The sequence below is a fragment of the Hevea brasiliensis genome, chromosome 9 (assembly GCF_030052815.1).
Source record: "Hevea brasiliensis isolate MT/VB/25A 57/8 chromosome 9, ASM3005281v1, whole genome shotgun sequence".
In the NCBI taxonomy this organism is placed as follows: Eukaryota; Viridiplantae; Streptophyta; class Magnoliopsida; order Malpighiales; family Euphorbiaceae; genus Hevea; species Hevea brasiliensis.
Genome location: NC_079501.1, coordinates 1,552,722 through 1,691,359, shown reverse-complemented (window position 1 = coordinate 1,691,359; position 138,638 = coordinate 1,552,722). Strand labels below are relative to the sequence as shown.

General features: G+C 33.9%; 18 protein-coding genes, 2 long non-coding RNA genes and 1 pseudogene across 33 annotated transcripts; 11 read left to right on the top strand and 10 right to left on the bottom strand.

The window, feature by feature from the left end:
* Window positions 1–34,693: 34,693 nt before the first annotated feature.
* LOC110656235 (glutathione S-transferase 2) lies at window positions 34,694–39,462 on the top strand. 6 transcript variants are annotated; one of them, XR_009151085.1, is made up of 11 exons: window positions 34,694–34,832; window positions 34,938–35,031; window positions 35,224–35,280; window positions 35,420–35,505; window positions 35,785–35,856; window positions 36,821–36,874; window positions 36,979–37,054; window positions 37,475–37,536; window positions 38,419–38,478; window positions 38,678–38,896; window positions 39,181–39,462. XR_009151085.1 is itself a non-coding variant. In XM_021812869.2 (10 exons), the coding sequence occupies exons 1-10, from the start codon at window positions 34,815–34,817 to the stop codon at window positions 39,277–39,279; spliced, it is 678 nt and encodes a 225-aa protein (XP_021668561.1). In that variant the 5' UTR covers window positions 34,694–34,814; the 3' UTR covers window positions 39,280–39,462. The 6 variants fall into 6 exon arrangements, 4 of the variants coding, with proteins under 4 accessions (XP_021668561.1, XP_058008327.1, XP_021668560.1 ...); XR_009151084.1 differs by having other exon boundaries at window positions 34,779–34,832; window positions 34,935–35,031; XM_021812869.2 differs by lacking the exon at window positions 38,678–38,896.
* A 2,088-nt stretch (window positions 39,463–41,550) lies between these two features.
* LOC110656237 (uncharacterized) lies at window positions 41,551–42,946 on the bottom strand. The gene is made up of 2 exons (XR_009151083.1): window positions 42,814–42,946; window positions 41,551–42,705 (listed from the first exon to the last, which is right to left on the bottom strand). It is a non-coding gene; the product is annotated as an uncharacterized LOC110656237 (long non-coding RNA).
* Window positions 42,947–44,344: 1,398 nt separating this feature from the next.
* Window positions 44,345–48,365, bottom strand: LOC110656236 (protein transport Sec1a-like). The gene is made up of 11 exons (XM_058152342.1): window positions 48,156–48,365; window positions 47,888–47,946; window positions 47,639–47,720; window positions 47,236–47,314; window positions 46,278–46,332; window positions 46,070–46,165; window positions 45,935–45,967; window positions 45,416–45,544; window positions 44,772–44,957; window positions 44,597–44,680; window positions 44,345–44,499 (listed from the first exon to the last, which is right to left on the bottom strand). The coding sequence occupies exons 1-11, from the start codon at window positions 48,226–48,228 to the stop codon at window positions 44,371–44,373; spliced, it is 1,005 nt and encodes a 334-aa protein (XP_058008325.1). The 5' UTR covers window positions 48,229–48,365; the 3' UTR covers window positions 44,345–44,370.
* Window positions 48,366–51,017: 2,652 nt separating this feature from the next.
* Window positions 51,018–54,104, bottom strand: LOC110656234 (vestitone reductase). 4 transcript variants are annotated; one of them, XM_021812864.2, is made up of 4 exons: window positions 53,874–54,104; window positions 53,196–53,723; window positions 51,482–51,677; window positions 51,018–51,389 (listed from the first exon to the last, which is right to left on the bottom strand). In XM_021812864.2, exons 1-4 carry the CDS (start codon window positions 53,992–53,994, stop codon window positions 51,248–51,250), a joined length of 987 nt encoding a protein of 328 aa, XP_021668556.2. In that variant the 5' UTR covers window positions 53,995–54,104; the 3' UTR covers window positions 51,018–51,247. The 4 variants fall into 4 exon arrangements, with proteins under 4 accessions (XP_021668556.2, XP_021668557.2, XP_021668559.2 ...); XM_021812865.2 differs by having other exon boundaries at window positions 51,512–51,677; XM_021812867.2 differs by lacking the exon at window positions 51,482–51,677 and adding an exon at window positions 52,952–53,033 and having other exon boundaries at window positions 53,874–54,103.
* A 1,759-nt stretch (window positions 54,105–55,863) lies between these two features.
* Window positions 55,864–57,163, bottom strand: LOC110656198 (vestitone reductase-like). The gene is made up of 4 exons (XM_021812813.2): window positions 57,043–57,163; window positions 56,415–56,939; window positions 56,144–56,339; window positions 55,864–56,005 (listed from the first exon to the last, which is right to left on the bottom strand). The coding sequence occupies exons 1-4, from the start codon at window positions 57,161–57,163 to the stop codon at window positions 55,864–55,866; spliced, it is 984 nt and encodes a 327-aa protein (XP_021668505.2).
* Window positions 57,164–60,672: 3,509 nt separating this feature from the next.
* LOC110656233 (probable protein S-acyltransferase 14) lies at window positions 60,673–64,433 on the top strand. The gene is made up of 7 exons (XM_021812863.2): window positions 60,673–61,157; window positions 61,400–61,619; window positions 61,700–61,791; window positions 62,159–62,282; window positions 62,371–62,456; window positions 62,866–62,931; window positions 63,885–64,433. The coding sequence occupies exons 1-7, from the start codon at window positions 60,948–60,950 to the stop codon at window positions 64,008–64,010; spliced, it is 924 nt and encodes a 307-aa protein (XP_021668555.1). The 5' UTR covers window positions 60,673–60,947; the 3' UTR covers window positions 64,011–64,433.
* Window positions 64,434–65,143: 710 nt separating this feature from the next.
* LOC110656231 (uncharacterized) lies at window positions 65,144–68,596 on the top strand. The gene is given in 7 exon segments (XM_058152341.1): window positions 65,144–65,200; window positions 65,424–66,374; window positions 66,460–66,632; window positions 66,714–66,794; window positions 67,338–67,413; window positions 67,514–67,597; window positions 68,089–68,596. Coding segments are annotated over 6 exon segments (855 nt in total). The 5' UTR covers window positions 65,144–65,200; window positions 65,424–66,067; the 3' UTR covers window positions 68,223–68,596.
* Window positions 68,597–68,949: 353 nt separating this feature from the next.
* On the bottom strand, window positions 68,950–69,978 carry LOC110656232 (uncharacterized). Its single transcript, XM_021812861.2, has 2 exons — window positions 69,756–69,978; window positions 68,950–69,657 (listed from the first exon to the last, which is right to left on the bottom strand). The coding sequence occupies exons 1-2, from the start codon at window positions 69,825–69,827 to the stop codon at window positions 69,067–69,069; spliced, it is 663 nt and encodes a 220-aa protein (XP_021668553.1). The 5' UTR covers window positions 69,828–69,978; the 3' UTR covers window positions 68,950–69,066.
* Window positions 69,881–71,413, top strand: LOC131182912 (uncharacterized). The gene is made up of 2 exons (XR_009151082.1): window positions 69,881–69,989; window positions 70,530–71,413. It is a non-coding gene; the product is annotated as an uncharacterized LOC131182912 (long non-coding RNA).
* A 2,683-nt stretch (window positions 71,414–74,096) lies between these two features.
* On the bottom strand, window positions 74,097–77,734 carry LOC110656230 (LRR receptor-like serine/threonine-protein kinase FEI 1). Of its 2 annotated transcripts, none has more exons than XM_021812858.2 (4): window positions 77,216–77,734; window positions 76,294–76,554; window positions 75,296–76,162; window positions 74,097–74,944 (listed from the first exon to the last, which is right to left on the bottom strand). In XM_021812858.2, exons 1-4 carry the CDS (start codon window positions 77,634–77,636, stop codon window positions 74,463–74,465), a joined length of 2,031 nt encoding a protein of 676 aa, XP_021668550.2. In that variant the 5' UTR covers window positions 77,637–77,734; the 3' UTR covers window positions 74,097–74,462. The 2 variants fall into 2 exon arrangements, with proteins under 2 accessions (XP_021668550.2, XP_021668551.2); XM_021812859.2 differs by having other exon boundaries at window positions 76,294–76,446.
* Window positions 77,735–81,044: 3,310 nt separating this feature from the next.
* LOC110656229 (40S ribosomal protein S13) lies at window positions 81,045–82,869 on the top strand. The gene is made up of 5 exons (XM_021812857.2): window positions 81,045–81,199; window positions 81,299–81,371; window positions 81,462–81,600; window positions 81,680–81,866; window positions 82,598–82,869. The coding sequence occupies exons 1-5, from the start codon at window positions 81,177–81,179 to the stop codon at window positions 82,629–82,631; spliced, it is 456 nt and encodes a 151-aa protein (XP_021668549.2). The 5' UTR covers window positions 81,045–81,176; the 3' UTR covers window positions 82,632–82,869.
* Window positions 82,870–84,124: 1,255 nt separating this feature from the next.
* On the top strand, window positions 84,125–89,937 carry LOC110656226 (uncharacterized). 2 transcript variants are annotated; one of them, XM_058152339.1, is made up of 8 exons: window positions 84,125–84,552; window positions 85,911–86,000; window positions 86,537–86,684; window positions 87,407–87,496; window positions 88,073–88,127; window positions 88,252–88,374; window positions 89,348–89,404; window positions 89,551–89,937. In XM_058152339.1, exons 1-8 carry the CDS (start codon window positions 84,365–84,367, stop codon window positions 89,685–89,687), a joined length of 888 nt encoding a protein of 295 aa, XP_058008322.1. In that variant the 5' UTR covers window positions 84,125–84,364; the 3' UTR covers window positions 89,688–89,937. The 2 variants fall into 2 exon arrangements, with proteins under 2 accessions (XP_058008322.1, XP_058008321.1); XM_058152338.1 differs by having other exon boundaries at window positions 84,126–84,552; window positions 85,905–86,000.
* A 157-nt stretch (window positions 89,938–90,094) lies between these two features.
* On the top strand, window positions 90,095–91,307 carry LOC131183437 (uncharacterized). Its single transcript, XM_058154204.1, has 3 exons — window positions 90,095–90,602; window positions 90,714–90,836; window positions 91,024–91,307. The coding sequence occupies exons 1-3, from the start codon at window positions 90,527–90,529 to the stop codon at window positions 91,305–91,307; spliced, it is 483 nt and encodes a 160-aa protein (XP_058010187.1). The 5' UTR covers window positions 90,095–90,526.
* Window positions 91,248–99,127, top strand: LOC110656227 (uncharacterized; annotated as a pseudogene).
* Window positions 99,128–99,716: 589 nt separating this feature from the next.
* Window positions 99,717–100,497, top strand: LOC131183434 (uncharacterized). Its single transcript, XM_058154201.1, has 3 exons — window positions 99,717–99,792; window positions 99,904–100,026; window positions 100,214–100,497. The coding sequence occupies exons 1-3, from the start codon at window positions 99,717–99,719 to the stop codon at window positions 100,495–100,497; spliced, it is 483 nt and encodes a 160-aa protein (XP_058010184.1).
* LOC110656225 (uncharacterized) lies at window positions 100,438–108,356 on the top strand. Its single transcript, XM_058152340.1, is given in 11 exon segments — window positions 100,438–100,755; window positions 100,757–100,843; window positions 104,324–104,419; window positions 104,956–105,103; window positions 105,825–105,877; window positions 105,879–105,912; window positions 106,489–106,554; window positions 106,624–106,647; window positions 106,650–106,788; window positions 107,748–107,804; window positions 107,951–108,356. Coding segments are annotated over 11 exon segments (924 nt in total). The 5' UTR covers window positions 100,438–100,672; the 3' UTR covers window positions 108,088–108,356.
* Window positions 108,357–108,497: 141 nt separating this feature from the next.
* On the top strand, window positions 108,498–111,805 carry LOC110656228 (uncharacterized). Of its 4 annotated transcripts, none has more exons than XM_058152334.1 (7): window positions 108,498–109,022; window positions 109,134–109,256; window positions 109,464–109,681; window positions 109,974–110,117; window positions 110,452–110,669; window positions 111,056–111,314; window positions 111,434–111,805. In XM_058152334.1, the coding sequence occupies exons 1-7, from the start codon at window positions 108,947–108,949 to the stop codon at window positions 111,560–111,562; spliced, it is 1,167 nt and encodes a 388-aa protein (XP_058008317.1). In that variant the 5' UTR covers window positions 108,498–108,946; the 3' UTR covers window positions 111,563–111,805. The 4 variants fall into 4 exon arrangements, with proteins under 4 accessions (XP_058008317.1, XP_058008319.1, XP_058008320.1 ...); XM_058152336.1 differs by having other exon boundaries at window positions 111,056–111,355; window positions 111,434–111,574; XM_058152337.1 differs by lacking the exon at window positions 111,434–111,805 and adding an exon at window positions 110,804–110,870 and having other exon boundaries at window positions 111,056–111,234.
* Window positions 111,806–114,079: 2,274 nt separating this feature from the next.
* Window positions 114,080–116,325, bottom strand: LOC110656223 (UDP-glucuronate 4-epimerase 3). Its single transcript, XM_058152333.1, has one exon. The coding sequence runs from the start codon at window positions 115,773–115,775 to the stop codon at window positions 114,450–114,452; it is 1,326 nt and encodes a 441-aa protein (XP_058008316.1). The 5' UTR covers window positions 115,776–116,325; the 3' UTR covers window positions 114,080–114,449.
* A 3,060-nt stretch (window positions 116,326–119,385) lies between these two features.
* On the bottom strand, window positions 119,386–124,477 carry LOC110656222 (3-phosphoshikimate 1-carboxyvinyltransferase 2). The gene is made up of 8 exons (XM_021812844.2): window positions 123,816–124,477; window positions 122,938–123,182; window positions 122,138–122,288; window positions 121,226–121,440; window positions 121,024–121,141; window positions 120,551–120,761; window positions 120,060–120,121; window positions 119,386–119,812 (listed from the first exon to the last, which is right to left on the bottom strand). Exons 1-8 carry the CDS (start codon window positions 124,161–124,163, stop codon window positions 119,594–119,596), a joined length of 1,569 nt encoding a protein of 522 aa, XP_021668536.2. The 5' UTR covers window positions 124,164–124,477; the 3' UTR covers window positions 119,386–119,593.
* A 1,838-nt stretch (window positions 124,478–126,315) lies between these two features.
* LOC110656221 (transketolase, chloroplastic) lies at window positions 126,316–130,140 on the bottom strand. Its single transcript, XM_058152331.1, has 7 exons — window positions 129,523–130,140; window positions 129,096–129,186; window positions 128,891–128,996; window positions 128,498–128,780; window positions 128,163–128,311; window positions 127,932–128,085; window positions 126,316–127,613 (listed from the first exon to the last, which is right to left on the bottom strand). Exons 1-7 carry the CDS (start codon window positions 130,024–130,026, stop codon window positions 126,654–126,656), a joined length of 2,247 nt encoding a protein of 748 aa, XP_058008314.1. The 5' UTR covers window positions 130,027–130,140; the 3' UTR covers window positions 126,316–126,653.
* Window positions 130,141–131,338: 1,198 nt separating this feature from the next.
* On the bottom strand, window positions 131,339–135,334 carry LOC110656220 (DNA repair protein RAD51 homolog 3). The gene is made up of 9 exons (XM_058152332.1): window positions 135,142–135,334; window positions 134,029–134,127; window positions 133,695–133,817; window positions 133,542–133,575; window positions 133,352–133,422; window positions 133,035–133,261; window positions 132,608–132,739; window positions 132,158–132,224; window positions 131,339–131,760 (listed from the first exon to the last, which is right to left on the bottom strand). Exons 1-9 carry the CDS (start codon window positions 135,251–135,253, stop codon window positions 131,585–131,587), a joined length of 1,041 nt encoding a protein of 346 aa, XP_058008315.1. The 5' UTR covers window positions 135,254–135,334; the 3' UTR covers window positions 131,339–131,584.
* Between the last annotated feature and the right edge of the window lie 3,304 nt (window positions 135,335–138,638).

Genomic DNA, 138,638 nt, shown 5'->3' with positions numbered 1-138,638 from the left:
TTAATTGTTATTAGGTATTAGATTAAAATTGAAAATATAACTTTAGTTCAATTTAAGTTTGGAATTAGCTTAAAATATGTAAAAAAAAATTAATTTATTCTCTTTTTAGTTTTCTAAATTAAAGTGAATGAATTTAGCATGTCTTGATTTAATGATTAAAAACATATCATTTATCCACGTTCGATCCTTCTTAAAAGAAAAATTGAAGTGAAGGGAGGTAACTGATCCTCTCTCTTATTGGCTTAAAATTCAATTTATTAAAAAAATTTAATTTAGCACTTTTTTAATTTTTTTTGTCTAATTTGATTTAAAAGTTTTAATTTGAATTCAATTTAACCTAAAAATTAAAAAAAAAAATTTCTTATTTTTTAACTTAAATCAAGAAATTTAACTTATAAATTTTAATTTTTAAGTTAAATTTAACTTAAATTAAAAATTATAAATTAATTTAAATAAAAAATTAAAAATAAATTAAATTAAATTTTCCTGATAAATGTAGATATTAAATTAAATATTTTGCCTTCTCTTATTATGGTGCCTCGCGCTAAAAGAAAATAATAATTTGAGTGCCGTTGGTGGAGTTAGCAACATCCCAAAACATTTTTTTTTTCTTATTTCAGAAAATTTTAACTATTTTTATTTTTACATTATTCTCAACGTATTCTTTATTAACCTCTTTCTAAATATAAAAAATATATATTAACTATTTTTATTTTTCATTAATATGTCTCTTCCCAAACAATGAATTTTCCTTTATTATAACCTATCTCACCCTACTCTCTTTTTACTCCTTTATATTCTTTCATTACTTAACTTTTTTTCACATCATCCTGATAGACCTTAAAGAGATAGAACTATTTTATTTCTAATACCCTGAAATTTATTTTTTTCTTACCTCTTATCAAATATAAAAAATATATATTATTTATCTTTAACATTCCATTAATTCTTTCTTCCCATATAATTTTTTTTTATTATAATTCTGGCTACCCTACCCCTTTATTATCCTTTTAAACCTTTCATTAAATACTCTACTTTCACTCCATCTAAACAGAGATTTAGGATATATTTGATAAAATGTTAAAAAATTAAGAATTAAATATTATTTTTATAAGTTTTAACGTTTAAGAAGATAATTATTAAATTAAGTCTCAAAATTAATATTTAACCTCTCAATATAAATATTAATGTGATTAAAAGTTAATTTATTTTTAAAATATTTAAATAATATTAATAATGTAACGTTGATTTGGGCTTTGTGATTTGGGGCTTGCTTCGCAGTTGTCTCCCAAAGCGCTCCCAAAGCGCGGGAGTGACCCCATGTGACCCGGACATCCCCTATTCTCCCATTCCGATTCATGGGTGGGGTCAGGCGCGGCGCGGCGCTGCGGCGCGCCCCACACCCCCATTACCCACCACCCCCCAAGGCCTCGCACGGCCACTGTCGACTCGAGGGAGTCGAGTCCTCGATACCAATTAAACCCACCATGCCCCAATTGATGTGCGCTTTGGCTTGTGGGCTGCCTTTGATTCCCTTGGGAGGTTTCGCCAAAAAAAAAAAGCTGTGCTTTTAGGGTGACCCCACATATATGGCCAGATTCCCTTCTCCCATTTCCGATGTGGGGGCGGCACTGCACTGTGCGGCGACGTGATCGTCCCCCCGACAAATTACAAATAAAATTAAAAATAATGTAACTCAACTCAACTTAATTCAACTAAGACTTTATTCCAAAAATTTATTAGAGTCAGTTATATTGATTCTCTTTTTCCATTTTAAACAATTTTGGGTTAAATTTTCAGAAATATGTAATGTTTCTAGGTCATGTTGTACTACTCTCCTCCAAGTCAGTTTAGGTTTACCCCTTCTTTTCTTTCTATCATCTAACCCAATGTGCTCTACTTGTCTAACTGGAGCCTTTATATGTCTATGTTTCACATGACTAATTTCTTAGTATTCAATTTGTTATTAAATGAAAATTTAAACTAATATTTTAATAATTATTTCACATGTAATTCTCTAAAGTTTTATTTTATTATTGAATTTTAATTTAATTTTGATTAAATAATTTATTTTATCAATTATCTCTGCATTAGAGCCATTAGGATTTCGAGAACAAGTCTTTAATGTCTTTTTATTGATTGATATCTGACTATGAAATTTACTAATGTGTTACACTGAATTGATTTAAGATTGATTTGTTCTTATTGATTCTTTGAAATTTTTGAAATAAACTGTTGGAATTGCACTATCAATTAATATTTGCTATCTGAAATTTTTGAGTTGATTTTGATTGATTTATGCAAATTGATTTTCTGTTTTGAACTGGTACCTGTGCCCAGTATCTGTATTTGTTATCTAGCCTCACTGTGTAGACTATCGTGGTATTAGGTTGCATTATTGAGTCATGCATCATTGCAATTTATGATTTGTATTAGTATCATATGCATTGATATATGTGAAGGAGGAGGAATGTATCTAATATCTGGTAGCACACTTACCATCTGGCCTTTGGTGATATGGGGTATCATCACCCTGATGTACTGTACCATAAAATTTATTTGAATGATTTTTTATATTTTTTATGTAATTATTTTACTAATGATTTTGATAGAATGAGCATGATTTTATTGGATAGAAAATTTATTGCGAAATTAATCAAACGTCTACATGATCCTATTCTGTTGTGTGCTGTTATTATCATTCATTGAGCATTAGCTCAAACCATGATTTCTCTATCTGTTATCTGTTTTAGATTATTAGATTTTTGCTCCTGGTCCAAGCATTCGATTGGTTTCTGGAGAGACACAATTTCTGGTCTTGTTTCCATGGTATGCCCGAATTCATACTTCCTTGAGCTAACATTTGATTTAACTTATTGAACAGTTTCAGTTTTATATGAATTTCACAGAGACTCCATAGTTTATCTAGGGGATTTTATTATTTGTTTAGTATTTAGTTATTTGGAGTTTGTATGGGCTTTCACTGTTATTTTCTTTAGATCAATAAAGGACTTTTTTTTTTAATTTTAATTTGTGATACTTTGATAAGGCTTGCATGGATTAAAAAAAAACTATAATTCATGCGCCGGTCACGACTTGAGTTTTTGGGTCGTTACATGAACCTTGGTGTAATCCAACTGAGATAGAAAAATCTTTTGTGTTCCCTCTCACTGTGCGCACAATAGTAGTTGCTCATTCATACATATCTTTCAACACTTGTATGTACCTAATATGTTACACCTTACCCCTCCGTAAAGCATAACATGCTCCCGTGGTACACCTAATGAATTACCGTACTTCGTCTACCGGTAACCCATTAAATATACTACAAGGGATTTTAAAACAATTTTCGATCATTTTTATAGTGGTGAGAATGTTGAATATTTAATAAAAAGCCTTTAATTGAAATTTTGATCATGGATCAAATCCTCGATTAAAATATGATGTTACGAAAATTTTTCAAAATTTTGGCAGAGTGCCGGTTGTATTTTGAAAAAACAATTCTTCAAAACCTGAAAAGAAAAACACTTCCAATATGTTTTATCAACCACAACTCCAATAAACTCAATTTCATCTCCCAAATTAGTACAAGCAACTCAATTCAATTTTTAAGTCAAACTCATCATAGAGGAAACAATTCATTAAGATAATAAAATTAATATTACAAAACTATACAGGTAAATAAAAATCTCAAATTTGCATTTAATTACATACCAAAATATTTTACAAGAGTTTTTGTACAACTGCTCAAATAAAATTACATACATATAATTACATGAATATATCAAAATCTAATACACTAGGGTATACTTATGATATACCCGGAGCTAGTCCCAATGTGTCTTCAAGGAATCTTACTCAGCTGCTCTATAGTCCTTTCACTTGCGATAGCATACAAAGCTATCGCTGAGTGATGAACTCAATGGTGCACAATTATAATTTGAAGTATATATAAAAAATATATATACGGTGACAATTCAAAACAAAAATTGGAAATATTGATTTCTTCAAAAATCATAAAATCAAGTCAATATTTTCAATGGTACAAATTAAATAATTAAGTGACCTTAGTCAATAATTAAAATTTTTTTCAATTGTAATTGGTCATTTGAAACAATTCCATCAACTATGAAAATAGTTATTACAAAATAAATAGTCTCTTTCAAATCAATTTTACTCAAATAACAGTTTAAAATCACCATTTCTCACTTTTCAAAACTATTCTTTATCTCACTAACTATGTCGGACTAATCCGAAAGGGCCATCTTCAAAGCGATTCTAACTCCCTATGGTCGAAGAGGTCGAATCGTGATTCTAACTCCCTATGGTCGGAGAGATCGAATCATCGTGCACATTGCAACACCACAACAATATAACTTCCGAAAGGGCCATGAGAAGCTTAGATCTAACCTTTAATAAGAGTAGAATCTAAGCATATGCACGTACCATGATAATCAAATAAAGCTAACTCCAGTGTCTCCTCAACAAATGAGGGACGGATAATAACCTAGTCAAGCATCTATAGTGAGTTATAAAACACATCATGAATCTCTTTGTCCTTTTTGTGAGCATAAATCACAATACAATTCAATTCAAAGTCAATTCCAATATCCAATAAATTTTTTTATGCCCATCACAATTCAAAATATATTTAATCCATTTCCCATGTTAAGTATAAACCATTTTTCAAATCAAATTTTCCATGTAAATGTAGTTCAATCAAAATTTTTCCGAAGCCAGTTTCATTCAATTCATAACAAAATAAAATCATAATTAATTTTATTTTCCAAAACTAAACTCATTCATACCATAACACATTTCAATAATCATTGAAATAAATTCAATAATTGGTAAACATTGTTGACCCCACAAGCTCAAAGGAGCATAGATTTTGATGAGATCAAAACTCAACTAGAATCAAACTAACATTGTTTTAAGTGTTGTGTATCTCAAAGAAAAAGACACAAGGATTTCATAATGGATTCGTGCTTCTGAAGAAAGGATGATATTCTAAGGATAACACAGGACGAATCAAAGGAGATAAAAGAAGAAAATGTTACCTTCCAAGGCTGCATTGAAAATCAGAATTGAAGGTATACATAGTATAGAAGTTAAGTTTTATTGATAGGATTACTTGTGAAAAGAATTGAGGAGTAAAAGTCAATGATGCTTATTTTCAATTCCTCAAAAGATTTTTCTTTTAAATATCATTATTGGCTTAAAAAGTGTTTGACTATGATTTGGTGTAAAGTTTTATAGTTTTGAAAGTTATGCAGAAAAGTTTTCCTGGTATGCTAACTAGTTTGCTACTTATTTTAGTATGCTAACTGGTTTGCTATTTTCTCAAGTATGCTAACTGTCTCAACTCTGCACAACATCGCAGAAAACGACAAAATAATGGCTATTTTCTTGAAATTCGTATCTGTAATGTTCAAATGAGTTCTCCAACGGTAAAAAATGTTCCAAAGCTATAAATACACCTACCTTTGGCCATTTTGCACTTAATGAAAGTCCCTTTACTGTTCAAAATCATAAAAGCTTTCATTCAAAGTGCTCAAAGTGTTTTATTGCTCATCATTGGCTTATTTACTCAACTCTTCTTTATAGATTCTGTTGTATTGAGTGAGAGTGAGTTTTAAACACATTATTATCATTTATGAGAGGTCATTCAAGCACCTATTCAAGCTTGGTTGTGATAAAGTGTTTGGGATAACACTTGGTAGAAGTGTGAAGCTACTTGTAAAAGCTTTGGTGAGAAGATTTGTAAAGGGCTTTTGTCTCTTGCCTTTAAAAGAGAAGAATAGTGAAGTGAAGACTCAAAGTGGGATCTTTGAGAGAGTGGATGTAGGCTAGTTGAAGCCGAACCACTATAAAAATTTCAGTGTTCATTTTCTCAACCCTTGCTCTTTACATTTATGCAATTTAACTTTATGATTGATATGATTTTGCTGATATGAAAGTTGAGGCCATTTCTTTGGTAATCTTGCTTTGAAATCGAGAAAATCGGTTCTTGCTAAATCTGCTTTTACTGCTAAATCTGCTGATATCTGATTTAATCTGCTTGTTGTTTGATGAGGCCATTTGCTGGTAATCTTGCTGAAATCTGAGAAAATCAGTTTACTGCTAAATCTGCTTTTACTGCTAAATCTGCTGATATCTGATTTAATCTGCTTGTTGTTTGATCTGCTATCAGTTAGTATATCTGATATACTGCTCTGGTTGCTGTGTTAAAAACTTATCCAGATTACTGATATCTCTGTAGAATGCTGATATAATTTGTTAGATCAGTATACTGATTGCATATAGCCTAACTTTGAATCAACTTGTCAATAGAGTTGTATTGTTCATATTTCACATTAGTCAATTGAGTTGAACCTAGCTGCAATTTTCAAAGGTTTGGAGCAAGAACCGAAAATTATTTTTAAAGTCCAATTCACCCCCCTCTTGGACATATTTTGGGACATCAATTTGGTATCAGAGCTTGTCTCTCTTGCTTGAGGATTAAACCCCTTAGAGTGATCCATACACATGGCTAGTTCATCTAGAAACTCACCGGTATACTCCGCCCCTTAGCTGAAGGTTATTCCATCACTAGACCACCACTTTTTAATGGCACAAATTACTCCTTTTGGAAAACTAAAATGAGAAACTTTATACAATCTGTTGACATTGATGCTTGGAGAATAATTAAAGATGGTCCTTATATTCCTTATAAAACCAGTGAAGGAACTGTACAAATTCCTAAAGCTGAAGTTGAATTTGATGATAATGATTAGAAGAAAATTTCTACAAATGCCAAGGCTATTAACATTCTTCATTGTGCTCTTGATATTAATGAGTATAATCGTATTTCAGGATGTCAAACTGCAAAAGAAATATGGGACAAACTAGAAGTCACATTTGAAGGAATTGATGTGGTGAAAGAGTCAAAGGCAAACCTCCTTATCCGTGATTATGAGTTATTTGAGATGAAACCTGGTGAAACTATTGCTGAGATGAGTACCAGATTTACAGATCTTGTCAATCTACTTAAAGCTCTTGGAAAGAGATTTGAGGAACAAGAACTTGTAAAGAAAATTCTGAGGTCTCTTCCAAAGACATGGGAAGCAAAGACTACTGTTATTCAAGACACCAAGGATTTCAGAAAATACACCTATGATGAGCTAATTGGTTCTTTCATTGCACATGAGATGATTTATAAGAAAGATGAGAAAGAAGGTGATCAAAAGAAAAAGAAAGGTATAGCCTTCATATCCGAAAAGGTAGATGAGAAAAAGAAAAGTGTTGCTCTTAAAGTTAGTTCAAGTGATGATTCAAGTGCTTCAAGTGATGATGATGAAGATATGGCTATGATAGTCAAAAGATTCAAAAGAGCATTTAGAAAAGGTGGAAGCAAATACAAGAAGTTCACAAAGAAATATGCTCCAAAGACTCAAAATCATTCAAGCGAAATAGTTTGTTATGAGTGTAACAAACCAGGCCACATTAAGCCAAAGTGTCCTACATTGAAGAAGAAAAACAAGTTTAAAAAGGATAAAAGCAAAAAGGCAATGGCAGCAACATGGAGTGATAGTGACTCTTCATCAAATGATGAAACAAGTGACAAAGAAGCTGCAAACACTTGTATGATGGCAATTGAAGAAAAAGGTGAAAGCTCACACATCGAAGATAGTGAAAATGAGGTAAATCTTGAACTTTCTAATGTTGATGAATTAGAACTTGCATTTGTGAAGACATATGATAAATATAGAACCTTTAAAAAGAAATGCAAAATTTTGGTTCATGAAAATTGTGCTTTAAGATCAGAAAATATATCCTTGAGTATGGCTTCAAAGGAAAATGAATTTTACAAATCTCAAATGAAATTATTTAAGGAAGTTAATGATGAGCTTCAAAGATCAAAAGAAGTGTGTGAACAACTTCTTGAGGCAAAAGTTGAGTCTTTGACAAGAGATTTAACTAAATTTACAAAAGGAAAAGAAACACTTGATATACTTCTTGGGAATCAAAGATCCACAAATAAAAAATCTGGAATTGGTTATGATGGATTTATGAAGTATGGAAAATACAAATAATTTTTTGTTAAAGCGACATCCTTTTCTCAACCAAGTATTACTTGCTTTTATTGTAATCATAAAGGTCATATGATTAATGCTTGTCCTATTAGGAAAGGAACCTTTAAGGCAAAGAAAGTATGGGTGCCTAAAGGAACCCTACCTAATGTTACTAACACTCAAGGACCCAAAGTTGCTTGGGTACCTAAGAACAGTTAACTGATTTCAGGTCTACCTAAGGAGTATGCTGGAAATAGAACATTGGTACATTGACAGTGGCTGCTCTAGGCACATGACAGGAAATAAAGGCAATTTTTCCTCTCTTACTTTGAAAGAAGAAGGTTATGTCAAATTTGGTGATAAAAGTAAAGTTAAAATTATTGGATGTGGAACTATTGGTAAAAATCCTTGCATTGAGAATGTTGCATTAGTACAAGGATTAAAGTATAATCTTTTAAGTGTTAGTCAACAATGTGATAATGGTTTCAAAGTCATTTTTACTTCTACACATTGTGAGATTCATGGAAATAATGTTATGTTTGCTGGTGCTAGAATAGATAATATTTACCTACTTGATTTAACAAGTCTTGAAGAAAATTGTGAAACATGCTTTATGACTTCAGATGATAATGCATGGTTATGGCATAGAAAATTAGGACATGCTAGCATGAGTACACTTGCTAAACTCTCTAGAAGGAACCTTGTTAGAGGACTTCCAAAGTTAAGATTTGAAAAAGAATTTCAATGCAAAGCTTGTGCACTTGGTAAGCATACAAAATCATCTTTTAAATCAAAAAATGTTGTAACTACGTTTAGACCATTGGAACTATTACATCTTGATCTTTTTGGTCCAATCACACCTAGAAGTCTAGGAGGTAAGGCATATATATTTGTAATTGTTGATGATTTTTCAAGATTCACATGGACTTTCTTTCTTGCTCATAAAGATGAAACCTTTGATATATTTGAAGCTTTTTGCAAAAGAACTCAAAATGAAAAAGGATATTGCATTACATCTTTGAGGAGTGATCATGGAAAAGAATTTGAAAATAATTTGTTTGAAAATTTCTGCTCTCAAAATGGTATTTATCATACATTTTCAACTCCTAGAACTCCACAACAAAATGGAGTTGTTGAAAGGAAAAATAGATCTTTGCAAGAAATGGCAAGAACAATGCTGAATGAAAACAGTTTACCAAAATATTTCTGGGCAGAAGCCGTAAATACAGCATGCTACATTTTGAACAGAGTTTCCATTAGAGCTATTTTAAAGAAAACTCCTTATGAACTATGGAAAGGAAGAAAACCCAATATTGCATATTTTCATGTCTTTGGTTGCAAATGTTACATTTTGAATAACAAAGACAGCAATCTCAAGAAATTTGATGCTAAATCTTGTGAAGGAATATTTCTAGGCTATTCAACAAATAGCAAAGCATATAGGATTTTCAATAGAAAAACATTAACCATGGAAGAATCAATGCATATACTTTTTGATTATGCTAACACTTCCTTGCAAAGGAAAGATTCTTGTGATGATGAAATTGAGCAGATTCTAAATTCAAAGAATTCAAATAAAGATGAGCTTGATTCAAAAGAACTAGTGGAGGATGATCAAAATGACAAAGAAGAAGAACTCCCTTGCTCCACAAATGTTGAAATTCAAGATGACTCCCAACCAAATGTGGAAGAACTACAAATTGAGGAACCCCAACATCAAGATATTCCACAAGAATGGAGGTACCATAGAAATCATTCCAAAGATGACATTCTTGATAGTCCATCACAAAGAATGATGACAAGAGCTCAACTTAGAAGATATTTTGGTAATATTGCTTTTGTTTCTCAATTTGAACCCAAAACATATAATGATGCTCAAAATGATGAAAATTGGCTTTTTGCTATGCAAGAGGAATTAAATCAATTTGAAAGAAATAAAGTGTGGACACTTGTTCCTAAACCTAAAAAGCATTCTGTTATTGGAACTAAATGGGTATTTAGGAATAAGATGGATGAAAAAGGGCATGTAGTTAGAAATAAAGCTAGACTAGTAGCTCAAGGATACAACCAAGAGGAAGGTATTGATTTTGATGAAACCTTTGTTCCGGTTGCTAGAATTGAAGCTATTAGAATGTTGTGTGCATTTGCATGTTTTAAGAATTTCATGCTTTATCAAATGGATGTTAAAAGTGCATTCTTAAATGGATATATTGATGAAGAAGTTTATGTAGCTCAACCTCCTGGTTTTGAAGACCCCCATTTTCCAAATCATGTTTACAAGCTTACTAAAGCTCTCTATGGTTTAAAGCAGGCTCCTAGAGCATGGTATGAGAGACTTAGTAAATTTTTGCTTCAAAATGATTTTAAAAGAGGAAAAGTGGATACTACTCTTTTCATTAAGAAACTAGGAAAAGACATGCTTATTGTGCAGATCTATGTAGATGATATTATTTTTTGTGCTACTAACCATTCTCTTTGTAAGAAATTTTCCAATATGATGAAAAGTGAATTTGAAATGAGTATGATGGGTGAACTTACTTTCTTCCTTGGATTGCAAACTAAGCAAGTGAAAGATGGAATTTTTATAAATCAGTCCAAGTACATAAAGGATATGCTAAAGAAGTTCAAAATGGAGGATATGAAAAGTATTGGAACTCCCATGAGCTCAACAATTAAATTGGAGAAAGATGAAAAAGGTAAAGAAGTAGATAACAAACTCTATAGAGGTATGATTGGTTCTTTACTCAACTTGACAACATCTAGACTAGATATTCATTTTAGTGTATGTTTATGTGCAAGATTTCAATCATGTCCAAAAGAATCACATCTTGTAGCCGTTAAGAGAATTTTTAAGTACCTCACTGGCACTCACAATATTGGCTTATGGTATCCAAAATGTGAATCATTTGATCTTATTGGTTATAGTGATTCAGATTTTGCTGGTAGTAGACTGGACAGAAAAAGCACTTCTGGAACTTGTCAATTTCTATGTCATGCATTAGTTTCATGGCACAAGAAAAGCAAACCTCATTGCACTTTCTCTGTGGTTTGAATATATTGCAGCTGGAAGTTGTGTTGCATAGATTTTGTGGATGAAACAACAGCTTGAAGATTTTGAAATTAAATTTGATCACATTCCCATAAGATGTGACAATACTAGTGCTATAAACCTATCAAAAAATCCTGTTCAACACTCTAGAAGCAAGCATATTGAAATTAGAAATCATTTTATTAGGGATCATGTTCAAAATGGTGATATTCAAATTGAATTTGTCCCTTCTGAAAAACAGCTTGTTGACATTTTTACAAAGCCACTTAATGAGGAAATTTTCTGCAAAGTAAGAAGAGAACTTGGTATGATTGATGCTCTTGATTAAGTTTTGATGCATTCTCATGTTTTTATATGAAAATGAAGTGATATATGTTGGTTTGTAGTGTTAAAAATGCATTCTGATATTTCTGGTGCAATTTGAAAAATTCTGGGTCTTATCAGATATGAACAGTATTCTGCAGAATTTGATCACAGTGGCATACTAGTTTGTTTGCTAATTTTCTTGATTGCTAAATGCTGTACCACTGCTCCTAACTTTTTGTTGGCAAACTGGAAGTCAGGTCTGATTGTACTAAAACTCTAAAAGTTTTCTTTCTCTCGAGCGCCTATTCTGCATGTTTAAAGACCATATTACTTAAATACCCCTCTATTTAGAGTATTGCGTCTCTATGCATTTTAAGGGGAAAACAGACTTTAAACATATTAATTAGCGCGGGACTCAAAATTTTTTCTGAACCGTCAATCTTCTCACTGCTTCTCCTCTGCTACACGCTACCCGTCCTCTGCAAATGTCTCCATTTGTGTCTTTTTAGTTTTAAAATTTAAAATCTCTTCTCTTTCTGTCGCTTCGTCTCCCAAAACCCGAACGAACGCGTCTTCGCTCCATCTGCAAACCCATTTTGTTCGCAACCTTCCAAGCCATCGTCTCCCTTCATCGTTCTTAAATATTTTCGAAACTCATTGGCTGTGAATCGATTAAAACGATTGTTTCAAGATAGAAAATCCCCAAAATTTTTCATTTCTGTTATTTGTCTAAATCTGCCAAAAGAAACCATTTGCTGTTGGATTTTTTTTTTGTGTCGCGCTTGATAACGATTCGCACTCTCTGTCTCTGCAAATCTCAGGTATTGAATCTAAAAATTTAATGGAATCGTGTTTTATATTTTTTGTGGGACTGTTCTGTTTGTTCTGCTTTCGCAATGAGTTGTTTATTTTTTTTTTGAATATTAGCATTACGTAAAAATGTGGTATAATCATAAATCGATTGCCATGGATTCTCAAAAACCCAATATCTCTTGCTGTCTGTTCTTTTTTTTACATTGTGCTAAGTTGCAATAGAAATATGTTGATGTGCTTCGAATGATTATATATATTGGTTGCTCACATCGTTAAATTTGTGAACTCAGTCATTTCGGCATAATTTTCTTCTGGGTTGGTTATGGCGAGGGAAAAAGGAAAAGGCAAAGCAAAAATCCCCACATATTCATCATCTTCGGACTCCACTGACGCAAGTGTTCCTGCGTCTCCTCCTCCACAAAAAGATGCTCCACTGGTAATTGGAAAATCAAAAGAAACGCCCAAGAAACGAACCAGTGAGCCTGTCCAAGAAAAAAGAACCAAAAAGAAAAAGACTTCAAAAGCTCCAGTTATACATATGGAAAGGGCCATTCATGAACCCAGGTATATCCACTGGCCTGCTTTTACAGAAGTTTTTGTTCCTTTACAATCCTTATTTGAATATCAAAAATGGGATAAATTGTGCTCTGACACTGAAGGAGTATATGTGGACTTAGTTCAAGAATTCTATAAGAATTTAAGGGTTGATGATTCTGACAAAGATGAGTCTTTTAAGGTGAAAATGAAAGGGAAAGTCTATGAAGTGACAGTAAAAAGATTAGCCAAAGCCCTAGGAATCCCAAACAGTGGGAATAAAATTTGTTCTCACAAAGATGTTTTTGCTGTTGGTGGATTTAATAAAAGAGATTTTGAGGCTGAAGTATTTAAAGGGGAAGTAAAGGATAAGACTAGCATTACCCATGCTCATCAACACATCAAAATTCTTCATAGTTTTATCATCTATGTGCTGAATCCTAGAACTGGCAGTCCAAACTATTTAAGTACCCTTGATCTCTGCATAATTTGGCATATTGTGAATCAAATTGAATTTAATCTTGCCTACTTTATGCTGAAGCAAATCATGAAATGGAAACCACCTTACAAGCTACCCTATGCCCATCTTCTAAATGGTCTGTTTAGAGACTTTGGGATCCCTCTGGAAACCGAGAAACTTAGGTCAAATATGATCTCAATTACAAGTCTGCAAAAAGTTGATGATGGCAAAAAACTTAGATTTGAACAAGGTGCTAGTTCCAAGGATAGTGCAAGTGGCACTATTAATGTTGAAGGAATTCTGGAAGAAGTAAACAACTTGAGGGAATTTGTTGAAATTGAACTTGGAGAGCTACAGAAATTTAGAGGTTTTCAAACTGTTCTTATGAATGCTCTTGATTCTAAAGTTGATGGCACTTTGATGTTAATGTATAAAATTATGGAAGAATTATTTAAAATCAAAGTTCATCTGGGTATTTCAAGTACTGAGGCTGGAGAAACCAGTAAAGCTGCTACTGGTTCTGTTCCTCAAGCTGAAAAAGAAAAAGAGGAAGAGAAAGAAGAAGAGGAAGAACAGGAAACAGAAGAGGAAGAAGAAGAAGAAACAGAAGAAGAGGAAGAAGAATAAACAGAAGAAGAAGAAGAGAAAGAGGAAGAAGAGGAAGAAGATGAAGCTGAAAAAGATGATTCTGATGATGGAAATGGTAATGGAGGCAGCAAAGAAGGAAGTGGGAAGGATATGAGTGACTCAGAATCTGAGGCAGAACCACAGACTCCTGCTCCTGCTGCTCCTGCAAAAGACAAGGCAAAAACAACCCAAAAGGAACAAAGAAGCAAGCAAAAAGAGGAAACTAGTAAACCTACTGGCAAAAAGACTAAAACTGGCAAAAAGTTGTGTGAGAATGCAGTACTCTGCTGCAATCGAGTTAGCAATGGACCTATTATTCCCTTGACACTGTGAATCGAAATGGTGAAATTCTTCAAACCTTGAGTGATAAACCTGTCAAGCCCAAAAAGCTGAAAATGGCTGCTCCAAAACCAATCAGAAGAAGCTCTAGGCTGAAAGGATAAACTAAATTTTAATTACATTTTGTCTAATAGTCTGTCACTTAATTTGCTACTTAGTTTGCTGCTTTTAGCTTTTCTGAACTTTAATTAGTTTGCTATATCAGTTACTGTTTTGACTGTTTATTCACTGCACTTAAACTGAATTTTGATTTATAAACATGTGCATGATTTCTCCCATATTCTTTTGATGCTGACAAAAAGGGGGAGAAAATGAATGAGTAATCTTGATGGTATAACTTGTTGATATAGTTTGTGATTACTTGTTGATATAGTTTGTGATTACTTGTTGATATAGTTTGTGATTACTTGTGGTTGATATAGTTTGTGAATAGTATATTGTTGATATAACTTTATGGTGTGCATATTACTGATATAACTTGTGAATGATATACAATCTGTGATTAGTGTGCATATTGTGCATATTTAGTTAGTATTTTTAGTCACACTTGACTCCTTGTGGAAATGTTTATGAATATTTCATTGAAATTATTAAGGGGGAGTTATTTGTGATTAATTGTTGATATAAGCACATACATAGGGGGAGTTATTCTCACATATACTTTCATACACATACTCACTTATTAATATTTACATGGTGATTCAATTGAGTTTTGTCATCATCAAAAAGGGGGAGATTGTTGACCCCACAAACTCAAAGGAGCATAGATTTTGATGATACCAAAACTCAACTAGAATCAAACTAACATTGTTTTAAGTGTTGTGTATCTCAAAGAAAAAGACACAAGGATTTCATGATGGATTCGTGCTTCTGAAGAAAGGATGACATTCTAAGGATAACACAGGACGAATCAAAGGAGATAAAAGAAGAAAAGGTTACCTTCCAAGGCTGCATTGAAAATCAGAATTGAAGGTACACATAGTATAGAAGTTAAGTTTTATTGATAGGATAACTTGTGAAAAGAATTGAGGAGTAAAAGTCAATGATGCTTATTTTCAATTCCTCAAAAGATTTTTCTTTTAAATATCATTATTGGCCTAAAAAGTGTTTGACTATGATTTGGTGTAAAGTTTTATAGTTTTGAAAGTTATGCAGAAAAGTTTTTCTGGTATGCTAACTGGTTTGCTACTTATTTTAGTATGCTAACTGGTTTGCTATTTTCTCAAGTATGCTAACTGTCTCAACTCTGCACAACATAGCAGAAAACGACAAAATAACGGCTATTTTCTTGAAATTCGTATCTGTAACGTTCAAATGAGTTCTCCAACGGTAAAAAACGTTCCAAAGCTATAAATACACCTACCTTTAGCCATTTTGCACTTAATGAAAGTCCCTCTACTATTTAAAATCATAAAAGCTTTCATTCAAAGTGCTCAAAGTGTTTTATTGCTCATCATTGGCTTATTTACTCAACTCTTCTTTATAGATTCTGTTGTATTGAGTGAGAGTGAGTTTTAAACACATTATTATCATTTATGAGAGGTCATTCAAGCACCTATTTAAGCTTGATTGTGATAAAATGTTTGGGATAACACTTGGTAGAAGTGTGAAGCTACTTGTAAAAGCTTTGGTGAGAAGATTTGTAAAGGGCTTTTGTCTCTTGCCTTTAAAAGAGAAGAATAGTGAAGTGAAGACTCAAAGTGGGATCTTTGAGAGAGTGGATGTAGGCTAGTTGAAGTCGAACCACTATAAAAATTTCAGTGTTCATTTTCTCAACCCTTGCTCTTTACATTTATGCAATTTAACTTTATGATTGATATGATTTTGCTAATATGAAAGTTGAGGCCATTTGCTGGTAATCTTGCTGCAATCTGAGAAAATCAGTTTACTGCTAAATCTGCTTTTACTGCTAAATCTGCTGATATCTGATTTAATCTGCTTGTTGTTTGATCTGCTGTCAGTTAGTATATCTAGTATACTGCTCTGGTTGCTGTGTTAAAAACTTATCCAGATTACTGATATCTCTGCTGAATGCTGATATAATTTGTTAGATCAGTATACTGATTGCATATAGCCTAACTTTGAATCAACTTGTCAATAGAGTTGTATTGTTCATATTTCACATTAGTCAATTGAGTTGAACCTAGCTGCAATTTTCAAAGGTTTTGAGCAAGAACCGAAAATTGTTTTTAAAGTCCAATTCACCCCCCTCTTGAACATATTTTGGGACATCAAACATAATACATAAAGAAACTAAAATCATTTAATCAAATAAAATATACAAAATATGAACAATTTAAAACTAGTTGTGCACAAATCTCTTTGTTGACTTAATTTACTCCAATTTTCGTTTTTCTCTCAAAGATCCCTTTCCAACTAAAACACATAAATTTAAAGTGCTTCAGTATCCCTTCTCAAATCATTTTTAATAACTAATTCCAATAATTTCATTTTTGCAGACTTATCCTACCCATTACGGTTTATAAATTCAAGTTCTCTATATTTTTGTTTATAGTGGCACTATTTATTGCACTATTTAAGTTAAAATATTGACTTTTCATACTTAATAGGTTTATTAATTCTAATTGCCCCCATATATCATATTTTGGGTGTCAAATTTATTGGCATTGATTGCCATTTCAAATTTAAACCTTCCTAAGAGAAATTGTAAATTTTTAATTTTGGATCACTATTTTCTGATATTCCATTGGTCTGATTACCATAGGAATTTGGCTAAGTACCCTTTATCAAAATTGTTCCTTATTGTCTTAGCTTTAATTCTCTTTTTGAATAACTCTAATTGGAGTTTTGTAACTCAAGTTATGCTTATTTTTCTAAGGCTGGCCGGATTAGTCCAAACCCAGATTCTGGGTACCAAATTTGGTTTTGGTAGTTTTTAGCAACCAACTTTGGTTGACAATTTGACTTGATTATAGGCAGAATTTGGGTTTGTATTCTTCATAAAAGTTTTAGTAATATGTCATAGCTTTCTAATGGTTCAAAAATCAGGTCATTTGAACATGCCTAGACCAAGTTATGGCCAAATGAACAAACACTATTCATTTTGTCATTTCTGTATAGTGGCAGTGTGCCAATTCCGGGTTTGACCTAATTTTACACCACTGTGTTCAGTTTTAGGGCAAGGTTTCTTCACTAAAATTGTTGCATTATTTCTTAATTTTCATCTCCAATTGGCATCACACCAATTGGAGCAACCAATTTCCAGTTATACCTATTTGAATGGGCAAGGATCAAGCTGTCCAGAATTAAACATCACATATTCACAATCCCATTTCAATTTTAACCATTCAAACACACCCTAATTGGTCCCAATTGACCACTTTGAGTCTCCATTAGGTTAATTTGTCTCAATTTCAAAAATATCTATTTTTTTTCCAAATTTCTAATTGCCATAAACCCTAATTTCACCATTAATGGAGGAAATTGAAAAGAGAGAGAAGAGAATGGGAGCCAGCTGAAGTTTGTAGGGAAGAAGAAAATGATTTTTTTTTTTTTTTTTGTCTTCTTATAATAAGATAATTATCCCATAATTAATTAATTAATTTTTAAAAGTTTAATTATGTCATGCATGAGGTCATAATTCAATTATATTTTGAAATTTTCATCATTTTTTTTCTTTTTAATTGTCTTTTAAGTCAAAATTATCTCAAAGTTTCTTAAATTAAAAATTATCATTTATTGGGTCATGCTTATGTAATAAGTGATGTCATAATCCCTTAAATTTAAATTCTTTTTCTTTTCTTTTTTCTTTTCTTCCATTAACCTCTCCACTTTGATTCTATTTTTTAATATTTTAATTTCCTACATTTTATTGGACAATTAGGCCAAAAGTCACCTCTAGGGGTGAATTGACCAATTTGCCCCTCGCCGGTCTGACCTGTTTTACCAATAATTCTGTATTTCTTTCGAAACTCTGATCTAATTATTTGACCTACTTTTCAACTATTTTCTGTGATTTTCTCATTTTCACTAGTTTCGCAATAATTCTTAGGACTGCGGTGTCACAATGCCCTGTACGAATTTAGGGTTTCAATTGACCTCGCAGTCACTTCCCGGTACAGTCACCTATCGCTATGACGCCCGGCTCATTTAACCTATTATGCTTTGTTTTCTTCATTTCCATTTTTCCTTCATATAATTGCTATTTATTTTTGTTCAGGGCTTTTCTAGGTGACTTCAATATAGTTCTAATCCTCTTAATTGTCTGGACTGACACCGGTCACCGAAACAGTGGTTTGCATAGGACTATGTATGTAGGAGTGTTACAATTCTCCCTCCCTTAAAAGAAATTTCGTCCTCAAAATTTTGCCCCCAGTCAGTCCTTAAACAGTCATATTGTCACGACCCAACCTATGGGCCGGACCGGCACTAGGACCTGGGCCAGCCTAAAGCCCCCGAGGCCCGTAGTAAGCCTTAACTATTCATTTACCCAACTCTAAGGCCCATTTGGGCCCAATATCAAGAAAACAAACGGACAGAGTCCGGCCATAAAATGGACTTTCCAACGGGGAGTTTTCGACTCACCCGACCTGTAAACATAATAAATACTCAATTGGGGAGCTCAGCTCACCCTCTACATACTCATATCCTCATAAAAATAAATGGGAGCTCAGCTCCCTCATCCAATCCATCAAACATGCATATCATTATACGTTTACAGGTCCAACATGATAATAATATTACAGACCATAATCAAATAAATACTTCTAACACATGCGGAAATTCTAGGAGTAAATAAAATTACACAAATATCGATAATCAACCCGCGAAGGAGAAAAGCAGGTTAACCAAAATAAAATCCTCCTGTAGCCTGAAAAAAATATTGAACAGCTCTATAGACTGCTCATTACACAGCTCTATAGACTCATATTTATACATAATATATGGAGCAGAAACTAGAAGCAAAGATGACAATGCAAGACGAATGTGAACCCTATTTTCCGCATGTGACTCCTAGTAGACTCTTTCCAACATTTTAGATGAACATTCCCTAAGAATCTGGAGCCTAAGCTCTGATACCACATCTGTCACGACCCAACCTATGGGCGGACCAAGCACTAGGACACAGGCGACCTAAAGCCCCCGAGGCCCGTAGTAAGCCTTAACTATTCATTTACCCAACTCTAAGGCCCATTTGAGCCCAATATCAAGAAAACAAACGGACAGAGTCCGGCCATAAAATGGACTTTCCAACGGGGAGTTTTCGACTCACCCGACCTGTAAACATAATAAATACTCAATTGGGGAGCTCAGCTCACCCTCCACATACTCATATCCTCATAAAAATAAATGGGAGCTCAGCTCCCTCATCCAATCCATCAAACATACATATCATTATACGTTTACAGGTCCAACATGATAATAATATTACAGACCATAATCAAATAAATACTTCTAACACATGCGGAAATTCTAGGAGTAAATAAAATTACACAAATATCGATAATCAACCTGCGAAGGAGAAAAGCAGGTTAACCAAAATAAAATCCTCCTGTAGCTTTGAAAAAATATTGAACAGAGTGAGCGTTGACTCGAGAGAGTAAAATATCAATTTTAACCATAATCTCTATAACTATCTAAAACTAATGCACCCTGTAAAGTGAAATGCAACATCAACATCATTTTCACATCATAACATCAAAAAGGTAATTTGGAGCACTCACGCACCCTGTAGCATCAATCATAACATATGGGAGCTGATCCCCTATACAGCTCTCTTAAATCCAACTCGTGCGTGAAGAACTCAAATCGGACTTTCGGCAATAAACCAAATCGAGGGTCCCAGCGAAGAACTCAAGCCGTGACTACCCCTCGAAGGATCGGGTCCCAGCGAAGAACTCAAGCCGTGACTACCCGTCCTATCCATAGTCCACACCACATCACACGCACGCCAACGCTGCACCGCCTCCAAATTACCACAACAACATCATGGCACTTTAACGATTATCAATGCATCATAAATCGTGCCTAGAGTTTAACTACACAAATATATGCATATAAGTGATGCATGGGCAGTGAACATATAATAATATCGAAATTACAATTAAAATTAATATTTTACTCACGACTTGTGGCAATCATCGTGGCGGTGGGCGGAGGAAGAAGGTCATGGCTCACACGACAATTATATTACAATTATTTAATACAAATGACTCAATACAAATCAAGAAAAGACCCAATACGTCCTAAGTCGTGCCGAAAATCCGGCAGAGTCTCCCATATACCTAGGACCTACCCAACCTGCAAAAGGGCTTAAAACACACTTCTATACTCACAATCCATATATCCACAACTCAATCACATCACACAGCCCCTCCTGGGCCCATCAAATCAATCATCCATCACAATATGTAAAATTTCAATTTAGTCCTTATAATTGACCATTTTTGCAAAAACTGCCCAAATAAGCTCTAAAAATTCTAAAACTTTGCCCCGCGGTCCTTAGCAATATTACTAAGCTATTGCAAAAAGAATCATAATTTTCTAAGCTACCACGAATATTTTACGGATTTTTAATCCTATTTAAGCACTAGAAAATTACGTAAAAACAAGGTTCGGGTTTACCTTTGCCGATTCCGACTTCGAGAACGCGCTCGGGATGCCTGACAATGGTGGGGTAGCCAAAACCTCGATCCAATTCGGAGACTTTTCCGGTAGCTAGTCTGTCTGGCCGGAAATTCACAGATCCGGACAACTGTCGAATTTCCGCGAATTGAGGATACCTACACGAAGCCCCATAATAATATATAAAAAATCAGGGGTGTTACATTCTTCCCCCCTTACAGAAAATTCGTCCTCGAATTTTACACAAGCGTAATAAAGTACATGATTACACATTGAGCAGATAAGGGTACTTGCTACGCATGTCCCGTTCGACTCCAGTGCACTCTTCCAGTGGCTCCTCCACAAAACCTTAACCATAGGGATCTGTTTTGATTTTAGCTGTCTCACTTGGTAGTCCACTATGGCTACAGGTTGCTCCTCAAATGTCAAGTTCTCCTTTAGTTCTATTACATCCGACTGTAGTACATGAGAAGGATCGGGAATGTATTTCCTGAGCATGGAGATGTGAAACATGGGATGAACGTGAGAAAGGTTGGGTGGTAGCTCCAACCGGTAGGCAACTGCTCCAACTCTATCAGTAACCTCAAAAGGTCCAATATACCGAGCTGCCAACTTGCCCTTCTTTCCAAATCTCACGACTCCCTTCATTGGAGAAACCTTCAGGAATACATAGTCGCCCACTGCAAACTCCACATCCCTCCGTCTGGGGTCTGCATAACTCTTCTGCCTACTGAAAGCTGTTTTCAGTCGTTCCCTGATTAAAGGAACTATCTCTGAAGTGTTCTGCACTAGATCTACATCATGCACCTTCGCTTCCCCCATTTCCGTCCAACACAGAGGAGACCTACACTTTCTTCCATATAGTGCCTCATAGGGTGGCATCCCTATGCTGGAGTGATAACTGTTGTTGTAGGCAAACTCCACCAAAGCTAGCTGCTCATCCCATTGACCTCCAAAATCCAAAACACTCATGCGAAGCATGTCTTCCAGTGTTTGGATTGTCCTTTCGGACTGTCCGTCTGTCTGAGGGTGGAAAGCCGTACTGAAGTTCAACTGTGTGCCAAGTGCCTCCTGCAACTTTCTCCAAAATCGAGAAGTGAACTGGGGCCCTCTGTCAGATATTATGGAAGCCGGAACTCCATGCAATCTGACTATTTCTCGAATGTAGAGCCGGGCATACTGTGCCACAGAGTAGGTAGTCTTTACAGGCAAAAAGTGAGCTGATTTGGTCATACGGTCTACAATTACCCATATCGAGTCATATCCTCGCGTGGTATGAGGCAATCCAGTCACAAAATCCATAGTGATCATTTCCCACTTCCATTCTGGGATAGGGAGCTCTTGCAGCTTCCCTGACGGTCTCTGGTGTTCAAACTTCACCTTCTGACAAGTCAAGCACTTGGACACAAAGTCTGCTATGTCTCTCTTCATGCCATTCCACCAGTAGCTATCTTTCACATCATGATACATTTTGGTGGAACCTGGGTGGACACTGTAAAGTGTGTAGTGTGCCTCTCGCATGATTTCATTCCTGAGGTTGTCCACATCGGGCACACATATCCTAGAACCATGCACTAGGGCGCTATCATTGGCAAATCCAAACTCACCACCTTCACCTTGCTGTACTCTTTCTATGATCTTCATCAATTGTTGGTCTCTGTGCTGGGAAACTCTAACTCTGTCCCTCAAGTCTGGCCTCACTGAAAAGTGAGCCAACAATACCCCCTCATCTGAAAGATCTAGGATTAAACCTTGATCCATCAACTCATGTACTTCCTGAATCAACGGTCTCTTCTCTGCTGAAATGTGCACCAAACTGCTAGAAGATTTTCTGCTCAAAGCATCTGCTACAACATTGGCCTTCCTGTGGTGGTACCTGGATGGTGCAATCATAGTCTTCGAGCTCCATCCATCTCCTCTGTCTCAAGTTTAAATTCCTCTGTTGGAAGATGTACTTTAAACTCTTATGGTCAGTGTATATCTCGCACACTTCACCATACAGATAGTGTCTCCAGATTTTCAGTGCAAAGACTACAGCCGCCATTTCCAAATCATGGGTGGGGTAGTTCTGCTCATGCCTCTTCAGCTGCCTTGAAGCATAAGCCACTACCTTTCCATTCTGCATCAAAACACACCCAAGGCCAACTCGAGGCGTCACAATACACGGTGTATCCTTCACCACTCACAGTAGTGCCAACACGAGGCGGTGGTTAGACACTCCTTATCCTCATCATTATAACTGACTCTATCGAGCTCTCTTCCTGTCCTTTGCATCTTATCCACTTCCCTTTTCCTATTTTTGGTATTGTTGGTATCTTTTCAACCTGCTGTACTTATTCCTTAATTTTAGTCCTATCTCATCCTTACACCTTTTCCTTCAAAGATGTCTATCCCATCATCAACTTTAACTTTCTTTTTATTTCTTAGTCTTATCTTGATTACTAGTTTCATTACTTCAAGAATTCTAACCCTATGATTTACTCCTACCAGCACATTCTTCACCTTATGTAACACTTATAATTACCCATAGAAAATTTTTCTTGTATCACCTTTTTTCCAACTTAACTATCAGAACATTATCATTCCCTACCAGCCTTAGTAGGAAATTGCTTATCCTGGATGAATATGAGCCCCATAAACTATAAGTTCCATCTGAACTAACACGGCTGTAGGAAATATGTGTCATGCCTTAATTCCAAACAAGATACTTCACGTGTTCATTCTCCTTAATATAATCATATATACTGCCCATAGCTTTCTAAACTTCAACCTCAAATTACCCATCAGCAACAATTTCATCTATTGAAACTCATCCATAAATAGTACTTCATCTAGCTCATAGTTTAAAACAGTCGCAAGCCTTAGTAGCTAACTCAATTTAACTCCTGTCATTACTCTGATCGTCCTTTCATACTTAACACTAGGTATGCACTTACTGTCATTCTCATATCAGGAAATTGTATATGAATTGGTGCCTATCAAAATCTCAAATAACTAGGTCTCCTTGCCTCAGTCTCTGCTCCTTATATAACGCTCTGGAATCAAAAACACGAGCTAAACTTGAAAAGAAAGGAAAATATCCTCTATATTCAACTACGCCCGATTGTCCATATAATAACGTTTAACCTATGTTTCTTAGTCTTTCTCTTCAAATTTCATCATCTCCTAGCACAATTGTGCTCTACCTATAAGGTATCATCTGCATGAACCCTTTACTGTACCATCGTCCTTCCTGACATAATATTTTATAATTTATTAACTTTACTTATACTCGACCTATGATTCATATCCATCATCGTTTATATTGTGCCCTTAACCCTTGTTGAATCCTGAAAGATTTCTCTCGCTAATCGATTCTTTCAACACTAATTCCACCCTTATCTATGGTCATTAATTTGATCCTTAAACTTTCTAGTGATTTATTACCATCCATACTTGTCACTTTTTATTCTACCCCCACTGTTTCTCTGTCGTTATTGCTTCACTGCAAAGTGATTATGTTGATCACACTAAAAATGTTTGCCTGACATTCATAACGAACCTCTAACTACCTTCTCACTATCTCAAAAGTCTAACCTAAAACCTATGTGTCATTATCTATCATTCTTTTCCTCTCATCATACCTATTTGATCCCTTAGACTGACTTTTATTCAACTTACTGCTTACTAACTTCTCTTTCTCTACCTATTTAGGTAGTCCGCAATACCATCGCACACCTTCTAACATTTACTCATTATTATTGTATTCCATACCTCCATCACTTTTCTCATTAATGTGGTCCCATTTTGGGTTTTCCATCCTTGTCATTCTCCTTGCCAAGAATAACACTTAGCCTATCCTATATCTTAACTTTGTTCCTTTTATTATGCGCTCTTTAGGTTGTCCTTTCATTTATTTCCTTTGTCTTACCCAAAATAGAACTTGACTATTCTATTTCTGGTTCCATTCTTCTTCCTAACATGACATTTGTACTTGCTAACTATATCTTTCAGAGTCTCTATCGCGTTATCATATGTCTGTGCTACTCAGATTTGGTCCTTTTACCACTCTAGCTAGTACTCCCACTGGCACTTAGATTATATTGCATCTGTAATCAATTATCCCAATTTATTATTATTATTATTATTATTATTATTATTATTATTATTATTATTATTATTATTTTCCATGTTTACTCAATTCCAAAACTTAAGATTTCGGGCACCCAAACCCGTCATCCAATTCAAAGGATTTACATCCATCGTGATCTGATTATATATGATTCCTATAATGGAACTTGTATCCTCTCCAGGATACCCGAGCCAACTACTCTCTACCACACTCTCCGGTCCATCCGGGCACTATTTTGTGGGTCACCATTATTAGTAATAACTTTCGATCCCTTCTGAAAAGATAGGACTATACCCTAACTTGCTGCAACAAAGGTACTACATTTACCACCTTGCCCAAAACCATGTCAAACTAATGTCTCTCTTATCATATCATAGCTCTGTAAATCATATATTCATAGTTTCGACCTTCTCTAGGTAGTAGGGTTGTACTTTATTCCATACTGATACACACAAGGTATACTATTCACACTAAGCTCTAAGCAAAATGTTTGTCATACTGCAAAAACCATCCAAAATTCCATACCGAAGACTAGATGGTCTCACTCTATAGGTGTCACCTTTACTTTGCAACAAGTCCGAAACCTCCGGTCTGATAGCAACTCTTACTGTAACTCTAGCTCATGCTAGGGTAACTGGGTCACTGACTCTAGTTACCACCCAACTGTGACCTTCGATATTCTAGCTCTAGACTCTTAACCAGGAGTTCCCAACTCCTCTGCAAATATAGAACTCTGTTCTGGCATAATTGTACCAAAACAGAAGCCATCCGCAAACACCCTCATTATGGAGCACCACGGGGATGCACGCAGCTCTATACAATAATCTCATGTCGGTACTGTAATCTGCAGCTTACAGAGCAGACATCGAGAACATTGTATAGTTACTACGATACGTCCGGACCGACTAGGCCTCCTAATTTCTTATCTCTCTCGAATCTTCTATTATCATAAACTTATTCTGACGGGGTCATCCACTGATGACTGCCTGCAGTGGTATCCTCATCCTTATCTAGGGCAACTGTACTTTCAAGACTCACGTTTATGTACTCGTGCCTTGCACGAAATGGGCACACCATTTAAACCCATACAGACAGAAACATAGCATTTCTTGGAGTACGTATCCTCATGATGGACCTCACATGTCTACTAACTCTATTTCACATTTCTGTGTACTCCACGAAAATCAAGACACTAACTGAGGTAATCTTATATTTCCCGAGGTATAACGTAGAATCTAGAAACAAAGAATTACAGGAAAAGACGAAACAGAATCCTATACTCCGCATGTGACTCCTAGTAGACTCTTCCCAACACTTAGATAATTTTTCCCTATGAATCTGGAGCCTAAGCTCTGATACCACATTTGTCACGACCCAACCTATGGGCCGGACCGGCACTAGGACCTGGGCCAGCTTAAAGCCCCCGAGGCCCGTAGTAAGCCTAACTGTTCATTAACCCAACTCTAAGGCCCATTTGGGCCCAATTTCAAGAAAACAAACGGACAGAGTCCGGCCATAAAATGGACTTTCCAACGGGGAGTTTTCGACTCACCCGACCTGTAAACACAATATATAGTCAATTGGGGAGCTCAGCTCACCCTCCACATACTCATAGCATCATAAAAGAAATGGGAGCTCAGCTCCCTCATCCAATCCATCAAACAGACATAGAGTATTAAGTTTACAGGTCCAACATGATAATAATATTACAGACCAAATTCAAATAATCACTGCTAACACATGCGGAAATTCTAGGAGTAAATAAAATTACACAAATATTGATAAACAACCTGCGAAGTAGAAAAGCAGGTTAACCCAGAACAAAATATCCTCCTGTGGCCTGTAAAAATTTTTGAACAGGAGTGAGCGTTCGACTCAGAGAGTAAAATATCAATTTTAACCATAATCTCTATAACTATCTAGTACTAATGCAACCTGTGGAGTGAAATGCAACAGCAACAACATTTTCACATCATAACATCAAAAAGGTAATTTGGAGCACTCACGCACCCTGTAGCATCAATCATAACATATAGGAGCTGATCCCCTATACAGCTCTCTTAAATCCAACCTGGTGCCAGCGAAGAACTCAAGCCGGGCTTTCGCTTAATAAACCAAATCGAGGGTCCCAGCGAAGAACTCAAGCCGTGACTACCCCTCGAAGGATCGGGTTCCAATGAAGAACTCAGCCGTGACTACCCGTCCTATCCATAGTCCACACCATCACACGCACGCCGACGCGACACCGCTCCAAATTACCACAACAACATCATGGCACTTTAGATTATCAATGCATCATAAATCGTGCCTAGAGTTTAACTACATAAATATATGCATATAAGTGATGCATGGGCATGCTGAACATATAATAATATCGAAATTACAATTAAAATTAATATTTTACTCACATACTTGACGGCAATCACTGTGGCGGCTGGGTGGAGGAAGAAGGCTGTCCCGGCTCACCTGACAATTATATTACAATTATTTAATACAAATCAAGAAAAGACCCAATACGTCCTAAGTCGTGCCGAAAATCCGGCAGAGTCTCCCATATACCTAGGACCTACCCAACCTGCAAAAGGGCTTAAAACACACTTCTATACTCACAATCCATATATCCACAACTCAATCACATCACACAGCCCCTCCTGGGCCCATCAAATCAATCATCCATCACAATATGTAAAATTTCAATTTAGTCCTTATAATTGACCATTTTTGCAAAAATTGCCCAAATAAGCTCTAAAAATTTTAAAACTTTGCCCCGTGGTCCTTAGCAATATTACTAAGCTATTGCAAAAAGAATCATAATTTTCTAAGCTACCACGAATATTTTACGGATTTTTAATCCTATTTAAGCACTAGAAAATTATGTAAAAATAAGGTTCGGGTTTACCTTTGCCGATTCCGACTTCCGGAACGCGCTCGGGATGCCTGACAATGTTGGGGTAGCCAAAACCTCGATCCAATTCGGAGACTTTTCCGGTAGCTAGTCTGTCTGGCCGGAAATTCACAGATCCGGACAACTGTCGAATTTCCGCGAATTGATGATACCTACACGAAGCCCCATAATAATATATAAAAAAATCAGGGGTGTTACACTTGGGTTGACAGACTATCAGCCATTTGTTGAAAGAAAGTGACCATTTGCTGGGCCATTTGTGCAGTAATTTGTACAGGTAGGGCTGGTACAGTCGGGCCTCCGACACTCTAAGGAGCTAGGGCCTCACCTTGTACTTCTACTGTCACAGATTGTTCTATTGTCTCATCATTCTCTTTCATATCTTTTCACAGGATTTTCTATTTTCTGTACAACCAACACAAGGAGATTTCTCCCCGTTAGTTCATATTTATGATGTAAATGTACTATATGTATCAAACATTCGAGCAGTTGTACTTACCGAAAAATTATTCCAAATTCACAATTCAAAATTTATATTAAAACTTGCTCTGATACCACTAAACATGTCACACCTTACCTCTCCGTAAGGCATAACATGCTTCCATAGTACACCTAATGAATTACCGTACTTCACCTACCAGTAACCCATTAAATATACTACAAGGAATTTTAAAACAATTTCCGATCATTTTTATAGTGGTGGGAATGTTGAATATTTAATAAAAAGCCTTTAATTGAAATTTTAGTCATGGATCAAATCCTCGATTAAAATCTGATGTTATGAAAATTTTTCAAAATTTCGGCAGAGTGCCGACTGTATTTTGAGAAAACAGTTCTTCAAAACCTGAAAAGAAAAATACTTCCAATATATTTTCTCAACCACAACTCCAATAAACTCAATTTCATCTCCCAAATCAATACAAGTAACTCAATTCAATTTTTAAGTCAAACTCATCATAGAGGAAACAATTCATTAAGGTAATAAAATTAATATTACAAAACTATACAAGTAAATAAAAATCTCAAATTTACATTATAATAATTTGCATTTAATTACTTATCAAAATATTTTACAAGAGTTTTTGTACAACTGTTCAAATAAAATTACATACATATAATTACATGAATACATCAAAATCTAATACACTAGGGTATACCTATGATATACCCGGAGCTAGTCCCAATGTGTCTTCAAGGAATCTTACTCAGCTGCTCTATAGTCCTTTTACCTGTGACAGCATATAAAACTATTGCTGAGTGGTGAACTTAGTGGTGCACAACTATAATTTAAAGTATATATAAAAAATATATATATGGGGACAATTCAGAACAAAAATTAGAAATGTTGATTTCTTCAAAAATCATAAAATCAAGTCAATATTTTTAATGGTACAAATCAAATAATTAAGTGACCTTAGTCAATAATTAAAATTTTTTCCAATCGTAATTGGTCATTTGAAACAATTTCATCAACTATTAAAATAGTTATTACAAAACAAATAGTCTCTTTCAAATCAATTATACTCAAATAACAATTTAAATCACCATTTCTCACTTTTCAAAACTATTCTTTATCTCACTAACTATACTGGACTAATTCGAAAGGGCTATCTTCAAAGCGATTCTAACTCCCTTTGGTCTGAGAGGTCGAATCATGATTCTAACTCCCTATAGTCGGGGAGATCGAATCATCGTGCACATTACAACACCACAATAATGTAACTTCCGAAAGGGCCATGAGAAACTTAGATCTAATCTCTAATAAGAGAAGAATCTAAGTATGTGCACGTACCATTGTAATCAAAATAAAGCTAACTCCAGTGTCTCCTCAACAAATGAGGGACGGGTAATAATCTAGTCAAGCATCTATAGTGAGATATAAAACACATCATGAATCTCTTTGTCTTTTTTGTGAGCATAAATCACAATACAATTCAATTCAAAGTCAATTCCAATATCCAATAATTTTTTTTATGCCCATCACAATTCAAAACATATTTAATCTATTTCTCATGTTAAGTATAAACCATTTTCAAATCAAATTTTCCATGTAAACCATGTAAATGTATTTCAATCAAAATTTTTTCGAAGCCAGTTTCATTCAATTCATAACAAAATAAAATCATAATTAATTTCATTTTCCAAAACTAAACTCATTCATACCATAACACGTTTCAATAATCATTGAAATAAATTCAATAATTGGTAAACATAATACATAAAGAAACTAAAATCATTTAATCAAATAAAATATTCAAAATATAAACAATTTAAAATTAGTTATGCACAAACCTCTTTGTTGACTTAATTTACTCCAATTTTCGTTTTTCCCTCAAATATCACTTTTCAACTAAAACACATAAATTTAAAGTGCTTTAGTATCCCTTCTCAAATCATTTTTAATAACTAATTTCAATAATTTCATTTTTGCAGACTTATCCTGCCCATTTCGGTTTATAAATTCGAGTCCTCTACATTTTTGTTTATAGTGGCACTATTTATTGCACTATTTAAGTCAAAATGTTGACTTTTTCATACTTAATAGGTTTATTAATTCTAATTACACCCATATACCATATTTTGGATGTCAAATTTGTTGGCATTGATTGCCATTTCAAATTTAAAGCTTCCTAAGAGAAATTGTAAATTTTTAGTTTTGGATTACTATTTTCTACTGTTTCATTGGTCTGGTTACTGTAGGAATTTGGCTAAGTACCCTTCACCAAAATTGTTCCTTATTATCTTAGCTTTAATTACCTTTTTGAATTACTCTATTTGGAGTTTTGTAGCTCAAGTTATGCCTATTTTTCTAAGGCTGGACGGATTGGTCCAAACCCAGATTCTGGGTACCAAATTTGGTTTTGGCAATTTTGAGCAACCAACTTTGGTTGACAATTTGACTTGATTATGGGCAGAATTTGGGTTAGTATTCTTTATGAAAATTGTAGTAATATATTATAGCTTTCTAGTGGTTCAAAAATCAAGTCGTTTGGACCTGCCTAGGCCAAGTTATGGCCAAATAAATAAACACTGTTCATTTAGTCATTTCTGTACAGTAGCAGTGTGCCAATTCTGGGTTTGACCTAATTTTACACCACTTTATGTTCAGTTTTAGGGCAAGGTTTCTTCACTAAAACTGTTGCATTATGTCTTAATTTTCATCTTCAATTGGCCTCACACCAATTGGAGCAACCAATTTCCAGTTATACCTATTTGAATAGGTAAGGGTCAAGCTGTCTAGAATTGAACATCACACATTCACAATTCCATTTCAATTTTAACCATTCAAACACACCCTAATTGGTCCTAATTGACCACTTTGAGTCTCCATTAGGCTAATTTGTCTCAATTTCAAAAATCTCTAATTTTTTCCCAAATTTCTAATTGCCATAAACCCTAATTTCTCAATTGACTATAATTCATGAATTATAAGTGTACAAGTCTTACTTACTTACTCAATCAAGCATGAGTACCTCTTTAATTCCAACAATTTCTATCAAACCCTAATTAATTTCATGCTTATCGAATTTCATAAAGCTTCATACTTGAGTGATTTCTTGAGTTTCTATGTAATTTCCTACTTATTCAAGCTTATTTCTATGCATTTTACTCAAATTAAGTTGGAAAGAGGGACTTACTTATTAAGCAAAATTTGTAACTCCAAATCTTCACTTCTTTTTTATCTTTCTTGTTTCCAATCTCTCTATCAAAGTCAAAGAGCAAGACCTTACTTTGGTGAGTATGAAATTTATGAATAAATAATAGGGTTTAAGAAGTTTAAATGACCATTAATAGAGGAAATTGAAAAGAGAAAGAGAGAGAAGAGAATGGGAACCGGTTGAAGTTTGTAGGGAAGAAGAAAATGATTTTTCCTTTTAATTGTTGTCTTCTTGTAATAAGATAATTATCCTATAATTAATTAATTAATTTTTAAAAGTTTAATTATGTCATGCATGAGGTCATAATTCAATTATATTTTGAAATTTTCATCATTTTATTTTTTTTTCTTTTTAATTGTCTTTTAAGTCAAAATTATCTCAAAGTTTCTTAAATTAAAAATTATCATTTATTGGGTCATGCTTATGTAATAAGTGATGTCATAATCCCTTAAATTTAAATTCTTTTTCTTTTCTTTTTCCTTTTCTTCCATTAACCTCTCCACTTTGATTCCATTTTTTAATATTTTAATTTCCTATATTTTATTAGATAATTAGGCCAAAAGTCACCTCTAGGGGTGAATTGATCAATTTGCCCCTCGCCGGTCTAACTCGATTTTTCAATAATTCTGTATTTCTCCCGGAACTCTGATCTAATTATTTGACCTACTTCTCAACTCTTTTCTGTGATTTTCTCATTTTCACTAGCTTCGCAATAATTCTTAGGACTGCGGTGTCACAATGTCCCATACGAATTTAGGGTTTCAATTGACCTCGCAGTCACTCTCTGGTACGGTCACCCATCGCTGTGACCCCCGGCTCATTTAACCCATTATGCTATGTTTTCTTCATTTCCATTTTTCCTTCATATAATTGCTATTTATTTTTGTTCAGGGCTTTTCTAGGTAACTTCAATATAGTTCTAATCCTCTTAATTATCTGAACTGACACCGGTCACCGAAATAGTGATTTACACAGGACTATGCATGTAGGGGTGTTATATAATAGATACCCTTTTTCATTCTTACACTCTCCATAAGACATCTCTTGGAACACTATCATAAGCCTTCTCCAAATCGATAAAAACCATGTGTAGATCTTTCTTCACATCTCTATATTTCTCCATCAAGCTTCTAATGAGAAAGATCGCTTCCATAGTTAAATGACCGGGCATGAAGCCAAATTGATTGGGAGAGATAACAGTGCCATGATGTAGTCAATATTCTATAACTCTCTCCCACAACTTTATAGTATGGCTCATGAGTTTAATTCCCCTATAGTTTAGGCAACTCTGTATGTATTCCTTATTTTTAAAAATAGGTATTAAAATACTCCTCCTCCATTCATCAGACATTTTCATAGAGTTTAAAATCTTATTAAATAATTTAGTTAACCATGCTACTCTCATATCTCCCAAACACTTTCACACTTCAATTGGTATTCCATTGGGTCCATAGGCTTTACTCACTTTTATTCTCTTAAGTGCTTCATTTACTTCTGAAGATCTAATCTTTATAGTATAATTCACATTCTTTTCTATTGCTCTGTAGTCTATATTCACGCTATTACCACTTTGACTATTATTAAAGAGATCATCAAAATAATTTTTCCATCTTTCTTTACTGTCTTCATCTTTCACCAATATTTTTCCTTCTTTATCCTTAATGCACCTAACTTGATTGAGATCTTGATATTTCTTTTCTCTCCTGTTTGCTAATCTATAAATATCTTTCTCCTCTTCTTTAGTTCTAAGTTTCTCATGTAACGTTTCAAAGGTCTGTGCTCTTATTTGACTAACAGTCTTTTTTGCCTATTTTTTTGTTATCTTGTATTGTTCATATGCCTCATTATTATCATACTTAGGTAATTTCTTATACCATTCTCTCTTTCTCTTCACTGCCTTTTGTACTTCCTCATTCCATCACCATCTCTCTTTTGAGGGTGGTCCATGTCCTCTAGACTCTCTAAGTATCTTTTTAGCTACTTCTCTAATTATTGATGCCATCTGTATCCACATACCATGGCCTTCAAATCTAGCTTTCATCCTTTGGACACAAGAAGCTCATTTTTGAACTTTACTTGCTTTACTCTTTTGAACTCTCACCACTTTGTTTGAGCTACAATATTTTTTTTAGCTTTACTTGAATTGTTCATAAACTTGACATTCGATACCACTAACTGATATTAACTTGTTAAAGCTTCTCCCGGAATGACCTTGCAATCCTTGCATAGAGCTCTATTTGTCTTCCTGGTTAAGAGGAAGTCAATTTGACTTCTATGTTGCCCACTTTTAAAAGTTACTAAATGTGACTCCCTTTTTATAAAGTAGGTATTTGCTAGTATTAGGTCGTACACTATAGCAAAATCCATGATGCTTTTCCTCTCCTCATTTCGACTACAGAAACCAAAACCTCCATGAACATTCTCATAACCTTGCCTATCACTTTCTACATGTCCATTCAAATCTCCATCGATGGAAACATTCTCTTCGTTCGATATGCTTTGCATTAGATCATCCATATCTTCCCAAAACATTTATTTACTCTCATTATCTAGTCCTATTTGTGGGGCATAAGCACTAACTATATTTATTATTTTTCCTTCTAGTACTAGCTTTACTAGTATAATTCCATCTCTTACTCTTTTCACAGCTATTACATCTTTTAATGTCTTATCTATAATTATGTCCACTTCGTTCTTATTCCTCTCATTTTTGGTAAATCACAGTTTGTATCTTGAATTATCCACCTCTTTACTTTTTTTTCCTACTCATTTAGTCTCCTGAATGCAAGCAATATACACCCTTCTCCTTTCTAAAGTATCCACAAGCTCCATTAATTTTCCTGTAAGTGATCCAATATTCCGAGCACCAACCCTGATTCTTCTCCTATCCTATTCCTTCCTAATTGATATCATTTTATAATATATTCTATTGTTCTCTATACCTATCTTGTATTATGTTTCACTATCTATTCTACTATTTGTCCTGTGTACTAACTTCTTTACCCACATACGTCCATGATGTAGGAACCTTTGTTCATTTAACACTACACTCGGGCGCTTGCATGTTTTTCACTACACCCGAACTCCGATGTAACATGTTGTAAGTAGAGGACACCCCAATATTTATATCATAAAAATCCATATAATAAGGTGCGACAAAAGTGGTACCACAAATAATTTATGACTCCTCCCTATTAAAACTTCATTTTAAATAAAAAAAAAATGGTTTCTCTTTCTCCTGTTGGCGGAAAATTGGAAGCACGCGTAAAAAAAAAAAAAAGAAAACAAAATAAAGTTGACGTGGCACTATAAATATCCTCCTCGTCCGCGCAGGTAGTTCGTGGTCCCCTTCAGCTTCTCACTCAGGCTACCATGGAACACAAAAGCCAGGTGACCCATTTTTGTCGTCTCTCTTAAATTAGGGTTAATTTGTTCTTAAACATTTGAATCTTTTTTTCCCTCTTTCGTTTACTCTTATTACGATTCATTTAGCAGAGAGACCTTGCAACTTCATCGCCAAATCTTGTCCTGTACTCCTACTGGCAGAGTTCCTGCGCATGGCGTGTCCGCTTTGCTCTAAACCTGAAAGGTATTAGTAATACTCAAGCAACATTTCTAGCTACATTTTTTTTTCGAATGTCTCTTCTTGTTTTTCCACAAGGGCTATATCCAATTTGATCTGCATTTCTTTTAATTGAATCTGGGTTGATTTTTCTTCGTACCTATATATGACTTGCAAAGATCGGACTTTATTTGACTGTTTCTGTGAATGGAAGTTCAGGGCTTTCTTATGAGTACAAAGCAGTGAACCTTGCAAAAGGAGAGCAGTTTTCTCCAGGTGAGCACCGAAATGATTTATATGCCGTTGTCTTACCTAGAATTAGAGAAAGTATAGGAAAAGTTTAAAGAAATAGATAAGTATGCCATTGGGTAGTTTGTAACTCCAGGGATTGATGACTGTTGTGCATGAGTCACAGAGTTTGAACGATTAAATCCTCTTCATTTTGTTCCGGTGTTGGTTGATGGTGATGTGGTGGTCTCAGACTCTTATGCGATATTGCTGGTTAGCGTTCTTCACTTGAAAAGTTAGTGCGTAACATCACTTAATGTGTATGGAAAATAAGGAACCACATTAATGCAAGATTTTGGTCACATTATTCATCTTCATTTCAATTGTGGAGGCATGCTATTTTTTCTTGCTCTAAGAAATTAATGGATCCTCATATGTCATGATAGATTATCTTGAATTCTTTTTATCTGGACATTTTGCTGTATTGTGTTGTTTTTACTAGTGCCTTTATTTTTCTGATATTTGAGCTAAAACTATTAATATTATGACTAGTATTTGGAAGAAAAGTATCCTCAAAAAGCATTGTTGCCAGATGATCCTCAGCGAAGAGCTTTGAATCTGCAGGTAAGATGTTACCCTCACTCTTTCTTTCAATCTGAAGTCTGAAATTATGAAATGCAAATATGAGGATGTCAAGATGAATATTTAAATAAGTGCATTAAGGAATTGGTCTAAGTCTCACATCCTTTAATGTGGCATGCAAATATGGAATCCCAATTTAAGTGATGTGATCTGATCAGTGATATTAAGGCAATAAGTCACACTAATGCGACAGTATAGGTGAGAGCCTTTTTGAAGTGAGGCGCCATATATATATATATATATATATATATATATATATATATATATATATATAACATAAAAATATAATATTTTTAACTAGTTTAATAAGTAAAAAAGCATATTGAAAAGAAAACAAACATGTTATTTGCACCATATGTAATATAAGAGAAATAGAAAGTAGAAAATAATAAGGTTATAGAAAGTAAATAAAACTCCACTTTATTAGAATTTAGGGAGAAATAGCAGAGGAGGAGAGAAGAGAAGCGGAGGAGAGAACCCTAAAAAATTTTTAAAAAAAAGTTACTTTGACAGAGGCTTGCCTCGCTTAGTGCCTTGCCTAGTGCCTCAGCGCCTTGGTGAGAGAGGCGCTTGCCTCGTGGAACTGAGGCACACCTTGCCTCTCGCCTCACCCGGCGCCTTTAATATTCTGATATACATGGCATGAATGAATCTACATGCGTTGGTCGTGTGAATGGATGATACGATTTAACTGGTAAGTCTTGAAGGTTTCTAAACTTGATGATTTCATGGCTTTTGAATTCACAAATTGCAAGGCCTGTTGACTTCATAAATTATGAAATTTTACAGACTCCTAGATGGCTTTCCTTCATCCTTAGAACAAAATATGAATCAAATTTGGGAAGTTATCATAAGTTTATTGATATTTATTTGCAAGCTTCCAAGGTTTGTTTTATCAACTCAATACTTCTTGTGCAACCATGATAATTGGTATGTCACGTCACAGGCTGCCAGCATCATCAGCTCTAGCATACAACCTCTTCATATGTTGTCAATGCTGGTTTACTTCTTCTACTTTATCCCTTGTTTTTGGCATGAGTTATTGGCGTTTTTCCTATTTTCACAAATGGATGGATTGACCATGATACTTCTTCATTTTTGTAGAAATACTTTGAAGAAAAAATGGGTCCTGACGAGGCATTATTATGGGGTCAATCTTGTGTAGAAAAAGGTTTCCTTGGTAAGCATTTTAATTACTGGCACAACTCTTTCTCTTTCTCTCTCTCATTGTTTTCTCAAGTGTTAATGAGCTGTATCCATTTCATTAAGGTTTTGAAAACTATATGATCCATATGCAAGTAAAAGAAATTGAAATTATTGCTAAATGGAAGTCAATCCAATAAAAACCACATGATTCAAAATTTTTAATAAATGTGCATTGCTTAAACTACCGGATGAAAACGGCCAATACTTTAGTAATCATAGTGGGGCAAAAGAAAACTTCAATAACAAGCATACTAATTCCAGAATCATTAAAAGATTCTTAAGTGTATTTCTGTGCTTTTTTTTCTTGAGTTGTCTTTTATGGTTATTTATTTTCAAATTATAGAATCTTGCTTATGCTTTCTACTTAATATAATTTTTTCTTTCTTTTTTCCAGCTCTTGAGAGGTTGCTGAAAGATTTTGCAGGCAGATATGCCACAGGAGAAGCAGTATTTATGGTCGCTTTTTAATATTCTGTTTAACTTTCATTGCACAGTCTAAATTCAATAATATCTTGATGCTCAAGCTTGCTTTTGAGGAGGCTTTGCTTTATTGATGCACACTCTTTGCAAGAGCTCGATTTATAGTTTCGTAATAGATACTGCAAGTGAAAATGTGTTTGTATCCTACTGAAAGGCATTTTGGATCCTCCCTCATTTTTTCTAGTTTTTTCCACAACAAATCATTCTTTAGTACTTTTTGAAGAAAAATAAAAAAACATGAATTCTAATCCATAATCACCCTAGGATCCGTAAACTTGTATCACCAGTCTTGAAATAACCACATACTTTTGGCATGAATTATGTCAATAATTCACTGTTTAAATGTACCTTGTAATTGCAGAATTAAATTGCTTCTTGAGTGTGTTGAGAGTTATTAACCAAGAACCAAATCCAAATGTGTATCCAATACACAAAAACCCTTTGCAAGCCTTTTTGTTCTTTTCTTTAGTGAAGAAAAACACTGCAGTCACTTGCACTCTTATGTTTCTGTGTTTGATGTGTCTCCAGATGAAGACAAAAACTTGGCTAATATTTGGTATAAAAATGAATTGGTCATATGGCCTTTTATACCTTTATGTTCACTATCTTCCTTTTTTTTCCCCTATTTTTTCATTTGAAAAATAAAAAGGGCATGAATCCTGATTGATCCACATGGGTGATCTGGACCTAAATTCTTTCACTTTTTGTTGATTTTTCCATTCAAATTTTATACCAAGCAAGTTTTTATTTAAATGCAAAGAGTTCTTTCTGGTTTGCATGCTGCACTTAAATATTAGGAGGAATAAATGATGAACACCTTGTAGAGTGAGCTAATTACTGGAGTGTTTTCTTTGGCAGGCTGATGTGTTTCTGGCCCCACAAATAGCTGTGGCTTTAATGAGGTTCAAAATTGATATGGTAAAACTTTTTCCTCAATTATTTCCCTTTTGTACCTTTCGAATTCCTTTCCATATCAAAGTAATACTAGTTCTATTTCACTGTTTGTGCTTCAGAGCTGCTGCTGCTGCTTGTGTTTCCTTTTGATGATTTTGCAGTGCTTATTTCATCTTTGTATTTGTTGCAGTTCTCATGTTTGTTCTATTATTTGTTCATTCAGGTTTCTTTGTTACTATGTGGTGCATAGATTGGAAGCACATTACATAATTTAGCATGAATGACTCATTAAAATCACGAGTCTACATCCCTAAAAATAAAATAAAATAAGGGTGGAAAAAATCTTTTATGTATGAGAGAGCTGTTATTATCAGGCTGCATATGATTTTGCAAAATAGTTACTGAGGGAAGCAAGAAGGCTGTTGGGTTTGTGGCTAAAATGGTGTGTAATCTTGAAATATTTTGCATTAAGTTCTGGTCGATTAATGCTTATGGGGATAATTCAGAATAATATCAATATGACTGAGGTGCATATGATCTGTGAAGGATTTTAGCATACAATTGGCTTAATAGGGTGTGTGAATCAGTGGAAAGAACTTAGTCCATGAGGGCTTGAGTCTTGTCATCTATTGGTTATAATCTTGAAAATATGACTCTTAGGCTAAGTAATGATGTTATTACCATATGTGGTGTTATGGATGTCAAAAGTTGTTCTTTTTGTTGCAGTCCAAGTTCCCAACTTTAGGTAGGATATATGAATCATGCAAGGGCTTACCTGAGTTCGTAGGTTCACTACCACAATCACAACCTGATGCAGAGCAGTAAGTTTGGTTTTCACCTTATTTACTGTTCCATTAACGCTGCACAATTGCAAATGACAGCAAACATTGTAATACTATTCAGCATCCAAGAATTGGGTTTGAATAATGATAAAATTTGCTTGGATTTACATTTCTCATTCGATGTAATGGCTGTAAAATTCTATGGTAAGGATATGTGCATTAATCATTTCTCTCGGTTGAGAAATTTGGTATCAAAGATCGTATACTTTCCTACCAGGAAAAGAAAAAAAAAAAAAAAAACCAAAAAAGATCGTATTAATATGTGTTGTAATTTTTGGCATCTTTTGTTTTTCAAATGGGTAAAAGAGAGAGACTCAAGCCATTTTAGCTGGCCTAAACTTACGAGCGTGCAGTATTTTCAATATGCTTAATAAATTTCATAATGGTCCCTGTTCCATTGTCTTCCCCAAAATTAATAAATAACTTGAAAAGGTTCCTTATTCTAGATTTGGCCATAGATTGGTTTCAGTTTTGGTTTGATTTGATTTGAGTCAATTTGACAGTTTGATTTTTTTCAACTTTTTTTTTTATAATAAAGGAAAAAAATTTTGATTTGAACTGGATCAGACCGGCCTAATTGGTGTGGTTTAAGGGAGAGAAATTATCTAATTTTAGTTCGCATCTATAAAGCTTCAATTTGATTTTAATTTTGAGTTAGATCAGACTGATTTTAGTCTGAACCGATCCGGGTGGGTCTATCATACTCCATCCTCTCCCAAGTGGGCAAAACACGTGCTGCTCCATCAACCATAATTGTCTAGAGTTTGGCATCGCACCCCTTTTTGGTATCACGGGTGCCGCCGCCGTCTATAAAGCAAGAAGGATGCGCCTTTTAGCCCTTGCCCTTTTTAGTTAAAGGGGAAGGGGAAGTGCATTCTTTGTTTGTTTTTTTTTTTCTTTAAAGTTTCATATGCAAAACAGTAAAAGGTAACAAATTTCCTAATATATATATATATATATATATATCTCCAATTAATTACATATTTTTTCTTAAGAAAAAAAAATTAAGTGTGACATTATCTTCAGGATTGAAGTCTCGAATTTAAAAAAAAAAAAAACAAAGAGCAAGGATGCTGCTAACAGTCTCATGATCCGAGTAAACGTTCTTGGCAATTGACGAATTGAGTTTAGAAGTGCTCTAAATGGGCCGGGACTCCGGAGATGCGACATCAAAAACATTGCACTGCTAGGCCTAACAAATCCATCAAAACCATCAAGTTTGGATTTGAACAAAGATGGTATTGTTTGCACCGCCATATAAAATTGTCCATCAAAAAAACAACACGCATCCAACCTTTTATGAGAATTTCAGTCAGATCACGCAGCTCTAGCCATACAAAAATCCTGTTTCTTAATTTCAAATTCGCAATCCTGCATTGAGTTCTGCATCGTGCCGCCGTGTTTGTTTCACCCTACTTTATCTTTACTGATAAATAATTATTTTATTTTTATTTAAAAAAAAATAAATTAATGAAAGATTAAAAAAAAAATTAAGGATAAATTTTATTTTTTTATTTTTTAAATCTTAATTTTTGTTAAGAGTAAAGATGAAGAAATAATAGTTATAAATATTTCTATTTCTATACCTTTAAAAAAATCTCTTCTACTTCTTTTCAAATATAAAGAATATACATATTACCGCTTCTTATCTTTTTATTAATTTTCTCTTTCCCAAATATGAAAATTTTTTTTACCCTTCTATTTTTTTTTTCCTTTTTTACCCTTTCATTTCTCACCCTTCCTCACCCATCCAATTCCATTGTAAGGCTCAAAACTCATGAAGCTAAGGCTGATCACAGCCTATTAAGATCAGAACCTCCTTGCCCTGGAATTGAAATTAGTTAGATTTTTTTATCCTTTAGGTTCAATGAAGTGGTGGAGCTGCCTGCAATTTCACTTTATTGTCAACACTGGCTGTGGCCTACACAAACGCCTATCCATTGCCTGCGAAATCAGGTCTTGATTAGAATACAGAATCTCTTCCTAGATGGATAGAGGCACGAGAGGTTCAAGAATTGAAATCCTCTAATTTTTAAAATCAAACATATATATGGTAAAATTAAGTGACAAACTCTATTTATTGAAGATGAATTACCCATTGTAATCCTCTTCAGAGCCCACGCAATCCATGTGATTTCACCTGCATTTTATAATGATGTTACTGCAAGTTTCACTAATAGATGTGTCAAGGATTTGATAGAAGCATGCCACTTATGATTCAATTGAAAGCTAAAATGGTTGTTGGAAGAAGAAAGAAACAAAGTAAATCCATAAATACCAAGATAGAACACAATTACATGCCATCATGGGCCTTGTCAGCTGTGTCCAGAACCTTCCCAGTTTCCACACACAACCACTGCAACGTTGAACAAATGGTTGCTGCCAGTATCTTCCCATCAGGGGTAAACTGAGTCGATCATAATGCAATGTAGCACCATGTGAATCATGAAGTGGAATTGGAAACACCGTTACAGTCTTTGGATCCTCATCAAGATGGTATTGAACTTATTGAATATCAATTAAAGGATCTCATCATGATGATCATAATTATATAGTTGTCAACGCAAGAAACAGGACTAGAAACCCATAAATCTACCTAAAATCCAAAAGCAAAATATGCAATGCTATTTATGTTGCCATGAATTTCTTTGACCAGTTTACAAGTGATGTGAGCATGTGACACAAGAAAGAAAATAGGTGAAGTTTGTGGCCTATTGCTCAGCCATTTCGACCCAAAAAGTCAGTGACTTGGTTGAGAGATTGAGAGAAAAATAATAAAATGCTGTAAAGAGTTGTGGGTTTCTCCAACATTTATCACCTTAAGATTGTTGGAGGTTTTTCCTGGAATCTGAAGATGTTCAATTGTGATCCTCAGATTTCCGGCAAGCATCGCGGGTTAGTTATCCAAGTTATCTAAATTGCTGAGCCAAATCTAGCAGACGCTTCATTGGACATCGAACCGAATGTTTGATCTATATGATGCTCAAGTCCCTTGACTAAGCATCTGAGCTATCTGATGATCAGGTGTCTTGACTGAGCATCCGAGCTATGCCAAGGGTTCAAGCATCTTTAACAACTTCTCCCTCTTGACTTCCTTGACCAAACTATGTCACTCTTTGGTGTTCCCATCAGCACATACCCTCTGAACAAGAGGCAATAATCGCACCCCAATCAGCACTTCCATAAGTTGCAGCAATTCCAACTATGGTCAGTTCCCATTTGATTTCTGGTAGAGGAATCTTAGATTGCTGCTTAGATTCATTAGAGGGTTTAGCCTTTTCTTCTCTGTACATATATAAAGATGCATTGGAGTGAGTTTCAGAAGCCACTACTACGTACATAAGATGCATCATCAGAAAAGGCCACTGCCACTGGATGACCTCCACCAGGTAAATTAATTCTCAGAAATCTGCAGAAGAATAAAATATATAATGAACATAATGGCAGGGATAACAACTAGCATCATCAATAGAAAGACAATATAGAATAATGTCTAAAGAGGACTTCAGGTTCATACTTGAAATTTTACTTGAAGCATCATCCAACTTAAATACCCTGACCACTCCATCTGCACAAGTTGTTAGCATAACACAAAATCATATCAAGCAATTAAAAGGGTGTCTCTTATATTAGCAAGGTGGCAAGTAGATCCTGCTCTAGTTGCCCAAGTTCTCAAAGCCCCAATTCTCTGATGATTTTGTAAATTTTTCCAGCTATCTGCATTGAAATAATCAATTAAGAAAACAAAAAGGGTAGCATCATGCTGAAGTAGTCCTTCAAACCATTCCTAACAACCCTTCTTGAAAAATTTAGCTTGCACAGGCAGACTACTTCCTTTGAAATCCCAGATTCCAGCTTCATATGCACATCATAGAGAAAATTTTCTTTTCCTGGTGTCCTATTTCTTTTTGTATTTTCCCTAATCCGGTGCATGTGACCTTGTGGGGAAAACTAAACTACTAAAGCATCCAAATATGAACTTAATTTCCCATTTTTTGGGTTTGCCAATTTGCACTTTGAATGGCTAGAGTCAATCATATTTTTCTGTGTAAATGCAAAGCCATATCTTTCAAGAAGAAAAATGAAACTTCAATAAGAAGAAGAAGAAGCAAACCTCAACATGAAGAGAGAGCTTGTCAACTTGTTCCTTATATTTTGGTAAAGCTTGAACAATTTTCTGCATATCTCTTGTCGAAATTTCACCACCATCTCTGCATAAAGTGAATTTCAGCATCAGAAGTCCATGGAGATGAAGCAGTGTTTGAATGATCCAGATTTTCTATTCAAGTCACAATAAAAGACACACCAAAAGAGCAGCAATGTAAAACAAGCTTTTTTTTTTATATATTTTATTATAAAAAGAGGCCATAAGTATCAGGGACACAGACAAATTTTCATAGAGAATAATAGTTTAAAACATGTCTCACGACCAGATTTTTCCATAACCCATGATGCTGCTTAATAATCTTTTATGACAGTTTGCTCCCTGCCATATTCATTTTGGTCATCGTTAACAATGTAAATGATGCCACGTTTAACAAGAACATTCACTATTAATGAAGGCTTAGTCCCAAAACAATTGAGGTTGGCTACATTGATCCATGTTCTACCAAAGACAGTATAATTCTGTGCTAATATATAACTATATGTTTCATTGGCTGTATATGCTGTCAAAGTCCAGGCACAATTTTCTATCACAGTTTTTGAGTCAGGCAAATTCATATGCAGAAACTGATAAATTTTCTTCAACCATCCATCCTGCCTCACTTCTTAGATATTATCTCAATTAAGTAACGATCTCAAACGAGTTTAGGTGGCTCTCTACATATCTTAAATATACACCAATATTCAATGTCACCCTGCTGGCTAAGACTCTGGCCATTACAGCACCATTTTTCTTCTTTTTCTTTTCAACTGGAGGATTAGTATTCCATATCTTGTCCCTCCACCTCTAAAAGTACAACATTGAAAATATCCAACTCCAAAGTTTGAATATAAATAATTGAATGAAACTTGGCCATACTGTTCTTTCAATTGGGCTTTTAGAGGATGACAGCATTCGTACTCAATTCTCTCAACAGAATAATATAAAAACATGCCATACATCTGCTATGTGAGCATGGTGAAGCTCAAGCCAGACTGGATCATTATCTTCTAGAAGCACTTCCTTTTTCTCAGGTTCACCACCCATTTTGCTAGGAACCTTGCATACAAATATTTCACCCACACACGAGAATACACAAATGATCAAAAGGAAATCCTTAAAACCCCTATAAAAAAAGTCAAACAAGAATACATACCTCAACCACATATTTATTTCCATCCATATCCAGTAAATCGTGGCACATGGCATCATAAGTCCATTCATGTATGACAGGAGAAATCTGAAATATTCAAGTCCATGAAATCACAACATTTTTTTTTTCAATGACAGACTAAAGAAAAGGAGTTGTCACAGGAAAGTTTTTGGTAAACCTGATCAACAGATCTATCCAGGATGAGCAATTTGCAAGTCTCAGTTTGTGGAAAGTTAGGAATGGACTTACACTTTGAAATATTGTTCCACACGGCAGCCGCAAGCTTTGTAGGAACTGTATCACGAAATGTTACTGCAGATGTATCTGGTGCCTTGGCAGCACGGTACCACACATGGGGAAATTCCTAAGAAAATCCAAGGAAAACAATTAATTTCAACAAATAGAAAAGAAAATAAAAGAATAGAAAGCCATTCACATCTGATGATATTTCAACATAGAAAGAAAATGTAATAATGTACTTTGGATATTATTGGAAGCAGCTAGACTACATGCCCAATACCTTGTGGCAAACAATTTTCCAGCTAGAGCCAAATAAAGAGCAAAGCCCACAGTTGCCAATTTGCATGAAACTGTTAGTCAAGTGTTTCTTAAGATGCAAATCCAAGAATCTAATGAATAAATTGTTATCCATTAATGAAATTTATAAATCAAACCCAATGAAAAAGTAAGCACTCTTTTTAAATATCTTTGTACTGTAAAATCAACCACAAGCCAGGTTATCTAGATTGATACAATGTAAAATTTCTAAAAAAGTTTCATAAATATCCATAATCTTAATATTTTCTAATTCAAATTCTTTACCTTCAATGAAGCAAAAACTGTTGCAATTCGAGTCGCCATCACTTTCAAGCAAGCATCAAATTTGCGAGAGTTCTCAGCATTTTCACCATATAGTTCTTGCAGTGCTCCTTCATGGTCAGTTGCAAAAGCCTGCATTAATGGATCTCAGAGGACAATATATTTTTAACGCATATTTCTTCAACAGATAGAGCAATGGATAGGAGTACAATGGTTGGAGATGCTTTATAGGTAAGTCTAATTGAAGGAGCAAATATTTCCTTAACATATTTCTTAAAACCAAACAAGTTCAATAAACCTGGATAAGATGAAGATAAAAATACTATCTGTTTATCTTTAAAGGTAACTTTTCACTATGAAAAGGCTAACTTTGGAGCAGAAAATAAAAGAAAGGAGCTTCATCCATGCATTTTCAAGAAAGAAGCTTTATAAGATATATTTACTCGACATGGAGATTCAAAATGAGGATAAAGCCCTCGCTAGAAAATGGCATGATGGAAAGGGCCAGATATAGTTACATACCTGACTGTCTAAAGGAAAGTATTCTAGATTCATCTGCACAGTAGCAAGGAAGAAGAAAATTATAAACAAAATGAATTCCATGGTCTATTCTCATTTCTCAGCTATCAATAAGGCAAAAAAATTTTAAATCTTGACCTCTCTCAAAGCACCAATGCAAGGTAACACACTTGTATCAGACTTTATGTGATTAACTAATTCCTTTGGGACCCGTGTACTGAAAAAACCAATGCTCTGGAAAGCAAGGCAAAGGTTCAAAAACATAATCAGAATTTTTTTAAAATGAAATAAACATAATATATTCAAGTAAATAAAGCTACAATTTGGGTAATCTATCATCTTTCACATACGTTTCGTATAAAGGCTCCCTTCCAGACACATCAGACAAGAACATGACAACACTGCATGCTAGCAAAAGATAGAATTAAAATGGGTCCAAACCTCCTCATCAGATAAGCTAACGTTAAGAAGGAGAAAATTCCACAGGAAATGTAAGACAAGGAGAAACTGTGGATGCATTTAAGCAAAAAATGCCAAAAACAGAGAGAGCATGCGAGAAACGAATAGGGGAAAATTCCAACAAACACTTATAAGTGCATCTAGAACTAATCCAAACAAATATAGTGCAATCAATTTGAAATTAAGCAATTTCTTAGGTGTATTCTTTCTGAACACAAAAGCTGTTATACATCATCCTAAATGGTTAAGAGACCTAAGGAACAGACACCTTAATAAGTCCAAAAAATTACAGAAGGGGAAAACTAATTAGTTTAGTTTATTTCCATCAAAATTCATTTGAATATTACTTGAATTGTAAGTCAAATGATCCATGTTTTGGCTGGCTTGTTTTCATTATATAATATATAAAAACTTAGTTCCCTTTATTTTACAGTAAACTTCCAATGCAAATTTTGCTTTACTTCTTCTGTCCTTTTTCTTGATTTCACTGAACCATATGTCAAGAAATTTAACTGGCCAAATAGAGAATCATAAAAAATAATAGGCCTGTGTTGTTAACCAGGCACAATATAGTTGGAGCACAAATTGGTCCAAATACAACATACCAACATTCAAGACTATGACTTTCTCAATACAGTATTCCACCAGGATAAACTAAAACCTGGGAATTGCCACGTAGGCATGTCTAATGGTCAAGGCTGGGATTTGAGAAATTAGGAAACTAATGAAGTAAATATTAAGGAAGCATTATTTTCATGCATATGAAATATATTTCATTTCATGTGCATTTTCACTCAAACGTAAGTGGAGAAACAACATTATCAAATAAAACTAAAACAGATTACTTTTCTTTTGATGGCTGGATAAAATATATAGCATCCATGGAAGGTAAAGGTTCCCTGCTCTTGAAAAGCCCTTCCACCGCTGAAATAAAAGCAGAATCTCTATCAGATTCTATTAGCAATTACCAGCACGTGTTGAAAACGGTGATTTGTAGCTCTACTGACACAGTAACAAAGAGAAAGGGCATGCTCCATTAGTCGAATGAAGACAGATGTCAAATAACAATTTGAGAACTACTATAGATCTTCTTTCCTAAAAGAATCAGAACCAATACACATTTCCTTTGTTTAGCCAACTTGGCTCGTATTGCACCAGGCACCAGCAAATATGAGATGCCAACAAAACAAAGTAAATTGACTTTGATCCTTACATGAAATTCCTTGGTAAATTAACTTCAATCCTTACATGAAATTCCTTGGTCTGTGATATCCGACATTTTACAGGAATGAGACATGACTTTCACTGTAACCTTATCCATGATAAGTACCTGTACAGAATCAGTTAAGGTTGACTAAAGCGAAACATAGGCAACATTGAAAAAGTTAAGTAGATATATATCACTGGGAACAGATAAAGGATATCTATCTTAGCACTATTTTCAACAAGCAATTTAAGGGATCGGAAATTTGAAGATAACTATTACATTAAACGTACCTTCCAGGTCGATCTCGAATCCCCGGTTCTTATTGATCCCAGCATTTCATTCAATAAACCTGAATATGCCAGAAAGAAAACACATTTCAAATAAGATATAGGCCACCAGGCAAGTCAATTTCTTGAGATAAGCTAAAGGTACATTTTCTAGATGATGCAATTATTAACCATGAAATAAATCAAGGAAAGCTAAAGTTCCAAGTCCACTAATCCAGCCAATAAACTTAAAATTCAGAATAACAATTCATGAATATGTGTGGGAACTTACATTCGCGGCTAGCTTGACGAAAGAATTTGTGCTCTCCGCCATGAGAAGAAGATTCAGAATCGGCCAATGACATTGCAGATTTGTTTTCCTTGCAAGATAAAGAACAAAATGATCTATAGATCGATCCCAAATCAAAAAAGGAGAGAGTCTCGGCGAAGCAGAATTGTGTTGTGTTGAAAAGAGGAGAGAGAAAAGAGTCGTGACTGAAAGGCCGTTATATTCATGCCCGAAGGCAGGTGCCTCGCGCCACTAAATGGACAAATGATGCCCTACAAGTTGACGTGTACGACATCGTATTAGCCCATTCGATGCTCTATTATTTTACGATAGTAATATTTAAATAGTTTTTGTTTTATTAATTTTACTTTGCTTTAAAATTTTTGTTTTTGTTTTATAGATAAAATATATTAAATTTTTATAGGTTAAAAAAGTTTTATAATTTTCTTAATTGATAGAAAAATTATTTTTTTTTAGTGAGCTTTAATGTTAGTATATATTTTTCATTAAATTTTTAATTAGTTCATATAATTACTAATTAAATCATCGCATTTAATTGATGTTTCAAATTAACCTTATCCTCAATAAATTATTAGTATATTTTATCATTACGGGAGAAGGTATATCATAAACCCCAAATTAACCCAAACTTATCCATTATAAAAGGTCACCATAGATTCTAATTCTACAAATAAAATCATTGGGATTGTAAATTTAGAAATTAGAATCTCTCCATATAAACAAAATTTGAACAAAAACAGAACACATTTCCATATCAAATATTGTGAGAACATCAACTCAAAAAATTTGAATTCCAATCATATTCTAGTTAAACAAAAAAAGAAAACCCAACAATTAAAATTTTAGTACAAATCCTAGATTCACAAAAATTCTCAATGATAAGTTTCTTTTACATCTGCACAAATTAAAAAACCAAAAAGGAATTTTTAAAAAAATTAAAAGTTAAAAAAAAAATTAAAAATCAGTAGCGATTAACCCAAAAAAAGAGCTTTGAAATATTGATTTAGAGCTATATCTTTCTCTTTTTCACTATCTAATTCATCACTACACTTATACACAAATTCAATAAGCCTTAACTAATCTTCTAAATACCTATGCAAAAGTCCAACTTCCTTTTCGTCATCTACTAATTGATTGCAATCACATAATCATTCTTCACATTGTGTAACTATTTTTAGTCATTTATCTCTTTTTTTCTCTGACTGCGGCAACAAGTGTGGATACAGATCCCGATTGCACTTAGAATTGGAAAGGAAACACAAAGGAAAGGGGGAAGAATAGAGGAACAGATGAGGAGAAAGATCTTAGATTTGTAAGTTGAGCCTTCACTTTCAGACATGATAATAAGTGGATTAGAAGAAGTTTTGAGAAGAAAAAACAACTTGCATGTATGTTAGGATTGAATCAGTGCACAAAGAGAGTAAGAATCAATTTTGAACAAGGAGTTACTTAGGAATTTCTTATAGTGGATAAGTTAGGGTTAATTTGAGGTTTATGATTTAACTTATCTAATGATGATATGGTAGCTGATATAGAATTTTTATTAAGTACACTAACGATTTATTGACTGTTAAGTCAATTTGAGATATTAATTAAATGTGAAAATTTAATTAATAATTATGCAAACTTCAACATTTAATAATAAAATTTGACAAATTTTAGAATTTTCTTTTGGTAATTAGCCCTTTAAAGTATTGTGTGCGATAAAAATGAAATTTTATAGATAAATATAGGGGTAGAGAATAAATTCATCACTAATAACATTGATCAGCAATGGATTAGTAACGAATTTTTGATACATAGCTAACTCATTCTAAAGACAAGAATTTTAATGATAGATTAAAATTTATTATTGAAAATAATTTTTTTGATTCAATAGTTGAAATTATATTTTTCACTCGATAAATTCATATTTAAATTCCCACACCTACAATTTTTTTATTAAAAAATTTATCCACTTTTGAAATTAAATTATTTTATATGCTTATTGGAATGGTTATATATAAAGAGTTGTGATAATCCTATAATATAAATTTTTTTATTTAATTTTAACTGAAATTTAAATTAAATATATCATAATTTTAGAAATTATAATTAAATTAAAATTTATTAGTTATAAAATATATTGATTAAAGAGTTAAAAGTATGTAATTTTTAATGAAATATGACAAGTATAAAAATAAAGTAAAAAATAAATTTTTGTAGTCTCTTGCATTTCTTTAATCCTGTACTGAATTTTTTTGAAACAAACATGGTGTCTAAGCCCAAACCCTCCCTCAAGAGTATACATATGGAGCGACCCCTGCCCAGTGCAGTCAAAAGCTACCACCCATGCCCACCCGGCAACCAATTGCACTGTCCAAAAGGCTAGTAGACTGGGCCAGAGAATCTTGAACGAGAGCCGACAACGAGAGAAGGAACCTAAGTCACTAGACCCGTTCCGTTGTGCACAGCAAATTCTATAGCAGCTTTTTATTTAACAGAATTTTACTGATGATTAAAAATTAAGAAAAAAATTAGCATATAATTTTTCATAATAAGAATTTCTTATCTAAATTCAATTTATTATCAATTTAAAAAATAAACTCTCACATATTTATTTTTTTAATTTATAGTGAAACAGGGATAGGTAATGAAAATTTAAATCCTAAATATATACTACTTTAACAATATTATCTAAATTGGGTTAAGAATTACAACACTAATTTTGAGGGTCAATACGATTGGTCGTTTGAGCTCTAATAGTCATTTAGTATTGATTTGCACAATACTATATAAAAATGGTCGGACTACTGGAACAACTCATGCAAATGTCGTTATTCTCGAAAATTTTCCCCTTTGAAATTGTCATCAAAGCAGCGTTGTATTATATAATAACTTACTTCAAGATTCTAGACACAGATTTCTTGGATTGATGGAACCAAAAATCCTCTGCAGTCTGCATCCCTTGGACGTCGATGTGATTCCAAGGGCAAGCTCTTGCATTGGTTCACTATAAAACTTGCCATTAATACATAAGCATTCAATAAAACACATCGAAATTAGGAGAGCAAATTCTGCATTCGCAAAATGAACTATAGATAGCCCTTCTCTTTGCAGCATTGGATAGCTTCGTCAAACATCTCATCTAATCCATACTTGAATTCAAAACCAGAGTCCAACAATTTCTTTGGAGAAACTCCTGGGGTTTTATAGCCTTCAATACCCTTCAGAGATCTATCAAAAAAATAAAAATTAGCATTCTTACTATAATTTTTCGCTTTCAGCGTTAAAGGAATAATATATGGGGAAGAAAAAATATGACTCACTCCACTGTTGGTATTGGGAACTGTGGATACTTGGCTGAAAGAAACTTAGACAGCTCTTCAATGGTTATGGTGTGTGAAGAACAAATATATCTCCCTCTTGCTTCAGGATATTCAAATAGAAATATGTGTGCTCTAGCCACATCATCTGTGTGCACCATTGATAAATTGAGAAGAAGACCATATTGCTCCCTCTCACCTAAATGAATGATGTTAATTTTATCAAGTGAAAGAATTTTATGTATTGCATATTCTTTGATGATGTTAAAAAAAAAAAGGTGTTGTCCCAAAATAGTCCAAGAGGGGGGTGAATTGGACTTTAACAATTTTTCGACTCTTTCTTGCAGCCTAATGAAAAATTGTGACTTTGTTCAACTAGATGCTTCTCTATATAAAATGATAGTGATACGTGTTTCAACAATGTGTTCCTAAGTTATAATTCAAGCCTCAATCAATATTTATGGCAATATCTAACAAAGCATACATCATATAATAGATAACTAATTTCTCAACTCACTCAATAAGTTTACAAATTTATCAATTCAATCTATTCAACCAATATTCAATATCATGTATAGAAAGTAAAATCTAAATTGCACAAAAATAAGGAGGTCAAGGTTAGAGAGATCAAACACAACGATTTTTATAGTGGTTCGGCTTAACTAGCCTACATCCACTCTCTCAAAGAATCCTCTTTAAGTCTTCTCTCTACTATTTGCTCTTTTGAAGGCAAGAGACCAAAAGCCCTTTACAACTTTTCAACACCAAGCTTTCACCAAGGTAGCTTGAAACCTTCACAATTGCTATCACAAGCACTTACTCTCTCAAGCTTCAATAGGTACTTGTACAACCTCTCTTAAATGCAATTTAATATTTCAACACTCACTCTTACTCAATACAAATCAAACTATAAAGAAGAGATGAATTGATTTGCCAATGGTAGCTCAAAGACTTTAAAGCTCTTAAATGAAAGCAATGAATGAAAAATCAAGATTGAAGTTCAAATGTAAGCTTTTATCAAGTGTAAATGAAGTAAAGAAGGTGTATTTATAGTTCCAAATCATTTTAGACCGTTTGAAACCCTTTTGGAACGTTATACACACTGTCCAAGACAAAATGACTGTTATTTTGTCCTTTTGTGCGAAGTTGAGCAGCTCTGATCAATCAGTAAACTAATGAAATATTGGTAGCAGTCAGCAAACTGGTTAGTAAACTAATTTTTTAGCAAACACATTAGCAAACTAAAAATTTTAGCAAACTAATTAGCAAACTAAGTCAACAGCTGCATGTCTCAACTTGCAATGTAAAATGATTTAGACCTTAGAAAATGTTTCAATAGTAGTGTCCAAGGTTATGATGAGAAAAAGTAATCAGAAAATAACGTTTCATTTTTGAGCTTCATTTGACTAAATTCTCATTTATTCTTTTCACAAAAGACCTAAGACTCAATCTCTAATATTATGCCTTTCATACCTTTTCTTTGAGTCTTGGCTTTCATAGTCTTGTTCTTTTCTCATTTTGGATTTGTCTTGAAATGCCTTTGAGTATCCTTTCTCTTTAGATGCAACTTCAAGAATTCTTTATGAATGAGTTTTGTTATCATCAAAATCAATGCTCATTTTGAGCTATACAAGGTCAACAAAAAGTCTAATAAAACTTGATTTGATACTCTATGATATAGCAACAGCAAATAAATTCTTAATGTTTTGGAATTTACCCAGTATCATAGCCATTGATGTGTGCACTGAGCCAGGGAACTTAGGACAAATAAAGGGACCGACAATAAAAGAAGGAATTACTGTCACAAGGTCCAATCCATGCTCTTCTGCAAATTCAAGAGCTATCTTCTCCGTCGATGTCTTGGAAATCATGTAAGGACCAAAAGTAAAGTAGTTAATGGACTTTATGTAATCCACATTACTCCAAAAGCCCTCATCCATTGTGTCCACAACCTTGTCACTAAATACAATTGTTGATGCACTGGAAGTGTACACAACTCGCTTCACTGTCTTGGAGTTCAAGCATGCCTTTAAGATCCCTAATGTTCCATCAATTGTTCTTTTTACAATCACTTCCTCAGGTTCTTTGTTTTCAAAATCAACAGGAGTGGCTACGTGAAACACACCAATACACCCTTTAATGGCCGATTCAAAACTTTCCGGGATACTAAGATCAGCTTGGAAGATTTGGAGTTTCTTGGACGCTCCTGGTAGGCTTGTCAAGAAGCTAACGTCCCTTTTGTGTTCTGATCATAATATCAAAAAGTAAAAATTTTATCCCTTTTATTGGACTTTGATCTGAGAACTATTGGTGATCTTTTCCCTAAAAAAAATAAAAAATAAAAAAATAAAAAAAAATAAAAAAATAAAAAAACTCTGAAAGAGATAAACCTTACCTGGGCCAGGTCTAACGGTGGTGTGGGCTGAGTATCCATGCTGAAGAAGCCTCATGATCAACCATGAAGCTACAAATCCAGTACCTCCTGTAACACATACCTTACCCTTATCTGCTTCCATCGCAAGCACTTGATGAAGATGAAGCGCACCTAATGCTCTCTATCCTTTTATTTGATACTCTTTCAATGAGAGCCATATGATTGGCACTGTTTATGCATTGTCATTACCATTTCGTCTTCTGACGCGCTATAATTGATAAATTATTTGATAAATATTTTAATAAAAATAACTTTGAAAAATAAAAAAATACTTTATTTGATAATAAAAAAATCAAAATAATAATGTAAAATAATATTTTATAAAATTAATGATAATGTGAAATAATTTTAATGCTTAGATTTTATTTATGCCTTTTTATTTTTTATAAATAGCTATATAAAATCAAATTTTCTTTATAATTTGAATTTAGGTTTTCAGAGTTATAATTAATTATAAAGAAATACTAATTTATGATTTTTTAATGATGCAATTTAAATTTGTGTAATTATAATTAATGATAAATAAATATTCTTTAAAAAAAACTCAATTGATCTAATTAATATAAAGAAAAATAAAAAAAAAATCAAAAACTAAAAAATAGAAGGTTAAACTCAATTTTTCATATTTCTATCTTCATATATTTATATATAAATATAAACAAAAATTATGTAGACAGATATAGAAAGATAGAGATATTTATATATAGGTCTCTTATTTTTCTATATCTTCAAGATGGTTTATATAGAAAGATAATCTTAGATATTTGAATTTAATTTATATATTTTAATTAATTTTATATAAATTTTAATATTAATATTTAATCTAATGATTATTAAATTTATAAATTTATATTAAATGCACCTTTTATTAATGACCACTTAATGAAAAAAATTGAGGGTGGTTTTAACTTTTAAATGTTTAATTATTAATTAAGAGGATTTATCATTATGAGAATTTAAAAAATATAATTTTAACAGTTTAAAATTATCCTTCGATGTATAATAGTTAAAAATTATAATTATATTATTAAAACTTTTTTATAAAAAAAAATTCATTATTAACATGGCAAACATTAAATTAAATAGATAGAGATAAATGCTTTTAAAAAAATAAATAGAGATAAATGCAGAGGGAGCTGATTATTTTAAATATTAATTATAATATATTTAATTTAAATTTAAATTAAAATTTTAATATTTTTTTACTAATATATTTAAAATAATATTCTTTTTAACAGTAGTTTTAATAATAATATCAAATATAGCTATATGTGACTTGTAAAAAAAATTAAGTGGTTGATCATTTTTGAAGACTAGCCTCCCAAATTAAAGAATTTATTTTAATATTATAAAGTCCAATATAAGTGAGTTATTTAATAAGTGATTTTTATATAATTTAATTTATTTATACGACTTTAATTTTTCAATTAGCCTTTTATTATTCATTATTAAGCATATATTATTATTTTGCAAAAAATGTGTGAGAACTTATTAATGATATGATGTAATTCTTGTAAATTTTATGCATATTATTTGATCGGATGTAATAATTTTAATTTTACTTTGATTTCTCAATATTTTATTTAATTTTAGATATGTCCCTATATTCACACTTTTGTTTGGAAGAGTTTATTATTTTTTTTTTTTTTTAAATAATGGGAGATTTTTCAAAAAATTACATATTTTTTTTAGCTCTTTAATCAATATAGTATATAATTAATAAATTTAACTTAATAGTGTTGAATTCATTTATAAATTATGAGAAATTAAGCTTAAATTTCAGTCAAAATCAAATAATAAAAAATATATTTGGAGGTTTAATACAATTCTTTATATAATCATTCCAGAAAGTACATAAAATAAATTCATTTCAAAGGTAGATGAAGAAGGTATTATGAAAAGCATGAAATCTATCTTAATTGACATAAATTAGAGGACATTAATCTTGATTTCAAATAAGTCCTTTTTCTTTGCAAGATTGAATTGCTCCATCAAACATATCCCCAAGACCGTGTTGATATGTGAATCCACAATCCAAGAGCTTCTTGGATGAGATGCTACAAATTTCATAACCTTTAATGTCCTTCAAGGAGCTGCAGATTAAGTATAAAATTAGAGACAAGGAAAAAAATAACTAAGAGTGGGTGCATATAGCAACTTTCTTTAGATTTAGAGGGTCCATGAAAATCCAGTGTAGGGAAGAAAAATCTAATTAAAGATTGGAAACTTACTCTGGTGTTGGAATTTGAAGATGTGGGTATCTAGCAGAGAGAAATTCAGACATCTCATTTAGTAATATTTCATCCGAGGAACAAATGTACCTTCCTTTTGCATTCGGACATTCAAACAGGAAGATGTGTGCCCTTGCCACATCATCTACGTGTACCATACTCGACTTGATAAGAAAAGAATACTGATCCTTGTTGCCTATATATATAAACATATATACAAAGTTAATCATAAAGTTAATATTCATAGTTGGTAATATTGTCAAAAAAATACCTAAAATCAAAGCTAATCCCATGTAGACAGAGCTTGGGACTCTTGAACAAATGAAGGAGCCAACAACGAGAGAAGGAACCACAGTCACTAGATCCATTCCGTTCTCTTCAGCAAATTCTATAGCAGCCCTTTCTGTCTTTGTCTTGGCAGCCACATAAGAAGTCGCCATCAGGTTTGCACTTCTAAATAAATCTACATCGGTCCATGCACTCTCATCTACCATCTCTTGCCCATTTCCGCTAAACAAAACAGCAGTGGTACTCGAAGTGTAAACAACTCTCTTCACTGTCTTTGAATCTATGCATGCTTTTAAAATTCCTATGGTTGCTTCTACGGATCGTTTGGTAACTGCTTCTTCTTGTTCTTTGTCAGAAAATTCAACGGGATGAGCTAGATGAAAGACTCCCGAACAGCCTTGAATTGCCTCATTGAAACTATCTGGTTTCTCAAGATCTGCATAAAAGATTTGAAGCTTCTCTGCTGCTCCTGGTAGGTTTGTTAGATAGCTGATGTCCTTCTTGCGTTCTGGCCATTACAAGTTAAAAAGATTATTCCAAGATAATATGATCTATATGAATTCATCATAACTTAAAATTTTTTTTCTCTTCAAACAGGCAAGAATTTTTACCAGGATCGGGTCTAACGGTAGCTCGAACAGTGTAACCGGATTCAAGAAGCCTCATAATCAGCCAAGAAGCAATGAAACCTGTTCCGCCAGTTACACAGACCAGACCTTTACCTCCTTCCATTTCTCACGTATGTATTTAGATATGCTGTGTTGATTGAGGTTCATGAACTAGCCATGCACCTTTCTTCTTATAAATATAGTGTGTAGCTTTGCCGGCTGGTGATATCAACAAGGTAAATGAACTTCAATTTTTGTTTTACGCCATTAAACACTTCTTCTCCCCATCAAATCATTTTGTAACAAGACAACTATATATTAGATAAGCCATCAGGCTTAATTAATTCTATGTATACATCAGTTTTAGAGCCTGTTTTGGACTGTCATTGTTATCTTGTATTTGTTATAGCCGCATTGCCTTGAGGAGTCCGATTCGAAATTGGAATGGTTCCAGTGGATGGGTTAGAACCGGTGGATCAATGATTCAATCAGTGAGTCTCTACACATTAATTAAATATATAAATTAATTAAAATTAATTAAAATTAATATTTATTAATATAAATAAATATAATTAATTAAATTTTAATTATTTACAATAAAATTTTAATATTTATTAAGTTATATTTAATAAATTTTGATAGTGTTCTTAAATTTTAGATAAAAATATTCAACTAATATAATACATAAATATATATATAATTCTCTTGTTTAATATTTATGAAATATTAAGTATATATTAAAAAATAAATATAATGAAATGGAAAACACATAGTTGTTAAATTAACTCAATTGATTTTCATTTTAAGGATTTTTTATGAGGTTTTAAGTTTAATTTTTTATATTAAAAATAAAAAAAAGAGAGAAAGAGATTCTATTAAGTAATTAAACCGGCATGATCAACTGGATCACACTAGTTCAACTACTGGGTCAATGGGTCAAGCCGATTATTTTTTTATCTAGTTCAATTACAAATTCAAATCAATTTAAAGATCAATTTACTAATTCACTAATTTAATTAATCGATTTGATCTGAATTTAATATCTATGAATATTTTCTTCAGTATGATTTTGTCTATGAGAGAAGCCTATTGATACCTTATGCTGTCCATTTTTCCTGAGAACAGTAAACAAGGGAAAAGGCAAATTCCATGCACTAAAAAACTGTCTTAAAAAAAAAATTCATGAATTATAAAATCTATAGTTGGGTCGTGACAATAAAATTCAATTCACATTGTTATGAATGATGATTCATGTACTGAATAATTTTTTATAATTAAATTGCTTATACATGACATATTTACAAAGTGTTGCTCTTATTTTCTTTACATCCTAATGTCATCCATTGAAGACTTTGATGATATTGCCACCATATATATTATATAATAAAAGCCAACAGTTTTCAATTATCTTTGTCTGATTACAGTAATAAAAATAGTAATTGTTATTATTATTTTGAGAGTTAAAAAAATCGCGGTATTAATAAAATTTAATAAGTTTAAAAAAATATTATGAGAAATTCTGCTCAATATTGTTATTAGATATGGTATTATAAAATAACTTTTTAAATATATTAATTATAAAGTATTAAAAATTAATTTTGAAAGTCAAATTCAAAAGCCATTTAGCAATTTTTTTATCTTTTTTTAATAATATTTTAAATAATACTTTAAAGGAATATTTTTTTTTGCCTCATAAAATTTCCAAAAGTTAGCATCATCAGCAATTATCCCCTTTTTAAAATAAATGTAATATTTAGGATGTAATATGACAAAATGGAGAACGGCAAGTTGACAAAATGAGCATCAAGAGACTCACTATTATTATTATTATTATTATTATTATTATTATTATTATTATTATTATATTAAAGTGATAGAAGGGTGGGTATTCAAATTTAAATTTATTAAATAAATTATACATTTTAAATTATTAGATCAAATTAAGTTAGACAAGACTCAACTATCTATATATTTTTAGAAATTATTAATTTTATTTTAAAATTTAATTGAACATTCGGCTCAATTTATATAATTATTTTAAAATATAAAAATGAATTTACTACTTTGTAATTTATACTTAATAAAAAAAGAAATTATTATTAAACTAAAAAAAATAAAGGGAAAGAAAAATCGAACTGAGTCCCATCAATTATAGTCTAAAGTCTAAGAGAATTTTTGTTTTAATTTGTAAACTTTAAAAATAAGTTTATTTATTTGTTTATAATATTTATGGACTTATAGGTTAAAAAAAAATAAATTAAGATTATTAAATTAATAATATGCATTTATATATATAAATATTTTTATATTTTAATAAAATTATTAAAAATTTTAAAAATGAAAATAATATTCCTTTTTTTTCTTAAAAATTAATCATTTTATCTACGCATTACATCAATTATTTATTATTTTAATAATATAAATTTATATATATTTTTATATTTTTATAATTGTATTATAAAATTTTATTAATGATAAAATTTTTAATTAATTATAATTTTATTTTAAGTGTGGATAAATAAATAAGTTGATTAATATATTGATTTTTTAAATTGTTAATAAAAGTTAACTATGATTTTTATGCTCTAGATATTAAATAATTTTAAATTTTAAATTTTTTATAGGAACATTTATTTTTTTAAGTACAATATATGTTTAAAAATTTGACATATAGTTAATTTTGAAAAAAATAATAAATAATTAAAAATATAATTATATAAAAAATAATTAAAGTACCAAAATCAGCTACTGAAAAAAAAGGGAGATTTTAATAAGTATTATATTAAATATTCAACAAAAATAAGAAACGAATTTATTTTTTAATATTAATAAATTTTATTAAATTTTAAAATTTAATAAATAATAAAATATTAGTATTTTTTAGTTAGTTTATATATATATATAAATTATTGGATAAAAAACAAAATCAATGTTGAATATTCTTTTTAATATTAATTTAAAAATTTAAAAAATAAATGACTCAAGTAAATTTTAAATAATAATTATTTTTATATTTTTATTTTTATATTAATTAATTAATATCTTTTATAATGCGATATATTAATTAATTAATATTTTTTATTAAATGATATTTTTTAACAATTGATTTACATAAATTAATAAATAATAATAACAATCGATTGACAAATGACAATTAATCAAAAAATATATATATTTTGATCGATCTATTACTTTTTTTTAAATACGAAAATTATTTTCTTTAAAAATAATTAAAATTTTTATTTAATTAAAAAAATATTTTTATTAACTCAATTTTTTAAATATTAAAAAATATTTTTAAATAAAATATCTATTGTAAAACAAAAGAGATAATATTTTTATTAAATTCTATATTTATAAGTTAGTTTTATAATATATTTTACACTAATACTTTCATTTATTTTTTAAAATTTTGTCATATATTTTATTTAATAATTTTATTAATAAATATATTTATAAATTATTTTTATTAAATATATTGACTATTTACTAACCATTTTGAAATAAAGGACCTGTGAATTAATTTTAGATACCTTTTAAATGCAAAGGCTTCTAGAGAGTAAGAAATGCAAGGAAACTTCAAAAGCTTAATTAAAAAAAAAAAAAGCAATTATTCCACTCTACCATCCTGTATTATTGCTCTATTTTATATTAATATAAAAAACAAAAATTCCCCCTGTATTCCATTTTGCTGCATAGACCTCACCTCTATGAATCCCAAATCAGATAAACCCTAGATTCACAGATCACAAATCACAACATCATAGAAAAGAAAAGAATTTTTTTCCCTTTTTCTTTCTCGAATTGCATTTTCTTACGGTATCTAACCATACTCTCAGTCACCTAAATCTCCAGCTTCAAGATCAACACTTTGGGATTTATCATTTTCTTCTCTTGTTTTATTTAGTATGCATAGATCGGGAGCCGCTATGGCTTGGAACGTATTCAAATTCTGTACGGCCCTACGCGGCTTGGGCTCGATCATGATCTTGTTGGTGCTTGGGGTTGTGGGTGTCACCTATTACGCCGTCGTTTTAACCAATTATGGCCCCGCTTTGTACGATAGTGGACTTGATTCTTTCACTGCTCTTGCTGTGTTGATCCCATTTCATTGTTTGGTGAGTTCTTTTTTTTTTTTTTTTTTTTTTAAAACCAAGACCTTTTCTTATCTTGGTTAAATTTTGTTTAAGGAGTAATGGAAATATGGTAGCCCTTGGACACTTTCCAATTTCGCAATTTTTTTGTAAAGGGAGTTGAGGATCTTATAATTTTTTTGGCTTCAGATAGTGTTATAACAGTATATGATTGAGTGTACTAAAAAAAATGGAACTAAAAGTGGAGGTTTTGTTTAAATTTGCAGTTGGTGATGCTATTATGGAGTTACTTTTCTGTTGTTTTAACTGATCCGGGTACTGTGCCTCCTAATTGGAGGCCTTCTATTGATGAGGAAAGAGGTGAGGTTGACCCATTAAATGCCTCAGATTTCAGTGGCTTGCCGGCCAATCCATCTAATGAAAGAATCCGGTATTGCCGGAAGTGCAATCAGCTGAAACCACCTCGTTGCCACCATTGCTCTGTTTGTGAGTTTCCTTGACAACTTTCTTTTTCTTTATCACCTTATTTATCAGGAAAAAATAATTGTCTATTTTGTTTCTTTCAGGTGGGAGGTGTGTGCTAAAGATGGACCATCATTGTGTATGGGTTGTAAATTGTGTTGGAGCATTAAATTACAAATATTTTCTTCTATTTTTGGTAAGTTGCGCTTTACTGCCTGTGCCCATATATCTCATGTTCTTTGTATGTATAGCTAAAGTAGGGAGCTGTCTCTTCATATATGCTTATATTCCAATTAATTTTTTGAAATGTGAAAGAGAAGAAAGCTTTTGCTTTTTGCAAATTATTTATCTATAAGATCCTGGAAAATATAAAATTAGATAAGAGGGCTTCCTAAAAGAGTGTATGAGTAAACAGTGTTGGCTCTGATTATGTGTTCTTAGGGATTGTGCTGTTACACTTTTGTGAATTACGTTTTCTCATAGTTTATTTTCAGTGTAATTTATTAGTAGGATGACACCTTTTCTTGACATTTCCTTGACAGTAATCTTAAATGTTAATGCAGTTCTACACATTTCTTGAGACAAGTCTTGTGACTTTGTCGCTGCTGCCACACTTTATAGCATTCTTTAGCGATGGTGAAATTCCTGGCACACCTGGGACTCTTGCAACCACATTTCTTGCCTTTGGTACTAGGATCTGCTTAGCCTGTTTTGTGATCTGTTTAATTAGTAAAGTCCATTTGTGTCTCTCTATAGCTAATGTTGCTCTTTACAGTTTTGAATCTGGCATTTGCATTGAGTGTTCTGGGATTTCTGATCATGCACATATCCTTGGTTTCCGCTAATACCACTACTATTGAGGTATTTCTTTGGCTTAACTTGTTCAACTGCTATCAGATATTATGTTTTCGCTTTTGTTTCTTTTAACATGAAGCAAGTCTCTTGTGCTTGGTTTCTGGATGCACAAAGGATCTCAAGCTTCTATGGTGATAATAAAAATTGGGTTCTTGTTTGGCATAATTTAAATCAACGCAGCGATGGACTTTTTGTGAATGACATTTCATGCTACATAATTGATTGGCTCCCTTATGAACTTATCTGGCTTTGAGTTTAGATGCTCAATTTCTCTCTCTCTCTCTCTCTCTCTCTCTCTCTCTCCTTTTTTGTGGAACTCTTGGTGCTCAATGTGAAGAGAATATATTAAATTATCGCTGCCATGATGTCTGTTAGGGATGCTCTACTAATTGAAATGCTATTGTCTTGTGATCAGGCATATGAGAAGAAAACCACGCCAAAATGGCGGTACGACCTTGGTCGTAGGAAGAATTTTGAACAGGTGATATTTTTATTGCAGTTTGTTGATATTGCTTCTTTATCTCTTTTCATGAATGTTCTGTATGAAATCCGGCAAATGATATGTAAAAATGAGTCAAAGTCACAGCTGTGCGCAATTCTATTCTAGCTTAATAAAAGGTTAAAAACCCTTGTCTTGAGGAACTATTACCTTCTGAATGCATTTTAGGCAAATTACATAAATAACGAATATGAAAAACCTCAGCCCAGGAGGTCTCTCATGGTTCATATACTTACTGATGCTTCCTTCATCTTCTTATGATAAGGACGCAGCACTCATCCTGAAAATGGGTAAAACTTCGTAGACATGTTTGACTTGAATAGGGACCAGATGGAAGTGTTTAGCACTGCTATGTCATCAAACTGTGTTTGAAATAATTGTTTTCTGCATGTAATTACTCCAAATAGGGTTCTTAATGTTGAGGTGAATAACTTTCTTGTACCATGTTGTGAACAAGAATAATTTTGACTTCATTTTGGTCAAGTATGAAAAGAGAATCATTCTAGCTGTTATATTGTTTGAGTAGCAGTTGAAAAAACCTGAATGATTAGACATGGTTTACGCAGAATGGTTTTTCCTGCTTAGCTTCCATGTGTTTGTATGGTTAGGCCAAAGCTATGAAGAGATACATGTGTTATTTAAGATGAAAGAAAGCAATGTTACAGGATGTTGAACTTTTTCTGGTAGTTACCTAAGCAATTGTTATTTGAGACTAAGGTTTAGTTGTTGCTGTTGTTGCGTAAGTAATTGTTGTTTGTCAAGTTATCTAGTCTTTTGTTAAAGCTATGTTGAAGCGATTATCATTTAATTTACATTATAAAAGTTCGTTGTGTAGTTGCTAAAACTACCTCATTTTCATTTAAAGCTCTATTAGTTCTCTATTAATCTCCATCCAGTATTGTTCTCTAATAAACATTTTGGTTTTTGTGTCTCAGGTATTTGGGGCAGATAAACGATACTGGTTCATTCCGGCTTATTCAGAAGAAGATTTGCGACGGATGCCTGCACTTCAGGGTCTTGAATATCCATCAAAGCCTGACTTGGATTCCCAAGAGTTCTAGGTATCAGTCATGTCATGGAACTGGAAAATTTTCTTTTCATAACAATAGATATGGAGCCCAGCCAAAATGTGCCACTATGTCCAAAACATTGATAAACAAATTGCAGCTAGTATGGGCTCCTAACCATTCATTCCCACGTCTTATTTGTGAAATAACTGGAGAGAGAGAGAGAGTTTTGAGAATCAGATGTTGAAGATCAAAATCTAGGTTGCAGAATACTGGGGAAGGCACGAAGGGCTGATATTTACTTGTTCTAATTGTGAGGAGGAATTTGGGAACAGCAAGAAAAGAAATGTAACGTTGTTGATGTCGTGGGATGCTGATGTTGATGTTCCTGTAGGTTTTGTTGTATATTTGATTGAATGGAAAATATAGAAAATGAGTCTCTGGCTTTTACCTGCCTCCGCAGAGGTGGCAGATCCCCGTCTATTCTTCATTATGATATCATGGAAAATTTTTCATTTTTGTGTTGGCCTTTCTTCTTTCTGAACGGGGCTTAGGCTGAATCGGTATCATTGCAATGGACAGGCTGCAAGGCTCTCCATTCTTCAATGTCAAAATCACATTATGAATTAAATTTGACTCATTGAAAAAATTAAAAGAAAAACTGATCGATTAATACTAAAAAATTAGATTAAGAATATGGTTACTCATAATTATGTCCTACCCACAACGGCTGATAGTTATAAAGATAATGATGATAATAAATTTTAAGCCTGTTTGTTACCAAAGTTATTTATCTTCTTGGGAAAAAAATATTTTTTACATATTAATAAAAAATAGTTTGAAATTATTTAATTATCTTTAAAATTTTATTTCAAATATACAAAATTTAATTTAAAATGATTTTTAATAATTTTAAACTAATTTATTGAAAATAATATTTTTAATAAAAATTTAAATAATAATGTTAAATAAAATTAATTTTTTTCAAAATAAGAGAAATTAAAAAAAATTATCAATAATTTGCGACTTTAATTATTATTGAGATTAAAATTTTAAAATAATGCAGTTCTTAACACTTCCTTTCACACTTCTTTTATAAATTTATGTTTTTATTTTAAAGGAAGAAGACCAGGACATTCTCGCTTAGCGTAGCGAAAAGGATCGCGTACGTGGCACTAACGCAGGTCATTCCAGTGCCTTCTTTCGCGTTTCGAGTCTCTGTGTCGCAATATTGCAGTCTCCAGGTAATTCGTTCAACTTTTCTTACCCATTTTCTTGCACTTTCTCTTTAGCCAAGCTGATTTACAAAACCTAGAATAGCATATCTGTGAAACCCCCAAACCACTCCTCCCCCTTTTAGCGTAGCTTTTAACATTTATAAGATATCTTTCCCGCTTTTACTCCGCAGCAAAAGTGGGACGTTTATGAGAACTCGATTTGTTTGTCACTTTGATGATTGTTGAACAGATGAAACTCAGGCATGCGCATAATTGTAGTGCACATGGTGGCTGCTGCTGTTCCTCCAATATGTGCATATCCTAAATATGCAGCTGGTGCAACGAATGGCATTCAATTTTTAATGAAATGGAATAAAATTCTTATGGGCTCTGTTTGGATAGGTGTGATTTGGATTTGTATTTCAAGTGAAAAATTATAAAATTTTGACATGATATCAAATTCAAACACTTCATTATTTGAAATTCACACCTATTCAAACGAAGATTGTATGATTATATGCCATTTTCATTCTGTTGCATTCTATTTCAGGTTATCATAGTTTATAACATGCACTTAGTTCATTGTTTGCTTATTATTATTATTATTATTTTGTGAATACTTGATTGTTTGCTTTTTTTTTTTTATATATCTTGTAAAATTCTGTTATGATCATTCGGAGTTTCTTCTTCCATTGCTGGGAAACATAGCAGTTTTTAAGGTAGAAATTTGTGAATCTTATTCTACAGTATTGAACACTGGATTTTCCTCAATTCATTTATTGTTTGTTGAGGTGTGTGATCCTTGAAAGCTTTTCTAGAGACCAAATTGATAGGTTTTTCAAGGGGATCAATTTTCAAACATTTGAACTTGTTTGAAGCGATAAATCATAGAAGATGCAGAGGAAAAGAGAAGGTAGAAACGATTTCTTTGGCATGGGCGACCCTTTTGTTAATTTCCGGGGCTTTGGCATGATGCCCAGCCTATTTGGAGGGAGAGATCCATTTGATGACCCATTCTTTACTCACCCATTTCGGAGCAAGTTTTCAAGTTCTTTTACTTGTGATGCATTGCATGCCAATGGAACAAAAGCAGTAGTTGTAGAAGAACTAATCTCTGATGATGAGGGAGAAAAAGAAAAAGATATACATATTGGTTCAGGCGAAGAACCATCTATTGAGCATCCTGAGGAAGATCTTGAAGGTAGATAAACTTCACATTGAGATTGTCATTTTTTTTTAGCTTTTAACGAATATGTGCTTGTAAACAATAATGGCAACTGTAACAGATCTGGCAGAGAAGAAAAGCAAGAATGTGAATCATAGGCGTGATTATAACAACATAGAAGGGACTAAGCCACAAGCTCATAATTTCAGTTTTCAAACTTGCAAAGTCACATATGGTGGTGTAGATGGAGCATATTACACATCTACAAAGACCAGAAGGGCAGGCAATGATGGAGTGAGTAACTTTAACTTTTTCTAGTTAGTATTATTTTTTTCCCCCAATTTCTCATGTTATGAAGCTGTGATTGTGTTTCAGGTGGTAGTTGAGGAGAGCTAAGAAGCAGACAAAGTTACGGGTCAAGCTAAACATAGAATCTCTAGAGGGCTTCATGATAAGGTTATTATCTTATTAATATACAATGAACCCATTGAAAGAACTTGGATTCTGATTCTAAACCATTAAAGAAAATTTATTAGGTGTTAAAATTTTTATTATATAAATGGTCTGTTATCAATGGTTAATGCTCTTTGGTTGACTTCAGTACTTCACTTCATCCTTCATATGTATTGTTCTAGTCTAATTGCAGCACTAGGTTAACTGTCAAGTATTGGTGATATTGACTTATATCTTTGTTTTTTATTTTTTACTTTTGGTGGTTTTTTGGAGAAAGGTTAACCTTTGAAAATTTTGTATTAACAAGAAATCCTCCAGCACAATTATTGAAGATGATGGGATTTGTTAATCATCCTATTGTCCTTTTGAATGGTATCTTTATTTCCATACCCATTATCTAGTTTTGTCGATCAATTGTCACCTCTCCTTGCACTTAGGTAGGCAGAGGAGTAAATAAGTGCTACCCCATTATTGCATGTGGCAATTAAAGAATTTTTTTTTTCCTTTTTTGGGGGGTATTTTGAGATGGTTGTGTGCCTTATGTAGGGCCATTCCATCACAAGGAAGCTTAATCCAGATAGCAAGGTGGATACAATGCAGACTTTACACAATCTGAATGAAGGTCCATTGCTGCTATTGCTACTGATTCCTGTGATAATTTAGAAATTAGAATATATTCAATTCTTGTGGTTAGTAGAACTAATTTTGTAATGATTTTCCAGATGAGCTTGCTGGGTTTGAAGAAGCATGGAATGGTAATGTCAAAGGACAGTGGCTTGGCTCAAGTAATCAATTTGATTTCAATGGTAATAGATGTAACCTTGGTTGCCTCCTTATGAGATGAGGTCCTTGGTTTAGATTTTGTTCTCCTTTTTTGGCTCTTGCTTGTTTTTATGTTCATTTTACTTGAGGATTACTAGATATTGTTGTGTCAAACACGCTAGTCTGAGAGCTGTATGAATCATCTTTCCCTTGGGTTCAGTTTGCCCTTTAGAAAGAACGAGGGTTTGAGTACAGAATCATGGACACACAGCATTAGCCTTTTTATTATTGTAAATTTAGTTGGTTGATTATTGCAAACTGCTTTTCCTTGCACCGCCATTGGAAATTAGTGGCATACCTTTGGTAAGCATATGACAATATGGGTCTGGACAGCACTGATGAGAGAAATTATCGACTGACCTAATAGATTCATTTCTGGGCATCTATGTGATCTCGAATTTTTTTTTTGAATTTTTATTATTCTTATTATTTTTTGTTTCTGCTTGTAATGACACAATTGAGGATGGCAATGTAGGTTCTAGCACCAGTGAACAGAAGGAGAGGGCAACTTGGGGCGGTTGGGCACTTCCAACAGTACAAAATCCCCGAAATACTGGAGCAACTTCTGCAGGAAAAGGCAAAAAAGTTATTAGGATCAACATTGAGTAATCGATTTGCATATTGCCTATAATAGAATTAAGCCTGGAACGGGGCATTTGTTTGGCGTGAGGCGCCAGCGTGGTGTAAAGCCATGGTGAATACCGAATTGATGTGTATCCTTGTACATAGCAGCCAGACATTCGATTATATGGCTTTAAAAATATATTCTATGTTTGAATTTCTCATGTCTTCGTTACCAAGTCGGATCAGGATGCTTATTTTTGCAATTTGCAAAAGACAAATTAGAGATAGTACAATTGAGAATTTATGGACTGCTAGTGTTAAGCCTAATGCTTTCTTTTGTATGTGGTTTATCATTTCCGGTACAATTACCAGAGAAATTACTGTATAATATATACACCGCTGAGTTATGCTTTGTATAAGGGGATAGTTTCAATTGGTGATTGATTTTGTGAGTCTTATTCTGCACTGCAAGTTCACCTGCTAATTTTTAAGACCTGAGGAATTCATAGAAAATCACAAAAATGTGCTCTTCTTTTGGGCGTAACTCGGGCTTAAAATTCCACCAATCAAATCATTTTTCAAGAAAGGCTTTGGTCGGTGTATTCTTTTAAGAACTCCAATCTAAGGCCCCTGCAAGGTCCTAAGTCCCGAAGCGTTTTCTTTTACACCATGGAATTGTATTTCTCTTTAAAAGCCTCATCCTATTTACATTAATTGAATAAAAGTGCATCTCACCACATTAAAAAAAAAATAAAATTAAAAAGAACCAAAATCAGAGAACGTTCATTTTCTATATTACAAAACATATCTAAGCAAATCACACCTATATATGACATTATGATAATGCGATATTTATTATTTTACATAAAAACTGATAACACCGTTAAATTTAACCGCGAAACACGTGTTCTTCACCTGACTTTTCATCCACAAACCTAATCCAACGGTTAGGGCTCCTCTTTGAATTCGCACCTCCACCACTACTCCCTATATTCGCAATATCCAATCCTTTCCCAACCGGCAAAGACACGGATCTAACTACACGTGTCCCTCTCTCAAGCACCCAATGCCATCTAAACCCAGAAAGGTTGCTCTGATAAGCGTTCTTGCGTACCAAAACAGCGCCTTTATGGCTCAACTTAGCGAACCTCAAAAACCTAAAAAAATCCCTCCTTTTACAATCCACCACCAAAAAATCCACCCCTGAAAGCCCCGCCATCACCTCCTCCACATCCCCTACGATCACCTCCGTCTTCGTCATGCCAGCCCCTTGCATGGATTTTGCATACTCCGATCGTGACCGTTCATCTGGGACTAAGCACACGTGTCTGCCGCAAGTGTGATTTGCAGCGACAGCTAGGCCGATGCTCGTGGCCGTTGGACTTCCGTGAGACCATGATTCTACTATGAGGGTGGCATTCCAGCCGGCAGCCAAGGCGGAGAGGAGCTCAGGTACGCCAGATTCTTTGAGATTCTCACACTGCACACATCAATCAAATAATCTGTATATATGAGTAATGAAAGTGAATGAAAGAGATATAGAAATGGGAAATATATAAATATAGTTATATATCTTACTGATTTAACAGTGTAAATATAAGCATTTAAAGCTGTATCTGGAGACCAAACCAGCTTCATATTTCTCTGCATATCACGTAGGTGCAGTGTTCCTTGTTGAAGGTTGGAGACCTGAGAATTAAGGGCTCGTCCAAGTGATGTAGGAGCTGTTTGGCTTTTAAATGGATTTGACAGAGGTTTGTTGGTTTTCTGCAGCCGTTGACATTTTTAACTGCGCATGCAATTGGATTTAATGTATGGCCCTCCATCCTATATATATCCTCATATATTAGGAAAAAATAAATAAATTTTATTCTTACACAATCTTATAACATACTCCCTATATTATTTTATTATATTTAAAATTTTTAAATAAATTCAAAGTAATTAATTAGATTAACTCTATTAAATTATGAATATTCTAATTTATTTTTAAAAAATGAGCGACGGAACTGAATGTCAACAAATATTATGATTTGATCGAAGATTCATATGGAAGGTGTACACTTGAAAGATGTGACTGTGATGTATGTGATATTTTCTCGTTCGTGTTTGTGGGGTCCCCCCCAAACGTAGGCTATTTTGGCAATATATTGTTATTGTCAACTGAAATCCTTTTCCTCGTTTTGTCATTGTCGTCTCCTTAATTACTCTCTGCTTTTTCAATGTAAATTCTAATTTGACAGTAACTTTTCCAAGGATCAATCAATAACAACCTATAACTTCTAGTTAATTCTACAAATTACTCTGATCTGCGAGCAGCAACTCATATGAAGGGGGTTACATGATGTGCAGGTGAATCATGGACTAATGGTGATAAAGATGACTTTGGTTTTAGATGTTCTGGTTTCTGTGGGTAGTCATGAATTGGATGCAATGTATTGAAAATGTGGGTCGATTGATTTGATGGTCCCTCCCAAGATGGTAAGGCCAGGGATGGTTGATTAAAACGGTGCGTTTAAAATTGTTAAAAAGTATTAAAATTGTTAAAAGTGATAAAATTATTATTATTATTATTATTAGGTCTTCAGAAAAAGCATGTATATAATATGAAAGTAAATAAAAAGAAAATAAATAAGAGGCATCATAATGATGTGTGCCACTTGCACTAGTTTCGTTCTTCACAGTTGTAGTTAGCGGTATACAATATATGGGCATATGTTACCAGTGCAGGTTGCAATTTAATGTTAACAACCCTATTTAATAAAAGGTTATATTATGTTTAGCAAGAGATAATATAATTTAATATTTTAAATACTTTATTATACTATAGTTTAATATTAAATTATATATTATAAGCAGGTCTACGTTTCTAATATCCCTAGCTTTGAGCTTATCTAAATTGACAACTGAAATTTGGATAAGTTGCAGAGCTTTTATTTTTAATATATGGAGTGCTTGCTTAATATTATATATTTGATTTACCATGCACCCTAAACAACTCAAGAGTTGTCAACTACCGGGGAGATAAATAAATTATTTTTCTGAATCTTTTCTTTTATTGTTGTGTAATTATGTATATCACTGAGATTTTATTGTTGGAAATAATTTGTTTTATTTGGTTTTATGCTCACAATAACTAAATTTACTCTCATTTAGAGTAAATATATCTGTATATATTTATTAGAGTTTTATATGTTTCGTTTAATAATAATGCAAAAAGATGAATATTTTTTTTTTAGGAGTATTTCTTATTTTGATAATTATTACATTAAAAGTTATAAGAAAATCATATAATCAATCGAACAATAATCAAATAAATTAAGTTTAAATTCAATTTATTAAATAAATAAATTAAATTAAAATAAATCGAATTTTGGGTAAATGACAAGCGACTTAGCTCATTTACCGTCATTTCGTTGATAAAACGAGCTTATCATTATTTAGTGAATTTATTATAACTAAATTTAAATTTTCAAATCAAGATAAAATATTTATATATTTTATTTTTAAAATTTATATGAAATCTATATATCTAATAATAAATAATTCAATGTTATAAAACTATATTATATTTTCAATAAAAACTTTTAATTTTATTTAAAAAAATAATAAAGCAGATATTTAGGTCTCAACTTTAATAAAGTCTCCGTCTCAAACGTCACCGTTTACTTGGATATTAAATTCTAATGGTCAATGCCTCCCACTTGCAGTAGAAAACATTTCTTTCAACCAAATCAAAATATTTAGCAAAATTTGTTAATCAGCAAACAAATTGTACAGGTTGTCTCTATCTACGATCACAATTTTATTAAATACATGAGTCTTGTATAATTATTTTTTAATTTATGATAAATTAAATTTAAATAAAAATTTCTCTTTTAATATGAATTTTTCTTGCTTAAACTTGATTTATTATAAATTTAAAATATAAAATATGTAAAAAAATTCACATATAATTGTATTTTGAATCCTTGGTGGAGTCTAGACGAAAATTTCTCTTCCGATATATATTTTAGTGTTGAACCACCTAAATCTATGTGCGGGCTTTTCTTTCATATGTATGAGAAAAATGTGTGTGTGTTTTGTTTTTTTAAGTAAATCTGATTATGTATTTTTTTATTCATTTAAGCTTAATTAAAATTTAAATTTAACAACTATTTTCAACTATTTTTGAATTGGACCAAAAGTATGATCCAAAATTTAAATTGTGTTTGGTGGAGGACTAAAAAATATTAAATTTTATTTTTATAAGTTTTTAATCTTCAAATAAGATAATTATTAATTAAGTCTCCTAAAATTAGTATTTAATTCTTTAAGAGAGTATAAATATTAATGAAAGATTAAAAGTTATAAGAGTAATAATTATTCTTATTAATTTCGTACCAAATGACTTCAAATTTATCATGAATACATAGAATTTAAACTAAATTTAAATTCATTTTCATTTACAATAACAAATTTAGTCCAAATTTAATTTTATAGATCAAATTTCTCAACCCAAAAATAGTATTAAATTTAATTTATGTTTAACTTATTTATTAATTTTATAAGCTTAATTTATATTTAATTTATTTATAAGCTCATAAATTTAAGTTAATTATTATGTTTATGAACTCAACTCGGCTCATTGAATTTAATTATTCAAATTATTTATAAATTAGCTTTTATTAATTATTATATAAAACACATTTAATAATAAATTTAATAAATTATAATAATTAAATTGAATTAATAATATCAAATAATCAAGTCGAGACAAACTCGATGAATTGAGTGTGGAGTTGCTTGATTTATTTGCACCCATACATATTTTGGTAGAGTATATATAATTAAAATTAAAATTATAAGATAAATTTCAATATCACCATAGATATTTAAAGTTCATAAATTTTATAAATGTCTAATTTAATACATTTATATAATCTCACTAGTTACGTTGATAAAATTCATAGAATTGAAATGATTTTTAAAATAAGAAAATATTTATAATTAAAATTCTTAATGGAATTTATGAAGTCTCACTTCATAAAATAATAATATATCTGAATTTGATATTATATTTACATTTACATATTTTTTTTATTTTAAATATTAAAATATAAATTCAAATCATTTTAAATGCAAATCTATCCAATAAAAAACTTAAAATATTCCCAATGAACAAATTCATGGATTATCCAATATCTTAAAAAATGCCATAGCAATTAGCAAAAACCAAAACATTCTGTCTGTCTTATGAACCTTTTCATTGTTTGGACTTGAGATAGATGCAATATTGGCCAAAATTGAGCGTCTCCTCTAAATTCTATTGTACAGCTGCATGAATTCAAATGGGTCATTTTGGTTAAGGTTAGGGTTTACTTTTCTGATATTGATACGGATTTAATATCTAACAGAATTAATTGGTGAAAAATGATTGATATAATTGATTCCTATAAGTTTGAAATTAAGGCTTAATTATTGTTTTCGTTAGGGTTCACTTTGCTTGGCACTTGCAAGCATCATTTTGTCCATTCATTGTTTGGCGTTTCTGGTTCCATAACAATGATGTAGGGGTTCTGCTGCACATTGGAAATGAAACGTTATGGGTGTATATTGCAACATTATTAGCAACCACATGACTTGCAAATCATAGTGCATTGGAACACGGTGCACTGGAATATGGATAGTTAAAAAAGAGCCGTGGAGACCAGTCGAGTGTTTGTCTTATAGTGCAGAAAATTTGAAATGTAATATGCTTACAACTCTCATCTCTTCTGAGAATTTCCATAGTACCAATCTCTTTTAAGAGTATCTCAGATGAAAAGAATCGGGATTATTCATAAACAGTGATCTCTATTGTCAACAAGGACAACTAAGAGTTGTTTTGTAATAGGGAAACCATAAACTTGGAACATAACAACTATATTCAAGTAGAGGTGGGATCAGAAATAATTGCGCTTAATATTAGTCTGAGTTATTGGTAACATTAATCCAAATAATTGCACTTAATATTAAAAAAGAAAAAATTTAATATAGACTATGGGTAACAGTAATCCAGTTAGGGGGCAGGGTCCCCTAAAATTCGCCACTGTATACAAGAAAACTTGTTCAGTTGAATACAACTCCCTACATATCATAACATGGCAGCAATCCTCAAGAAAGGACATGTCAACATGGTTAGGTAAAAATTAGCAACTGTGCTTCAATATCAGCTAGTAAGTAAAGGATCGAAGTCTTGCCTCTTGACGTTGAAAATTGAGGCAAAATGTCCACAATTCTGATTTCTGAATTCTTAAATATAAGTTAAGGAGTGACAATAAATTCACTTAGTTCCTCCAACACAGCTTGCATTGTGGGCCTGTGATTAGGAGATTCGTGAGTGCAAAGAAGTGCTAATCTCCCAAGTTTGGCAGCTTCTGATTCTGAGAACTTTCTCCCAAGATTTGCATCAATAAAGTCTTCCACCTTGCATGATTCCACTGCATGGCGAGCCATTGCAGTGACTATTCGCTTTCCACTGAGGATTTGAAGTACAATCATACCAAATGCATAAACATCACTCTTTTCAGTAAAACGACCAGTAGTTGTGTACTCAGGAGCTAGGTATCCCATGGCAGCACTAGCTTTGAGAATGGAGAAGACAACGTCATCTGCAAGGAGTTTGTGCAAGCCTGAATCCGAGAGCAATGGATTGTATCGTTTGTCAATGAGCACTTTCTCAGCTGATATGTTCTGATGGAACAGAGAATGTTTGTTTCCTTTATTACCGTGTAAATACCCAAGACCTGGTTAGGAAAGGAAACAACTGGAAAGATTATCAATTTGAAGAAGACTATGCTAAAAGCCTAAAAGTCATAGGATGAAAGCTTGTTTAAGAACTATAAATTAGGTGAGGAAACTATGAGTGATCACTATAAAAGTATGTTCATACGATTAGTTCGACTAGCTATTTGACTTGATCATATTTCATAATTGTTACCAAATGCACCTAAAATCTTCAGATACAACAAAAAGAAATGCAGGAGAGGCATGAAAGGCAAGCAGTTTTAAAAATTTAAGACAAATACATCAAAGCTAAAGAAATATCTTTAAGAAAAATTAAGGGAAAAACTTCGATGGCAAGCAGATACACTGACCTTTGGCAATGCCATTTATGATAGATATTCTGGTTGACCATTCAAGAATCCTCCCATTGCCCTCCTTTATGTCAAGATACTGCAACAGGTTTCCATTTGGGACAAAATCATAAATGAGAAAACACTCCCCCCTTCCTTTTGAACAACAAAAGCCTCTCAACCTCACCAGATTTTCATGTTTCAATGAGGTCAAAATCTTCACACCCTTCAAAAAATCAGCTTCATCAGATTTGCAACTTGTTTTAGTGATGCACTTTACAGCAACAATTGATCCATCTCTTAAATTTCCCTTGTAGGTGGCCGAGAAATTACTCTTCCCCAACAAATTCACCTCTGAGAAGCACTGAGTCGCTCGTTCCACCTCTTCTAAATTGAACATGAAGCTCTCAAGAAATTCCTGAGAGAGCCCATTTTTGCTCTGGCCTATGGCCAAGGGATCCCACCCATTGGAATACTCTAGGCTGATAAGTGGTGAGGCACTCTTCCTATAAACCTCCTTGAGCTGGTCAGTACTAAGCCGGCTATCTGAAGTATCAAATGCACTTCCAATTTTCTGTTTCTGGCGACGGTACCATGTGAATGTGAGAAGTCCAGTGACAGTTAATGCAATGAAAATTCCCATTACACCAAATATGACACCAAACTGCGGGTTTTTGGATGAATTTGAACAGTGAGTTTGGCTGCAATTAGAAGGTACATTTGCAGATTCTGGGATATCCTTTTGCAAAGCACCACTAGGTTTGAAAGGTTCAGATCTATTTGGGTTTAGATGATCAGAAGCTGTACACGTTTCCAAGTTAGGAAACTCAATTCCACATAAACCAGGGTTGTTGTCATACTGGAATCCACTATTCAGCCTCTTCAAAGCTTCATTTTTCATCAACAGGGAGATTAAAGAAGTAAGCCACCATCTCAATTTTCTTGTGATATCAACATAAGCAAATAATATAATGGAAAGCAGAAACTATATATCATGGTTTGGGAAATCATATAATTACCTGGAGGTACCTTCCCAGAGAGACTGTTGTTACGAATGTCTAGAGCTTGTAGCATAGAGGCATTAGCTAATTTTACTGGTATTGAGCCAAAAAGACCATTAAAGCTCAAATCCAGCCTTGTTAACAAACTCAAATCTCCCAAGCTTGCAGGAACTGCACCAGTTAAATGATTATATTGTAAAGCAAGGACATTAAGCTTCTTCAGAGAACCCAGTTGAGTTGGTACACTCCCAGTCAACTTATTGCAACACAGCTGCAAAACTGAAAGCAAAGAGTTCCCGATTGAGGCTCAGTTGGTAAAAATTTCCCATCTGACTACTGTTATGGCCTTTAAAATGTGACTGTTGCTACTTGCTCAGTAAGGTGCTAAAATAGAAAGGCCAATGTTAATTTTTTTTTTTTCCATGTTTTAAATGTAGCTCTCAATCGATTATTACTTTCTGGTATTGCAAAACACAGATCCCAACACGGTTAGCTCAAAAGATTGACCCAGCTTTAAGTCCCGACTGCCTAAGTAATAATGGAGGCAACTATTCAAGTAATCATTCAGGTAGATATGGAAGAACAACTTTTCCCCTATGCCTTCCGCCACTGATGAAGGAGAGAATTTTATGAAGTTGTTCAGCGTAAATGATAAACCACCATTATTTCATTTTGTTTATCCATAAGATAATTAATTTTAGAGAATTGCAAATAAATAAGACAATATAGATACAAAAATGAAAATAATGAAAATCGTGTAACATACAAGCTTGAAGCTTTTCAATGAAAAAGTTTCCGCCTTTCACATGAATTAAATAAACCCAAATGCAGCAACTTGCAGATACCAAGAAAACTTAACAACGAAACAGTAAATTTCTAAGAAAAGTAAACAAGCCAATAACACATATCGCAATTTTACTATGAAAACTGAATAACTAACCTTGAAGATTAGACATGCTGCCAATCTGAGGTGGAATCTCCCCAAACAGATTATTCACATTAAGATACAAATCAGTGAGATCAGTTAGCTCAGCTATCTCTTTCGGTATGTCGCCAGTAAGAGCATTGAAATGCAGATACAAACCAGTTAAACTCTTAAGCCTACCTATAGCCGGGGGTATCTGGCCGGAGAGACCCTTCCCCTGAAGAGAAATATTGGCCACACGGCGTTGCTCATTGCAAGCGACGCCTTCAAAAGAGCCAGCACAAGGGTCAGTGTTGGGTTCCCATGAGTTCAAGAACCGGTTATGTGGGTCGAGGGAGGCCTTGATTTGCATGAGCAGTTGGAGTTCTGCAGGCGAAGAGGAAGTTGGTGAGAGAACGAGGGAGAGAAAGACGAAGTAGAAAAAGAAATGATGCATGTTTGGTTTGAAGGAAAGTGGAGGAAAATGTATGGAGAAGTTTAAGTAGGCTAAAAAGAGAGGGATTCGAATCCTTGTTCATGGGCAAAGTGTTACCGATCACTTTTTTATAAGCAGAATTTTGAGACGGTGGGCCCCACACCGGTAGAGACACCATGCTAACCGTCAGATGCATCTCGTCTCGTGTGGGGAAGGGGAGAGTGAAATGCTCCAATACAATCAGCTTGACAGTAGATCTAACACCGTCATCAATATCTATTGTTGTTGTGGCACATGGTCAGGGTGTGGGGTCCTGCAATTTGCCAAACTCCAGATCCATGCGTAGACTCGGTCAAACGCTCACAATTAAAATCAATAAAAATTAAATTAGTTAAAATTAAAATTAAACAACTTAATTTTAATTAAAATTGAGAAATAGAATGTGATTATTAATAATTTTAATATACAAATATTTTTAATTTATAATTTTTTAATTTTAATATATAAAAATTAAATAATATCTTAATTTTTTACTACTTATTTTATATTTTATTTTTTTATATAATTATTTTTATATTTTTTATTTTTTATCAATTAAATATTATTTCATATTTTTATTAATTTTTTTTATTTCTTATATTTTTAAAGAAAATTTTATAATAAAAATATAATAATATAATAGAAACATTACTTAAAAATATAAAATTATTTAAAATTAGTTCAATTATATAATTATTTTTATCATTTTAAACTTTATATACTTAAAAGAAAAATATACAAGAATTAAATAAAAAAATATTATGTGATAATAGTAATATTATAAAAGAGAATATCGTGTGATAGTGGGAATATATTTTTACTTTATATATATATATATTAATTAAATTTTAAAAAATTAATTATTAATTTAATTAAAATTAAAATCAAAATTAAATTGGAATTAGAAGATTGTTCTTTTAAGTAAGAAAATTGCACAGCTTGGTTAATGGTCGGCACACTGCTGTGGTTGTCAAGAGTAAGAGTAAAGAGAACTCAAGAATTACAGTGCCAATTCCTCCATTGGTAAGTATCACTATATTATCAACGGATTCAGACCATCATTATTCCTAGAAAATTTATGAATATATAGAAAACCATTAATTTTAATTACTGCCTACGAAATTTTCTAAATTATATAGAAGCATCTGAAGTATGAACACCCCCTTCTTTTTGCTTGCTCCACTTTGAAATGGTTTAATTCATCAATACAATGATGGGTTGTTTCAATCTTTTTTGCAATGAAATTGAGAGTCGTTGGATTAGAATTCAAGCATTTATCATGCGGAAGAATAGTACTGGAGCCTAATTTTGTTGTCTTTAGCATGGAGTTGTATGAATTCTGAATGCAAAATGGTTCACGAGGTCAAAGCATCTTGTCCTCATAGCAAGTTACAAATGAACATGATAATGCAGAGCAGACATGGAAAATGAGAGCAATATTAGGAGATTGTCATTTTCAAAAGGAATTTGAAGCCAAAATTTGGAAGAAAATTCAGTGCTAAATAAATTTCCAATCATGTTTACTATATATTTATTTCAGTTTTCAAACCATTTCATAAAAATTCCCATTTTAAATATCTATTCACTAGCAAGAGTTGAATTCACATTTGAATTTATATTTTTTTAAATTGTTGAGAGAGGATAGATCATAGATTTGAACTCCAACAGGAATGGTGTCAGTTGATCAGATCTCTTTCCCACAATGCATATCCCATATACAGTTCTCTGTAAAATATTTTGTCCTGACAATGCAAAAGTTTAAACATGTTCTGCCTGATTGCCTGAATTTTTTTTGGGAGGTGGTGGGGGAATCGCATGAGAGAATAATTGGTATTTATCAATTAACAAGGTGCTTGATCTCCCAAAATTAGATCTTTCATATGTTCCTGAAGTGGTTGAACACTCCTGATTATGGACACATTGTTCAGCTCCATGTGAATTTGAAATTCATGTTTTCTTGTCTCCATTAGTAAAGGAAGTAGGACCCAGTCCTTATCAGAGCCTGTGAAACAATTATTTGTAAACAATCAAAGAGGACAGATTTTGTAGTTTCACCAGCTGTCCCTGATCATCTCATGGCAAAGATCAAGGCTTATCGCATAATGGGTACAAAAAATTGCAACTTCCCAAGTTTTTTTTATCTTATCATAAAACCAGCCATTTTTGTTGCATTCACATACCACATTTCTTATTATGATGATTAATTAGTTTTATTAACATTCCAGAGTATAGGCTAAGCATATTTGAGAATGATAATTTAACAAATTCCACATGCCAACCATGGAAAACAACTTGAGATTGACTAGTTATGATTGAAGATCCAATCTAGGGACAGAAATGATTGATGCGTCTCTTTTAGCCTTTTATCTGAAGAAACTGAGCTAAAGTCTCACAATCCTCGCTGGATTGCTCATTTGCTCTTCTTGAAAAGGATAGCCTTTTATTTCCATCTTTTCAGCTTTTAGAGCTCCCCTCTATTCCACCATGTGTACACATTGCACACCCATGGAGATCCAGAGGGGAAAATGAAAAAGCTACATTTGATACAGGGAGTGGTGGATTTGATACTTGGATTCTTTCCCACAAACAAAGGTTCATGTTTATGGCAAGATAATGTTAGAAAAGACCTATCTTTATTCTTTATCTTCACATTTCACACTCCCTAGTCCCACCCTCTTTTCTATGTTTGAGCACTTCAAAAAGGCCAGAACCTTTACTGTCTATGCATGAACACACAGGAAATAACTTAGTCCTGAAAGAAAAAAACAAAAAAAGAACAGTATTTTTAGTTTTTAGATCTGCTCATCTAATAAGTCTACATTTTCCCTACATGAGAGGAGAGCACGTAGCTCCTAATTCCAATCTCATTAGATAATCTTGATTTTTGTCCAAATCAAGTAAAATTATATTAACCTTTCACCCTCTTTCTCCATTCTTTTCTTCCCCTCCAACCAGAATCATTAATAACAATGGACCAACGCTCTAACAACATGAGCACTACTTGAACACCAAATCATCAGGATTGGGAATAGAGACCATAAACCCGTTAGTTTCCTCAATCAGCCGTAGCAAAAATTGATATGAGGCGAAAGATTACACTAATCACTTGCTTTAAAACTTCTGCTTTCTGCTAACTTGTCTGACCCCACTCTGAATATGAAAAGAATGAAGGTGCATTATAATGGGAATGCGAATGTTGAATAAGAATAATTTCATGAAATAATACTAAAGAAAATAGATAATAATAGAAAAAAGAGAGGGATTGAGCTATTGGATGGGCTGGGTTGCTAATGCGTTATGGGTGGTGAGGAATATTGAATTGGAGGTGTGGTCCATTTTAGGCCCAAATAATACTTTGGGCCAGGCCGATTAAGCATTCCAATTGCCCATTTACCATGCCACTCCAAATAAATAAATAAAAGGAATATAAATGTATAAAATCCCTTCTTCTGTTCCTGGCCTAGGGTTTGAAGGAGCAAGCTAAGCTGCTAAAGGAAGCGTAAATATCCTCAGTCCGCCACCATGGGTCGCATGCACAGTCGAGGGTGTGTATTAGTTTTGCGATACGATATCATGATTATTTGCAAGTGTGAAACGTGAAAGTCCATTTGATTTATTTGATTTTTGTGTTGTTTGCTTTCCAGTAAGGGTATCTCGGCATCTGCTTTGCCTTACAAGAGGACACCTCCCAGTTGGCTCAAGATTTCATCTCAGGATGTGAGGACCCCTAAACCTAATAATTTCTCCCCATTATTTGATTTTTCCCGAAGTTTTTTTTTTTGGGGTGTTGAATCCTTGTTATTTCAGGTGGAGGATAACATCTGCAAGATCGCTAAGAAAGGCTTGACGCCATCTCAAATTGGTGTCATCCTTCGTGATTCTCATGGGATTGCTCAAGTGAAAAGTGTTACTGGGAGCAAGATTTTGCGGATATTAAAGGCGCATGGTAGATGTTTATTGATGCTGTCTCTATTTTATTTATTCAAAAAATTTTTTTATCTAATTTGTCTATTATAATTTGCTAGGGCTTGCTCCTGAAATACCTGAAGATTTGTACCACCTCATCAAGAAAGCAGTTGCAATTAGGAAACATCTGGAGAGGAACAGAAAGGATAAAGATTCCAAATTTAGGTTGATTTTGGTTGAGAGCAGGATCCATCGCTTAGCTCGCTATTACAAGAAGACTAAGAAGCTTCCACCAGTATGGAAATAGTGAGTATATTCCCCTCTGCCTGAACTTTTAACTGATAATTTCAGCATGGATAAGCTGCGTTTACCTACAAATGTTAATCATCTTGGTATTGGTTATTCTGTATCCAGTGGAAAGATTTTAATTAACTAGTATAGTTATTGCAATATAATATTTTGCAATGTGCTGCTTCTTGCATCTTATCTGAAAAATATTTCAGATTCAGAATGGTGCATCTGATAGAAGTTGGCAAATGCTAAGGCAGGAATTCCCTGTATATTAGTTGGGATGGTACATGAATTAGCAATCAATTAATAGGATTTGATAATAGAGTGACATATTTCCATAATAAAAGAAACCAGTAGTTTCTTTATTGTTGCTGTACTAAGTCAACATTTGTTAACATGTTACTTTGTAGATGTATGTGTATGATGAATATTTTCCTAATCTTGGAGGCAAAATTGGAATTGTTACACTTAATTCAATAGGCTATTGTATAATTAAAGCTTTAAAAGGATTGGATATATCTGAAAAGTTTTATGTCTGTAATCTGTGTCCAGTATCATGTCTTTTAAGTATGGCATTTCCAGTGTCCTTCTGATCTTACAGAGAGCAACATTCACTTTTTTATACTAGTTTCCCCGACTTTGTTGTTTAATTGGATTCATGAATAGCCTCATAACCCCTTGTATGGTAATTTAAGTATACTGTTTCATAGTCCTCTTAGCTAATGGAGTTGCCTCTCTTTCTGCAGTGAATCAACCACCGCCAGCACCCTTGTGGCATAGTGAAGATATATTTGGAGTACAGCTCTTCCATGAACTTTCTCTTGGATAAGCTGATCTCAGTTTTTTGATGTTGGTGCGGGAATTTCATGTTTTAGATTGATCTATCTTTTGGCAGTCTCTGTTTTAACGTCCCAAACTATAAGTTGTCTTTATAATTTTTCATTGATTAGCTTGAGACTCATATGTTGCAATTTTTTGGTTATTTACTTTAATGATTTTAAATTGCTGTGATTATTAATTTTTCATTGTTCATCGTCATTGACAACACCTTTTATTCCCTAAAGATGTAATGCCGTACTAAGCATCACATTACAAATAAATTTTAAAAGAATTAATTGGATGATGGATGGACAACAGATCCATCGCTGATGTTCGGTGAGGTTAGCTAATAAGCAATTCTTCGGCTGTTTTGATTTGCTTTGTTAATCTGGGCGGTTGGAATTTACCCTATAAAAACCTAGAGGACTTATTAGAAAAAAAGGTGGAATAATAAATAAATTTATATTTTAATTTTCAAAAAAAATAATTTATATAGGAAAAATATTTTTTATGAAAATTATCTGTATGAAAATATTTTTAATTTATTATTTAATTATAATATTAAATTAATAACACATATAAATATTTTTATATTTTATTAAGATAATTGAAGTGGAGAAAATAAATGAAATAAGTATTATCTGTTAATTAACGTGTTTTCGTTAGTGTTTGAGGCAGTTGGGCTTTGGCTTTTTTTTTTTTTACTGTGGCTTTGGCCATCCTTAAACATTGCACGACTCGCGATAGAATTCTTATTTTCATTGAATTTAACAATCAATAAATAGCATTGGTTACGGGAGAAGTCTATCAATTTTAAAAAAAGTACGGAATACTAAAAAAGTATGAATAAAAATATAATTATTATTATACATTCGTTTTTATGAAAATAAGCATTTAGTTTAAAGGGTATTTAGGTTATTATAAACTCAATTTTACATAAAAATTGAGCTTATTAATTATTATATTAAATATTTATTATTTTAATTAATTTTATTTTATTTATTTTTTTATTAAATATTTAATTCAAAAATAATTAAATTTATTTTTATATTAAATTGATTTTATATTAAATTTAATCTAAATTAAATATGTATTTAAATTAGTATAATATTATTTGATATATATTTAAGTAATAAAATTTATTAACATATATAAATTTATTACTCACCTACCACAATTCAGTAATTAAGAATATAATAGATTTAAATTCAAGTTTCCTCTCCCTTATTTCTGACCAAAAAAAAGTTATTAACATATATAAATTTAATAATAAATATTTAATTTAAATATTCAACTTCTAAATTCTTAAAAAAAAAAAAAAATTGAAACAACCATTGTATTTCAAATAGGGCTAACCGATATCGATCAGGTCAGGCCCAACCAAGACAATTAAAGAACTCAAAAACGGATAAATATATATATATATATATATATATATATATTAAACATAGACGATTAATATACATTCACATTCACATTCATGGGTGTACTCGGCAGGTCACAATGATCTGCAACTGAAACATAAAACTTTTCTCATGCAAAACTGAAAATTGTACGGGCCCACATGATTTGGATGGTCTTGATACGCTCGTTGCCTGCAGAATGCGCTCCCTCCTACCAATAGAATACATACACCTATTACATTAGCACCTTCATCTCCATTAGTTTTTGCCGATTTCTCACCTCTGTTCCCTATGTGGGGTTGTTGTAGCTGCTGCAGAACTCGATTTCTAAGCTGCTTCCGAGCCTATCTCACACCTCGTCTTGCCAATTGTGGCGCGTCTTCTCTTTCCTTGCTCACTGAGTCTCCTTCCTTTCGTTTTATAGACAAGGAAAAGAGCATGAGCTCTTCTTTCTCTTCTTTTGCCCATTCCAGTAGAAGGTATTTCCCTTATCTATTCCTCTAATTTTTGTTTTCTAGAATTCTCTTACTCTTTGTTTGGATGTTTAATTGTGAAGTGGAAATAGAGAGAAATTAAGCAGGGAAAATGAAGAGAAAAGAAAAGAAGAGAAATCTAATTTACTCTCTGCTGTTTGGATTGCTTATTAGAATAGGAGAGAAATGTAATTTCTCCCTTAAATTAAAAGATGAAAATATCTTTTATACACTTGATAGTCTTCGCATATTGATCCTTGTGAGATATTTAACTGTGATTCATGAACAAAGTGTTGACTATTTTTACAGTTTTTTACCATGAAGTTTGATACCATTTTATTGGAGTAAAATACCTAAGAAGGTTTCTGCCTTGGTTCAGTCATTTGTGAATTTTGATTGACATAATCATCCCATTAAAATGTTTATGGTACACTGTTATGCAAATTAATGCACTCAAGACTTTTGAAAATTGAGAGTGCATTATTTTACAGACATTTTTCAGATGGATACCAATCAAATGAAGACTTATCAATAGCAGCTTGTGGTGTATCCTAAGTCTCAAAACAATAATATAACTAAATTGCTGCCAATCTATAGTCTAACATGAACTGGCACTATTGACATTCAGCAATACCCAGTTGTTTCATCTTTTGGGTAAATACTTTGCCTTAAATTATTGACAGTGCACTACGAACATAAGATTACATACTGGTTTAGCATTCCCACCCAATAAAAGACCAAATAATCAGATGTTATATTTTTATCAAGTTCTGATCACTTCCCTCTCCTTAAGCAGATTATTATCAAAAAAATCAACAGCTTTACAACATACAATGATCAATAACAAGTAGAGACAGCTCATAGAAAATAGTTTTTACCAAGATCTATATATCCATATGCATAATCAAACCCATTTCCCACTGTTAATCATCCATCCATAATGAAGAATAGAAAAAATTGAAAGAGAAAGCATTTTGACATACCTTTCTGCTGCAAAGAGAAGAGCAGTAACGATGAAAGGTGGGAGACACTCTCTAGAGCATAGAGGAGCAAATGACAGAGATGGGAATCGATTTTTCTATTGAAGTAATTTAAGGGTATTGAAGTCATTTTCACATAAACAACAACAATTTCCCTCCATTCCCCTCCAATTTGGAGGGAAATCGTTTGGGGCAGATGCAATGGGTGGAGAAATACGTTTTCTCCTCCTTTCTCCCCCTTTCTATCTTCAAATTGCTGTCCAAACAAGAAAATTGATGGAAACTAAATTTCATTTCTTTTCTCTTCTTCCCATTACTCTCAATCCAAACATAGGGTTAAAGTAAAATATAATTGTGCCTGTTTTATTTTTGGGTCAGTGGAAGAGGGTTGGAGATGGAAAACGATAGAGAAAGATCAAGGGGCCGTGGTGGTACAGGAGGCAAGGATAAAATTGATGCTCTTGGGAGACTCTTGTAAGCACCACTTTAATTCTATGTTGTTGATGCTATTCTTCTTGATTTTTTTTTGGGTTTAATTTTGGTATTTTCATCTCTTTAGTAGATTGTTTCATTGCATTCGAATTATGTGAATTTGGTGTTCGGACTCTCAAATTAGCTTTCTTCTTTCTTGTTTATATTGTTCTTTATCCAGTTGTTATTGCTTCTTTGTACGCCTGTTCGATATGGTTAATTGACATTGGAGTTGGACTGTGTTGAAAAGTGAAAGTCGCACTGAATTCCTCAGGCGGCTAGGTAAACTACAATGAAAATCTAGTTTTTGCTTGTACGGTGTTCCATACAATGAAAGCTTTCATACTCTTCGTTTTTCCCCCCTTTTTTTCTTTTGATAAGGGAAAAAAAAGGATGTATAATAACAATGAAATGTATACATTGATCTTTGTATTTAATTCCGTTCTGATGGACAATCTTTTCTCTTATTTTTTTTCCCTTTTCTTAATAAGCTAGAGATGGACAATCTTAAAGTATGTGTTTTCTTTAATATTTTTCAGGACACGCATTTTGCGCCATATGGCTTCTGAATTGAACTTGAATATGCGGAGTGATGGGTATGTCAAAGTTCAAGATTTACTAAAGTTGAATATGAAAACATTTGCCAATATTCCATTAAGGTCACACACAGTTGATGACATTAAGGAGGTTGGTTCAGTAAATACTTATCTTTCCTGACTTATCTTTATATCTCTAATGTTCATTATTGAAGTCCTTGCTTGGTTGAATTATGGTTTTGGTAATGAATGATTATGTAACAATTTCTCCATGTTTATTTTAAGTCAATATGATGTAAGGAGATTATAGAAAGCAATAATTTCATCATGGGTTTTCAAAGGATTTATTCTGTGTATTTTCATTCTTTTATTTCTTTCTGTTCTTGCATTTTTTGAGAGACTACCAGCACAAATTTATGACTCCTGTTGATGATCTTATGGTCATGATTGTGTTTGAACATTTGATTTTTCAGAAGTATGTAACTTTTTCCATGATTTGTGCTTATTTCTTAAATGTTGATGCGTGTTAGCTATCTATGTATTGTGTTAACGCTTAAGTGCTATAACTAATAACAAAATGCATATGCAATTACTACCAGGTCTCACTAGCGTTAATTCTTACCTGGCCATTTTTGAAAAGGATGCCATGCCACAGAAGTTTGACTAGATTACTAAAGCTATTGCCAGGCCTGTATAATAAGTTTCATTTGTCTGGCTTGTATTGCTTTCCCTTATTTGCTCTTCTACTTTCTCTAACTCACATAACATTTAGAGCTTATATATCTCATCTCTACATCTTTAATTATATCAAACTACACTTGGTTTTGTACTTTATAAGTTGACCTAGGATTACATTTTTGTTTGAAATTCCAGGCTGTTAGAAAGGATAATAAGCAGCGATTCAGCCTTTTGGAGGAAAATGGGGAGCTCCTAATACGTGCAAGCCAAGGCCATACAGTAAAGGTGATAAATCTTCTTGTTATAAAATGAAATATATATTCTGTTATTTGGTTGGACTTTTCAAAGTATTATCCTAGTGATAAAATTTTTGGAATTTGTTATGCTTGGACATTCATAAGTATGTGCTAAGTAACATATTTCATTAAAATGATATAACAAATTTGATTAATGAGCTTTTGATACCTTCAGGCCTTGATTGATTGCTTGGAGCTTTGAGAGCAAATCTAATTAGATTAGTTTGAATGTAGATATGTGTAGACTTTCTCAAGCTATAGATTGATGCCAAGAGAATTTGACACTGTTGATTATGCTTTAATTTTATTTGTTATATTAATTTGAACAAAATGCTGGGTTGGCTGGTAAACATCGACATGGATTATTTTTCTTGTTCTTGTGATTTTGTTAAGAAAGGGATGCTTTTTCTTTACCTTATATTTCACCATCTTGGGGGGATATTTTTTGTGCTCTAAATTTTGTGTTTGTATTGCATCCACATGATTTCCACCCCATAAAAAGAGAGTAAAATGCCATACTTTTTGCATTGAACATCTGTTTGAATGGTTTCTTATGAATGTGCAGACAGTTGAATCTGAGAGCTTATTAAAAGCAATCCTTTCAGCTGAGGAAGTTCCAGGTAAAAATATATGTTATGCAATACCTTTGTCCTTCCAAATAATATTTTTCCTTTTTCCCTTCTTTTATTTCTTATATATTAGGTTATTGTAATGTGTACTGCTCTTCTTTTCCTGTGATTGTAGTGTGTGTACATGGAACCTATAAGAGGAATATGGAATCTATATTAAAGTCTGGCTTAAAGCGCATGCAAAGAATGCATGTTCACTTTGCATCTGGCTTGCCAACTGATGGTGAAGTGATTAGCGGTAAGATATCAGATAATCTTCTTATTCATTACTCTTTTATTATTCATGACACTATATTTTGGAGATATGCTGTCATTATCTTCCACATGTTTCTTACTGAACTTAGAAATAGTATTTTTATTCCATTTGTGTGGATATTGGAGGGAGAACCAAATTGAGCTTTGTTTAGTTGTGGAAAACAGGATGGTTTTTCACAATTTATCCTAAGGAAATTGGAAAATGGAATTTGGTGTTTGGTTGTAAAATTTTTCTAAACAGAAAAATACTTTCCAATTTTAAACTACGAAACAAGTTTAGATAGTTTTCCATTATTCCCTTAAAAATTAGGGGGCGTCTGCTAAGGTGGAAAACATGGGATTTTCCACTTGTTATATGATTATTATATTCAACAACGATAAAACTAATTTAGTTAAAAAATGTCTAAAATAATCTTACAATGGAAAGATAGAAAATGGAGAATTTAAAAAGTGAATAAGTGAACATGTTTTCTTATTTTCCAGTTTTCCAATTGGAAAATGGAAAATTGGAAAATTAGGAAAAGGAGAAGAAAAATGGAAAAAGAAAACAAAAAAACGTTTTCTGAAACTTTACAGGGCCTTGGGTTTGTGATCTGCTAGGATGAGCTTTTCCTAAAAATTCATACATGTTTAGAAAAACTTTGTGGAACCATCTGAATTCTTATAAGCAGTCTTACTCACTTGATGTTCCTTCACTGTCTAATATTCAACTTGTCAAATTGGTGATCTATGCTAGAGCACATATTGAGCTCTAAAGTCAAATGATGCTAGTAAAGGGAAAGGGGAAGGAATGCTTTAATAGTTATAGGAGTATGTTATTTTCCCCGCATGTCACAGTTGTTTGTTTGGACACATGAATCAGGGCGTTCAATTGATGAAGCATTTAGTTCCATCAAAGATTAAGCAGTGTGGATATCTAATATCTTCCGGGATTTACTTGATTTGTCATCTTTCAGGTATGAGGAGGGATGTTAATGTTTTGATACATCTTGATGTCAAAAAAGCTCTGGAAGGTACAACATCCTATCTTCTTACCTTCCAAGCATATAATTTATTAATTGCATATGCAACCTGAATACTTATTCCATTCATTTGCTAACGAGTGGTTCATGACGAAGGCTGATGTATTTTCCCCCGGATCTTGTTCTGTTGATTTCAGAGGGAATGAAGCTTTACATATCTGATAATGGGGTGATCTTGACTGATGGTTTTGATGGTGTGGTGCCTGTAAAGTACTTCAAAAAGATTGAATCATGGCCAGATGGACAACTAATACCTTTTCAAACACAAATTTGATGATGAGTGGCCCTTTCTTTCGTGACATGCTAGCTTGGCGTGTATGCAGTTTAGCCTGAATGATTAGAAAAACAAAAAGAAAAAGAAAAAGTCGTCAAGAATAGAATTAAAACTTTTGTTTGGATGCTCTATTTCATTTTTGCGGGTAAAGTTATATTGAGACTGTAAAGAGTTACTTTATTCTAATTGGTTGTGTTGTCAAAGTTACGGAGGAAGAAATAAATGATCTATGAGAGTTTTGTTTGACGGACGTAATGAAATAGTATGATAAACTGAATCCTTATGATAATGGAATAACTATTTTTCAGTTGCTTTTTTTTAATAACAATTACTGCAAACTTAAAAATGTGAATAGAATAAATAAATATTAATTTTAATTTATAATACAAAATTATTAATTATTTTAAAATTACTTTTCCACCCTCCAATAAAAACCCTTACCCATGCCCTCCTCATCTCTCTTTTCCTACACCGCTAACCGGAAATTTCTGTCGCTCTATTCTGCTCTTGCTTTCAAAGTCAGGGTCACCGATCCCCGACGATTTTTGGTGGATTTGCAGGGATCTATACTGGAATTAGAATATTTTAGGCATAAAAATCAAAATTATTATTATTATTACTTCCATTTCGGTGTATGCATTTATAATTTGCTAATGGTTGGTCTAATCCATCGCTCTCTGAAAGGGTAGAGCACGAGGAATTAGCGTTGCAGCAGCAGCCCTGCATCTTTATTCATTGTTTTCTTTTTCTTTTATGCGTTGGCTATGATTATTGAGCTGTAAGATCGTTAGAAATATTAGTTATTGAGCTGTAAGATCGTTAGAAATATTAGTTTAGGCATGAGATCGTGCAGTGGATGGCGTCGTTTCCTCCTTTGTTTCTCTCTGCTACTTATCATTTTCCATATCTTCTCTGGTGAATGTCCTCTCTCTGGTTCTCATCATTTTTTTTGGCATTGTTTTGTTTTTTTATTATTGGGTACTTGAAATTAATTGTGGCTGAATTTTTTTATTGTTTTTTTGGAAGTTTTTGAATTTCATCCCAACTCGGTTATAGAAGCTGCCCCAAAGAAACGAAATAAAAAGTCTGATCATCTGGTTCTTGGTCCTGCTGCTGGGCAAGGCTTGCCTAATCGGTTGCAATGCCAAGGTTTCTTGTAATGTTCCTGTTAAGTTGTTACCTGATATGCTAATTTGTCATGCTGCTGCCCTTAAGATTTAGATTTGCAATTTCCATATCTTTGATATAGTTGGTTACTTTGCATATGAAACACTTTCCTGCATCTGAGTTCTGGTTTTATTGCTCTAATGTATTTATGTTTTTGATTGAAGCTCAGGCTCTAAAGCTCTCAACAAGTCCTATTTCCTAACCCCTTCCAATGCCTCTAATGTTGGAGATAGCATTAGCTTTGTCACTGTCTTTACCATTTACAGCACTTCATTGGATTCACATGCTGACGATAAATCATCAAATTTGGTTACTGTTGGAAATGTTTCATACACTAAGAAAGAGAGGTCAATGGCCATTTTGAATGTCTTCATTAATTTTATTCAGGTAATTTCTTGTGTGGAACGTTCAAGGATTGTCACCTTGCCTACATCTACAAGAAATCATCTGTAACATTCGCTTGAGATGTTTGGATTTTGATGTATAATAAGTCTAACTAGATTTTGGATGGTCTTGATACGCTCGTAGCCTGCAAAAGGCTCTCCCTCCTACCAATAGAATACATACACCTATTACATTAGCACCTTCATCTCCATTAGCTTTTGCCGATTTCTCACCTCTGTTCCCTATGTGGGGTTGTTGTAGCTGCTGCAGAACTCGATTTCTAAGCTGCTTCCGAGCCTATCTCACACCTCGTCTTGCCAATTGTAGCGCTCACTGGGTCTCCTTCCTTTCGTTTTATAGACAAGGAAAAGAGCATGAGCTCTTCTTTCTCTTCTTTTGCCCATTCTAGTAGAAGGTATTTCCCTTATCTATTCCTCTAATTTTTGTTTTCTAGAATTCTCTTACTCTTTGTTTGGATGTTTAATTGTGAAGTGGAAATATTGAGAAATTAAGCAGGGAAAATGAAGAGAAAAGAAAATAAGATAAATCTTAATTTACTCTCTGCTTTGGATTGCTTATTAGAATAGGAGAGAAATGTAATTTCTCCCTTAAATTAAAAGATGAAAATATCTTTTATACACTTGATAGTCTTCGCATATTGATCCTTGTGAGATATTTAAGCGTGATTCATGAACAAAGTGTTGACTATTTTACGTTTTTAGCATGAAGTTTGATACCATTTTATTGGAGTAAAATACCTAAGAAGGTTTCTCCTTGGTTCATCATTTGTGAATTTTGATTGACGTAATCATCCCATTAAAATGTTTATGGTACACTGTTATGCAAATTAATGCACTCAAGACTTTTGAAAATTGAGAGCTTTATGGTACACTGCTGCATTATTTTTGTCACGACCCAAAATTCTGAACCGTGACCGGCGCATAATTTAATTATTCTTAAATCATACAAGCCTTATCAGTATCTTGAGTGAATATATTGTCACTTACTAATTCCAAAAATAGACAAAATCCAAATAAACAAAATCTTTGAATAAACATCATAAATATCCCATAGGTAAGCTGAGTCTCTCTGATTTCAAATAAAAACTTAAACATTCAATAAACTAAACTAATTATTAGCGAGAAAACATGAATTCGGGCATACCATGAGAACAAATCAAAGTTGTCCCTCTCGAGAAAATGGGTGAATATTTGGATCATTGCGAATTCTCTTGATGCAAGCAGGATAATGCAGAGAAAACGTGGTTTGAGCTAGATGCTCAGTGAATGATAATTATAGCACACAACGGAATAGGAACAGACAGACGCTTGATTAATTTCACAATAAATTTTGTATTCAATAAAATCATGCTCATGCTGTCAAAATCATTAATAAAATAACTTTATAAAACATATATATAAAAGAAAATTCATTCAATAAAAATTTTATGGTACAGTGCACCAGGGTGATGATACCCCACATCACCAAAGGCCAGATGGTAAGCGCGCTACCAGATATTAGATACCTTCCTCCTCCTTCACAAATATCAATACATATGATACTAATGCAAACCATAAACTGCAATGATGCATGACTCGACAATGCAACTTAATACCGTGATAGTCCACACACGGGGCGGATAACGAAGCGAATCTGGCACGGTACCAATTCAAAACAGAAAATCAATTTGTACAAATCAATCAAAATCAATAAAAAATTTCAGATAGCAAATAATAACTGATAGTGCAATTCCAATGGTGTATTTCAACAGTTTCAGAGAGTCAATAAAATCAAATCAATCTCAAATCAATTCAGTAACACATCGGTAAATTTTATAGTCAAATATCAATCAATATAAATACATTAAAGGCCTGTTCCCGGAATCCTAATGGGTCTAATGCAGAGATAGTTGGCAAAATCAATTATTTAATCAAAATCGAGATAAAATTCAATAATAAAATAAAACTCTAGAAAATCACATATAAAATCATTATTAAAATATTGATTTAAAATTTCATTTAATAACAAACTTAATGCTAAGAAATTTTAAAAGGGACAAAAACGGTGCCATGTACTATAATTACCACTCACCTGGAACCTCCAAGACAATAGTTATTTTCAATGAAAGAGAGACAATTTCAATTGACTGATTGAATATTCGAATCTCCTACACACCCAAAGTATTAAAGAGAAATATCAAATAATAGTAAAATAAAATGATTTTTAATATATATATTTATATATATATATATATACACGCACAGGAATGCGTGCGAAGAGAAGCCAATGCGTGGGAAGAGAAGCCACCAAATATAATGCACAGGAATGCGTGCGAAGAGAAGCCAACAAATATATATATATATATATATATATATATATATATATATATATATATATATATATAATCTAAATTGTAGATTATTATCTCACAGTAATCATGATCAACCCAATTCAATACCAATGATCAAAGGAAAAAAAATAAATTTCTAGAGTAGTTGTAACAAATCGAGGAAGTAAAATAAAATCAAATTCACCCATTATTGAATAAAGAATTAGAATTTTTATTTTGAAAACATAATCAAAGGTGATGAATTGAGAAATAAAATTTAAGAATTATCTGCGCACATCAGATTATTTTATATATATACGTATAACAATAAATAAAAGATTATGAAAATACCTGTTGAAAGTATTGGGTAGGAAAAGGAGGTGACAAACAGGTTTTGAGAGCAAAGTTTAGCAGAAGAGTTGATTAGGGTATATATATATTTCAAGATTTCTATTAGGTGTAGAATGGGATAAGAGTTATTATTGAACTGGGTTGTTCAGATTGCAGATATATATTTAATTTCAAAAATAATATATATATATATATATCTAAAAATAAATAAGCAGACCATCTAATAAAATATATATATTTTTTATAAATATATTAAATTATTGTTAGCTAATTAAAATAAAATAATAATAAATAATAAATGTATATGGGTTTTCACAATTTTACAGACATTTTTCAGATGGATACCAATCAAATGAAGACTTATCAATAGCAGCTTGTGGTGTATCCTAAGTCTCAAAACAATAATATAACTAAATTGCTGCCAATCTATAGTCTAACGTGAACTGGCACTATTGACATTCAGCAACACCCAGTTGTTTCGTCTTTTGGGTAAATACTTTGCCTTAAATTATTGACAGTGCACTACAAACATAAGATTACATACTGGTTTAGCATTCCCACCCAATAAAAGACCAAATAATCAGATGTTATATTTTTATCAAGTTCTGATCACTTCCCTCTCCTTAAGCAGATGATTATCAAAAAAATCAACAGCTTTACAACACACAATGATCAATAACAAGTAGAGACAGCTCATAGATAATAGTTTTTACCAAGATCTATATATCCATATGCTTAATCAAACCCATTTCCCACTGTTAATCATCCATCCATAATGAAGAATAGAAAAAATTGAAAGAGAAAGCATTTTGACATACCTTTCTGCTGCAAAGAGAAGAGCAGGAACGATGAAAGGTGGGAGACACTCTCTAGAGCATAGAGGAGCAGAAATGACAGAGATGGGAATCGATTTTTCTATTGAAGTAATTTAAGGGTATTGAAGTCATTTCCACGTAAACAACAACAATTTCCCTCCATTCCTCCAATTTGGAGGGAAATCGTTTGGGGCAGATGCAATGGGTGGAGAAATACGTTTTCTCCTCCTTTCTCCCCCTTTCTATCTTCAAATTGCTGTCCAAACAAGAAAATTGATGGAAACTAAATTTCATTTCTTTTCTCTTCTTCCCATTACTCTCAATCCAAACATAGGGTTAAAGTAAAATATAATTGTGCCTGTTTTATTTTTGGGTCAGTGGAAGAGGGTTGGAGATGGAAAACGATAGAGAAAGATCAAGGGGCCGTGGTGGTACAGGAGGCAAGGATAAAATTGATGCTCTTGGGAGACTCTTGTAAGCACCACTTTAATTCTATGTTGTTGATGCTATTCTTCTTGATTTTTTTTTGGGTTTAATTTTGGTATTTTCATCTCTTTAGTAGATTGTTTCATTGCATTCGAATTATGTGAATTTGGTGTTCGGACTCTCAAATTAGCTTTCTTCTTTCTTGTTTATATTGTTCTTTATCCAGTTATTATTGCTTCTTTGTACGCCTGTTCGATATGGTTAATTGACATTGGAGTTGGACTGTGTTGAAAAGTGAAAGTCGCACTGAATTTCTCAGGCGGCTAGGTAAACTACAATGAAAATCTAGTTTTTGCTTGTACGGTGTTCCATACAGTGAAAGCTTTCATACTCTTCGCTTTTTCCCCTTTCTTTCTTTTGATAAGGGAAAAAAAAGGATGTATAATAACAATGAAATGTATACATTGATCTTTGTATTTAATTCCGTTCTGATGGACAATCCTTTCTCTTATTTTTTTTCCCTTTTCTTAATAAGCTAGAGATGGACAATCTTAAAGTATGTGTTTTCTTTAATATTTTTCAGGACACGCATTTTGCGCCATATGGCTTCTGAATTAAACTTGAATATGCGGAGTGATGGGTGTGTCAAAGTTCAAGATTTACTAAAGTTGAATATGAAAACATTTGCCAATATTCCATTAAGGTCACACACAGTTGATGACATTAAGGAGGTTGGTTCAGTAAATACTTATCTTTCCTGACTTATCTTTATATCTCTAATGTTCATTATTGAAGTCCTTGCTTGGTTGAATTATGGTTTTGGGAATGAATGATATGTAACAATTTCTCCATGTTTATTTTAAGTCAATATGATGTAAGGAGATTATAGAAAGCAATAATTTCATCATGGGTTTTCAAAGGATTTATTCTGTGTATTTTCATTCTTTTATTTCTTTCTGTTCATGCATTTTTGAGAGATTACCAGTGCAAATTTATGACTCCTATTGATGATCTTATGGTCATGATTGTGTTTGAACATTTGATTTTTCAGAAATATGTAACTTTTTCCATGATTTGTGCTTATTTCTTAAATGTTGATGCGTGTTAGCTATCTATGTATTGTGTTAACGCTTAAGTGCTATAACTAATAACAAAATGCATATGCAATTACTACCAGGTCTCACTAGCGTTAATTCTTACCTGGCCATTTTTGAAAAGGATGCCATGCCACAGAAGTTTGACTAGATTACTAAAGCTATTGCCAGGCCTGTATAATAAGTTTCATTTGTCTGGCTTGTATTGCTTTCCCTTATTTGCTCTTCTACTTTCTCTAACTCACATAACATTTAGAGCTTATATATCTCATCTCTACTTCTTTAATTATATCAAACTACACTTGGTTTTCTAATTTATAAGTTGACCTAGGATTACATTTTTGTTTGAAATTCCAGGCTGTTAGAAAGGATAATAAGCAGCGATTCAGCCTTTTGGAGGAAAATGGGGAGCTCCTAATACGTGCAAACCAAGGCCATACAGTAAAGGTGATAAATCCTCTTGTTATAAAATGAAATATATATTCTGTTATTTGGTTGGACTTTTCAAAGTATTATCCTAGTGATAAAATTTTTGGAATTTGTTATGCTTGGACATTCATAAGTATGTGCTAAGTAACATATTTCATTATAATGATATAACAAATTTGATTAATGAGTTTTTGATACCTTCAGGCCTTGATTGATTGCTTGGAGCGTTGAGAGCAAATCTAATTAGATTAGTTTGAATGTAGATATGTGTAGACTTTCTCAAGCTATAGATTGATGCCAAGAGAATTTGACACTGTTGATTATGCTTTAATTTTATTTGTTATATTAATTTGAACAAAATGCTGGGTTGGCTGGTAAACATCAACATGAATTATTTTTCTTGTTCTTGTGATTTTGTTAAGAAAGGGATGCTTTTTCTTTACCTCATATTTCACCATCTTGGGGGGATATTTTTTGTGCTCTAAATTTTGTGTTTGTATTGCATCCACGTGATTTCCACCCCATAAAAAGAGAGTAAAATGCCATACTTTTTGCATTGAACATCTGTTTGAATGGTTTCTTATGAATGTGCAGACAGTTGAATCTGAGAGCTTATTAAAAGCAATCCTTTCAGCTGAGGAAGTTCCGGGTGAAAATATATGTTATGCAATACCTTTGTCCTTCCAAATAATATTTTTCCTTTTTCCCTTCTTTTATGTCTTATATATTAGGTTATTGTAATGTGTACTGCTCTTCTTTTCCTGTGATTGTAGTGTGTGTACATGGAACCTATAAGAGGAATATGGAATCTATATTAAAGTCTGGCTTAAAGCGCATGCAAAGAATGCATGTTCACTTTGCATCTGGCTTGCCAACTGATGGTGAAGTGATTAGCGGTAAGATATCAGATAATCTTCTTATTCATTACTCTTTTATCATTCATGACACTATATTTTGGAGATATGCTGTCATTATCTTCCACATGTTTCTTACTGAACTTAGAAATAGCATTTTTATTCCATTTGTGTGGATATTGGAGGGAGAACCAAATTGAGCTTTGTTTAGTTGTGGAAAACAGGATGGTTTTTCACAAATTATCCTAAGAAAATTGGAAAATGGAATTTGGTGTTTGGTTGTAAAATTTTTCTAAACAGAAAAATACTTCCCAATTTTAAACTACGAAACAAGTTTAGATAGTTTTCCATTATTCCCTTAAAAATTAGGGGGCGTCTGCTAAGGTGGAAAACATGGGATTTTCCACTTGTTATATGATTATTATATTCAACAACGATAAAACTAATTTAGTTAAAAAATGTCTAAAATAATCTTATAATGGAAAGATAGAAAATGGAGAATTTAAAAAGTGAATAAGTGAACATGTTTTCTTATTTTCCAGTTTTCCAATTGGAAAATTAGGAAAAGGAGAAGAAAAATGGAAAAAGAAAACAAAAAAAACGTTTTCTGAAACTTTGCAGGGCCTTGGGTTTGTGATCTGCTAGGATGAGCTTTTCCTAAAAATTCATGCATGTTTAGAAAAACTTTGTGGAACCATCTGAATTCTTATAAGCAGTCTTACTCACTTGATGTTCCTTCACTGTCTAATATTCAACTTGTCAAATTGGTGATCTATGCTAGAGCACATATTGAGCTCTAAAGTCAAATGATGCTAGTAAAGGGAAAGGGGAAGGAATGCTTTAATAGTTATAGGAGTATGTTATTTTCCCCGCATGTCACAGTTGTTTGTTTGGACACATGAATCAGGGCGTTCAATTGATGAAGCATTTAGTTCCATCAAAGATTAAGCAGTGTGGATATCTAATATCTTCCGGGATTTACTTGATTTGTCATCTTTCAGGTATGAGGAGGGATGTTAATGTTTTGATACATCTTGATGTCAAAAAAGCTCTGGAAGGTACAACATCCTATCTTCTTACCTTCCAAGCATATAATTTATTAATTGCATATGCAACCTGAATACTTATTCCATTCATTTGCTAACGAGTGGTTCATGACGAAGGCTGATGTATTTTCCCCCGGATCTTGTTCTGTTGATTTCAGAGGGAATGAAGCTTTACATATCTGATAATGGGGTGATCTTGACTGATGGTTTTGATGGTGTGGTGCCTGTAAAGTACTTCAAAAAGATTGAATCATGGCCAGATGGACAACTAATACCTTTTCAAACACAAATTTGATGATGAGTGGCCCTTTCTTTCGTGACATGCTAGCTTGGCGTGTATGCAGTTTAGCCTGAATGATTAGAAAAACAAAAAGAAAAAGAAAAAGTCGTCAAGAATAGAATTAAAACTTTTGTTTGGATGCTCTATTTCATTTTTGCGGGTAAAGTTATATTGAGACTGTAAAGAGTTACTTTATTCTAATTGGTTGTGTTGTCAAAGTTACGGAGGAAGAAATAAATGATCTATGAGAGTTTTGTTTGACGGACGTAATGAAATAGTATGATAAACTGAATCCTTATGATAATGGAATAACTATTTTTCAGTTGCTTTTTTTTAATAACAATTACTGCAAACTTAAAAATGTGAATAGAATAAATAAATATTAATTTTAATTTATAATACAAAATTATTAATTATTTTAAAATTACTTTTCCACCCTCCAATAAAAACCCTTACCCATGCCCTCCTCATCTCTCTTTTCCTACACCGCTAACCGGAAATTTCTGTCGCTCTATTCTGCTCTTGCTTTCAAAGTCAGGGTCACCGATCCCCGACGATTTTTGGTGGATTTGCAGGGATCTATACTGGAATTAGAATATTTTAGGCATAAAAATCAATATTATTATTATTATTACTTCCATTTCGGTGTATGCATTTATAATTTGCTAATGGTTGGTCTAATCCATCGCTCTCTGAAAGGGTAGAGCACGAGGAATTAGCGTTGCAGCAGCAGCCCTGCATCTTTATTCATTGTTTTCTTTTTCTTTTATGCGTTGGCTATGATTATTGAGCTGTAAGATCGTTAGAAATATTAGTTATTGAGCTGTAAGATCGTTAGAAATATTAGTTTAGGCATGAGATCGTGCAGTGGATGGCGTCGTTTCCTCCTTTGTTTCTCTCTGCTACTTATCATTTTCCATATCTTCTCTGGTGAATGTCCTCTCTCTGGTTCTCATCATTTTTTTTGGCATTGTTTTGTTTTTTTATTATTGGGTACTTGAAATTAATTGTGGCTGAATTTTTTTATTGTTTTTTTGGAAGTTTTTGAATTTCATCCCAACTCGGTTATAGAAGCTGCCCCAAAGAAACGAAATAAAAAGTCTGATCATCTGGTTCTTGGTCCTGCTGCTGGGCAAGGCTTGCCTAATCGGTTGCAATGCCAAGGTTTCTTGTAATGTTCCTGTTAAGTTGTTACCTGATATGCTAATTTGTCATGCTGCTGCCCTTAAGATTTAGATTTGCAATTTCCATATCTTTGATATAGTTGGTTACTTTGCATACGAAACACTTTCCTGCATCTGAGTTCTGGTTTTATTGCTCTAATGTATTTATGTTTTTGATTGAAGCTCAGGCTCTAAAGCTCTCAACAAGTCCCATTTCCTAACCCCTTCCAATGCCTCTAATGTTGGAGATAGCATTAGCTTTGTCACTGTCTTTACCATTTACAGCACTTCATTGGATTCACATGCTGACGATAAATCATCAAATTTGGTTACTGTTGGAAATGTTTCATACACTAAGAAAGAGAGGTCAATGGCCATTTTGAATGTCTTCATTAATTTTATTCAGGTAATTTCTTGTGTGGAACGTTCAAGGATTGTCACCTTGCCTACATCTACAAGAAATCATCTGTAACATTCGCTTGAGATGTTTGGATTTTGATGTATAATAAGTCTAACTAGATTTTGGATGGTCTTGATACGCTCGTAGCCTGCAAAAGGCTCTCCCTCCTACCAATAGAATACATACACCTATTACATTAGCACCTTCATCTCCATTAGCTTTTGCCGATTTCTCACCTCTGTTCCCTATGTGGGGTTGTTGTAGCTGCTGCAGAACTCGATTTCTAAGCTGCTTCCGAGCCTATCTCACACCTCGTCTTGCCAATTGTAGCGCTCACTGGGTCTCCTTCCTTTCGTTTTATAGACAAGGAAAAGAGCATGAGCTCTTCTTTCTCTTCTTTTGCCCATTCTAGTAGAAGGTATTTCCCTTATCTATTCCTCTAATTTTTGTTTTCTAGAATTCTCTTACTCTTTGTTTGGATGTTTAATTGTGAAGTGGAAATATTGAGAAATTAAGCAGGGAAAATGAAGAGAAAAGAAAAGAAGATAAATCTTAATTTACTCTCTGCTGTTTGGATTGCTTATTAGAATAGGAGAGAAATGTAATTTCTCCCTTAAATTAAAAGATGAAAATATCTTTTATACACTTGATAGTCTTCGCATATTGATCCTTGTGAGATATTTAACTGTGATTCATGAACAAAGTGTTGACTATTTTTACAGTTTTTTAGCATGAAGTTTGATACCATTTTATTGGAGTAAAATACCTAAGAAGGTTTCTCCCTTGGTTCAGTCATTTGTGAATTTTGATTGACGTAATCATCCCATTAAAATGTTTATGGTACACTGTTATGCAAATTAATGCACTCAAGACTTTTGAAAATTGAGAGCTTTATGGTACACTGCTGCATTATTTTTGTCACGACCCAAAATTCTGAACCGTGACCGGCGCATAATTTAATTATTCTTAAATCATACAAGCCTTATCAGAGTATCTTGAGTGAATATATTGTCACTTACTAATTCCAAAAATAGACAAAATCCAAATAAACAAAATGCTGAATAAACATCATAAATATCCCATAGGTAAACTGCGGAGTCTCTACAGATTTCAAATAAAAACTTAAACTGTTCAATAAACTAAACTAATTATTAGCCCGAGAAAACATGAATTCGGGCATACCATGAGAACAAATCAAAGTTGTCCCTCTCCAGAAAATGGACTGAATATTTGGATCAATTTGCGAATTCTACCGATATGAACAGATAATGACAGAAAACGTGGTTTGAGCTAGATGCTCAGTGAATGATAATTATAGCACACAACGGAATAGGAACAGGCAGACGCTTGATTAATTTCACAATAAATTTTGTATTCAATAAAATCATGCTCATGCTGTCAAAATCATTAATAAAATAACTTTATAAAACATATATATAAAAGAAAATTCATTCAATAAAAATTTTATGGTACAGTGCACCAGGGTGATAATACCCCACATTACCAAAGGCCAGATGGTAAGCGCGCTACCAGATATTAGATACCTTCCTCCTCCTTCACAAATATCAATACATATGATACTAATGCAAACCATAAACTGCAATGATGCATGACTCGACAATGCAACTTAATACCGTGATAGTCCACACGGCGGGGCCAGATAACAGAAACAGATACTGGGCACAGGTACCAATTCAAAACAGAAAATCAATTTGTACAAATCAATCAAAATCAATAAAAAATTTCAGATAGCAAATAATAACTGATAGTGCAATTCCAATAGTGTATTTCAACAGTTTCAGAGAGTCAATAAAATCAAATCAATCTCAAATCAATTCAGTAACACATCGGTAAATTTTATAGTCAAATATCAATCAATATAAATACATTAAAGGCACATTCAGGAATCCTAATGGGTCTAATGCAGAGATAGTTGGCAAAATCAATTATTTAATCAAAATCGAGATAAAATTCAATAATAAAATAAAACTCTAGAAAATCACATATAAAATCATTATTAAAATATTGATTTAAAATTTCATTTAATAACAAACTTAATGCTAAGAAATTTTAAAAGGGACAAAAACGGTGCCATGTACTATAATTACCACTCACCTGGAACCTCCAAGACAATAGTTATTTTCAATGAAAGAGAGACAATTTCAATTGACTGATTGAATATTCGAATCTCCTACACACCCAAAGTATTAAAGAGAAATATCAAATAATAGTAAAATAAAATGATTTTTAATATATATATTTATATATATATATATATACACGCACAGGAATGCGTGCGAAGAGAAGCCAATGCGTGGGAAGAGAAGCCACCAAATATAATGCACAGGAATGCGTGCGAAGAGAAGCCAACAAATATATATATATATATATATATATATATATATATATATATATATATATATAATCTAAATTGTAGATTATTATCTCACAGTAATCATGATCAACCCAATTCAATACCAATGATCAAAGGAAAAAAAATAAATTTCTAGAGTAGTTGTAACAAATCGAGGAAGTAAAATAAAATCAAATTCATCCATTATTGAATAAAGAATTAGAATTTTTATTTTGAAAACATAATCAAAGGTGATGAATTGAGAAATAAAATTTAAGAATTATCTGCGCACATCAGATTATTTTATATATATACGTATAACAATAAATAAAAGATTATGAAAATACCTGTTGAAAGTATTGGGTAGGAAAAGGAGGTGACAAACAGGTTTTGAGAGCAAAGTTTAGCAGAAGAGTTGATTAGGGTATATATATATTTCAAGATTTCTATTAGGTGTAGAATGGGATAAGAGTTATTATTGAACTGGGTTGTTCAGATTGCAGATATATATTTAATTTCAAAAATAATATATATATATATATATATATCTAAAAATAAATAAGCAGACCATCTAATAAAATATATATATTTTTTATAAATATATTAAATTATTGTTAGCTAATTAAAATAAAATAATAATAAATAATAAATGTATATGGTTTTCACAATTTTACAGACATTTTTCAGATGGATACCAATCAAATGAAGACTTATCAATAGCAGCTTGTGGTGTATCCTAAGTCTCAAAACAATAATATAACTAAATTGCTGCCAATCTATAGTCTAACGTGAACTGGCACTATTGACATTCAGCAACACCCAGTTGTTTCGTCTTTTGGGTAAATACTTTGCCTTAAATTATTGACAGTGCACTACAAACATAAGATTACATACTGGTTTAGCATTCCCACCCAATAAAAGACCAAATAATCAGATGTTATATTTTTATCAAGTTCTGATCACTTCCCTCTCCTTAAGCAGATGATTATCAAAAAAATCAACAGCTTTACAACACACAATGATCAATAACAAGTAGAGACAGCTCATAGATAATAGTTTTTACCAAGATCTATATATCCATATGCTTAATCAAACCCATTTCCCACTGTTAATCATCCATCCATAATGAAGAATAGAAAAAATTGAAAGAGAAAGCATTTTGACATACCTTTCTGCTGCAAAGAGAAGAGCAGGAACGATGAAAGGTGGGAGACACTCTCTAGAGCATAGAGGAGCAGAAATGACAGAGATGGGAATCGATTTTTCTATTGAAGTAATTTAAGGGTATTGAAGTCATTTCCACGTAAACAACAACAATTTCCCTCCATTCCCCTCCAATTTGGAGGGAAATCGTTTGGGGCAGATGCAATGGGTGGAGAAATACGTTTTCTCCTCCTTTCTCCCCCTTTCTATCTTCAAATTGCTGTCCAAACAAGAAAATTGATGGAAACTAAATTTCATTTCTTTTCTCTTCTTCCCATTACTCTCAATCCAAACATAGGGTTAAAGTAAAATATAATTGTGCCTGTTTTATTTTTGGGTCAGTGGAAGAGGGTTGGAGATGGAAAACGATAGAGAAAGATCAAGGGGCCGTGGTGGTACAGGAGGCAAGGATAAAATTGATGCTCTTGGGAGACTCTTGTAAGCACCACTTTAATTCTATGTTGTTGATGCTATTCTTCTTGATTTTTTTTTGGGTTTAATTTTGGTATTTTCATCTCTTTAGTAGATTGTTTCATTGCATTCGAATTATGTGAATTTGGTGTTCGGACTCTCAAATTAGCTTTCTTCTTTCTTGTTTATATTGTTCTTTATCCAGTTATTATTGCTTCTTTGTACGCCTGTTCGATATGGTTAATTGACATTGGAGTTGGACTGTGTTGAAAAGTGAAAGTCGCACTGAATTCCTCAGGCGGCTAGGTAAACTACAATGAAAATCTAGTTTTTGCTTGTACGGTGTTCCATACAGTGAAAGCTTTCATACTCTTCGTTTTTTCCCCCTTTCTTTCTTTTGATAAGGGAAAAAAAAGGATGTATAATAACAATGAAATGTATACATTGATCTTTGTATTTAATTCCGTTCTGATGGACAATCCTTTCTCTTATTTTTTTTCCCTTTTCTTAATAAGCTAGAGATGGACAATCTTAAAGTATGTGTTTTCTTTAATATTTTTCAGGACACGCATTTTGCGCCATATGGCTTCTGAATTAAACTTGAATATGCGGAGTGATGGGTGTGTCAAAGTTCAAGATTTACTAAAGTTGAATATGAAAACATTTGCCAATATTCCATTAAGGTCACACACAGTTGATGACATTAAGGAGGTTGGTTCAGTAAATACTTATCTTTCCTGACTTATCTTTATATCTCTAATGTTCATTATTGAAGTCCTTGCTTGGTTGAATTATGGTTTTGGGAATGAATGATATGTAACAATTTCTCCATGTTTATTTTAAGTCAATATGATGTAAGGAGATTATAGAAAGCAATAATTTCATCATGGGTTTTCAAAGGATTTATTCTGTGTATTTTCATTCTTTTATTTCTTTCTGTTCATGCATTTTTTGAGAGATTACCAGTGCAAATTTATGACTCCTATTGATGATCTTATGGTCATGATTGTGTTTGAACATTTGATTTTTCAGAAATATGTAACTTTTTCCATGATTTGTGCTTATTTCTTAAATGTTGATGCGTGTTAGCTATCTATGTATTGTGTTAACGCTTAAGTGCTATAACTAATAACAAAATGCATATGCAATTACTACCAGGTCTCACTAGCGTTAATTCTTACCTGGCCATTTTTGAAAAGGATGCCATGCCACAGAAGTTTGACTAGATTACTAAAGCTATTGCCAGGCCTGTATAATAAGTTTCATTTGTCTGGCTTGTATTGCTTTCCCTTATTTGCTCTTCTACTTTCTCTAACTCACATAACATTTAGAGCTTATATATCTCATCTCTACTTCTTTAATTATATCAAACTACACTTGGTTTTCTAATTTATAAGTTGACCTAGGATTACATTTTTGTTTGAAATTCCAGGCTGTTAGAAAGGATAATAAGCAGCGATTCAGCCTTTTGGAGGAAAATGGGAGCTCTAATACGTGCAAACCAAGGCCATACAGTAAAGGTGATAAATCCTCTTGTTATAAAATCAAATATATATTCTGTTATTTGGTTGGACTTTTCAAAGTATTATCCTAGTGATAAAATTTTTGGAATTTGTTATGCTTGGACATTCATAAGTATGTGCTAAGTAACATATTTCATTATAATGATATAACAAATTTGATTAATGAGTTTTTGATACCTTCAGGCCTTGATTGATTGCTTGGAGCGTTGAGAGCAAATCTAATTAGATTAGTTTGAATGTAGATATGTGTAGACTTTCTCAAGCTATAGATTGATGCCAAGAGAATTTGACACTGTTGATTATGCTTTAATTTTATTTGTTATATTAATTTGAACAAAATGCTGGGTTGGCTGGTAAACATCAACATGAATTATTTTTCTTGTTCTTGTGATTTTGTTAAGAAAGGGATGCTTTTTCTTTACCTCATATTTCACCATCTTGGGGGGATATTTTTTGTGCTCTAAATTTTGTGTTTGTATTGCATCCACGTGATTTCCACCCCATAAAAAGAGAGTAAAATGCCATACTTTTTGCATTGAACATCTGTTTGAATGGTTTCTTATGAATGTGCAGACAGTTGAATCTGAGAGCTTATTAAAAGCAATCCTTTCAGCTGAGGAAGTTCCGGTGAAAATATATGTTATGCAATACCTTTGTCCTTCCAAATAATATTTTCCTTTTTCCCTTCTTTTATGTCTTATATATTAGGTTATTGTAATGTGTACTGCTCTTCTTTTCCTGTGATTGTAGTGTGTGTACATGGAACCTATAAGAGGAATATGGAATCTATATTAAAGTCTGGCTTAAAGCGCATGCAAAGAATGCATGTTCACTTTGCATCTGGCTTGCCAACTGATGGTGAAGTGATTAGCGGTAAGATATCAGATAATCTTCTTATTCATTACTCTTTTATCATTCATGACACTATATTTTGGAGATATGCTGTCATTATCTTCCACATGTTTCTTACTGAACTTAGAAATAGCATTTTTATTCCATTTGTGTGGATATTGGAGGGAGAACCAAATTGAGCTTTGTTTAGTTGTGGAAAACAGGATGGTTTTTCACAAATTATCCTAAGAAAATTGGAAAATGGAATTTGGTGTTTGGTTGTAAAATTTTTCTAAACAGAAAAATACTTCCCAATTTTAAACTACGAAACAAGTTTAGATAGTTTTCCATTATTCCCTTAAAAATTAGGGGGCGTCTGCTAAGGTGGAAAACATGGGATTTTCCACTTGTTATATGATTATTATATTCAACAACGATAAAACTAATTTAGTTAAAAAATGTCTAAAATAATCTTATAATGGAAAGATAGAAAATGGAGAATTTAAAAAGTGAATAAGTGAACATGTTTTCTTATTTTCCAGTTTCCCAATTGGAAAATTAGGAAAAGGAGAAGAAAAATGGAAAAAGAAAACAAAAAAAACGTTTTCTGAAACTTTGCAGGGCCTTGGGTTTGTGATCTGCTAGGATGAGCTTTTCCTAAAAATTCATACATGTTTAGAAAAACTTTGTGGAACCATCTGAATTCTTATCAGCAGTCTTACTCACTTGTTGTTCCTTCACTGTCTAATATTCAACTTATCAAATTGGTGATCTATGCTAGAGCACATATTGAGCTCTAAAGTCAAATGATGCTAGTAAAGGGAAAGGGGAAGGAATGCTTTAATAGTTATAGGAGTATGTTATTTTCCCCGCATGTCACAGTTGTTTGTTTGGACACATGAACCAGGACGTTCAATTGATGAAGCATTTAGTTCCATCAAAGATTAAGCAGTGTGGATATCTAATATCTTCCGGGATTTACTTGATTTGTCATCTTTCAGGTATGAGGAGGGATGTTAATGTTTTGATACATCTTGATGTCAAAAAAGCTCTGGAAGGTACAACATCCTATCTTTTTACCTTCCAAGCATATAATTTATTAATTGCATATGCAACCTGAATACTTATTCCATTCATTTGCTAACGAGTGGTTCATGATGAAGGCTGATGTATTTTCCCCCGGATCTTGTTCTGTTGATTTCAGAGGGAATGAAGCTTTACATATCTGATAATGGGGTGATCTTGACTGAAGGTTTTGATGGTGTGGTGCCTGTAAAGTACTTCAAAAAGATTGAATCATGGCCAGATGGACAACTAATACCTTTTCAAACACAAATTTGATGATGAGTGGCCCTTTCTTTCGTGACATGCTAGCTTGGCATGTATGCAGTTTAGCCTGAATGAGCTTTTTGCAGCTGCTGAATTAGAAAAACAAAAAGAAATAGAAAAAGTCGTCAAGAATAGAATTAAAACTTTTGTTTGGATTCTCTATTTCATTTTTGCGTGTAAAGTTATATTGAGACTGTAAAGAGTTACTTTATTCTAATTGGTTGTGTTGTCAAAGTTACGGAGGAAGAAATAAATGATCTATGAGAGTTTTGTTTGATGGACGTAATGAAATGGTAAGATAAACTGAATCCTTATGATAATGGAATAACTATTTTTCAGTTGCTTTTTTTTTAATAACAATTACTGCAAACTTAAAAATGTGAATAAAATAAATAAATATTAATTTTAATTTATAATACAAAATTATTAATTATTTTAAAATTACTTTTCCACCCTCCAATAAAAACCCTTACCCATGCCCTCTTCCTCTCTCTTTTCCTACACAGCTCACCGGAAATTTCTGTCGCTCTATTCTGCTCTTGCTTTCAAAGTCAGGGTCACCGATCCCCGACGCTTTTGGTTGGATTTGCAGGGATCTATACTGGAATTAGAATATTTTAGGCATAAAAATCAAAATTATTATTATTATTACTTCCATTTCGGTGTATGCATTTATAATTTGCTAATGGTTGGTATAATCCATCGCTCTCTGAAAGGGTAGAGCACGAGAAATTAGCGTTGCAGCAGCAGCCCTGCATCTGTATTCATTGTTTTCTTTTTCTTTTATGCGTTGGCTATGATTATTGAGCTGTAAGATCCTTAGAAATATTAGTTATTGAGCCGTAAGATCGTTAGAAATATTAGTTTAGGCATGAGATCGTGCAGTGGATGGCGTCGTTTCCTCCTTTGTTTCTCTCTGCTACTTATCATTTTCCATATCTTCTCTGGTGAATGTCCTCTCTCTGGTTCTCATCATTTTTTTTGGCATTGTTTTGTTTTTTTATTATTGGGTACTTGAAATTAATTGTGGCTGAATTTTTTTATTGTTTTTTTGGAAGTTTTTGAATTTCATCCCAACTCAGTCATAGAAATTGCCCCAAAGAAACGAAATAAAAAGTCTGATCATCTGGTTCTTGGTCCTGCTGCTGGGCAAGGCTTGCCTAATCGGTTGCAATGCCAAGGTTTCTTGTAATGTTCTTGTTAAGTTGTTACGTGATATGCTAATTTGTCATCTGATATGCTAATTTGTCACGCTGCTGCCCTTAAGATTTAGATTTGCAATTTCCATATCTTTGATATAGTTGGTTACTTTGCATATGAAACACTTTCCTGCATCTGAGTTCTGGTTTTATTGCTCTAATGTATTTATGTTTTTGCATGAAGCTCAGGCTCTAAAGCTCTCAACAAGTCCCATTTCCTAACCCCTTCCAATGCCTCTAATGTTGGAGATAGCATTAGCTTTGTCACTGTCTTTACCATTTACAGCACTTCATTGGATTCACATGCTGACGATAAATCATCAAATTTGGTTACTGTTGGAAATGTTTCATACACTAAGAAAGAGAGGTCAATGGCCATTTTGAATGTCTTCATTAATTTTATTGAGGTAATTTCTTGTGTGGAACGTTCAAGGATTGTTACCTTGCCTACATCTACAAGAAATCATCTGTAACATTCGCTTGAGATGTTTGGATTTTGATGTATAATAAGTCTAACTAGATTTTGTTGGCCTTTGAAATTTATAGCATTTGCCATTCTGTGTAGCGTTAGTAGAAATCAGTCTAAAAATCAATTGGTTGCATCTGTTTAATTGGCTATTGCATCCATATCCAATTGCTTGCAATTTTACATAATAGAGAAGCTATTTTGCAATCCTTATACCAAATGTACAATTTCAGGTGACAATGCCTCAGAGCAATGTTATCATTCTTGCTGATCCAGAATCTGATCTCTCACTGCAAAGAAATAAAGTCACTTTGTATCCGATTCAGGGTGAATATAATCGAGATAAGTTGATGCTTCAAAGAATAAGATCTTACATTGTAAGAGAACAACAAATTGATAAATAGGTAGATTGTTTCTGTTTTTGAGTAATCCCTCTGTTTCTTAAAGCATATTTCTTGAGTTTGTTCTTCCTGTTGGTTTTATCGTGCTCGATATTTTGCACAATTTTGCCTTGCTTCTTAACCACCAAGCCCAAAATGAGATTCATCAAAGTGTTTTTGTTCTGTTTTTCTCCTTGATATATTGGTTCTGATTGCATTTTTTTCTTTAAATTGTTGATCCCTCACTTTTGTGTCCTATTCAATTATTAAGAACTGCATATCTGTCTTCTATTTCAACTTCTATTGTTCAATTTCTGTGTTGCCTATATAGGCTTTTCTAAACACAAGGCTGAAGGAACTTGCTCAGAACCCAGGGCATACAAGTCATTACATCTTCACCGATTCAGATATAGCTGTGGTTGATGACTTAGAACACATTTTTCAAAAGTTCCCAAACTTTCATTTGGCCCTCACCTTCCGGAACAACAGGGAGCAACCTTTAAATTCTGGATTTATAGCTGTAAGGGGGACCCCTGAGTCAATTTTAAGGTACATAATTTGCAAAATTTGTCTTTGCTGATGCTTCCTGTTTATCTGTGATTAAGTGAATAAAAGAATAGTTTGGATTTTTTCTTGTTCTTTGGGTTGCCAAGATTCTTGAGATTCCAATCTTGGTCTTGCAGCATCAAATGGGTCAACCGGGGTAGGGTTTTAGATGAAGTCTTCTTGCGGATGGCTTCTTATTTCTCCGTGAGTATAGAACTCAAAAGAAACAATTATTCGTGGGTTCTTTACTCGTGTTGATTTCCTTTTTCTCAGAAAGATCAAGTGCTATTGTAATTGAAACTTGATTATGATATGAACTGGTTACAAAGCATCAGAAAGATCAAGTGCTATTGTAATTGAAACTTGATTATGATATGAACTGGTTACAGGGCAAAAATCTTCCTTCAAGACGTGCTTGAAGTCTATACTTTGAAGTACACGAATGCTTCTCGGATGCTTGGGGACCATTTAGCTCTTGCTTGGGTCATAAAATCTCAGCCTAATTTTGATTTGCGGAGATTTAGCAAGGCACAGGCCTTTATAGAAGAAATTGATGGTGCATCAGTGCTATTCCTACCATGTGCTACATATAATTGGACACCACCTGAGGGGGCTGGCCAATTTCGGGGAATGCCTTTGGATGTGAAGGTGTAATAATAGTTAAAAACTTCTCAGGATGTCCTTGATCAGTTACTGAGATTTAAATCCCTTTCATTTACCAAAGCATGGATTTTCACTTTGTAACCTGCTTCATTTCCTGTACGCAGGTGGTGCATTTTAAAGGATCAAGGAAACGCTTAATGCTCGAGTCTTGGAACTTCTTCAGTTCTGCTTCTGACATCTCTGATATGTTGTGCCTTATTCTAATGAGTGGGAGAACTCGGTATGATTTTTGAGTTCTAATGCAGCTTTAGGTTAGCGTATCTGGGTTACATGTGTATTGGGGAAACTACCGAGTACCGATTTCTTTGGAAGGAACTTATTAGGAATTTTCATTCTTCTTCTTGGAATTTGTAGTAATTTTTTTCATTCTTCTTCTTGGAATTTATAGTTATTTTCTTTCACAAACATACTACTTACCACCTAAGAAACCGTAGAATGGTTCTCTCAACTGAATTTTATCATTGATCCTATGTTCATATGGTGTTGGCAAGGTCCACTGATCAAAGTAGCTGTTCTGGCAGTTTAAAAGAGCTCGTTTGATCTATTATGTAATTATAACTCGTGAGAAGGACAAGCTATCATTTCCAAATATCACGGGATCTACAATTTTTGTGAATATTTGGTGCATGTACCCTACCAAGCACAAGTGTCCATACCGCATAGCGATTAAAGTAAAATGAGTGCATATAGTTGCCCCGTGAATCCATGTAGTCAAAATAATGTCCTCAAAGTTTCGTGTCTAAGGAAGAACAAGAGCACAAAATCGGGTACACCCACTTGAAACCTCTTTACATGACTCGGGCTTATGCACCTGTCCACGACCATATATCAAATTTTCAGCAAGTGGACAGGTTTCGTTTGCATCGGTTATGAATATGATAGATAATAGACCAAGAGATGGTTGGTTTGAAGACTGAAATGCTGGATAGGCTCTTTAGGTTTGCTATGTCAGTGACAAATGTCCTTTCATTGGCAATAATTCCTCTCTATAACCCATGTCCTTGCAATCAGCATAGTGGTATAGTTCAACATGTAGTGACGTAGGCCCCTGCCATAATGTCACGCGCTTCCAATGTCAACTGAACCCCGTGTGACTTTCCAGCTTGAAGCTACTATTCAGGCCATCAAAATAACAAAAATATGAATTCAACTAAAAGAGGAACTCCCATATGTACTATAATAAACTTCCAAAAGCATTACCTATGCCTGCTGATTCCCTTGCTTATCTATCATATATTTCCGAAACTTTTGTTTCTTCTTTTCTTTAACGTTCGATCTTTTCACTTGCTTGGTAACAGTTTCATCCTTACCAAGCAAGTTCATTGCATTCTCCGATCAGCAGGGTGGGGTTCCAAATTAAAAAGTTACAAGTTGGCTTTCCCCATGATAGCCAAGTGGATTACATTCGCAGATCTGCTCTTCAGTGACTTCTTAGAAGAAAATAACCAGGAAGGTAGTTGCTAAGCTCAAACACCTCCCATGGCATTCAAGAATAATTAACCTCCCAAGTTCAGGGTTTGCAACCCACATCCAGCACAACCATATTCTTGACGGGTTCTGGTACTCATTCCAGTTTTTGAAGCGCAAGTTCACACGCAAGTAATGAATAAATTTGCGAAAAGGGCAACCTGCCTTGTTGGTTGCCAGTTACATGAACATGCATGCAACTTTTCTTGTTGACATCTCGTGAAGTAGGCAAAATTCTATACAAGAAATTCAATTATGTAGCCTACTTTATTACAATTTTCTGACTTGGACTGAAGTCATGATAGTAGATGCTCAGAAAAGACGTGATTCTTTTTGACCCAATGGAAAAGAAAGGGAAAAATGAAACAAAACAGTCCCCTCCATTATTGGGTAGATTAAACAAATATTATTTTTTAAGTTAAAAAGATCCAGTTGTTATGGAAAAGGAAAACATTTCCACAATCAGAAGAAAGAGTAAATCAGCAGGGAAAGTTTATTTGCAAATTCATTGCTCGATAAACTCATCAATTTCCTGTATGATGAGTCAACAGCAAAATGAATGGTGAAATTCAAACAAACATTCATTAAATTGAAAATGAAAACAGTCCGTGGTCAGATTAAATATGCAAGTAGCAGTGAAGCTCAAACTAATCCACCTCATCTATTTTTCAGGAGACTAGAAACTAATAGAAGCTAACAGTCGTGATTGCAGTATTCTGCAGCTCATAAATTGCACTACTATCACTTAAAGTAGAACTCTCTTGCTTAATTCTAACTCAGCTGCTCTCAAATATAAAGTTTTAGATGATCTTAAGGAGGTTAAGTCTACCAAGGAACAGACAAACTAACATATTTCTAGATTGAGGCCAAGAGCAAAAAGGTAAATTTTAGGACCACAGAGTGTTGGAACAAACAAAATCGGATTAGTTAATGCCAGAACAGAACATGTGATCTCATAGCATAATTCTTACCATATGGTTAAAACTTGCAGTATATCACAAGTGAATATGAAAAATAAAATCTTTAAGTTGAAAAGTGAAATGAACTGGTAACTGTGACTGTAACTTCAAGCTATGATCCACAATTCACCAAGTAACAAAAATCAAAAGGAAGGTGCAAAAGAATTCTGAATCAAGAGTAAATTAACAGATCACTTGCAAGCTAAAAGCAAAATCTTTGCACTAAACAAAGGGATAAAGAAAGAGCAAATGCAGCAAAATAGAACATGAATATCCTAACAGAAAATTTGAGAGTAGATACATAATTAATTTCAATGAGCAAGAGAAGAAAAATGGCAGTTTTATTGAAATTGCATAGAATGTCTAACAATCAACATATTCCCTATCAGTCATGAATTCTACAATTCCGAAAGTACAACAGTTATTTAAAAAATAAGAATAGAATAAACTGAAGATTCTGTTTTACTTTTGATACAACTTTGGGAATGCCCATTGAACAATATCCACCAACCACAAAATCTTCTTCAACGTAGGATTTGTATTCCTCCTCATAGCATCAATTAAACGTACAAGGAAAGACAATAATCGTGCAATGATCGACCATAGAAATGTTAAGAAAAAACAATCACAAGAATCATGATGAACAATAAATTTTTTCAAGTACCCGAACACAGAACTGAAAGAATTAAATTCATCATGCATCTGCCTTCTTCCCTCCAACATGATAGTAACTGAGGTACCATCGCACAAACTTCTTCAACCCTGTCTGCAGATCTGTGGTGGGCTTATACCCAAGTTCGCTCTGAGCCAAACTAATATTGGCGTGTGTAAACTGAACATCCCCATTCCTAGGCAACTTCATAATATTCCTCTTGGCCTTCACCTTCAAAAGCCTTTCCAAAATGCCCACAAGATCAGTAACAGGTACAGGAGATGTATTTCCCAAATTGAAAACCCTCAATTGTGCTGGGCCCTTCTTCTTCCCTCCACTCCCAGTACTCTTCTCTGCAGTATCCAATGAAGCCAAGCAACCCTTCACTATATCGTCAATGTAGGTAAAATCCCTAGCAACGGTCCCGTGATTGGCCGCTTCAAAAATGGGTATACTCTTCCTTTTCAAAATATCTCTAGTGAAAAAAAAGTAAGCCATATCCGGCCTACCCCATGGACCATAAACGGTGAAAAATCGCAACCCAGTAAGGGAAAGACCGTAAATATGATTATAAGTATGCGCAATTTCCTCTCCAGCCTTTTTAGTAGCAGCATACAAACTAGCAGGTTGGTCAGTTCTATCTTTCTCAGAGAAGGGTACTTTCGTATTAAGGCCATAAACAGAACTAGAAGACGCCCATACAATCGCAGGCTGTGGATTTGCATTTTTACAAACTTCTAATAAACTAACAAAACCAGCAATGTTGCTATGCACATAAGAGCCAGGGTTTTCCATTGCATACCTAACCCCAGCTTGAGCAGCCAAATGCATCACATGTGTAAATTGCACAACTTCAAACAACTTCTTCAACAAGGCTACATCATTTATGTCTCCTTCCACAATATAAACCCCGGTACGTTCAAGAAGCGCTTGGCGAGCTCGTTTCAGAGATGGATCATAGTAATCGTTGAAATTGTCAAGTCCCAGAACGCCATCACCGCGGCGTTTTAAAGCAGCAGAAACGTGTGTCCCAACAAACCCGGCTGCGCCAGTGACGAGTACAGAGAACCCATTCCGAGAGCGGATTCTGGCGGATGCTCGTACCCTTTTTTCCCAGGCGGAGCCGCCCCAGGAACTCCGTAGAGAGCGGCGGGATAGATCGGACTGTGGAGGATTGATTGATGATGAAGGGGATCGATAAAAAAAGAGGAAAATCAAGCCAATAAAGACAAGAGACCAGAATGTGAGTTTAGCCAGAGATGAAGGCCACCTAACTCGGTTATATGGGTATGGAGATTTGTCCATCTTGAATTTGCCTGGCGTTGATGGAATGTGGTCAAGATGTGACATTTGCTTCATCTGGGACATTCTTGAGCGAAAATGTGGAGATTATCTTGTTTCTTCTTTTATGCTTGTGATTCTTGATTTGAGAGGTTAGGGTTAGGGTTCCAATCTCTGGAGATTGGTGGTGGTAAGAATGAAAGATTGTTATGGTTTTCTTGCTTTACAGCTGTTATTTCATTTTGGGTTCGGAAAGGTATAAGGAAAAGGAATCTCCTTTCTGGTTTCTTGGAAAGAGGGGCTGGTGATAGTTTCTGTTTTGGGTTTGTACCTCTCGGACAGGAACAGCTTTTCTGTTGATCTTGTTTAGTAAATGGAGATGAAGGCGTTAGGGATGGGGGGCGCACAGAATACACAGTTTTTAAATTTTGGGTATTGTGACATCAAAACAATTGGCTTGCCCTGCTTAAAAGCAACCATAGAAATGATCTTTTTAATGTTGAAAATTATCAGAATTTGGTATTCCAGAGCCATGAATTGTAAATACTGGTGCTGGCTAGTCAAGCCTGTGTCTCCATTTTCTTTCTGTTGGACTTCAATTTCATTGGTTGAGAGCACTTGACTCAGGGGCATCCAAATTCTCATATACCCTCCCTTTTTTTAGGGCATACCTTGTGTGGGATTTTCTTTATTTGGAGAGGAGTGACTAAATTTAGGATTTCAGGATTAGAGATGGAATTAGGACTTTATATGTACCGATTGGTTTGGACGGTTCACTGTATTTTATCAAATCAAATCGATAAAATTAATTTTAATAATATTTAAATTAAAAATAAAAAAATAAATTATAATTAATTTTTATATTATGTAGGTTGGATTTAGTTTTTAGACTTCTATAATTCAACTCTTATTAAATATTTTTTATATACATATTATTATATACTAATTGAAGAATAAATATTAATTCAAAATTATTATACAATAAAAATAAAAATGAAATAAAATTATTTACATGTTTCTTTATATATATATATATTAACTCAAAATTCAAATATTTATAATTATTTTTAAATTATAATTAAGATTTAAATGTATAAAATTGTAACGACTCAAAAATTTATACAATTGACCAGAGCGGTATTTTGTTGGCTTTGTGGGGCTCCTTTGGGTCCTTTGTTTGAGAGGAAAAAAAAAAGCCATGTATTTTTAGTTGGTGACCACATATATGGCCCGATTCCCTTCTCCCATTTCGCACCGCCCACCTCCCACGCACGTCCCCACCACGCACACACCCACGTCGCCCTCGGCCATTCCAGTACTCGACCAATCGTCCGTCGATAGGCATACATCTGGCTTCACAGCTTGCCACTTGCCTCTTAGGCTCCAGCGAATTCAGCTCGACCATTATGCGTTTTCCTTTGGACATTCAGATTCCAAGGTTATTGGCCTTCATCACGTTTGAGGCGCCAGCCGGTCGCGCCGCTCACGCCCATCGCATCACCCCATCCGTCCCACGCGCCCACTGCGCACCGCCATTTCAGCCACGTTCGTGCTCACCGCGCACCGCCATTGCCAACCCCAAAACCAACGACCGGCGGCCCACGGCCAACCAGCCCAAATCGATCAATACCGACGGCGCTGGGCCGGCGTCATGGCTGGATGGCTTCCTCCCCAGTGAAGGCGACGCATTCTGACGCCGGGGCGTGGGTTGGTTGTGGGTCCGGACGGACGGCGATACGACGCGCCGAGAGCGCCGGCTGCCTCCCCAATCTGGCTAAGGAAATGGGAGAAATATATATGGCATATATAATTAAACCTTAAGCTTTTGAAAGCTGCACCCGAAAAATCCATGACAACCACTCCAAACCAAAAAAATACAATATCGAAGGGGGCTGGTCGTTACAAAAATTATTAATTTTGATTTGAATTTATAGATTTGGTGGTTTTTTTACACAACCCTGGGATAGGCATTGATTGTTTACTATGCAATGCTATTATTTACACCATTGAAACGTGTGAGATATTTGTTCGGGATTGCAACTATGAATTTTCTCACGTGTGAGGTTCATGATCAGGAATTATTTGGGTTTAGGTAAGAACTTAATCACTTTGTTGCAGTAATATGGATAACACTCACACTAATCAAATAAGTTTCACAATTATCCTATCTGTGCGTTAATTGTGGGATCACTTCCTTATTTTTCTTTAAAAATAATCTTGGAAATTATAAGTGTATGAAACTATGACTTGCTTTTTGGTCTTTGATCAGCTTTTTATCTTTTTCATGCCCTGACATCCAAATAATTCAATAATCAGCAGGAGATTGTAATTATGTATTAGTGGTCAGCTTTTAGGCAACTATGTACATCACTCGACTCCATTTTTTAGTGGGCTTTTTTTTCAGAGGAAAAAAAAAAAAAAAAGGCAAACTTGAAATGAAGGCAAAAGCACCTTTCCAGTGAATCCTTATTGATATCTTAGATTGCAATTTATGTTAGGGTAGCAAGCACCATGTGATGTGGGTGGGTATATGTCCAGATTATTGTAGAATCACAAGCAAAAACCTTGTTTACTTACTCTGAAAGTTAAATGTGACTATAAATAAAGGAGTAATGCCAAAGAAAATGATTTAAAGTTTGTTTTTCCCCACATTATTTAACCTTTAGCTAATGGTGCTTCCATAAATTATGTCCTACCATTATTGCACTTCCCTTCAACAAAATCAATCAACTAAATATTTGACTTATCTACTGCTGAATATTTTCACTCCGATAATGATAATTTTCTTGTTTTTGCTCACTGGGTTTCTAGTCTATTTTGAATTATAATTAGGTGAACAGCAAAAATGGCAGTTACTTACATTTCCATCATGCTATTACAAAGTTGCAAAGACAAAGATTGCAGTAAATTTAGAACAGTACAGATACCAAGAACATTTCTTTACTTTAGATCATTGAAGCTTTTTTTTTTCTCAAAATTTAAACCCCAGATGACTCCAGTGTCGGTAAATTCATTTATTTCTAATTGAAATTTAAACTCAATGAATTAAAGCTTATTAGTGATCAATCAAACTTTTTTTTTTTCTCTTTTTCTTCCCTAACCAGGTAGATGATTAGTTTACATTTGAAGGAAAAGCAAAAGAAATAAATCTCTACAGCCACCTCCAACCACCAACCCATGTGACAATCTGTTAAAAATACACTGCACAAGGGCTACAAGTCTTAATAGCCCCTTCCCTTAATTATATATACATGCAACGTGTTCCATGCCTCAGGAATTAATGGCAGATGGGCCTGGAAGCATATGATTCCCCAGACTTTGAAGGACAGAACAGGCACCTTCCTCCTAGTTTCCTTGCCGGTTGGGCACTCACGTGAATTTCAAGGCCTTGCCTTCTAGGTTTGGCCTAAAAGTTTATAAGGAATCCAAGCCAATGACCGCAAATATACCCATCCGAAGGCTGAAGCTACAGAAAAACATGCAAACAAGCGGTTGATCGTTTTCCAATTTCGACTGTCTTACTCTAGAGGGCAGCATCCACTTGTTTCACAAGCCAATCAAGTATTGAATATCCTCTTATGGATTTAAAGAGGATAATTTCAATAGTTATGTTCAACTATTCACTCGCTAATTGACGCATAACTTCAATTAATTTGAGTACAATTTGTCTAGAATAACACTAGCCATGTAGAAAAGATAAAAGAACCAACAACACTCCTTCCTTTAATGATCCAAGTCTGGGGCACAATAACAATACCAACTCACTTGCATAAATTATCCAAGATTACAAAGATCATGGGAAAAAAAAAATTATATATAGGTTGCAACCGCATTGCCATGGTTGCAGTGATGCTGGCGGGTAAATCATATTTCTCCTGTATTAATTATGAATGTTGACATGTGGCTCAATGCTCAGTGAATCTCTCAAGGACTTCAAAGTAGTCGGGGAAAGTTTTTCTTGTGCAACCAGGGTCCTTGATTGTGACCGGAACATCCCCACAGGCGGCAAGGGAGAATGCCATGGCCATTCTGTGATCATCGTAAGTGTCAATTTCTGCGATATTTAGTTTCTCAGGTGGAGTGATCACACAGTAATCTGGTCCCTCTTCAACTGTTGCTCCCAACTGAAATTTGAAGCCCCAATGTCATTTACAGCAAAATATAAACCAAGGATTTTTTTTTTTTTTGGAATGTCACTTGTGGGAATATGTCCCACAGTAATTATTGGCAAACCAAACCAAAATGGGATGGAGAGCTTAGTTTCAAACCCAGTTCAGCTTGAAGCCTGCCTGTTTGATATTCACACTGGTTGGGTCTATAAATCTTAACATTCCCATAAATTCAGATGAGTTAAAACTGCCAGAAACGAACCTTTCTGAGCTCTGTGCAAATTGCAATCATCCTTTCAGTTTCTTTCACTCTCCAACTGGCCACTGCAAGCAAGAGAAATCAAGAGATTGGCAAAAAAGTTATCTAAAAGGAAATACATATGAATCCTGCAAATGCTTTGTGCAGATGAGAAGATAAAAATATTAAAATATTTTAGAACTTCAAATATCTAAGATTAAACATGGAAGCTCTAACAGTTATTCCTTCAGAAGCTTCATACTTCATGAGGTGAAGCTTCCTATTTATAGCCACTACCATTCCGTATTACTTGTGAAGTCCAAGACCCAAGAAATGGGATTTCAATTATTTAGAATCAAATTACATTCATTGCCATTTTCCATGATGAGAAGCCAAAGCCATTTCTAATGATCCACCAAATAACAATCACCAGTTTGTTGTTTATGTAGTGTGTGGTCATTATATTTAAAGAATATAAGACTAGAATTTGCAAAATTTTGCAGGACAAACTTTACCATCTCTGATGGCAGTACGGCCATCAGCGAAAAGTGCAACCACAGCCAGTGTCATAGCAACATCCGGCATTTTGTTCATGTTGACGTCAATAGCACGCAAGTGTTTTTTACTAGGAGAATTGCGTGGTGGTCCAGTGACAGTAACACTGTTCTCAGTCCAGGTAACTTTAGCTCCCATTTTCTCAAGAACCTCAGCAAACTTTACATCCCCCTTGATTTTCATAAAGATAAGAAGGCAACAGAGAGAGTTAGTTTGGTAACCATAAATGCATACAAAGATGTTTCAAAACTTCCTCTCAGGAGATATTGGGCACTAGGGAGCTATGGACTATGGAGAAGACTCGTACATATGTTGAGAAAAATTTTACAAATTTAACCATCAAAAAGTAATGGATGCAATAAGCACTTCCACAATGCCATCTTAAGACTATGGGAAGCAATAAGAAGACAATAAATTCAGAAGAAAGAAATACCTGCAAACTGCTTGTCCCACAACCTTCAACAGTGATTGTTCCACCAGTGATTGCTGCACCAGCCAGGAAGTAACTGGCACTTGAAGCATCACCTTCAACAAAAGAATTTCCAGGAGACCTGATTGATTTTTCAGGTTGTTACATTCAGAGAAAGAACAAGAGTTCACAAGCTTGCAGATCTATTTATACTGAAAAAACCTACTTGTACTTTTGACCTCCACGAATGAAGAAACGATCCCAGCTACTAGTGTGTTCTACAGTGACTCCATATCGTTCCATTAACCTCAATGTCATCTCAACGTAAGGAATGGATATCAGCTTATCAATAATCTCAATTTCTACATCTCCAAGAGCTAAAGGAGCTGCCATGAGCAAAGCAGTCAAGTACTGACTGCTAATTGATCCAGAGAGCTTAACCTGAAAAAGAAGACAGGAAATGATAATTAAGAACAACGCATTTCATTAAAAGTGAAGTTGACACAGAAATGAGACAATAAGTTCAATATATTTCCCTTCAAGCAGGAAACGAGATACAAAGTCAACACGACAACCAGGTTCATTACCTTTACCTGATATAAAAGCAAAAGGTTCAAGATTCCAGTTCCTTTATAAAAAATAAAAAAAAATCTTTAAAGAAAAAGAAAAAAAATTAAGAAAAAGAAAAGAAAAAAAAAAAAAGAAAACAAAAACTCAAGGTGGCAATTGAAGAACATGGATAAATTTACCAGACAAACGGAAAATGATTAACTTGAAAGATGTTTTAACCTAGGATAAATAATTAAAGAAAAAGCAAATACATCTACCTCAAATTTTTTTTCCAGTAAGACCATTTAAATGATTCTGATCATGAACAAATTGCAATCACTAGTTGCCAGCCAAAGTTACAACTTTTTATTCTATTGCTCCATGTAGACATAATCGGCAGTAAAGTTTATAGACACGGAGACATATAATCCTTTCTTACATACATAATATGCTGGCAGAACTTAAAGCTACGTTGTAATGATTACAGCATAGATTGCAGCATTATATATTGCCAGGAAAAGACAAGGGCATAACAGATGATCAAACTTGTAAAACAATATATTTATATATAAGATGATAGCAATAACACCTTTCCCCCAGGAAGGCCTCCTTGTCCATTTATACGAACAGGTGGACAATTTGTAGGAGAACATTCAACATCTGCACCAAGCTGCTTAAGACCAGCAACCAAGTCTCCAATTGGTCTCTCTCGCATTCGTGGAACCCCATCAAGTATGTAGCTGAAGTATTTTGAATGGTTAATTCCAACAGGGTAAAAAAGCAACATTGATAACTGAAACTATAAGGCACAGGAGGTGCTGGACACCAAATAGAACGGGGCATACCCTAAAAAACTAGATGACATCTGATTGTTGCACTGAACTGAAATATTATAGTTGTACAACACTGGACCAGTGATCCCAGAGACAATTTTCTTATATATAATGAAGTTAGAAAAAATTAGAAAAATGTTCTACCGGGCCTGCAACCTAAGAGAATCCCAAATTATTATGCTTATTCCAATAGTGTCACAGAGAATATCACATAAAATGGCAACTTTGTCAAGATGAGACTCCTGATCTACGCTTGAAACTTCCAAGTTGGTGGTGTAAGGCCTGCATCCCAATAAGATCAAGTTGCAGGTGTTACGGGGCGGGAAATTGCCATCCTTGCTATCTGCCATGCTGACCATGCCAAATAGGCCTCACCAAGAGAGATTAAAAAGCACGCTGATAGATTAGGGCTATATACGACATGAATTCCCAACCCAATAAGTTCTAAAAGAGAAATTCCATTAATACTTTTAGCAAGCTCAGAGTAGAATTTTTCCACATAATCTCTTAAAAGGCAAAATAAATAGGGTGGAAAGGGGAGTAAGATAAGAGATACCTTGAATTTCCCCCTGCTGCAGTAACAGCAGCTGTCAATGGACGCATTGCTGTTCCTGCATTTCCGAGGAAAAGTTCAATATCATTCTTTGATCCTTTACCCACTGGAAAATGACTGCCACAACCTTCTACAATGGCTCGTTTGAGCTCATTATTGTCTTCCACATGCAAGCCAAGCGTTCTCAGTGCACCAAGCATGTACCGAACATCATCACTATTCAGCAAGTTGTCAACAACAGTTGTACCCTGAATTATAGATGAAGACACAATCAATGATCACTCAAAGTCACTCTCTTTTGTTTGTGCTAAAGTTAGTACAGCTAAAAGTTGAAGCAATTTTATTCTACATTATGAATGACGCAAATGCCAACAAGCAACTACACAAAGAAAATCTTTCTGGAAATATTAGAAACTGAAACACAGTTAATGGTTGGAAGTTCAAATTTATAAGCACCTGAAAAAGAAAAATCAAACCTTTCTCTTTTGCCCCTCCTTAGTCCATCAAGTAGCCATTAATATAATGTGCAGGCACAGATCTACAACAAACTCGAATCATAATCTCGCTAGGAAGAAACTACTCTTTTCACTACTTATAAACTATAATTTGTCAAACAGAAAAACAGCAATTCAATCTCAAACACAATGCACCAACTAAATATTATTTTCATCAAGAAAACCTCAATCCTTCAAATTCTATTAAGCTCGCATCACAAAATGCAGCAATAACAATTAATTTAATTGCAAAATCTACAAAAAGAAAAAAAAAAAAGTTGCCTTCCTTCTCCTGATTCCTCAAAACTGAAAAAGAAAGAAATAGCTCAGACTACAATTCGAGCGTGTTCAAATTGCAATTGCCTACAAACACAGAATCATTCATACCTCAGAAAGAGCAGCGAGAAGGAGAATCCGATTAGACAGAGACTTGGAACCCGGCAACGTGACGGTACCGGAAATTTCTTTAATGGGTTGCAAGACTATCTCTGGTGCCGTTGAAGGCTTCTCGGATGTGGCGACTGAAGCTGAAACTCTAACAGGGCTCCTCTTAACTTGATCAACTGTACAATCAGGCTTTCTTTGGCAGTGCTTCAAACCCCTAGAAACTGAAGACCCCTTAAACTGTGATCTAAATGAAATTGAAGATAGATATTTCGGTGTTTGTAGTTTAGAGAGATTTGGGAAAGTGCAATTATGTTGAACCCCATTGCAGATTTTGCTCACTTGCGCCATTTCTCTGCGTGTACAAAAATTCTTCCTCCCTCTCTCTGTCTGCCTTCGCTTTGAAGAAGTTCTTTGAAGAAGATGATTTGGGGGTTATGTGTAACAGGATTTGTGCAGTGATACTTAACCAAAAGGGTATTCACCTACCAGTTGCTCTTTTGGGGTTTATATGTAAAGGAAACTTTGTTTGTGGATAGTTTTGAAATTTTGGATTTTAAGCGGCAGAAGGCTGAAGGGATGGGCTGGTGTCTCGGTGATAGTGATCTCAGTCAGCTGCAAAGTCCCTCACCATCCACGTAGACATAGACATGGTGACGTCCCAACCCCGTTGGGGATTCAGGGTTCAGCTAATATACAGACGATTTTACTAATTAACTAAACTTTCTACCAGTTGATTGATGCCAGGTCAGCTATCCAATGCGAGGGTGATGTTCGACTTGGTCAGTTTGTGCCCAACTACCATGAGTTTGGTTTGTTCAACACCAGAAGAGAAAAGGTGGCATTTTTTTTGGAGGGCCCATGTAAGGGCTGAGGTTTGGTAAGCCAGCAGCATCCACTAGGAATATGCCTGCTCCCAAACTAATACAATGATTATTTTATTAATTATATCTTATTAATATATCTGATAATTATTAAAAAAAATAAATATTACTTTATCATTAAATTTTTTATGAAGAGTTAGGTGAATTCCATAGGCATACAATTTAAGAATTGTTATAAATAAATCCACCAAATTTATTCAAAATTTTAGGATATGAAAATATAAGATTTCTGTGCAGCATAATAATTAAAAAAAAATCAAATTGAATATTGTTGAGAAGAAATGGAGACAACATGGTGGCCTGACTGATATCGGGCCTCGAGAAGCGTATAATGAAGGCTCGGCTGATTTCGGGCCTTGAGAAGCGTATAATAATAATGGCGTTAATATTCTTAATTTAATTATTTTTATTAATTTTTTTTTGAAAATTTATAAAACAAATTAATCATAAAATATTATTGAAAAATGATTTTTTTTTTTTTTTTGGGTTTATGATGATAGTGATTATCCACCCTTAAATTTCAATTCATAGAGCAAGCAAACCTTTATGTTACAATATTGGACATTGTGAATGTGTGAGAGGAGCAATAGGGTGCGAGTGAATAAGATATTAATATGAGAATTTTAAATTATTTTATTACATTTCCCAGTTCATGGTTTCGAAAAATAAAATTTTACTTTATTAAAAAATTGAAAACATAATTTATAGGCAAGCTCAAATTTTTAAATCAACTAGTGGTAGAGATTCATAAATTTAAATTTTGTTAAATTAGTAATGATAAAATGGCAAAATAGAGATGAAGAACAGAAGCAAAGACATGGAACATCAAAAAGAAAATAATCAAAATTAGGAAGAAAAAAAAAAGGATTTTAGATTACCTTTTCGAAATTTGCATGAACAGTCCGGCAATCCGAACCATTTCATCAATTATTAGGAATTGGATACAAAATCATGAATCCCATTTTTTATAAACATATTAATATAAAAAAAATTAAAATTTATGGCTAAAAAAGCACTAAAATTTAATTCTTCGGATGTAATTGCATAATTAGCTAACCTATATCTATACGTAATAGAGCAAATTTCCCCAAGCCTACCCTGATGCCTTGTGTTATTGGCTTTCTTTTTTTTTTAATTAATCATAACCAAACAATAGCAACGACTTAGAAGTTAAGTCGAAAGCATTGAAGCAAACAACACATGCTCCCAAGGCGTTGCATAAGAATGACAAGTCCATAAGAGCAATAGGGGCAAGAGAATAAGCTATCCTATCACAATTCCTATTATCAAAGTTGAAGGATATGGAATCGAAGGCCACAAATAGCAATTTGATATTCGAGATAATGCCCTGGACAAGTGGATAGCCATTTGATGACAACTTGCGAATCTCCTTCAATCACAACCTTTCTAAACCTTTGACTTTAGCCAACAAAACTGCTTCTCCGCGCACAATACCTAGGCCAATGCTTTTTTAGCCTAATCTAACATTCAACAAATTCACTTTCAAAACCCACCCCCACCTCCCACAACACAACCACTCCCTCTCTCCCCCCCCCCCCCCCAAAATCTAAATTATTTTGTAGTTGGCAGAACAACCACCTTCATGTAGAACACCTCACTAACACAACGGAAAATATAAATCATCAGGGCATTAAAGCAAAAACTAAAATGTAGTAAAGGAAAAATTCTCAACCTCACTACAAGTAAATCACAGCACATTACAAAACTCAAGAAAAGTCCAAGAGTTGTTTAACAAATTCAACAATTGTTTATAATCTAACTATCCTCTTCCCAACTATGTTGTAAGCAACAGAAGAAAATCTAATCTTGTATTATTCCTTTTTCCATTTTATTGAGACTAAGATACCTAGTCGTGGAATAGCAATCCCAGAAATGACCTCCTCATTGTATTCTCAACCCAAACCCCAAATTCCAAATAAAAAAGATATCTTCCAGCCTAACTTACTTCTTTGGCTGCAGCAATAACAGCTTCTGCAGTAATGCCAAACTCCTTGTATATCTTACCAGCTGGTGCACTTGCCCCAAATCGGTCAATTCCAATAGCCTTGCCTTTGGCTCCAACAATCTTCTCCCATCCAAATGTTGATCCAGCTTCGATGCTAACTCTAGCTGATACAGCTGCTGGAAGAACATTTTCCTTGTATGCATCTGACTGCTCATCAAAAAGCTCCCATGAAACAAGTGAGACAACTCTTACAGCCTTGCCCCCCTTTCTAAGCTCCTCAGCAGCCTTGGCAGCAATTTCCAATTCAGAACCAGTTCCAATCAAAATGACATCAGGCTTGTTTCCAGAAGAATTATCTGAAATGATATATCCACCCTTTTCGACTCCCTCAATGGAGGTTCCAGCAAGATTTGGCAGCTTTTGCCTAGAGAGTGCAAGGATAGAGGGTCTCTTGCGGTTGAGGACAGCAACCTTGTAAGCACCGGCAGTTTCATTTCCGTCGGCTGGGCGAAGCATCAAAATGTTAGGCATTGCACGGAAGCTCGCCAAGTGTTCAATTGGCTGATGGGTAGGTCCATCTTCTCCAAGACCAATTGAATCATGGGTCATAACATAGATAACTCCAGCCTCAGACAAGGCAGATATCCTTATAGCAGCCCTCATGTAATCAGTAAAAACAAAGAAAGTTGCGCAATATGGGATCAGACCAGGGCTGTGTAGTGCAATGCCATTGCAGATGGCTCCCATTCCATGCTCCCTGACGCCAAACCTGACATTGCGTTCTTCAGGGGTGTCCTTTTGGAAGTCCCCAAACATTTTCAACAAGGTCATGTTTGAAGAGGCAAGGTCTGCACTGCCACCAAGAAGTCCAGGGAGTACTTTTGCAAGTGCATTTAGGTTTGCCTGAGATAGATTTCTGGTAGCCTCTGCTGGGCTCTCTGGAGTGTATGTCTGGAAAATTGCAATAAAAAGTATTAAAATATTATCCAAATTGAAAATCTAACGTTAACAGACTATCATATTTCTTCACAGTGATTTGCCTGGTAATACTACAAATGGTGCATGCTGATGTTATAACCCTTTTTTGCTGCTTGAATTCAAAATATAAAAAATAAAAGAAATCAAAAAGTTAAATTTGCTATTAAAATTGTTGAACATGGTATCTAATGTCTATAAACCTTGCTAAAATAAACAATGCAAACAGAAAATACTCAAAATACCCTCAAAGATATAATCAAAAGCAATCAAGATGATTAAAGCTGTACTCACTGGAAGTGCTTTCTCCCAACCAGCCGGTAGTTCACCAGTGATGACAGATTTCAATTCTGCAGCTTCCTCCTTGTACTTCTTCTCATACTCGGCAAACTTTTTATTCCATTCAGCTTCAAGCGCAGCACCTACTGGAATATGGCGACTCCAATGCCTAAGTAAAAGCAAAACAGTCATGAATATTAAATCAATCACAGGAAACAAATAGAAACCTTTTCTGAATTTGCTTACTTCTTAACATCCTCTGGAACATGGAAAGGCTCATATGGCCATGCAAGGTTCTTCCTAGTAGCATCAACTTCCTTGGCACCCAGAGCACTCCCATGCACGCTGTAAGAGTTTGCCTTGTTTGGAGACCCGTAACCAATGGTTGTAGTAACCTACAGAGAATGGTAAAAGCTCATCAAGAATTAAATGAGGTTACTTTAAAATGCACTATGAATTTAAGCATGCCAATGCATTGTTCTGTTAGCGCCAAGCAAGAGGACTTTCTACTGATTTACGTTTTTTTAAAGTCACTTTTTCACATCACTTCAAAACACACCATAACAAGGGGCTTATATAACCTTGATCAAAGTGGGTTTGTCTTTCACAGCCTTGGCCTCCTTAATGGCAGCACGAATATCATCATAGCCAGTATTTCCATTCTTCACCCAGATAACATGCCACCCAAGACCCTCAAAACGTTTGTCCACACTCTCAGTGAATGCAATTGCTGTGTCACCATCAATGGAGATGTGGTTGTCATCATAGAAAGCTATCAGCTTTCCTAGTCCCCAATGCCCAGCGAGGGAACAAGCTTCATTTGCAATCCCTTCCATTTGACAACCATCTCCCAATATAACATATCTACAGAAAATAACAAATAGGAAAATATAACCATATAGTACAATGGTATAATTATATTTACATTTTAAACAGAAAAATAATAAGTAACAAGATCAAGAGAGTTATTATACGTGTAGTGGTCAACAATTTCATTGTCTGGTTTGTTAAAGCGAGCAGCCAAGTGCTTCTCTGCAAGGGCCAAACCAACAGCATTGGCAACACCCTGTCCAAGAGGACCTACAAAGAAAAATATTAAGATTTTTGAGATTTGAGTTTCAGAGACTACAAATATAGATGTAAACAAAGGAAGAAAAATGATTGAAATCAGAATGTAACCAGTTGTGACTTCAACACCAGGTGTCTCAAAGTTCTCAGGGTGTCCAGGGGTTTTGCTTCCCCATTGACGGAAATTCTTCAAGTCTTCTTCCTGTTGATTTTTACCAAAAACGAAAGACTTAAGTAGAAATGAACTTCAGCAAAAAGAAAAATAGCAAGCAAATGAAAATACAATCAAGAATGAACAAAAAACAGCATATACAACTACTTAGACCTGAAAAGACCAAAACAATGCTCTTCGATCAACTGACAGAGAGCTCGAGATTGAAAAAAAAAAAAATTATATATATATATAATCTGCCTATTCAGTTGCTGGCTCCTTTTAGCAAATGAACGTCCAGATCCATTTCTCATTATCAACCAAGAATTACACCTCAAAGCACTATGAATAAATTGAATTAAAAAACAAAAAAAAAAAAAAACCAACCTTGACACTACCGTAACCAGCGAGGTGGAGCAAAGCATACTGTAGCATACAGCCGTGGCCAGCAGACAAGACGAAGCGATCGCGATTGAACCAATACGGATTCTTAGGATTATATCTCATAATTTCATCGTATAAAATATGACCGATCGGGGCACAGCCCATAGGCAGACCAGGGTGACCTGAATTGGCCTTTTCCACAGCATCAATAGCGAGAAATCTAATTGTATTTACAGATTTCTCAACCAATGAAGTCTCGGAAGTTGCACCAAGGGTCTCAACTGCAGCTGCACGGATTCGGGTTTGTTGGAGCGTGACAAGGCGGCGGCGGAGAGAGGAGGTGGCTCGCGGGATGGAGGAAGAGGTGGACTTGAGACCAGAAAAGGAGGGAAGGGAAGGTGTAGAAAAAGAGAGGCGGTGATGGTCAGAAGACTGGGCTGAGCCATGATGGGAGATGGCTGGAGCAAAGAGGGCCTGAGATAGAGTTACAGATGAAGTGGAAGCCATTGTTTTCTACCCCCTTCAGCTACGCTCCCTTCTCTTCACTTTGCTTTGCTTATGGAGAGAGAGAGAATATTTAGGCTTCTATTTATTTTTTGAGAGAGAGAGAGAGAGAGAGAGAGAGAGAGGCTGCCAACAACTTTTGATCTTGAATTCTTGGTCTTCTCGCCTTCAAGAAGTGACAGGTGAGATGAGCTGACCGTTAGATTAAGAGGAGAATACGATCTCCACCATTGACTATGGGTATGATTCGTAGAAAGAAGGAAATGCCCTGCCTTTCATTTTATTATTTTTGTTTTCGTTTTTTCAATTTTATTTCTTTGTTATTGACTATCCGCTAATTGTTTGCCACGTAGTTTTCCAGTTTTTATACTTGCAGTGTTAGGGGGAAAGTCAAAGTCCTTTTCATTTTTGCCATTTCTATATTACCTTGCTTAAAAATTATAAAAAAAAAAAAAAAGAAAAGAAAAACAAACCTAAAACATTGGTTTCTCCTATCCTAACAACAAAATCCTTTTGTCTTTTCCGTAACAAAAAGGAGAGGGTGGAAAAGGTTGGGTAAGCACTTTTGCACATGCGACCAGCTTATCTTGCCATTGAATTTAATTGACTAAAGATAAATGCAGATTTTTTTTTACTTTAAAATTTATAATTACTATTAGCTAACATGGAAATCTAATAAAAATAGTTTTTTTTATTAGGAAATTAAATAATTCATCGTACAAATCTTGACCCAATGACCAGGCTGGGAGGTTGGGGCTGTTGACAAGTTAAAAGTGAAAAATAATTTGGTTGACGGACAGTCAAGATTTCAAGAACAGCAAGCAACTTTTGCTTCTTGTTGAAACATTGTTCAAATATTTATGGTTAAGGAAAGATACAGTTGAATTAATTACCATTTAAGTAAATCGCTTGAATTGAGATTTTATAACCCTAAAGATACTTTAATATCATTTATTCATTAGTTACTTTTATTATCTTCTCATATGTAATTGCTGAAAGATTTAGTTCAGCTACAAATTTAAATTGGTGATTGTGGGGCCGCTAGGTGAGATCCAGTTTGAATAATAAAAATAGCTTCATACTTTGATTTCAACCTTGAACTCAAATGCATTGTTGCACTCTTGACACACTCTTCCTGGTATAAATGAAAGGGGAACTGCTTGTTATGTTAGTTTTGCTAATTTAGCCAGCGCACTACCGTGTACTGTGGTCTAACTAGATTTCACGCAGCGAAATATATCAGCCAAAGCCTCCAACTATGACTATTAACTCACAGAATGGTGAATAGGACTGAGTTATTCACCTCGAAATTAGCTAGAACAAACAGCACAACAAACATGTTTTGAGAGAGGAAAGAGCTATGGGGGAACACATAATATTCGAGCTGCAAGAACGCACATTATTGGATCCACATATACAGAAAGAGTTTAAAGAACATATAAAATCAAAGAAATTCTAAATAACATAGTGAAAAAAAAAAAAAAAAAACAGTAGCATGGGGGTATACTGGAGCAATCCGTTACCTTTTCTCCCCCTAGCTATTGTCACCACAATCATACCTTCACATCATTTTTACACGTTTATAGTTTGAAGTAGAATTCCGGATCCCTCTACTGGTCACAGAGTATGGTGCCGATGCTGATCTAAGGGAAGGTGACTTGTCGATGTATGCACATCGCTCATTGCCATTCCAGTACAAAATTACGCGATTTGTGCAAGAATGTGACCAACTATCACCTAGTCAGTGTAATGAAACAACAAAAGTATTAGCTCTACAGAAGGAAACCGGGAAAAGAAAATACAAAATAAATAAATGAATAAAAAAAGGGCAAAATTCTATCCTACACCTGGTGTATAGGTAAGCTAACGAAAGCATATTTTACATAAATTTTTCCTCTAACTTCTATTTTACATAAATTATTTATTGGAAACAAAAGTTGCCACATTGATCTTGCAACACAGGTAGGTCCATCAACTAGGTGTAAGATAGATTTTTCCATGAAGACAGTATGAAGAAAAAGAAAGAGAGAAAATTACTTTTTCCATGCCTGCTGAAGTCCTCTTTCTTTTTCTTCATACTCTTCTTCATGGGAAAAACTAACTAGGAGGTTAAGAAAATTGAGAATAAACTTACCTAGTGCAAGACCTAATTGGAAGGAGCCTTCTGTGTGCTTGGTTGTTACCTGATTCAATAAAACTACCTGCACACAGAAAGAAAGAAATTAATCATAAAGCAATTGAAGAATGCCCATAGAACTTAAGATCAAATCCAGGGTTATCAGAGCACATAAATGGGCACAGATACAAAAGCAAAGTATTCAGTAAAAGAATGGATGCTCGCTTGCACAGATTATACTGAAAAGGTGAAACCAACTCTTTGCAAAAGCTTTGCTTAAGTTGTCCAACAACTTGTGTCCAGATATCTGATATGAGAATGATGGGGCTTCCAAAGAAGGAAGGAAGTTGATAATAAAAAAACGAAAATTGCACCCCAAACGTCAAAGTTCTTTTACTTGAAATGAAAGTGAGAAGTTTCCTCTGATTCACAATTTCAAAATTGACCAATTGAACAAATATTTCTTACCGCTAGGCTGAAATTTTTTGCAACCTTCATCAACTTTAATGCCATTCCACTGAGTACCCGTGTTCTGAGGGCTAAGTCATCAAAATCTTGGCGGAAGTGGAAAGTAATGCTATCAATTATAACAATTTTAACCTGATAAAAGAAAAAACAAGTTGTAAATTCAACAATAATAGCTTTTACAACTCATGTAAGAAAAAATTGGTCAAAGAACCCTTCGCTCACAGAAAGGTTGCGTTTGAGTATGAGATACCATCTTATGAAAGTATTAACAGATAAAAATTTTCCTTTCAAGCAATTAAATAGGCCTATTCATAATGACGTAGCCATTTAGAGCAGAGTACTGCACCCCACGGAAAAAGACAAGCAGACAAACCATTGTGTAGGCAATGTGGCAGTTGGCATAATTCTGAACCATCATATTACTTACATCTCTATGCTCTGTAATGAATTTGTCCAAGTAATTAACCAGAGCAATTTGCTCTGTATAACTGCAGACACGGAAATAGTATATATTCTCCAGGATATCTTTGCTTTGCAGTCCCACTTGAAATGTCTGCAAATCTTTGCGTAAAAACCTACTATATTCTGACATGTCCTCTATGCATGCTTCAGCAACCTGTAGAGCACGCTCCACCATAAAACTTCCTTCTGTATCTAAGTATTGCAAAAGTACAAGTACAACATTATAAACATGCAGACTAATGAAAGATCAATTCACATAGTAAATAATAACCATTAATTTACCTATATAAATAGCCCTTCCTCCAAGGCCACCACAATGTGGTGGAATTTGAACATTTACTGCAAGTTGAATCCTATGAATTCAAACAAAATTATGCTTCTCTAACAAAGGCCCAGCAAGCATACAATCATTTACATATGTTCCCATGCACATACACACATCAAAAAGAAAGAAAAGGTTAATGTTCCATACCCCAGCTGTGTTTTACCAATGCCTGGTACTCCACCTATAAAGAGCAAAAGTAAAATAGAAAAATGGCAACTATTAATGCTGAAGGCTCTTGGACAAACTGTACAAATTCCTCGCCATAGCAGTTTACAATAAGAAAAGGGAAAAAGGACAAACCAATTTCAGTCACTTCTTTACAAGATATTCCTCCTCCAAGAATGTTATCTAGATCTGCAGAAGATGTGGTAATGCGTGTCAAAGACGACTCCTCATGAAGCATGTCCCAGGCATTCTGTGCACCTGTAATTACAAAATACTGAATTCAATTCTATGAATGATGCTTCCCATTGACTGTTGGCAAGAGGTGAATTGCCAGCATTTGGTTAAATACACCAACAAATGAAAAAGGCAAACGCTATAGTAGATAGAACTTAGGCTTTAATCTAAATTTAAAGCCAACACAATGAAATCAAAGGCAATTGTTAAATATCATGCAGAACATGGTTTTTACCATTGATAATAGCATGGCTTCCTTCTGCATTGTCGGACCTACTACTGCGTGATGCAACATGCAGAATTTCAAGAGCTTCGCCATCTGAAATTTTCAGATCTGTTCAAGTAATGATTAATAAAGTTCAGCCACAACATTACGGAAATATTAGGGGAAAAATTGTTGGGAATCCCACATTGAAAGAATATGAAGCAAAAGGACAATATATGAGTGATTAAATTGCAACATTAAATTAAATTGGCTAGTTATTTTAATATTTTAACTTGTAAAATAACTCAATAATTTATATAAGTCTATATTAAAAAATGAATTAATATGTAATATAACAAGCACTCTCTCCTAATTCAACATGCTAATAGAAATCAAACTAGGTTGTGGATTTTAATTGCTCATAAGACTGTATAATTTGACTTCTAAAGCTATATAATTAGGTCCACATTATATTAAAATACTAACTTGACAATATAATTGTCAATTGACAATCATATAGTTGCATTTTACATTGAAAGAATATGGAATAAAAGGGTAATATATAAGTAATTGAATTGCAACATTAAATTGGCTAATCATTTTTATGTGTAAAATAACTCAATCATATCTATATAAGCCCATATTAAAAAAATTAATGAATATGTAATATAACAAGCGCTATCTCCAAATTTAACAAAAATCATAGAGATAAGATTTTTTTTATGAAGAAAGACAAGAAAACAATTCTAATTTAATGCAAAAACCACGGAACAAAAGTTTTACAAGTGACATTTTAAACGTGACAAAAAGTCCTGCAATAACAATTGCCATTATGGTCAAATCACTATTTCTATTCTCAAGCCAATTAGGTAAGACAAAAGATAACTTGGGTAACCAGGCCTCTGGAAATTCTTTTCAAATGGTAATAACAACAAACACTTGTAGGATCATTCATGCAACAGCGTCAAACCATCAAGCGACAATACCCAATCACGGAAAATCACCGGTATTTACACAGATCCTATACATGTAGTTACTAGTTAGAATGAAGGAAGCATAAGCTAACGATGGAAAAATAGAGGGACAAAAAGTAAGAAACTTGAAACGATAATAGTAATTATTAATGGGGGAATAGTAATTTACCACGAGCGAGATCTGAAGCGGAGGCAGAAGAAAGGGAAGAGAGAGAAGTATAGCCTGCTGATATGAGTTTCCCTCTCTGCGTCGCTGATAACGGTAGGCTGCATACTTCCATATCTCTCTTCTCTCCGGCCAAATCTTGATCCACTGAAAGTCGGTGCGTTTCAGTGTTTTGGCGCGCAAAACACTTTCATCAGGAAATTTATGGAATACCCTCAAAGCAGGTGATGTGTTCGTCGCGACGTGGATGATTGTGATTTGTCACTTAGATTTCAACTAAACCCACCCAAGAAGAGTGCTAAAAAAAGCCCATTCTCTATGAAAATAATTGGGCTGGGCTTTATTTTAGGGCTTTTTTTCTCAAATTGTTTTAGGGCTGTTCATTTACTAAGAATACAAGTTGACTTTTTTATTAATCATAATTTAATTTTACTAAAGAATATTTTATAATTATTTATTGAAAATACCTCTGTCCGTAAATTTAAAAAAAAAAAAAAAGAGAATAATAAAAAGGGAAATCAAAAAAAACATTCATTCACCGTCATTGCATATTGAGGGGGTCGTCCAACTTTGTTCACAGGTTATTCTCTGTACTGTCTGCATAAATTATGATGGCCGGCTCAACTTTATTCTCTGTACTGTCTGCATAAATTATGATGGTCGGCTCAACTTTATGAAGTGAGAAACACAAGAGCCCCATAGTGTAAAGGGGGGAGAATATGGGATATTTAGATTGTATATGATCATAACTTTATAGGGGCAAAAGGGATATTTTGTAATTTATTTTATTTTTGTAATTTTAGGGGGTGTGATAACTGAGACATAGTGATGTCTCTTCCTGCCAAGGGTGACTTTATCCCAAATGCTCCTTAAGGGTGAGTGACTGGTAGGCCTTAAGTAGGCAACTGGCCTAGCTAGTCACTTTGCTTGCTGAGTCTCGTCTTGTACTCCTTGTAGGTTTCCCCCCTGCCTACAATGGATTTGTTGTATTCATGTTATATGAATGAATGAAGTAGCCCTTTTTATGACATGCTTGTGCCTTTCTGTTTGTTGTGCCTTTTCTGTTTGTTGTGCCTTTCATGCTTATGATGCTAACTATGTGAAACCTCATTTGTATGAAATGCTTGTGATGACTCCTTAATTGGCCTTACTTGGCCCGATGCTAACCATGCCCCTGATTTTTCGTAGATTGTTGTAAGATTCTTATTGGCTGACTTGCCTTGAAGAGTTCAAACTAAGTGCCATACTGTCCTAATTGAGTGCTTTAGATGGGCTCGTGACAGTTGGTATCAGAGCTGTAATTGATCTGTGAGTGGAATCAAGGATGACAAACTTGGTTGATCATATTGATGCCCTTGAGAGAAGGGTTGACGATGTTTTTGCTTTAATTGATAATAGCCCAACATATGAGGCATTGACAAAGGAGCTTGAAGTTGCCCACCTCTCTCTGGAACAACAAAATAAGCACACTGAGGTGTTAGAAGGCAAAGTCGAACAACTTATGGCTGTAGTAGCCAAATTGATTGGGGGTGAGGATGAGCCAATAGAGCTCGAGGCCATCCAAAATTCCTTGCCAACAAATATTACCCGATTAGGAGATATGGACAGCAGAGTGCTCACATTAGAGGCAGAGGCCTCTCAGGTGGGGAATTGTGTAGAAAGCTTGAAAGCCCTCACCATTGCTCATGATTCCCTAGTGGGGAATGTGAATGACATGAAAGAGGACGTCACAGAAATGGTGAAAACACTTGAAGGAGAAATACAAGATTTGTAAGGAAAGGTGAACTTGCTAGTGAAAGCTACAAGCAACCCTAATGGGAGAGTTTTCGAGATGGGCAAGGCTAAAATTCCAAAGCCCAAAAATTTTGGAGATGCTCGCTATGCAAGGGAGGTAGATAATTTCATCTTTGACATGGAATTATATTTCGATACCACCAAAAATGATTCCAATGCAGGTACATTGAAGATTGCACCGATGTATCTGGCTAATGATGTCAAGCTATGGTCGAGAACAAAGGTGGAAGAAACTATATTAGGCCAGTGCTCCATTAGTACTTGGAACAATTTCAAGAATGAGCTGAAGGCCCAATTCTACCCTGAAATTTTGGCTTATAATGCACGATGTAAGCTGATTGAGTTACAGCATAAGGGCTCCATCCGAGAGTATGTAAGAAACTTTTCGACACTCATGCTCTACATCAAGGACATGTTCGAGACTGATAGACTGTTCCACTTCCAAAAAGTTTTAAAATCATAGGCCAAAAATGAACTAGTAAAAAGGGGAGTAAAAGCCCTCAGTGTCGCCTTAGCCATAGCTGAATTTCTTGATGACTACTCTAGTAGTGCACCAAAGAGAAAATTTAACTCCACTCCGACTGCTGATAATCGCCCTAACAAATGGGGTTGAAATATGAGTGGGGGAGCTGACCGGGGCAATACCACTTTCGGAGGAGTGGAAAGGAAGACATGAAACTCGGGATCGAATACAAACAAGTAGATAGACCAAGGTAGGGAACAAGGCAGTACTAAACAATGGGTTAATCGACCACAAGGGTCAACGTATACAGCCATTAATAAGCCAAGACCGCCCCTGAAATGTTTCCTTTGCGATGGACCACATCGAGCTATGGAATGTCCAACAAAAGCAGCTTTGAATGCCTTGAAGGCCCTTCAAAAGAATACAAGAGGGCTCGAGGAAGAAGGTAGAGGATCAAACGACCGCATTGCACCAAGTGATCGGGATGCTTCAGTAATGGGAGCTCTTCATTTTCTTGGAGCCCTGGAAAAATAGAAACTGAAACCCATCACTAAAAGGGGGTTGATGTATGTTGATTTGCTAATTAATGGAAAAGCAACAAGGCTTTAGTGGACACAGGAGCCACTGATAATTTTGTGGCAGACACTATGATCTCTCAATTCAAGCTAACAGTACAAGCGGACGTAGAGAAGATAAAGGCCGTGAATTCTCAGGCACTGAACACAGTGGGAGTAACTTAGAGAGTATCCTGTCAAATGGGACCCTGGAGAGGTGAAATGGATTTTACAATAACCCCTCTTGATGACTTTGATGTGGTGATTGGGATGGATTTCCTCAAAAGGGTGTGAGCCATTCCAGTCCCAGCCGTTGATTGCATTTTGGTGATGGGAGATAAGCCTTGACGATTCCAATAACTTTTAGTCCCATTCTTGAGAAGAAGTTGATATCGGCTCTCCAATTCAATAAAGGTGTGAAGCGTAAGGAGTCCACATATGTAGTCATCCCCATTGTGAAGAAAAGCATGGAAAAGTCACAACCTGCACCCCAAATCCTAGGCCTCATGTCCGAGTTTAAAAATGTAATGCCGAATCGACTGCCTGTGATCCTACTTCCCCATAGCAGCATAAATCATGACATTGAATTGATGCCAGGGACGAGGCCTCTCGCCAGGGCTCCTTATCGTATGGCTCCCCCTGAGTTAGCTTAGATGAGAAAATAGTCAGATGAATTATTAGAAGTTGGA

What these genes read in the sequence shown, in the direction of transcription:
- LOC110656235 (XM_021812868.2), top strand. An exon ending in ACTCTTATGCGATATTGCTG is followed by an intron (nt 35,506 to 35,784) that starts GTTAGCGTTCTT and finishes TATTATGACTAG; the next exon opens with TATTTGGAAGAAAAGTATCC. An exon ending in TTCATATGTTGTCAATGCTG is followed by an intron (nt 36,875 to 36,978) that starts GTTTACTTCTTC and finishes TCATTTTTGTAG; the next exon opens with AAATACTTTGAAGAAAAAAT.
- LOC110656236 (XM_058152342.1), bottom strand. Translation starts at nt 48,228, where the DNA reads ATGTCATTGGCCGATTCTGAATCTTCTTCTCATGGCGGAGAGCACAAA. An exon ending in CACAGACCAAGGAATTTCAT is followed by an intron (nt 47,315 to 47,638) that starts GTAAGGATTGAA and finishes CTTTTATTTCAG; the next exon opens with CGGTGGAAGGGCTTTTCAAG. An exon ending in TGGATAGATCTGTTGATCAG is followed by an intron (nt 44,681 to 44,771) that starts GTTTACCAAAAA and finishes TGAATATTTCAG; the next exon opens with ATTTCTCCTGTCATACATGA.
- LOC110656234 (XM_021812864.2), bottom strand. Translation starts at nt 53,994, where the DNA reads ATGGAAGCAGATAAGGGTAAGGTATGTGTTACAGGAGGTACTGGATTT. An exon ending in ATCAATGGCTATGATACTGG is followed by an intron (nt 51,678 to 53,195) that starts GTAAATTCCAAA and finishes TCATTCATTTAG; the next exon opens with GTGAGAGGGAGCAATATGGT. An exon ending in TTCCCAATACCAACAGTGGA is followed by an intron (nt 51,390 to 51,481) that starts GTGAGTCATATT and finishes TTTTTTTGATAG; the next exon opens with ATCTCTGAAGGGTATTGAAG.
- LOC110656198 (XM_021812813.2), bottom strand. Translation starts at nt 57,163, where the DNA reads ATGGAAGGAGGTAAAGGTCTGGTCTGTGTAACTGGCGGAACAGGTTTC. An exon ending in TACCGTTAGACCCGATCCTG is followed by an intron (nt 56,940 to 57,042) that starts GTAAAAATTCTT and finishes TGTAATGGCCAG; the next exon opens with AACGCAAGAAGGACATCAGC. An exon ending in GGGATTAGCTTTGATTTTAG is followed by an intron (nt 56,340 to 56,414) that starts GTATTTTTTTGA and finishes TTATATATATAG; the next exon opens with GCAACAAGGATCAGTATTCT.
- LOC110656233 (XM_021812863.2), top strand. Translation starts at nt 60,948, where the DNA reads ATGCATAGATCGGGAGCCGCTATGGCTTGGAACGTATTCAAATTCTGT. An exon ending in TGATCCCATTTCATTGTTTG is followed by an intron (nt 61,158 to 61,399) that starts GTGAGTTCTTTT and finishes TTAAATTTGCAG; the next exon opens with TTGGTGATGCTATTATGGAG. An exon ending in TTGCCACCATTGCTCTGTTT is followed by an intron (nt 61,620 to 61,699) that starts GTGAGTTTCCTT and finishes TGTTTCTTTCAG; the next exon opens with GTGGGAGGTGTGTGCTAAAG.
- LOC110656232 (XM_021812861.2), bottom strand. Translation starts at nt 69,827, where the DNA reads ATGCAGAGAAATATGAAGCTGGTTTGGTCTCCAGATACAGCTTTAAAT. An exon ending in ATATTTACACTGTTAAATCA is followed by an intron (nt 69,658 to 69,755) that starts GTAAGATATATA and finishes TGATGTGTGCAG; the next exon opens with TGTGAGAATCTCAAAGAATC.
- LOC110656230 (XM_021812858.2), bottom strand. Translation starts at nt 77,636, where the DNA reads ATGCATCATTTCTTTTTCTACTTCGTCTTTCTCTCCCTCGTTCTCTCA. An exon ending in CAGCATGTCTAATCTTCAAG is followed by an intron (nt 76,555 to 77,215) that starts GTTAGTTATTCA and finishes CTTTGCTTTCAG; the next exon opens with TTTTGCAGCTGTGTTGCAAT. An exon ending in CTCTGGGAAGGTACCTCCAG is followed by an intron (nt 76,163 to 76,293) that starts GTAATTATATGA and finishes TGAAAAATGAAG; the next exon opens with CTTTGAAGAGGCTGAATAGT.
- LOC110656229 (XM_021812857.2), top strand. Translation starts at nt 81,177, where the DNA reads ATGGGTCGCATGCACAGTCGAGG. An exon ending in GCGGATATTAAAGGCGCATG is followed by an intron (nt 81,601 to 81,679) that starts GTAGATGTTTAT and finishes ATAATTTGCTAG; the next exon opens with GGCTTGCTCCTGAAATACCT. An exon ending in CTTCCACCAGTATGGAAATA is followed by an intron (nt 81,867 to 82,597) that starts GTGAGTATATTC and finishes CTCTTTCTGCAG; the next exon opens with TGAATCAACCACCGCCAGCA.
- LOC110656226 (XM_058152338.1), top strand. Translation starts at nt 84,365, where the DNA reads ATGTGGGGTTGTTGTAGCTGCTGCAGAACTCGATTTCTAAGCTGCTTC. An exon ending in TTCAGCTGAGGAAGTTCCAG is followed by an intron (nt 88,128 to 88,251) that starts GTAAAAATATAT and finishes CTGTGATTGTAG; the next exon opens with TGTGTGTACATGGAACCTAT. An exon ending in TGATGGTGAAGTGATTAGCG is followed by an intron (nt 88,375 to 89,347) that starts GTAAGATATCAG and finishes GTCATCTTTCAG; the next exon opens with GTATGAGGAGGGATGTTAAT.
- LOC131183437 (XM_058154204.1), top strand. Translation starts at nt 90,527, where the DNA reads ATGAGATCGTGCAGTGGATGGCGTCGTTTCCTCCTTTGTTTCTCTCTG. An exon ending in CATTTTCCATATCTTCTCTG is followed by an intron (nt 90,603 to 90,713) that starts GTGAATGTCCTC and finishes TTTTTTTGGAAG; the next exon opens with TTTTTGAATTTCATCCCAAC. An exon ending in TAATCGGTTGCAATGCCAAG is followed by an intron (nt 90,837 to 91,023) that starts GTTTCTTGTAAT and finishes ATTGAAGCTCAG; the next exon opens with GCTCTAAAGCTCTCAACAAG.
- LOC131183434 (XM_058154201.1), top strand. Translation starts at nt 99,717, where the DNA reads ATGAGATCGTGCAGTGGATGGCGTCGTTTCCTCCTTTGTTTCTCTCTG. An exon ending in CATTTTCCATATCTTCTCTG is followed by an intron (nt 99,793 to 99,903) that starts GTGAATGTCCTC and finishes TTTTTTTGGAAG; the next exon opens with TTTTTGAATTTCATCCCAAC. An exon ending in TAATCGGTTGCAATGCCAAG is followed by an intron (nt 100,027 to 100,213) that starts GTTTCTTGTAAT and finishes ATTGAAGCTCAG; the next exon opens with GCTCTAAAGCTCTCAACAAG.
- LOC110656228 (XM_058152334.1), top strand. Translation starts at nt 108,947, where the DNA reads ATGAGATCGTGCAGTGGATGGCGTCGTTTCCTCCTTTGTTTCTCTCTG. An exon ending in TCTTCATTAATTTTATTGAG is followed by an intron (nt 109,682 to 109,973) that starts GTAATTTCTTGT and finishes GTACAATTTCAG; the next exon opens with GTGACAATGCCTCAGAGCAA. An exon ending in ACCCCTGAGTCAATTTTAAG is followed by an intron (nt 110,670 to 111,055) that starts GTACATAATTTG and finishes AACTGGTTACAG; the next exon opens with GGCAAAAATCTTCCTTCAAG.
- LOC110656223 (XM_058152333.1), bottom strand. Translation starts at nt 115,775, where the DNA reads ATGTCCCAGATGAAGCAAATGTCACATCTTGACCACATTCCATCAACG.
- LOC110656222 (XM_021812844.2), bottom strand. Translation starts at nt 124,163, where the DNA reads ATGGCGCAAGTGAGCAAAATCTGCAATGGGGTTCAACATAATTGCACT. An exon ending in GAGGCCTTCCTGGGGGAAAG is followed by an intron (nt 121,441 to 122,137) that starts GTGTTATTGCTA and finishes CTTCTTTTTCAG; the next exon opens with GTTAAGCTCTCTGGATCAAT. An exon ending in CCGTACTGCCATCAGAGATG is followed by an intron (nt 120,122 to 120,550) that starts GTAAAGTTTGTC and finishes TCTTGCTTGCAG; the next exon opens with TGGCCAGTTGGAGAGTGAAA.
- LOC110656221 (XM_058152331.1), bottom strand. Translation starts at nt 130,026, where the DNA reads ATGGCTTCCACTTCATCTGTAACTCTATCTCAGGCCCTCTTTGCTCCA. An exon ending in CTGGTTACGGTAGTGTCAAG is followed by an intron (nt 129,187 to 129,522) that starts GTTGGTTTTTTT and finishes AAAAATCAACAG; the next exon opens with GAAGAAGACTTGAAGAATTT. An exon ending in GAAATTGTTGACCACTACAC is followed by an intron (nt 128,781 to 128,890) that starts GTATAATAACTC and finishes TATTTTCTGTAG; the next exon opens with ATATGTTATATTGGGAGATG.
- LOC110656220 (XM_058152332.1), bottom strand. Translation starts at nt 135,253, where the DNA reads ATGGAAGTATGCAGCCTACCGTTATCAGCGACGCAGAGAGGGAAACTC. An exon ending in AAGCCATGCTATTATCAATG is followed by an intron (nt 133,818 to 134,028) that starts GTAAAAACCATG and finishes TTGTAATTACAG; the next exon opens with GTGCACAGAATGCCTGGGAC. An exon ending in TAAAGAAGTGACTGAAATTG is followed by an intron (nt 133,576 to 133,694) that starts GTTTGTCCTTTT and finishes TGCTCTTTATAG; the next exon opens with GTGGAGTACCAGGCATTGGT.